Genomic DNA, 144,179 nt, shown 5'->3' on the forward strand with positions numbered 1-144,179 from the left:
CTGTAGCCCCAAAAGCTAAATATGATAACCCCAGTTCACACATGAGCTAACCAAAGCTCAGGGAAAGAAGAGGTTTGCCAATGATCTGTGACCAGTTAGGGTTTAACATAGGATGTGAACACCCTTCCATCTCACCCAGAAATCTGTGCTCATTCTCCAACAACACAATGTGTTTTGAACATAGCGGGCACTGGATAAATACATGCTGAGTTATTAAAACAGATATTAATTCTTCCTTCTAGATAGTTGGGGACCCAAGATGCTGGGCTCATGTGCAAGGCAGCTTTCACACCATATGTGCAGAAGACATTGGCAACAGGCTATTTTTCCTGAACATCAAAGAGAGCCCTGAAACATTTATGGTTAGGAGATTTAGTTTCATGAAAGTATTAAATTTATGTTTTTTTGAATAGCATCACTGGGGGAGGGACCGTGGTTACAACTCTCTCATCTTGAAATAGACACAGAGTAATTTCCTCCTTTGCTGGTTGTCAGCCTGGCTCCCAATCACTTCCCCCAGAGTTGGCAGAATTTCAATGACTCTAAAATTAATCTGTGGGGCAGAGAGTTTGTCCAGTGCCTTGAAATTCTGGGAGCTTTGCTGTGGTCTCAAAGTCCATGCCTGGGATGGGAAGTTCGGAGGTCAAAGGTGAAATCCCAATTCTTGACCCAGTTGGAGAACTTAGGACAATCCCATGGACACATTTCTCCCCTAGTTTTATGAGAAACCCCCACATATTATTCTAAATTTCAATAACTCACATAGAATTGCTAGGGACTTACACAGAAGTTTTAAAATTTATTTATTCAACATTTATTTGAATTCCTAAGGAAGATAGACATATGAGGTCTGATAATTAAGTTCGCGAACTCATCCTAGAAAAAGTGCCACATAACTCATTGCTGAATATTACTACAGTCACCTTCGAAGTACTCCCCTTGGGAAGCTATGCACTGACGCCAGAGCCTAGTCCACCCTTCAAAGCAATTTTGGAACTCTTTTTCTGGAATGGCCATCAGAGCTGTTGTCGTATTACCCTTGATGTCCTGAATGTCATCAAAATGTCTTCCTTTCAATATTTCCTTTTTTTTTTTTTTGGGGGGGGGTAAAGAAAGAAGTCATTGGGAGACAGAACAGGTGAGTAGGGAGGGGGTTCCAATACAGTGATTTGTTTACTGGCTAAAAACTCCCTCACAGACAGTGCCCTGTGAGCTGGTGCATTGTCTGATGCAAGAGCCATGAATTGCTGGCAAAAAGTTCAGGTCATCTAATTTTTTCATGCAGCCTTTTCAGTACTTCCAAATAGTAAACTTGGTTAACTGTCCAGTTGGTACAAATTCATAACGAATAACCCCTCTGATATCAAAAAAGGTTAGTAACATTTTTGCAACAAGTTCGCAAACTTAATTGTCAGACCTCGTATGAAGAGATAAACAATGTGATGTTTCACTACATGCTGAAAAGGACATGTGCAGGCTGCTAAGATTGCACAGAACCCAGGGTGACGAAGCCCCGCGAGGTAGGGAGGGAGAGATCAGGCAAGGCTTTCTGAGATAGTGATGCTTAGGTTTAAAGAAAAAAAAAATGGAGCTGAATAAGTGAGAAATTAGAGTAGGAGACGACAGGCAGAGGGAATAGTGAACTTACTAAGCAACTATGATGGTTAAACTACAAGCAGTTCAGTGCTATAAAGCAGAGTGGAAGACGCAGAATGGCAGAAAACTAGCTAGAGGGGTAATAAGAGCCAGGCCACATAGGAGCCGAGTACCTGGAGTTTATCCCATGTGCAATGAGAAGCCATCAGATGTTCTAACCGAAGGATGACATCACCATGTTTGTGTTTAGAAACCATCCTAAAGGCCCTGAGATCCATGAAACGGTTATTACAAAAGAGTAGGTAGGACATGCGGGCAAGGATGGAGCGGTGGTGGGAAGGGAGAGGGTCAGCAGACAGATTCAGAAATATTCATTGCAAGAGTCATAGGACATAAGGGGTTGAGGGTGGAGCTGATCTCGGATCCGCTTGGGCTCGGGCAGCTAGCTGGATGGTGAAGTCATTGCCTAAGCACAGGTACAGCGCCAGGTCTGGGTGGGAGAGGAGTTACGGAGTCAGTGCAATATAAGCGGTATGTGTGTCCTCCACGTGGAGATGCCCAACAGAAAACGGGCATATGACTCTTCAGAGAAGACCATGTTTTATTTACCTTTGAATCCAATCTAGAGCAATTCCCAGCATGCATAAAGCTCCTGACAAGTATTTGTGAATTGGAAGAATGGAAGCCTGAGTAAAGCTGAGGAGAAGGGTTCGAGGTAGAAATATAAGTTTGATGCGGGGAAGGTTAGCAACTTACCAAGAGTGGTTAAAACTAAGAATGAGTGAAACTCCAGAGAAAAATAGTCTCTAGAGTGAGAAGAGGACCAAGGATGAGATCCTTGGCAGCAGTAACCTGCAAGGAATGGGTGAGATGAACCACTGCAAGAAGATGCAGGCCAAGGGCACAGAGATGCTGGAGGGAGACTAAATCAGCAACGGCACAGAGGCCAGGGAAGTCACTTAGAGAAGCAGGTCCTAAAGATACACCCTGAGGAAGGGCCACAGGAGCTAGCTGGGGGTGTTTGCAAGAGCAATTCTAGTGGAATGGAGGAGACAGAAGCCAGGATACCCCGAGATGTACCATTGGGGTGAGGAGAGGGATACTAGATCGAGTAATAGGGGGACCCCAGTCAAAGAGGGTCATGTTTTAGGACAAGAGAGCCTTACATGTGGCTGAAAGTGTTTATTAAAGAGTTAAAAATATAGACTAGAGACGGGCTCATCTACTCTATAAGACCCCACAGGAGGTGTTCCAGCAGGAGACTGGCAACCAAAGTGGAGAGAATGTGTGATGTGGCGTCAATCTGAGACTATGAGAAGACGTAGGCTAGGCATGGACATGCCTTTGCAAGTGCAGAGATGAGACAGTGTATCATTTACTATAGATAAAAGGTTGGGGAAACACTCTATGTCCCAAAATAGGTAAATGGGTATATAATTATGATATATCTACTGTCGTGCGGGAGACCCTGCTCGCTGCGCCATTTGTCGTGCATGGAGGTCTGCTCGCCGTGCCATTTTTCAGGCGGGGTGGCCTGCGGGGTCTCTGCTCCTGCTCCCCACACAAGAACGCAGGATATGGTGAGGCCAAAAAGGAACACCCACGGAGCCATAGGTAGGGGAGTCATACAACTATGGTCTCACTGGAGGCTGGGCCCACCGGACACGCGACCTGCCGTCCGCCATTCCGCCAACTGACCGACCAACGACTCTCCTCCACTCTCTCGACTCTGTTCCTTTCCTCTCTTCCGCTTTCCTCGGCTCTGCTCGGCTCCTCGGCAGTCCTCGGCAGTCTTCGGCTCTCCTCCGTAGCCGCAGCAGTTATACCGGCGGCCAATCGGCTAACCAGCCACAGCCGACAGCCAATCAGCCACAGCCTAGCCAGCACCTTTCCACGTGAGGCCGAGAGCCTGTAAACTACTTTCTGGGGCTCTGTCCCCACATCTACCCAATGAAATATTTTGCACTCATAAAAAAAATGTTGTAAAACTATGTGACCATATGAAAAAAGCAGTCATAAAATGATGCTAAATGAAAAAAATGGGTGATTACCAATTCAAGAGTTACAATTTTTTTAAGAGAAACTTGAGAAAAAGTTTTAGAATATTAACACCAACTGCCTTGTGTTAAGGTATATGGAGATTCTGTGGGTGATTCTTCTTAGTACTTTGTCTTTGATTTTCTATAAGTTTCTTACATTTATTTTGAAAATCAAAGAAAAAAATAAAGTTAAAGTAGGACTTATTTGATGACAGCCAACTTTTCCATAGGCAATAATTCTCATTTTTCTACCTTAACGTATCCATGAATCAAAGCTCCAGATAGCATTCCCCTCTGCTAGAAATCATCTCCCCATCCTTCAAGTTACACATGATGGGACCATCCCATCTGCCTCATAATTTACTCCTCACCTTTTCTTTCACGGCCCTTTCCCTGAAGAACCTGAAGGCCGCCAGTGGCATGAATACAGGCTTGGAATGTTCAAAGAATGGCTTCCAACCCCCCGGACAGCGCCTGTCCTCACCTTCGGGTAGGTGGCCGAGGTGCCAGCCAGCCCTGCAGTAGCATATGTTGCACTGGACACTCTGCCTAAGGTCTCTCCTACTTCTGAAAATGTAACTGAGACAGGAATCTTAGGGGGAGAAGCCTGGGTTGGAAGGAGACACAGCTGGGTTAGAATCGCCAAGCCTCCTTCTTGTTAGGGCACAATTATGGAAATGGAGTTTTGGTCTCTACATTTGTGAAATGGGGCAATGAAACTTACTTTACTGACTTTCGAGAATTACAAAAGGCATCACATATGTGTACATATACGTCTATATCTTATTATATCTGTATGACAATATCTATGTCTATATATCTATGTTTACATCTATAATGACTTCATAATTTCACAGCTTGGGTTTGCATTTTGATGTGGTCATTTACAAACTCTGTGAGGCCTTGAGCAATTTACTCAACCACCAATGCCTGAGCACAAGAAAGGATAACAACGGCTATGTCTCTGCAGGTGAGGAGATTATTGTAAAGGCCAAATGGATCAGCCTCTAAAAAGCTCCCTGAACTTGTGCGTCACCCTGGGGAAAGATGGGAGGGACCACTGAAGTGGAAATAGGAGTTGAGACAAAAAGTAAGTTCATTGTGGAATGGAAAAGTAAAGGTATATGTCTTGCACTCCTGATTTCCATAGTGATTTGGGTGGGAATGTAGTAGAGATAGCTGACAAGAGTGGAAGTAGATGGCAGGACGAACCTTCCGTTCCATTCCTGATTTACTACGGTCATTTTACAAACCAGTCAGTGGAGGCCCAGAGAGATGGAACAAATTGTGCATAATCACATAGCAAACTGGAATTCAGGTCTTCTAACTCTCAGGCCCACACTGCCTCCCAAAATAGTGTGTTAGGATTGTACCAAAAGCAGTAGGATGGGAGCGCTATGCCCTAGGTTAGAATGAACCAATGCATTGAAGCTGAACCAGATCCCCAAAGGGCGATTGCTTGAGGAAAGCGTCATCGTGGGGAAGGCAGAGCCAACAGACTCTCCATTTCATCTGATTCCTGTTCTGTCTGAGGACTCAGCAGTGCATCCCAATGGCTTGGCCTGAGAGACATTCACCTGTATAGAGTACACTTATATCAGGCCTGGCTCAAGCCGTGATGGCCCCGGCCTATGACTGCCAACTACCTGCTTCAGCTCTGTGGCCAATCCACTACCTGTCAACAAGGCTCATTCTTAAGGCAGGATTGCTTGTGAGAATCTCTGCCAATGAGCCTATCTTGAACCTTTGATCCACATGACATGGAGTCATTTTCTAATGGAAATTATTGGTTTGCTCAGGACTACTTTGGCTGCAAGTGACTGAAATCTACCTTGAACTAGCTTAGGTAAGCATGTGAGTTTCTTATAAGATGCTGGGTTTGGAAAAGGACACTGAATTTCTTATAAGGACAGACACGTATTTGGACTCCAGGACATGTCATAATCAGGAGTTCGAATGTCATCATACACTCTGTCTCCATCTTTTGTTTCTAAGCCATTGTTCCATTCCAAAATTCAGCGTCCTGGATAAGGAACTCAGCGCTGAGCTGACCTACTTGGTTAGAGAGGATGAGGCACAATGGAATGTTGCTGCCTCTGCGTCCTTTTGAGGAGGAGGTGGAAGCAGATAGGCACCAAGTGTTAATTTTACTATTTACTAAATATAGGGCTTGTCATGCAGGGTGTCATGCAGGGACTCAGCTCCCGCTCCCCACACAAGAACGCAGGATATGATGAGGCCAAAAAGGAACACCCACGGAGCCACGGATAGGAGAGTCACACCACTATAGTCTCGCTGGCAGCTGGGTTGGAGACACAGGAAGTAGGAGTCACACGATCTGCAACCTGCCGTCCGCTTCTCTGCCAACCAACCCACCAACCAACCCGCCAACCAACGCCTTGCTAACTGCAGTCCGCCCTTGCTAGCTCAGCCACGGCAGTTATATCAGTGGCTAATGGCTAACTGGTAACAGCTGATAGCCATCTAATAACCGAGCCAGCACCTTTCCACGAGGGGCCGAGAGCCTAGAAACTGCTCCCTGGGACTCTGTCCCCATAAGACTCTATACTAGGTTCTAGGAGAGAAGAGCAGTTGGAGAAGAACCGGATTCCTCCCTCAAGTAGCCTCCCACCCTGGAAAAGAAAATGGTCTAATACAGCCCGATGGTGCCACCATCATGTTGGGTAGCTAGAATGGAATCACACTTTACACAGGGCTTGGATTCCCAAGTCAACAAGCAGGGCAGAAAAGGTCTACGATGAGCCTAAATGCTTGAATCACACCCAACACGGCAAGATGCTCAGGGCATACAGACGAGCAGAACCCAAACGGACTTAGGCAACCAATCGACATCTCCCACCCATCACCGTGGGGGATGTGCTCACTAAGGGACTGGCGGGCAAAACCACCCAGGCTATTCATAGTCTCACTTCTTCTCATGCACTTCTACCACGTTTGCGGAGTAAATCTATAGAAGTTAAACACATATAGGATGTGACTCATTAACTTTCAAAGTCACGCAGCTTTGAGCCTAAGAACCAGAATCCAACGAAGCCCAGGGTTGCCTGACTTTTCAGTCCATGAGCACACCCCTGTGCCAGGTTGTCGCCCGGAGTTACTTCATTCCTCAGGCCCTGAGCCTTTTCAAGACGGAGGTCCCCACCTGCTTCTCCTCGGAATCCCTGGGTCCCAGCCCAGAAGCAGCACAGCTCTCTGCTCAGGTGGGTCTGAGTAGGGCTGGGTTGGGCAGAGCTGGGTTGGGCTGGACTGAGCTGCATTGGGAGGTCACCTGGGCGAGCACAGGGGTACAGCGATTCCAGGGCAGCTAGTGAGATGCCATCCATTTTCCTAGGTTGGATACGCTATCAAGAGCTTATCAGGGAGACATTTACAAATGGGGAGCCTTGCTGTTTTTCACAGATTAACTGTAACATATTGGTTCAGTGACCTGACAACCCATTTCCATGCACTGTTAGTTTACACTTAACTCTCTTTCTGGACAGTAGGCAGATAAAGAGGCCATCGGGGTGACAGGGAGGAGGCCGGCGATGCCCAGAGCTTCCATTAAGCAGTTAAGCATGGACGCTGCAGGCTCTGATACACCCTAGAACGCAGCCAGAACTCACACCTCACTCTTTCCTACGTGGTCATGGAAAACCTTCCCCCAGCCGTGCCCAGGGCCTCTTTCTGACCCACTCTGTGCCGAGGCTCCTGTCCAAACAACAGAGGGACGTTGCTGTTGTTGTTTGCTCAAGTATTCAGGTGACAAGCAAGGGACAGGCCAAAGGGACCCCAGGGCAGGTCCGATTACATTTTCTAATCTGGAGGAGGAAAATCTGACCTCCTGGATGTTAACTAACATGTACTGAGCCCTAACCTGTGTCAGCTGTTCTCACTTCCTTGATCTCAGTTTACCTCAAAACTACTCCAAGAAGTAAGTGGTACTCTTCATTGCTTGTATAAGGAAACTGAGGCTCGGGAAGATTAATGTAACCAAACTGATGCAATTTACAGGTGTAAACCTGAAGTTCTTTCAAATGTTAACGTATGTTCTTGGCACCATGCTGTGTGGCCTCATCCAGGTATCTTCTCTGTACCTGTGTTGGCAGCTCCTTTGGATGTCTGTCCAGAAGCCACACTCCCCTTTCCAGAACTTCACTGGCTCCCATACCCTGTGCCTATGGCTTTATGCTCAGTGAAGACTAAGACGCTCTCCTTCCCAGGGGTTGAAACTTGAAGAGTCTAAACCAATGGTTCTCAACCCTAGACATGCCTCAGAGCTCCTTGGCGTGTATACACACATACGAGCATGCACAAGGTGCCAGCGAGCCCAATTAAATCAATGTCTAAGGGTAGAACCTAGATATGTATGTAAAGACTCCCCAATTCATTCTCAGCCAGAGTTGAGAATCACGGGCCCTAACCAGTTCCCTTACCACTGGTCTGGGATGAGCACTTCATAAAATTCTGGCTAATAAAAGGGCTGAGAAGTCTCCTGGGAAGTGGAGCTCTGGGGAAATTTTTCTTCTTTCTTTAAAGGAAGCATGAGGATGGAATAGGCCCTCTTTCCTCTTCCTGACCTTTGGATTTCGTGATGTAAAAATGTGATGGCTGGAGTTACTGCAGCCATCTTGGGATGATGAGGGAGACAGCCTAACAGCTGATAGGCTGAAGATGGCAAAAGGAAAAAGAAAGAATCTGAGAACTTGGTGGTATCTTTGAGCAACTCAGTTAAACAGACCTGGAATCATCTTCCCCTGAGAATACTGGTTGATCGATATTCTTAACTGTTTAAGACACTATTCTGTTATTTGTAGCCAAGAGGATCTCATCAGATACACCCACAAATGCGCTTCATCTGCCCACTGCCTGATCTGTTTCTAACAGGGGCAGAAGTACGGTCAGGTGGGGCCCCCCAGACAATAAGGCTTACACTCCACTGTGCTGCCCAGAGAACTAATAACTAACGTGAGCGTTGGGCATGCCATTAAATAACCAGTTACCATGGCAGCTATTTCAGCAATAACCATACCATGTATTATGTACTGCTTCATGCCAGGAACGGTGCAAAGTGCTATAAGTCTGGCATCTCATCCCATCCCTAAAATTACCCAGTGAGATAAGCATTATCATCTACGTTTTACACATTGGGAAACTGAGACCCAGACAGGCTAAGGAACTGGACCAAGCGTGCATAGCTAGAGAGTGGCAGAGAATGACGCTAACCCCAATCTGCCAGACACTCTCAAGATGTTTCTTCTTTCCAGGAGACCATGTTGTTTCATTTCCCTGTGACTTACGATCTCTACATGTTCACACATTCACTGAAGTGCTTAACGATGCGAATAGAGGGCATTCATCATTGTAATCCCTAATGGAGATAACAGAAATATTAGCAAAGGCTGAAGTGAAAACAGTTCAAGTGAGGCCTAATTTTTTACAAGGCCAAGGAATAATTTACTTTATCACAGCAAAGAATTTTATTTGACAAATGCATACTTTATCATCTCTGGTCGGCTGAAAATGTAAGTTTACATTTTTCCTAGCCATAAAATTTAAATAACTTTGGCTCCAGAAACTTAAAAAGAAATCCCATTCTAGGTTCAAGCATTGCCCTGGAAATGTAAATGCTAAATATGGACGGGGAGTAAACACCGTTTCCGTCAGGCAGGACAGACTCTGGAGTCAGTAAGAGCAGGGTTGCATCCCGGTTCTGCATTCTGCTGACTGTGTGCTATTGGACCTTTTCGTCCTCCAGGCCTCCGCTTGCTGGTCTGGAAAGCGAGAAGCACAGCTCCTACTGAGGCCTGCGATGAGGATGAGATTAGACAGCCTACTGCATGGCAGATGTGCTTTAAAGCTTGGCTGTTATGAAAAATATTTACAAAGTGCCTAGTACGGTACCTGGTATAAAGTAGCTATTCAGTAAATCCTAGCTCCCTCTTCTGTTCCTTATCGATAACCATCAGGACTGGGCCTCCAACGAGAGCACCAAAACCAAACTAGACTAGGCCCCTCTGTACTGGGTTGTAGGCGTAGTGAGACAGAACTCACCTCTTGCTTCACTCAGCTTTCTGTCAGCTTTTTACAGCATCATCCCTACACCCTGACCCAAACACAGGGCAGCGAGCCAATCTGTTAGTGGGCCACCTGCCAATTTGGAAGACAAATTTGATAAAGTGTCAGAGGATTGGGAAAAGGGACAGAACAGAGGGTGGAAGTGGGGTGAGAGGAAATGGTTAAATTGGCACAAGAGCCAAGGGTTTTTGGGAAGCTGGAAAGAGACAATGTCCCATCCCCAAGTGAGAAACAAATGAGGGGTCTCAAGGGGCCTGGACTGCTAGTGGGAGAAGCAAAAGACAGGGCCTCAGCAGGGGATGACCTACCCATAACAACAAAGCGGGCTCCATTAGTGCTCTATTAGGGCTGGTTAGCCAAAATCCAACTCCAGGGCACACTCAGAAAAGCAGACAATGAAGATCAATAGTTCACATACTTCTTTGGAATTGTTGGTAGTTTTTGAGGTCCTTCCCCCCACCCATGACGAGAGCCTCATCTTAGCCCCGTGAAGTTTTCATGGTTTTCATGTTATCATCTGCATTTTACAGATTTGCAAGCTGAAGCTTCAATGCTGGCAGTCCATTCTTGGTCACACAGGGAGAGGTAGATACAGAGAGATGAGTTTGTCCAGCGGTCCCCAAACAGAATCCAGGACCCTGCATGCAGGGCACAGTCCCAGAATCGGCATTTTTGTAAGTTTCCCAGGTGACTGTGATGATGGACCAGGTTTGGGAACCACTGACAGCACCTAACAAACTCGCTGCAGGTCAAGCAGCAGAGCCCGGCAGAGGTGAGGGAACGTGCCCAAGGTCACGTAGCTTGTTAGGGGCTAAGGCAGAGTCAGTGCCTGGGTTGACAATCTCCAGAGCAGAAGTCTTCCCGACTCACCCCACAGGCTGTTTACGATTCATTCATGACAACCTACAACATAGATAGGTTTCATTCATTCAATAAACTTTTATTGGGTGCCTCTTTGGTGCCAGGCGCCAGAGAGACAGATACAAACAGCAGGGTTCTTGGGCTTACAGAGTTCCTAGTCTGAGGGGAGTGGAACAAGTAGCCTCATGGCTGCAGGGTGGCATGGTGACGCTCTGAGCTTGGCCGAGTGCTTCTAGCCAGGGGTCTCCAGTGAGGCTGTGGTCAGATGAGAAGCAGGAGATTCACTTTCATGTGCAAGCAAAGGGCACAAGAGGGCTTAGTCACTTCTACACAAAAGGGAGGGGTTTTGGGGGTGAGGAAGGAGAGGACTCAGCCTTCAGAGGAAGGGAGAAAATTAAGGAAAACAAAGGCTCCTTATATGGAATGTGGTTACTTTTGTTTTAATAAGCCACTTGTGTGCTGTGACTTTATACAACACAAGTTAGGATAAACGATTTTGAATGAAACGTTTCTAAGGCTATTTACTGGGTGTATAAGAAACAATCTGACATTACCAAAATATGTTAAGACCAAAATAGACACACCAGGAAAACATCCCTGCAGGCGGAAGCCTTTGCTATCGTACAGAGATATCTGCCTTTGCCCACGGTTGTTGATGAAAATCAGTCCAACCAATTCTGTGTAGGGGACTACACGGGTCAGTGACCCTGCTTCTGAGTCAACAGATCTGGATTCAGACCCCTGTCCTGTCATTCCCCGATTGTACAACCTGGGACAGGTTATTAAACTGCCCTGAGCCTCAGTTTCCCCATCTGTCAGAGACAACACAAATACCTACTGTATTAGTCACCGATTGCTATGAAGCAAATTACCCCAAGACTTATGGCTTACACAAAGACTTCTCATCTCTCATAGTTTCCGTGGATCAGGAATCCGGGGCCACTTCACCTGGGTGCTTCTAGCTCAAAGTCTCTGGTAAGGTTGCAATCCCATGGAAAGCTGGGGATTCACTTCCAAGCGGGCGGCACCAAAGGGCTGGCAGGTCGATGCTGACTGTTGGTAAATGTTCTTTAGATGTCTTTGTCCACACTGCTGTTTGAGTGTCCACATGGCACAGTGTGTGGCTTCCCGCAGGAGGAGTTTGAGGGGCCAGCGTGGAAGCAGCAATGCCTCTTAAGACCTCATCTTGGAAATCACACCCCATCTTGTCTGCAGTCTTCTGCAGACAAGCCCCACGGGTTAGCCACGGGTCAGTGGGAGAGAGAACAGCACAGGGTGTGACTACCAGGAGGCAGGGACCACGGGGCCATCCTGAAGGCTGACTACAATACACATCAAGCGTGGAGACACCACAGAGCTCAGCGTCCTGCCCTGCATCCGTAACAAGCCAGAGTGATGATAAAGGCATGTACAACTGCACTCCATGACTCCAGGAAACAGCCCAGGAACACTGAGTGGAGTGACTAGTCACCCAGCCAACTGGTTTTTGAGCCAAGAGAAGCGTGTTTTCTAACTTGCCTCTTCAGGGTCCCTCCTTTCCTAGGTAAAATCCCAGTAGAGATACAGAGGCGAGGTACCACTTGCTACTCTGTTTCCCCGAAAAGAAGACCTAGCCGGACCATCAGCTCTAATGCGTCTTTTGGAGCAAAAATTAATGTAAGACCCAGTCTTATATAAGACCTGGTCTTATAGTATAGTAAAGTAAGACTAGGTCTTACATTTATTTTTGCTCCAAAAGATGCATTAGAGCTGATTGCCCGGCTAGGCGTTATTTCCGGGGAAACACGGTAGAACCAAGTAGTCACCAGAGTTGAAGATGAGCAGATGTCTCAGAAGAAAGGACGGGGAAGCAATTAGAGGATTCTAAATGTCAGGCTGAGGAAGTCATTTTCCTTTGATGGAAAAGTCCAGGAGCCCCCACTGAGGGGTTTGAAACAAGGGTGACTTAATTCAAACCCATGGGTCAAGTTCATTCTCATAGCTGTGTGTGCAGCAGATTGTGGAGGAAGAAAGCAGGCCAAAGGGGCCCGACACACAATGGCTAGGAATCCTTTCTATGGGCAACTGGATTCGGGTTCATTAAGGAGGCCCAGGCACCAGGCTTAGGGAGGAGTGGGGACGGAGCTGGTATCTCAGCAGCACCCATGGGATCTGCCTCCCTGCGCCTGACCCCCAGCCCTGAGTCTACTTCATTCTGGTGTGGGCTGCCTATGAACACTCAGTCTAACTTGGAAGCGGAACGCTTAACAAATCATCTGCCTTTCCCTGTTTCCAGCTCTCCAGTGTGGAAAACTGTGTTGAGGGGCCAGACCAAAAGGAGTGGTATGCGGTTCTGAGTTTGGCCCAAAGGTTCTGCTCTACAGAAAGCTTCCCTTCCCAGGAGGGTGTTGGGAGCGGGAGGATTGTCTCACGCAAGGCTGTCGGTCCAAGCCTCCTGGCCTGTCAAATCTGTTCTGAGCTCCTTCAACCCCATCTGGGTGGAACTGACCTGCTGTCAGAGGCCCGCACACCTTCTCCCTGGATGCGTTCTCTCCTGACACCTAGGACACCATTATGTCCTGCCAACCTGAGGGCAGATACAGCGTCCCCAGGCTTCACGTGTCCCTAGGGCCTATGAACACTCTGATTTTGCTCTTGGAAAAAGTTTGCCAAATAATTTTCTCTGCTAATTTCATCAAATTTACATCCAGATGCTAAGGTTCACGGTCACAAGGGTTGTAATCTGGCTACCACAGGGCGGAATTCAGCTCATCGATAGGGCTGCCATTCACGTCACAGGGATCATGGATTTATCATCCATTTTCTAGGAGAGTGAAGTGCCTGTTCTAACAAAACAGTGTGACAGTTTTCTAAAACAGGGAAGCAAAGTGCCTTGAGAAAGTAACATATTTTTCTAATTGGCACAACGGTTCTATATGGGCTGGCAGTGGCCCTATCCACACATAGGTTTTATTTGGCCAATATAACTTTAAAAACTGGATTGGAATGGCTTCAGACAGGACACATGCTCTCCAGCTTACCACCCACTCATACCGTCTTCTACTCTGAACTGCCTTTTATTCACCTACCTGGCCCTGTGAATCTGCAACCCTGCAACGTGACACAACACTGCAGAAAGCAATCTCTTCCTCCTTTTGGAAACAGATGTTTGTAAGGTTCTTTCTTGGGCTGGACTGGAATCGCCTTTCTATAGCTTCTACCTACCCATCTATTTCTGGGGGTCCTAGAGGTTCTGGTAGAAGTTTAATCTTTTTCTAAAGCATGGTCTGTCACCTATGTGGAGGCCATCATCAGTCTCTCTCTGACGCCTTCTAGAACTTTTCCATGTTAAGCACAGTCTTCCTTCTACTGTTTCATGTGACAATGGATCCCCTCACCATAATCAGAATGTGCTCTGTTACCCCCTTAAAGAGGGCACCCATATGGGGAAAAGTACGGCAGGCGTGGTCTAATCCCTTGCAACTCAAAAGTGCAATCCAAAAGCCAGCGGCGCTTGTATCCCTTGGGAGCTTGTTATAAATGCAGAACTTTAAAACCCACCCGGAACTGAATCAAGATTCTCCAGGTGATTTATATGCACAAACAACTCAGAGAACAGACTCTTTTTGCATGAATGTAGCCTACGATTACATTAGCTTTTGAAGGCAATTCTGTTACACTGTTGACCCTCATTCCTGTCACTTGAAATCCCTGTTTTTTCACACTCCCTGCTAAGCCACATCTTCCTATATTCATTTTATTGAAGCATTTAACAGTCTGATTGCATTTTAATGAGTTATACGTGTACCTAGACTAAGCTCTCGAGGCCAAAATACAGATCGTGTTCATCTCTGCCGTTGGTGCCAAGCAAAGCCCTGGTACAGAAAAGTCTTATGTAAGAAGTAACAACAAAGGAACATGACACTAGCCGAAATGATAAAAAGTAGTTGAGTCGTGCTGTTAAACAATTCGTGGCATGGCTGGATCTGGGGCTCAGTGTCAGGGGCTGCCACTGTCTCCACTTCTCACCTCTGCTCCCCCGGCTCGGCTCTGGATTCGGGCAGGCTCCCCCCGTGCGTCCTCACGAAGACTGCCGGTTTTGTTCAGACCTACGTCTTTCTCTTTCAAGTCCAGAGGGCAAAGAGTCATCTGGAAACTTCAGGGGATAGCTATTTTTTCTTTTCTTTTTGAGAAACCTCAGCCAATGTTCCCTTTAGTTTCATTAGCTTTAATGGAGCTATTCACTCACTTCTGAGCCAATCAGTGAGACTGGGAGGGATTAATATCCTAATGGGTTTAAGCCAATAAGGATCCACTCCTAGGGCTGTGAGTGGTTGAAAATGGAGGAGAACTTCATCAGGAAGTCAGGAAACTGTTGTTAGGAGAAGTGGTGACCTGGATGCTGGGCAGGCCATGGACAAATGTCTACCACAGTGCTCGATGGTCTGCATTTCCATTTCCTTTGAATCTTGCAACTGTTTTTCAGGATGTCCAACATTACAGCAATCACTAGCATGGGTTATGGCCAAAAAACTTTTCTATTTTTAAATGACACACAAATTATTATGCTCCATCACATTGTTTCAGTGATCGACTTTAAAAGGCCCTGGCTTACCTCCTCCTGGAATAATAAAGCAGTCATAGGAGTTCTTCGGGCCACTCCAAAAACCACTCCACAGCGGTTCGCCACACATAATAGAGGGTGCACTGGAAAGGCAACGTCCAATGACCAGTTCTGGCTGAAAACTTTTGTGTTTTTCCAAAGTTCAATAAGCAGCAGAAGTGACCACAATGAGTTTGAAACTTTATAGCATGCGTCTTCAGGAGACAAAGTGCCTAAAACTAGATGGAATGACTTATAATTTTTTAAATTAAAAACTGGAGACATGAGAGGTAACGAAATAAAATAAGCATGAATCCTACGTTTTTGTTTCAAAAATAAAACCCGAGGCATGGGTAAAATTGTTATATGGAATTCAGAACTCTGCTTTGGCCATGTGCCATATTGCACGTTCACTGTGCGTGCTGTCCTCGGGCCAAAGGCTCTCAGTGACGGTCAGGTTCAGCTGGGAGAGACATGAAAGCAACGAGGCCAAAGGCGGGTGGGGGCGGGGGGCAATTTTCTGTCCTCACCGCGGCGATCAGAGGGCAAACTTACCACCGCCAGCAGCCTCTTTAGACACACACGGCTGGGCTAGGTCAGTGGAACAAGGTGGATGGACCAGTATTAGCCATCACCACTGCTCAAAAGAACAACGTAGCACCCAGGCCTCGTCAACTCCCAGGAAGGAGGTCAGTTGTGTGGTCTTCACGCAAGGAAGGCAGCCTGAATGGGTGTCCCGCCTCACCGTCCTCTCAGCAATGGTTCGTGTGGGTCCTGGCTCTCCCACTGACTCCAGGAGGGAGCTGGTGGACTCACTCTCTCTCACCTTGGTGTCCTCATGTGTGAAACAAGGACGATGATACCCCCGTCATAGATTGGTCTCAGAAAAAACACAGCTCATGTGACAAGTGCCTGGAAATGCCCAGGACAGAGCATCTTACGGAGGCCATTCTGTCCCTGCCCGTTCAGCCCTATTCAGTGCTCTCTTTATAAACACACAGTGCACTTGGGTCTGATCGGAGACCTTCTGTAAGTTCTTCCTGCCTCCTCTAGGCCTGTAGCCTTAGGTGCACAATCATATGTGCATGTTGACATACCTTTGAGCTACTGCAATAACTGGACTGAAAAAAGACGAAAAGCCTCACGTTTTCACATACATGTGAAAACAACACAAAATGACCAAAAGAGCACAGCCTCACCTCTTACTGAATGTAAAGCCCTGGGCAAGTTTAGCTTAATAGTAGACTTCAACTAATCACAGCTTTTAAAAGAGCAGCACCAACAACAAACATCTCTCCTACTAGACTGTAAGGTAACCTTGAGGGTTGAGATCTCTTTTATTCCACTTTATAGTCTCCTACAGAATACAGAGAAATAAGATGTCCCTAGCAGACTGACCAGCATATGTTAGGAAGATGTTAGAAGAAGGATAAACTGAACTACCTTGAAGGGCTTATCACCTGGGGAAGGCTTATTAAAAGGATGCTTAATTGCAACAAAACAAAAATATGTAAAAACCAAAGTAGACAAAAATTGGACTCACTGTCTATTGAGCTACCGTGTTTCCCCCAAAATAAGACCTGCCGGACCATCAGCTCTAATGCGTCTTTTGGAGCAAAAATTAATATAAGACCCAGTATTATATTAATTATATAGTATATTATAGTATTATAAAGACCCGGTCTTATATTATAGTAAAATAAGACCGGGTCTTATATTAATTTTTGCTCCAAAAGACATATTAGAGCTGACGGTCTGGCTAGGTCTTATTTTGGGGGAAACACGGTAGCAGTCACAATTTTTAAACTTTCTTAAATTTCAAATCACTCTTGACAAGTGTCACCTTGGCCTGGAGACAGAGCGTTTCCTATGCGGTCTGGCTCTGTGATTCCATGACCTCTGGCAAGTTCTTTTCTCTCTCCAAACTTCAGTTTCCTGAGCCACACAGGATGTGAAAAAACTAGTTTTCTAAAATCCCTTACACCTGCAAAATTAGGTGCCCAAAATTTCTGCACACACTGGGGGCGTCTCCCATGAGGGAGAGGCACCCTGTGCTGGCACCACTCAGGAGGCCTCTTCAATCACCTCATGGCCTGTTCAACAATAAACACAAGGACACGAGTCACGGTGAGTCAATGCAGGGAGGGTAATGGCCACCCGAGGTGCTCACGTGGACCTTGCAACAGTGGAGACGAGGACTGACGTTGTGAGGGGCGTCACTCATTTCTGCTTTGATGTGGCCAATACAAAGCAGCCCTCATGCCAGGCACTGGGCCTGAGCGCAAAAACACAGCACAGCTGTGACCAAGACAGAGCCCTGCCCTCAGGATGCCTGAGGCGCGCTGGCAGGAGGCAGACAGGTGGAGAGGGGAGGGATTCTGGGCGGCACAGACAGGAAGGCCGGGCATCAAGTACCATCACAAAGCAGGAGTGAGCCCAGGGCTCTCTTCTCTGCGCAGAGGTTGGCAGTGCCCAGGGTGACAGGAGAAGGACGGGAGGGAGGACGCAGCCGACACGGAGCCCCTGAAAGGCCAGGTGACGGAGTCTGCTCTTTCATCGGTCCCACAAAATAAGAGAATGCTTTTTAAACGTCACAGGATCACTGATTTCAAAACACGCTGTTTTCCTGTAACTAAAAGGAAGATGGCTGGAAGAAAATTCCCCCAAAACAGTAATTTAAATAAATTTATTTGCAGGAGAAAAACTCTGAACATCAGGTCCAGTCTGACCCACAATGATCCAACAACAGTCACCACCTGTTCTGGGAGGACTCCTACACCGTTTGCAGGAAAGTCCGCGTGGAGCAGCAGCTGGATGTGTATCAAAACTCACAAAGCCATCGAACTTTTACACAATATACAATGACCGTGATGCAGTAATAAAAATACAATATCAAATACTCACTGCTTTGTGAGCTACAGCTACAATACAAACAATTTAGGTCCTTTTTTATAAAATGAAAAAAATATTTCTATTACAGCTTTATTTGAAGCATTTTCAGTTAGATACAGCTTTATATATTTTCGCTCATGATAGGAAGCAGAAGATTGCCTCCTTAAGAATCTGCAGAGAAAACATATGACTCGTTTAAATGCTTGCACCCTGACGTGGACCTTGTCATGTGTGAGTTCGGATAAGCGAAGGAAGCTGGGCCGTGGCAATATGCTGGCTGATGGTCAAGACTAGGATAGTTTTCATATTTGTTTTAAAAAAATTGACATCTGGGAAAAAAGAAGTGAGGACATAAAGAGGACCAACATTATTCTTTTTCAGTGAAGCAGTCTAACTCCAGAGAATGGGCTTTCCATTTTGAATTCAAAGTGTGTGGTCCCGAAGCTGAATTCTTTTCGTCCAAGGAGCTGCCTGCGGCTGTGAGGCAACACGCAGCGATGCAGCGAGCTGGGAGGAAAGCGTTAACCGAGCTACAGAGATGCTCACAGATAAACAGGTTCCTAGCGATCCTCCGGCCCACAGGCCCACACAAGCCCAGGCAGCTGGGACTAGCAAGACCAAAGAAAAGGCGCTCACTGAACCGCACACAGAGAGCTTCTAGGAGGGTTAACAGTTCTTGACACAGGTTGTTCCTGGTTGTAGTTTACAATATCTGCCTTCACCACCCTCTGTCACAAAAGAAAACAGAGTTATTATCAGGACATCAGGACATTTAGAAAGAGCTCCTTAAAGTATATTTTTATGTTCTGAACTTCGTGAACTCCTGATGAGAGACATCATAAATGAAGCAGTAGCTGATATCAGAAGAATCACCCAGAACAAACTAAAGCAGAGCTGGGATTGGGGGGAGGAGCTGTGGTTGGTTTTTCTTTCTAAGTGTGCAATAGCAATTCCTTTATTGAGTCTTCCCTGGCTCAATGACAGAAACTTGAGGTTATCACAAGTCTCATAAAAAACTGACAAATTAATACAAAATATTAAACCCTGGTTATAATTTAAAGAAAAGGAATTAAAGTCAATCATTCACAAATTTTAATTGATAGACATGACCTCATTATTTGAAAGTAAAAAATGTCGTTATTTATTAATATTTCCATAAACCACTATATCCAGCCACAACTGTTTTTAGAATGTTTACAGCAACTGGTGAGTTAGTGAGAAGAGGTGTAAACGTGAAAGGAGTCACATATAAAAAAGAAATGTTTTGAGCAATCCGATATTTAAGACTTTGCCAATTTTTAAAACTTTCCTCCCAAATCCCTAACTTACTTCCAAATAGCTCACTAATGGGTTATGAATAATGACTCTAACAAAATATAGAATAATGAGAAATTTAGAAAATTACCTCATACTCATGTTTTTAAAATAATTTAAACCAAAAGATACTTTAACCCTTCTTTCCCTCTAACCCACATTCAAGGATTATCTTAAATGATACATTTAGCAATATGCCCTAATATTTATCTCGAAGTAATAATTTAAATTAAAACAAATCCTTTACTGTTTTCAACTCTATTACCAAGTCTGCACACACAAGCAGACAAAGAAGGGTAATTCAAGGCAAATTTTAAAAATACTCTTTCAATTACCAGGCTATTTCAGGAAAAAGGGTAAGGAATGAATAATGAAATAACTGCCTCAATTCTCCACTTCACTGCACATGTAATAAATACAACCATAAAGACAAATACGTGTGAAAGTAACTGAAATGTTGTTTTAATTTGTTCCCAAGTCCTTATTTAATTCATAAGTCTCCTGGCAAAGGATCAATTTTTCAAAGTTCTAAAACAGGACGTATGCAATATTAATTCCAATAATATACAATAATCATCTGAACTTCTCTATTCATAAAGAAAAAAGAACAAGATAGCATTCACCAGTTCTCACCACCCTCCTCCCCAAAACTGCAATAATATCCGTTAATACCTGCACTACTGTACTGAACAGATTCTACTCTGAGGCGAGTTAGTATGTTGATAATCTTCTTCCGGGTACTTCATTATTTCTGCCCTGACAACATGCTGTCAATTACATACAACATAAACAACACGAAGAAGAAAGAAAAAAAAAGAAAGAAAACGGAAAGTATGTTCAATGATTGAAAATGGAAGAGAACATCAAAGTAGAAAAAGAAATACACACATAAATTTAAGCATGTCACAAAAGAAACAGCAGAATATATGAACATAAAAGGAAGAAAAATAAACAAAGATCTGAGAAACATTATTTTTTATAATTCTATTTACTTACTGAAATAGACATGTCTACTGAACCTCCCAGGCAAATTGTTGAGTTCCAGTTTTGATATCACTATTACACATAATATACATAATGCCCAATATTTCAGGGGACAACCAAGAATTATGGGGCTTTTCCATGCTAAAGTGGAGTAAAAGTATTAATTCCATTTCCTTCAATAAACATTACTGAGGCTCTACTATGTGCCAGTCATTCTATATTGGAAATGTACAGGTAAATTACACAGGATCTGTCCAGAAGTTGCTGTGGACCTAATGGGAAGAGAAAAACGTACACAGCTACACTTATCTTAAGGGCTTTACTAGTGGACTTATGTTATATAGTAACATAGAAACAGGAGTAATTAATTTTCTTTGAAGCTAGGGAGAGGATGCATATATCAGAGGAAGCCATAGCCATTTACCATTTTCACATTTAATAATATTGATTATTTGTCGAAGACTTCTTTTTGATGCTCACTGCCCCATTTCTCACAACCTTAATGTCCAGGCTTCCAAATTTCATATAAAGATAAGTTCAAAATGCACTTTTCTGTCATGAAAGAAAAATACTGACATATAGTATTGAAGTACAACCGGTGCTGTTTTCAAATATCTAAGTTTTGCTAAATGAAGAATCAGAACTACTGTTTCCCCGAAAATAAGACCTAACCGGAAAATAAACCCTAGCATGATTTTTCAGGGTGACATCCCCTGAACATAAGCCCTACTGTGTCTTTTGGAGCAAAAATTAATATAAGACCCGGTCTTATTTTGGGAGAAACATGGTAGGTTTTTGTTTGCTATAACGCTTAGGATGAAAAGACTACATATGATAAATAAGTGTAACAGAGATAACATAACTTTCCAAGTCTTTTAAATTTGAAACTATCCTCAAAAAAGAAGAAAAAGAAAAGAAAAGAAACTATCCTCACTTTCTTTTTCTTACAATTTCAAATATCTTATTTCAAAAAACTCTTCCTTCATAACAGCATCTATTAAATAGCACATATACAAAAATACATTAATATGGGCTGTTGTTTGTGATAACATTTATAAAGATTGAATAAACAACTGAGAGTAAATGAACAGGATGCTATGGTATATTAGCCTTGGGTGGGCTCCACTCCAGCTCTCTAGCAAGCAGTATTGACTTCTGGACAAGACTCATGATTTACTACGCACTCAAGCTGATGCTATCAACAGAAGCATTACCAGCTGCCACAGGAGGTCTGAGGGGAGGACGTCAGTGAAACGTTGACCACCATTATCTGCTCTCCCCAAACCTAATTGTTTCATGACAAACTGTGGGTTACAATAAGGAGAAGGGATTTTCATAATCAGTAAGTAACTCATTAATCCTCCAATATGTTGGTTTAAACTCTATCTTATAAACACAGCCAGGTTACCGACCTCTGGTCAAGACATTTTAGTCAAAGGACTGACTAACATAAATGACTTGGATAGTCACCATTAATTTTCATCAAATTAATGAAGAACTAAAAAGGCAACATCTTTCCTGGGGACTTTGGCTGTTGGGCATAAGGCTTTGTATAAAGTTTCTGAACTGAAAGCCAGAATCAAGGCTCTGCAGATTCAAAACTTTGCTTCCGTAACTTGAAAAACAGAACTTCCACGCCATAAGCTTCATGGTAGGTGATTTCACAGTAGTTGGCTGTTTACAAGCCGTAAATTGATGTTTTCAGAGAAAATGTTACCTACAAAACACCAACTTTTATTTTTGGAGCCACAAAGTACATTCAGTTATTCTCTGCTTTTAGTCAATGGAGTGAAAATAATAAAGTGGCCCTCAGAGGAAAGAAGCTTTGTGGTTGAAAGCAGCGTAATCCTTATTATGTCAGAGAGTAATTGCTAGTCGATGCTGGAAAGGAGTGGTAGCTGACCAGAGGCTAAGCAAGGAAGCAGCCTCGGAGCTGGGGCAGTAAAGTATAAGGAATACAGAGGCACCCTGGGAAGACACTGAAGATAAATTTGCAATTGCTATTCTGCAGTCGTGCCTTAATCCAGATAGTAACGTATTTATCATTGCAAAAGTCATAGTTGTCATGCTCAAAATATGGAATAAACATACCCTGACGGCTAAAACACTTGTCACTATCATTCATTCAAAGCCGATCACTAGTCTAGGTATTGCATACGGTCAAATAAATACATGATCTCTGTTTTAGAGATGTGTAAGAATCCAGCAAAGAAAACAGGTGTGCAACCTATTAAAGAATATCATGATTGACGTACGTTCAAAATGTAACAAGATTACAGATTACTATTTAAAACATGGATATAGCATCTTTAAAACTATGGTACTTTGCACACAGCAGGAGCTTAAAGAAAGTTACTCTTTCTTCCATATAATGTACCATTATATGCTGTCAATAACATCCGTAACTTTAGGCAAGTTACTCTACTTCTTTGGTCTTCACAATCTCCTAATCTGTGAAAAACAAGGTTTGTCTACATGGCCTTTAAGGTCCCATCGAGTTTTGAAACTATATGGAAAAATAAACTTAAAAAGTAAATAGAAAAAGATACGATATGAAAATCCATTAAGCAATATTCAATATCCCAGGATTAGAATAGTGTGTACGAAGTGGATAAATATGTTCTGCAAGGAAGACAAGTGATGTTTTGGATAAAAAAGGAATCCCAGCACAGTCTTTGTAAACATACTGGTGAAAATGATAAGATGAACATCTAGGTAAGAAGACTCTCAGTTCCTTATGGCTCCTAAGGAAGGTCAGTATTCAGATAAAGCAGAAAAGAAGAGAAGGCCCCTAGGACCAGGGGTTAAATAGGCACTTGTGTTGTCTAGTTATGTGCTAAGTGAGACACAATTAAAATCTTGAGCATGCCCACTCCATGCCCTATACATACTTTCATATAGAGCATGAAAACATTCAGAGGTCACATAAGGAACATATATTTTTAGTAAGTTTAGTACCTCAGACATGAGAGAAATTTTTGTTTTGAAGAAACTAATGCATACTTTGTTCAAACCAAATAGAAATTCATAGTTTGTTAACTGGCAACTGAAAATATCAGGGCTTAAACATGTATTAAGAACGTATTAAGAACTCTTAACACCAAATATATATGGCAAAACCTCCTTGCAATTTACACTGAAAGAGAAAAGATACAAGACTATGCATTTTCTTTTTAAATTACCTACTGCATTATTAAAAAGCTGAATGCTGGACTTCCTAGAGAATAGCAGTTGTAAATTTATTTTTTTCTCCTAAAGGTTTGACTACTTTGTAAACAAAAACATCTGAACCATCTGGGAAACTAGGACATTTTTTAACAACTGTTCCCAACTTTTACACTATCTTAGCGGAGAAGGTTGAGGGAAGGGGAAGAAAAGAGGAGAACAGATCAACAATGAAAATGAAACTATTAACTAAATTGGGAATTGTGAGAAAAGCAACGAGAGTTCACTTAAGTGTTTAAATATTTGCCCTGTTTATTCTGGGGGCTCCTTGAGGACATGGACTTTACCTTACTCATCTCTGTATCCCTTCTAGTGTGGTCTCTGGCACAAAGTAAAACCTCAAAAAAAGTTTGCTGTATTCATAAACTGCGCTCCCTTTCTTTTCTCCCTCTTTCCCTTTTTCTTCCTTACAAAATTTGCAAAATGTGCTGATAACTCATTTTATATGACTCCCAAACAGGAACGATCTAGGTTAGAACTAAAATAACAGACTCTCTTTAAGTAATCAGTGAATGGAACTAAAATTAAAGCCTTATTATAAATATTTATGTAGCATCAATTTCCATGTGACTGGTAAGTCTACCATCTAGCTCCTTCTCTATAAAATAAATCAAAATAAAACAATTTCAAACATTATACCAAATTTCCTCAGGAATCTTTCAAATGGCATAAAACCCACAGAAACAAGGCATAAACTCTCCCTCCCGCTCCCTTCCTCCTGTTCCTTCCCTTACCTCCTCCATATATATGTTTTAATATATATTATATATATATGACATACATATATATACATATATATGATATATACACAGACACACAAATATATAAAATCTGAACTTCGTCTTTTTTTTCCTGGTCCTAGACATCCAAATGGCCAAAAGGTACATGAAAAAGATGCTCCGCATCACAAATCATCAGAGAAATGCACATTAACAACACACCTGTGCAACTTCACACCTGTTAGAATGGTTACCACCAAAAATCCAAGAGATATGTTAATAAAGATGTGGAAAAAAACGGAACCCTTGTGCGCTGTTGGTGGGAATGTAAAATGGTGCAGCCACTATGGAGAACAGTATGGAGGGTCCTCAAAAAACGAAATAGTATAGAACTACCACATGATCTAGCAATTCCACTGCTGGATATTTATCCAAAGAAAATGGAAACACTATTTCGAAAAGAAAAGATATATACATCACCACGTTCATTGCACTGTTATTTACACTAGCCAAGATATGGAAATGACCTAGGTGTCCAACAATAGATGAATGGATAAATAAAATTATACATCTACACACACACACACGCACACGCACACTGGAATATCATTCAGCCATGAGACAGGAGGACATCCTGCCATTTGCAAAAACATGGATGGACCTTGAGCACATTATGCTGAGATAAGTCACACAAGAGAAATACAAATGCTGTATGTTATCACGTATACTTGGAATTTTGAAAAGCCAAACTTGTAAAACTAGAGAATAAAATGGTAGTTACTAGGGGATGGGGGTTAGGGGGCAGGACAGATGCTATTTAGGGGTACAGACTTCCCAGGAGTAGTAAGTGAGGCCTAGAAATCTAATGTGCAGCACAGTGAATATAGACAACAATATTTCATTATAATCATCAAACCTGCTAAGAGGCTAGAACTTCATTATCCCAACTGCTGAAAAGAGAGGATAATTATGTAATGTTACAGAGGTGCTAATTATCGCTACCATAGCAATCATATTACAATACATAAATGTATCAAAATTAACATGTTGTACACCTTAAACTTACATGTTATATGTCAACTACATTTCAATTAAAAGGTGAACACTGTGCTCAATGCAGTTTGCAAGTACATTTTAGAAATACTTTTTAAAGAAATGAACTTTCAAAAATGTTTCCACTGTGAAATCAATAATTTAATTGGAAAAGGGACCAAATTCATAGGGTTCAGGAAAGTGGTTTGGTGCTTCCTACACAAAAGATTCTGATAAACATAGTAGAAAAAGATTCTAGTAGCTTGAATTCATCTTCAAATGAACGGGTTCAAAGTAAATGCCATCAACAAACTAAAGCTTGAATTAAACCTCATTGTATAATAAACAAGACAGGGTGCACCAATAAACAAGTTGGGGTGTACAGGGAGGTTAGAGAGTTATGTACTTAACACATCTGATACCTCTTTAGTTAAAATATGCCTCGACGTTAAGTCTGACTAAGAATGCACTAAGAACATTAATAAGGCTTGCCTAAATTTTTGCCTTTCAAAAGTATGCAACTTACCTATTTATTCTGAGTTGTCACTACCTGAGCACCACCACAGAGCTCAGGCACCAGCACACTTTCTCCTCTGAGGAGGGCAGGCCCATCAGTCAGCGGGGTTCCCCTTTCTCCATTCCTTTAGGTGGGAAATCCCAAAGTGATCTTGGACTTTTCCTTCTCTCTTTTATCCAGTCAGTCCATAAGCCCCACTGATTCTTCTTTGAAATGCCTCTTACATCCATTCTTTCCCTTCCACCCTGATTCTGGTCCTTATCACGTTGAGGGTAGTAACCTACTCTCCTTGCTTCCATCTCTTTCCCATTCGACCACACACAAAAACATCCAATTAGATTAATCCTACCTGAAAACGGTTTTCATTTATTCTTCTGCTTAAAAAAATTTTTCCCACTGTCAATATGCTGGATAAAACTTTTCACCTTGGCATTCATAAATCTCCATAATCTTTTCTCAAATTCCCTCACATTCCAACACAAATGGTCATTTATTTTTAGCCAAACTATTCCTCTTTTTCCAAAATACAACCTAAGCTTTTCAACTTGTTCATGTCAGCTTCTCTTTCAGCCATTTTCTCGCCACCACCACCACCCACCACCCGACTCCTCTCCACCCCCATCCACCGCACTCCAAACTGCTCAGTAAACACACCTTCCTCCAATACAGCAGAGTAGAAACTCCAGGGGCACTGCTGTCAGGCCTGAGTTCAAATCCTGGCTCTACCACTGCCTAAGCACAGGTTAGTGCAGGGGTGTCCAAACTTTCTTCAACGTTTTTCACCAAGGGCCATATGCGGTAAAATACACAAACAGCCGGGCCACTCACTCGAGGTGAAGTACGTATTGCCTCACCTGATTTATCTAAGTAAACTAAATATATTTTTGGAATTTGCTGCAGGCCAATTAACAATGGATTGCGGGCCGCAGTTGGCCCACGGGCCGCACTTTTGACACCCCTGGGTTAGTGGATCAAGTTACTTAACCTTTCCACAGTCTCAGTTTCCTGTCCATAAAATAATGAAATGATACCTGCCCTACAGAGCTAATATGAGGATTAAATGAGATTGTAACCCAGTGCCCGACACAATATTAATTTTATCACTGAAGGCAGGAACGACATCTTATACTCCTTTAAACAATCGTTAGTCCCACCACTATACCACATTATATATGATCAATAAGTCATTTATGATTATTTGATAATCATTCGTGGACTTTCTAATTAACTAGACATCATTTTCCAAACATCACTTAGAAAAGCTAAAGAGCAGAGGATGCACTTGACCTCTAGGGTCTGCCAAGTTCTGTATGATCAAGCAAATCATGGTGATTTCTTTCTTGTAACCCTCTTCTTAGGCCAAAACCAAGTAACTATTTTTATGTGCCTGGGAGTACAAAATATCTTAACACTGCACCTGGCCATAGTAAGTGCTAAAACGAATGTCTTTTGAATAATGAGAAATAAAAGTAGCAGATTTCCAGAGTTCCAAATATTTTAATCAAGTCCTAGAAACAGCCACATCAGCATAATAATTTTCAATAAATATTTGCCCTAATTGTGTGGGGAGCTGGAGCATCAAGCGAATATAATCGGATAAGGTTCCCTTTTTTTTGAATGGTCTAATAGCAGCTTGACATGCAGAATTAGCATTCTCATAGGCAAGCTGTGTTATAAAGGACTGAGTGGCCATTGATGGCCCAAAAATCCGCCCTGCAGCTGTATTGTTTTAAAGCACACACATGCACGCGCGCGCGCGCGCGCGCACACACACACACACACACACACACACACACAGTGACTATGAAAATAACACACTGAACTCTAAAAGAATTAAAAAAATATTTAAGGATGGGAAAAGATAATTATACCTTTTTAGCTGCATGGGGTGAGGGTGGAGTGGAGGGGATTCAGGAAAAATGCTTTGTCTACCGCTTCTAAGCAAATCACTTCTGAAGCTTAACTTGAAACTACAGGCTCTTGCTGAGTTTTCATTCCATCAAACATGTGAACTGGTGTGCTATTATAGTGGTATTTTTAAATGCTTGACTGTTGGTATTCTTGTTTATTTCTTAGTCTCAGAGAATTGTCTAGGACTAGTGAAAAAATCCAGAAATTCTCAATAATTAACACCATTAAATTAACAATAAAAGAACATCAATAATTAATACCATTATAGTGGAGGATGTTTTAGAGAAGACTAGAGTACAGACTTAACAAAAATTGAAAAAATAATGTTTTATGAATGCAAACATGGAAGATACCAAATGGAGTTAATTCTAAGACTAAATTTTGATAAATAGTTGGGATTTTTGTATAAATTATTTTTTAAATATTGTGTAGTAATCCTGGAAGAACTTAAAGAATTACAAAACAATATGATCAGCCCCTTAACTCATTTTTTAACCACTGATAAAATTTATATTATATAATTTTATTTTTCCAACAAAAAGGACAAATTGAAGTTTCAAGGATTTCATAATTTGGCAAAAAGTTAACATCCTCCATCTTCTACAATAAACACTGATTCATATATATAATCTATTTCTAAGGCTTTCAGGGATATGTACATAGAATGCATAAATGTGAAAGGATTCAGTGGTGAAAATTAATGTCTTTTAAGGAATAAATTAGTTTTTAAAATACGAAGTTCAATATAATCACCTGTGACTGTTCTATTTCTGCTTTGTTTAACTTGATTCCAAGGATTTCAGCAGCAACTTTCTGAAAACACAGGAAGACCTAATAACAAAAATAGGTTTAAATGATTTAAAACAGGCATGCTTAAGTTACCTTCAAATAAATTGAACTTTCTAAACAATGATAAACAGCAAGAATTGCAAAAATATGTTACTCCAAAAATAGCTTTATTTCTCAAATCTAGCAAAATTTTAAGTGTAAAATTTTTTTAAATGATTAAACCCATATTTTGAAATTTTGTGTAATTCAGTAAATTGGTCTAAACATACACATTTATCCCTAAAAACTTACATTTTTAGAGATTTAGTGTAAGATGATTAATTACAACTACCATATTTAAAAAAAAAATACTAGGAGAACAAACTCCTATAAGTCCTGCAGAAAACAAAAATACATTAGATACTTTACTACCTGGGTTTTTCACTACCAACTCTATATTGGTCTTTTGATCTGGCTTTAGCCTATCTAAAAAAGCTCTTCCTTTCCAACCCTTTAATAATCTTTGTGGCTCTCATCAATTCAAAAAATTCTCCACATATCTTGAGCAAAACTTAGTAATATTTATTATATTTGATCAGTTTCGAGTAAAGAAGCAATATACATTATCATTAAAAAAAGCTACAGAAACATTTCTATAAACAGCCTTTTCATACATAGTTAGCTTATGCTGAGTCGTCTACGATTCCTAGAGCTCCGATCCAGACATTACCTGCAATATATAACTTGATTTTGTTTCATTAAGCATACTATTATTTTCTTATCCCTACTTATCTCATGATTACTTACTGAATATTTATCTCAATTTTATTAATTTAATTTTGATTTCTAATCAAAGGGACACATACTCCAAAAGGCTTGTGTCATCTGTACCCCAAAAAGCATTATATATTATAGTTCACTGATGTTCAATGTTTAAGGAAAAACAGGAAAAGCTAGTATGGTAGAACGGAAAGAGGGGGACTGTGAAAGGAAATGAGCCAAGAGATGAAGGGGTACAAATCACGTAAGATCTGGTAGGCTACTGGAAGGACTTTGGCTTTTACTCTGAGTGCAATGGAAGCCATGGGAGGGATGTGACTTCTATTCTAACAGATTCAATCTAGCTGTTTTATTGACTATTCACTAGAAGATCAAGAGTACAAAAAGAGAAACCAGTAAAGATACTAATGTAAAAGATAACGGAGGCATGAAATAAACTGGTAGCTGTGGAGATGGTAAGAAATAGTCACCAGAGTCTGGACATATTTTGAAAGTAGAGCTAACAGGACTTGGGGGTGGGGAGAGAGGGAGGGAGGAAAAGAGGAGGGAGGGAGAGAAGTCAAGGGTGACTCCAATATAATCTGGGCCTTCACAACTGGCAGAAGAGCTGCCATTTATTGAAGTGGGAAGACTGTGAGAGATTTGAGGGGGATAATCAAGAGCTCAGTTCTGGACCTGAATTAAACTGGGGCTGCCTATTAGGCATCTAAGCATGGATGGATGGGCAGTTGAATACCTTGCGGCTCAGGGAATAGGTCTGGTCAAAGCCATGAGACTAGATGAAGTCACTAAGTGAGTAAGTTTAGAAAAAGAAATATCCAAGGACTGGCCTCAAGGGTACTCCAATATTTAGAAGTTGGAGAGATAAAAAGGAATCAGCAAAGGGAGAGTACTGAGGGAGAATACTCAGCAAGGCAGGAGGAGAAACAAGAGGTTTAGTATCCTGGAAGCTAAGTGACAAAAGAATTTCAAAACAGAGAGAGAGAACAACTATTTTGCATAGGGAAACGAGATCAGGTAAGATGAGGACTAAGAACTGACCAATGGATTTAGCAAAAAGGTCACTGGTGACCTTGATAACAGCATTTTGGGTGAAATATTAGGGGCAAAAGTCTGACTAGAACTGTTCAAAAGAAATTCAAAGGAGAGAACTAGAGATAACTCTTTCAAAACATTCCACTGGAAAGTGGGGGAAAGAAGGCAATAACTAAAGAAAGATGTAGGATCAAGAGTTTTCTTGTTTTTAAGATAAGCAATAATATTTTGTATGCTGATAGAAAAATCCAGTAGAGATTTTTAAAAATGATGATGCAGGAATGAGAGAGATACTACAGTGTTTCCCCGAAAATAAGACCTAGCCAGACAATCAGCTTTAATGAGTCTTTTGGAGCAAAAATTAATATAAGACCCGGTATTATATTATATATCATTATATTATATTATATTATATTATATTATATTATATTATATTATATTATATTATATTATATTATATTATATTATATTATATTATATTATACTACATTGTATTATATTACACTATATTATACCCAGTCTTATATTATAGTAAAATAAGACCGGGTCTTATATTAATTTTTCTCCAAAAGACGCATTAGAGCTGATGTCCGGCTAGGTCTTGTTTTCAGGGAAACACAGTAAGCAATGTCCGTTATCGCTAGAAGCACAGACAGTCCATCCCACAGTAACCGCAGAGACAGAATATATGGGAATCCATGCAGGGTGGGAAGGAGAGGGGGCGTAAATGTGGTAGCCGGAGTATGTGGAAGTTGCCCCCTGTTTATTTCAAATTTATTATAAAATAGGAAATGAGGTCATCAGCGGAGAGAATGGATGAGGAAGTTTTGTAGATCTGAACAGAGAAGCTTTAACAGCCATTAGTTGAGGGGGGAGAGAATGGCCTAGGGACATGGAGTATAATTACTGAGCAGCATTAAAGACCCACTGCAGGTTAGTGATGGTGAAACCCCCAGCATGCCTCTGTATTTTTCTCTGATCATGTTCAAATATATGGGTGCAGCCATAAAAAAGTGGGGGCTTGATTTAAACCAGAGTTAAGGTTTAGCCAAGTGAGTTCAATAAAATGAAAGAGGGGAAAGAGAATGAAGGGTATATGCATGGCAATGATTTTGATTGGTTATGAGATTTAAGTTAGAAAGAGAGGAAAATGAGGACATGCAAGGAGGTAAGGGACATTGATGAGGTGCTAGTATTTACGTCTTGTAGGTCCTGCTGAGGTTGCAGATTGACTGGGTTAGGGCATCCAAGGGTGTCAGCTGGAAAGACAGATGGTGGTCGGTGAGTAGGATGCCTGATATAAAGATAGGAGGGAGAAGAAGGACTGCAGTGATTCATAATGACAATGCGTGGGAGTGAGTGGCTGAGGTGGGGTGGAGGACAAAGATACTGAAATCACTAAGTACAATGACAAAGGTAATATTAGAGAAAGTACAGTAAGCCAGGAGCTCAAGCAATGAGGGGAAGTAACCTGGATTTGGAGATGACTACAATCTTAAAGTGATCCCACAAGAACAAACCATTTCAAAGTTTTATTTAAAAAGAAAACAAGGAAGATTTTTAATGGTGGTTCAACACAAGTACACAAAAAACGCTAAGTAGTTAAACACAAGCTAAAATACTGAAAGTTAAAATAATTCTAAAATGGCAAAGACCTCTAGTAAGATTAGTGAGGGTAGAAGCCCAAATCCATGGATAGACTTATCAAGGAGTATTGATACTATATTTTTTTAATGACCTGTGTGGGTATGTTCCCATGTTTGTGTTATCCTGGGGGAAAGGGTTCCAAGGAGTCAAATATTTAAATGAGTTACACCCCCCCAAAGATTAAACATCCTTTATATTATTTAATATTTATCTTGAGCATAAAAAACATGAAGGAAATCATAGAGGAATAATATCAAAAAGATTAAACCACAGGAAAAAAAAATCACTTTCTTTGGTTGAAAATGTCTTTAGGGTTTTCTATATATAGCATCATGTCATCTGCAAAGAGTGATAATTTAACTTCTTCATTCCCAATTTGGATGCCTTTTATTTCTTTCTCTTGCCTGATTGCTCTGGCAAGGACTTCCAACACTATGTTGAAAAGCAGAGGTACAGTGGCCAAGACATGGAAACAACCAAAATGTCCTTCGATAGATTAATGGATAAAGAAGTTGTGGTATATATACACAATGGAATACTATTCGGTGGTAAGAAAAGATGATATAGGAACATTTGTGACAACATGGATGGATCTTGAGAGAGTAATGCTCAGCGAAATAAGTCAGACAGAAAAAGCAGAGAACCATGTGATTTCACTGATGTGTGGTATATAAACCGAAAACAACAAAAGAACAAGACAAACAAATGAGAAACAGAAACTCATAGACACAGACAATAGTTTAGTGGTTACCAGAGGGTAAGTGGGGTGGGGGGTGGGGGGGTGGGAGATGAGGGTAAGGGAGATCGAATACATGGTGATGGAAGGAGAACTGACTCTGGGTGATGAACACACAATGGGATTTATAGATGATGTAATACAGAATTGTACACCTGAAATCTATGTGATTTTACTAACAATTGTCACCCCAATAAATTTAATAAAATAAAATTTAAAAAAAAAAGAAAGAAAATGTCAAGAAGATTAACAAACAAAAATCTGGGCAGTGGACAATATTTGCAAAAATTATGACAAATGGCTTTTATTCCTGACATAAAAACAGCCATAAATTTTTAAAGTAATATAATATCACAAATAAATAATAGGCAAAAAATAAATTGGTAATGAAATTTTTAAATTTTCAACCTCAATAGCAATCAGAAAATTTCAAATTTAAATAGCAAAATACTTCTCTTTTTTTTTTTGCCAAATTGACAAAGATTTAAAAATAAATAAATCCTAATGTTAAAAAAAATAATATAGTAGTATGGCACTTATACAATGCTGGTGGTGGTATAAATTAACTTAGCCTTTCTGATGGTAATTTGTCAATATGTTTCAATTCTTTTTCAAGGAATCTATGTAAAGAAAGTAATCACAGTGATCACTTCATAAGTTATACTTATATAAATGTCCAACCTCTGTGCCACGGTGTCCAAACTGCGGCCCGCGGGCCAACTGCGGCACGCAATCCATTTTTTATTGGCCCGCAGCAAATTCCAAAAATATATTTAGTTTACTTAAATAAACCAGGTGAGGCAATATGTACTTCACCTCGAGTGAGTGGCCCGGCTGTTTGTGTATTTTACTGCATATGGCCCTTGGTGAAAAACGTTGAAAAAAGTTTGGACACTCCTGCTCTATGCTATACACCTGAAACTAATATCATATTGAATGTCAATTGTAACTGAAAATTTTTTTTAATTCTTTTTCAAAGGAAATAATCAAAACATGAAAGCTTGTGGACAAAGTTTTACATTACCGTATGTCAAAACTGGGAAACAACCTATATGTCCAACAATACGAACTTGATCGAATGAATTTTTGAATAGTTATTTCATGGATTATTAAATCTAGTGGGTTATTAAATCTATTTAGTAATATTAAAAGACATGACAAATTTTTCTACAGATATATATATATTAAATAACTAAAACACAAAATTATTTCTACATTATGATCTTCATTTTTTTAAATAAATATTTAGTGTGGTTAATCCAGTGAGCCTTGAAGTGTCACTGCTTAGGCGTACAAATCCTATCTCCCCCACGTACTAGCTACACTACATAATCTCCCTAAGACTCATCTATGAAAGACAGATCATCCGAGTCGTATGGCGCCCGCCACAAAGTAAGCACTCAGTAATGCAATCTGCTGGCAGTAGCTCTAATATTCATGAGCATCAGAAAAGACTAGAAGGAATTATATGAGTTTATGAATGGTCAATTCTAGTTGCTGAGATTATAGGTGATTTATACTCTTTTCAAATTCATATTTTAAAATAACCATAAAATTATGTTTAATGAATTATTACATATAAACAGAATAAATGTTATATCTAATCTATTTTATGTCTTCAATTTGTTCCAAAAGTTAAGTAATGACAGTATATTGCCTATGAATATTAGTAAATAAAAGTAAAATCTCACTTACAATATTCAGTATTCATTTTACTTACAGAGTCTCCTGTCTTTGCTGAGACGAAGTGGCTACTAAAACCATTTTCCTGGCAAAACCGTAAGTGTTTTTCAGATTTTACCGTTCGCATATGCTCCAAATCAACTAGAAAGGTGAACAAAAACAGAGAAAAAATTTTAATATTAGAGTTAGTCAATATATTTTAAATATGTTTAAGTGTGACTTATTTTCCAGTATTATATGCCAGCTTAGTCCCTAGCTGTGTAATCTTGGGCAATTTCCGTAACCTCTTTATGCCTCAGTCTCTAAAACTGAGACTAACAAATATACCTATGTTATATAGAGTCTTTGAGACTTAAGCCACATATAACGCACAATGATCAGCCGTGATAAGTATTCAAAAAATGAAGCTATTATTCTTATTATCTGTATACCTTTAGGCACATTGATACTAAAAAAAGCTTTACTTAGTATAATGTGTTTAAACATAGTGATTAATTGAGAGATGCACTTACCCAAGCATATTTGATTGAAACAGCATAATTACTTTAATAATTAGAATAGGTCTGCAAACTTTATAAATACTAATGTTAACACAAATACATAATTCATTTTCTGCTAAAAGATATCAATATTTCATAGTTTACTTACTTTATTTACAGCCATGGTTTAATTTCACAAAGACACAGCTCAGCTGCTTTCCAAACCTACAGTATGCATTTTGAAAGTCATGGGCAAGCACTTATTTCCTTGAATAGTTGTAGGTGCTTTAAAATAGAGCACAGTACTCTTATCCAATACTGGTTTTATCTGGCACAGTCTATTTTCTCAAATGGGATCCTTTATTGAACAGTTTTTCTTTTTATAACACTAGAGACCCTATTAGCGTGTTGACTCAATGCCGTCAAATTATAAGGCAAATATATTCACAGGATTTAAGGACAACTGGGCTCTTTGAGTCAATATAGGGAAAAAAAAGTTAAACTGATTTCCTGAGGAAGGGACCCAACTGACTTGTAAAAACTTGTAAATTTGCAAATCTAGTAAGCCTACATAATGGTGTCAATTGATTATCAACTAAAAAATGTTCTCTTACTATTTAAAATTATATTGAAGGTCTTTAGTTTGTAGGCTCAAGAGATCTTTCTCTAGATTTTTGATTTAGTGGGGGATTCCTGAGTCTCATTTATATTGCTCAGCTTGGATAATATGGAGCTTTTTTCTTTTCTGGCCACAAGTTGCTGTTCCTTAAATACCACTGAGACCTTATTTACAAGAACAGGCAAAAAAATGTCCAGATACCACAGGCATCAATTTGTAGAAGACTAAAATACTACGCTATTAGCACTGACATTTATACATCTAGTTTATCCTAATATTGAAGCTAAAATACTTTCCTAATTCAACAAGAGTAACAACAAATCATGTCACTAGAAAAAATCCCCAATGAAATCACTATCCAATTTTTTTTTAAATGAAGTTTGCCATTTGTTGTGTGTATATTTGTCTTTTCTAATGGAACAGTCTATCATTGTTCAGTTTTTTTTTCCTTTCTCTTTTTTCCTCTTTTCCTCCCTCCTCCCCACAATTTGCTAACTACCACATAAGTGTATCTACAGCACTGGGGGATTTACTATCCAAGCAAAAGTATTTTCCTAATAAAGGTAGCAATGAGAGACTAGTGTATCACTGATCAATCAAAAAAGAAAAGCATCTATTCAACAAACATTTACTGAGTACCTATTATATACTAAGTACTGTGGAAGGTAGTGTGAACCCAAAGATGAAAAAGATACATCTAGGTCCTCAAAAAAGCCACCACCAGTAGTATAAACATAAAAGACCATTACGGATACAAGTTATTTTAAATAACTGAGATTCTGACAAATGAGACAGCAGATATAAAAAAGGCCCTCACAGAATTTCCCTACACAGTTTTCTTCTGTTGTATTAGAATTTAGTGGGCAACGCTGAAGAGGGCTCAGTCACTAGAGTACATCATTCTAAATAATCCAGAAACGTAAATTGTGAAGGTAAAGTTAAAGTGAGACACTAGTAAAATCATTCTTTTCTTTTATTTTTAAGAGCACACTTAAAATTATTATCCAATACCCACCTATCATACATATAACACTCTTACTGCTATAATGATTTAGCTTCCTTAATGTCCTTCAGTGAACCACATCATTTTCCTTAGGTCCTATACTTTATTTTTTTAAATGTAATTAAAATTTCCTGATAACAGTAATACATGCTCATTTCCCAAATATTCAGAAAAACAATCACGAAAATGAAATTTTAAAATACCATTAACTAAAGACAACTACTGTTAACATTTTGGTGTACAGCCTTCCACTATCTAAGCAACTGAAGGACAAAGGCATCAATATTATATACACGCAATTTCTCTGTTCTCAACCATACACATCCTGCTTACCCATGTGCTTAACAATTTCAATGGATAACCACTTTATTATTTTTTTATAGATTTTATTGGGGAATATTGGGGAACAGCATGTTTCTCCAGGGCCCATCAGCTCCAAGTCGTTGTCCTTCAATCTAGTTGTGGAGGACGCAGCTCAGCTCCAAGTCCAGTTGCCATTTTCAATCTTTTGTTGCAGACGGCGCAGCCCACCATCCCATGCGGGGAATTGAACGGCAACCCTGTTGTTGAGAGTTCGCACTCTAACCAACTGAGCCATCCGGCTGCCCCATGGATAACCCCTTTATTGATCATTCTCATTCATTCAACAAATATTTGAATACCAGGCACTGTCATGGATGCTGTAGATACAACAAGCTAATATTTTAATGAAGGAAAAAGGACTAACAAGTAAAATATATAGTATGGCAAATGCTGATCGAGCTTATGGAGAAAAATGAAGGGTACATGAGAGGCAGTACTATTTTAAACAAGCAGGTGAAAAACCTTAAGAAGGCTATGGAGCAAGGTAATCTGGGGAAAAACCTTCCCAGCAGAAGGAACTAACTGCAAGTGCAAAGTCTCTAAAAAAAGATTATTCTTAGCATATTCAAAGAAAAGCCAGGAGGCCAAAGTAGCTAAAATGAGTTGGCAAGAGAGAGAAACAGTTGGAAATGAGGTGTAAAAAGCCAGGGACCAGATCACCCAGAATGTGTAGGCCACTCCAAGAGAGATGGGAAGTTACTGGAGGGTTTTGACACAATGGAATACTACTCTGCCATAAGAAAAGATGACATAGTGCCATTTGCAACAACATGTATGGATGTTGAGATTATCATGCTGTGTGAAATAAGTCAGACAGAAAAAGTTGAGAACCATATGACTTCACTGATATGTGGGATATAAATCTGAAGACAACAAAGGAAAAAGACAAACAAAGAAAAAAAGTCATAGATACGGATAACAGTTTAATGGTTACCAGAGGGTAAGGGGGCAGGGCAGACAGAAGAGGGTAAAAGGGTTCAAATATATGGTGATGGAAGGAAAACTGACTCTGGGTGGTAAACATATAGTGCAATACCACGTTTCCCCGAAAATAAGATCTAGCCGGACAATCAGCTCTAATGCATCCTTTGGAGAGCAACAATTAATATAAGACCGGGTCTTATGTTTGATAAGACCCGGTCTTATATTATGGTAAAATAAGATTGGGTCTTATATTAATTTTTGCTCGAAAAGATGCTTTAGAGCTGATTGTCCGGCGAGGTCTTATTTTCGGGGAAACATGGTATATAGATGATGTATGATAGAACTGTATACTTGATACCTATGTAATGTTGTTGACCATTGTCACCCCAATAAATTTTAACTAAAAAAAAGATATAATTTGACTCACATTTTAAAAGGTTCATTTGCGCTGCTCTATTGAGAATAAACTGAATAGGGTCAAACGTAAAGCAGAGAAGCCATTGAGGGAGCTCTAATCTAGGAGAGAGAGTATGGTCGTTTGAACAAAAGAGGTAGCAATAGATATAGTAAAAAGTGGGACAGATCCTCAATATATGTTAGGACTAAAAAGTGAATAGGATATGGTAATGAATTTCACATGGGTTGTGAAAGATACAGAAAAGTCACTTAAAGATAGTTAATCTGGATGTAAAATGAGACACAGTGTATTTGTAGCTTTTGTTCCAGCCACATTCATTTAGCTCCATGAATGGATAGAGATTTGCATTTAGGTAGACCTGGCTTTTCCCAACCACACCCAATAACTGAAAAGAAGGGCAGGTAAGTTGAAGAGAGTAAATGCAATGTAATGGTTATATTTATGGAGCATGGAATCTAAGTTGATTAAGAAGAGGGTTGAGGAAAATACAAAATTGGTAAATCAACTTATTTTAAGGTCTTGTGTGGGTTTAAAAATTATTGATGGGTTACTAAAGAAAGTGAGCTGAAAAGACAGGAGGTAATACACAGAGATTGAGATGCATAAAACTGATATTATGAATAGGGTACGGAAACTGATATTGGCTAGGTCTTCAGAATAGCTGTTAGTATAGTTGGGGGCGGGGGAAAGGTGACTGGAGTGAAGAATTCAAGGAACTGAGAGACCAAGGTATTAGAAGGATAATATGTATGAATACTGAAGTTGCTAAGAATCATGAAAGCACAGTAATTGAGTGACTGTGACCAAGGAGGCAAAATCTTTAAGAAATTCAAGGCAATGATATAAGTGATATAGGCAATGATATTGGCTGACAACTCCAAGAAATGTTAAGTGGCATGGCAGGGAGGTATAATCATATGGCTTGATAGTCAAATCTAAGGGTCTTTTAAAAAGATAAAGGAGAATGATCTGGAAAGACCAATACAGAACAAGAAGGTCACCTATCCCACCTCCAGCCGTAGTGATAAGGTATATACAGTAGAGAAAAGCAACACTTCAAAGGGCTTCAGAAGAAGGCAGCACTGTCTTTATGGGAAAACCAAGAGACAGAACAAGAAGTTAAAAAACTTTTGTTCGAGGAACATGTTGAGAATATAGGAATTTTGTTGATGTCTTCTTTGTAAGCTCCTGATGGCCCAGTGGAAGGGTCTCAGAAATTAAGAAGGAACAGAAACCAGGGCCTGAAAAGGGGAGGACAGAGCTGTATTGGATAAGAATGCAGGAGGTAAACCAATGATATCAGTGTCCTGGGCTTTCTTGTGTAGCTAACATAAACAGGGATGAAAAACATGAAGATAAAAAAAATTCTAAGACTGCATTAGAAAGAGAAAGAAAATCCAATTTATATTTTTTTAACTGTCAAAACCAACTGTGTAAGAAAAGCACGTGGCTCACTCATACTGTTATCTGTCTTGGACATTAAAATGAAAGAAAAAAAAGTCAAGATGCGAAGGCTATCTGCTGTGTTCTTAACATCACATGTTACATGAAATAGAAGTCTTAATAGAATCCAATTTTGGCTAACAAGAATAATATTGATACAACTTAGCAAATTGTTTGAAGGATTAATATGTACAATTTTTAGTTTAATTTTAATAATAAAAATTACATTATTTCATATTTTATACTTTAGGTATACAACAAGAAAGATATACCAACAAAAGCACATTTCAGGAATCCACGAATATTAAAAATCCAGTAAGTGACATTTTCTCACAAATGTAACTAATCATTATTTTTTATAGAATGTTAAGCCGCCTTAAAGGCCTTTTTAAATGTTTCATATAAACCTGTGAAAACATTGTTTAATCTCACTAGTATACAAAGAAATGCAACTAAAAAAAAAATGAAGTACTGATATTTACATTTCAAATTAGCAAAAATGGAAAAAAAACCTAAAAGCAAAAACAAAATAAAAACCACATAAGAACACCCAGTGTTGATAAGAGTTGGTACTACTGGCTTTTGGAAACGCAATTTGAAAATGTGTGTTGAGCCTTACAAACGTTGATATTCTATAACCAAGTAACACAACTTGGAAGAGTTTATCTTGAGGAAAACATCAGGGATATATAATAAGAATTATAAATTAAGATCTTTACCACAGAGTATTTATAATAACAACAAAAAAGAATACTGGAAGTAATATAAATGTCCCAAAATAGAGATACAGTTAAATTATGATACAACCACATAATACAATACTTTCAGGCCATTAAAAATCATGGACATAAAGACTATTAATATTAAGTGAGGTCTTGGCACTGATTTTTTTGGATTTGACACTAAAAGCAAAGCCAACAAAACAAAAACAAACAAGTGGGATTATATCAAAAAAAAAGCTTCTGCACAGCAAAGGAAAAAAATTAACAAAATGAAAAGGCAACCTATAGAATGGGAAAAAGATATTTGCAAACCACATATCTGGTAAGAGATTAACTTCCAAAGTATACAAAAAATTCTTATAACTCAACAGCAAAAAAACATACAATCTGATTTTAAAATGGGCAGAGGAACTGAACAGACATTCTTCCAAAGAAGACATACAAATGGCCAAAAGGTACCTGAAAAGGTTCTCAACATCACTGATCATCAGGAAAACGCAAATCAAAACCACAATAAGATATCACCTCATACCTGTTAGAATGTCTATTATCAAAAAGACAAGAAATAACAACTGTTAGCGAGGAGGTGTGGAGAAAAGGAACCCTCATACACTCCTGGTGGGAATGTAAACCGGTGCAGCCACTATGGAAAACAGTATGGAGGTTCCTCAAAAAATTAAAAGCAGGACTACCTTATGACCCAGCAATCCCACTGCTGAGTATATATCCAAAGGAAATGAAAACAGGATGGATGAATGGATAAGACTACACACACACACACACACACACACACACACACACACACACACACACGAATACTATCCAGTTATGAAAAAGGACATCCTGCTGTTTGCAACAATATGGATGGAACTTGAGGGCATTCTGCTAAGTGAAATAAATCAGAGAAGACAAATACTATGTGATCTCACCTACATGTGAAATCTGGAAAAGCTGAACTGATAGAAACAAAGACTAAAATGGTGTTACCAGGGAAGGGGGGGGAGAGGAAGCAAACATTGCTCAAGGGGTACAAACTTCCAGCTATAAGACAAATAAGTTCTAGGGATCTAACATACAACATAGAGATCATAGTTAATAATACAGTACTATATACTTGAAAACTTGCTAAGAGAGTAAATCTTAAATGTTCTCACCACAAAAAATACTAATTCTGTGACATGATGCCGATGTTAGCTTACTCTATGGGGTGATCATTTTGCAACACACAGTGTATCAAATCATCACATTGTGTACCTTAAACTTACACAATGTTATATGTCAATTATATCTCAATAAAGCTGAAAAAAGACCATTAGGTGAAATACACAATAGTACAGGATGTTAAAAAGTAAAGTATAAAATTATGCATACTGTAAAATCCCTGTTTTGTAAACATATGTGTGCATAAATTACAGGAAAAATATACTAGAATTTTTTAAATAAATTTCAAAAATTAAAATTGGGAAAAGTAAAATTTTTAAATGAGAGCTTTTATCTTGAACTATCCTTTCAAAGATGTTTGTATAGCAAGCAGCCTACATAGAGCTGGTGTGTCCCTCAGAACCAAACTGTAAGTTTCTTTATTGTCTGGTATAATAAAGATAATATCTCCCTCCAGAGCAAGGTCAGCAGCTAACTTGCAGCCCATTATAAGAGATTTAGGTTCCCTAAGTTCAGGGTTCCTCAGCTGTGATACAAATCACCACATGCACATCATCTATGTAGGTCCTCTTACACTGCCTTGGCGAAACTTGGGGGACAAGGAGAACCAATGCAAACACCCTGCTTGCTATGAGTAATAACGTCCTTTACCTCTGACCCAGGAGGATCATACCTTCTGCCAGCACCCACAGTGGCAGCCGGCTAACTTGTTATTTTCAAGCAAGGTCACTGTTCTTAAAATAGACACATAATGATGAGCGTAAGATGGGCAGACTGGCTGGCTACACTATATTTCCCAGACTGGCTTGCAGTTAGGTGTGCCCATGAGACAAACTTCTGACCAATGCAATGAAGAAAGGACTAATGTTCATGGCTACTAGGCTTGGCCCATGAAAGCTTTCCATGTATAGTAGTCCTTACTCTTTCCTTCTTCATGGTGACCTGTTAAGTCATCTGTTGAAAATGGCAGTTCCAGAAAATGGAGAAAGTTTGGGTCCCTAAAAGGCAGATGAGCCACTACTTATAAGCAATATCTGGTTTTGGTCTTTACGTAAACAAGAAAGAAATTTCTATTGTGCTAAGATATTGATGCTTTTGGGACTGTTTAGCATCTAGCATTACCTTAACTAGTAGGAAAACTATTTAAAATACAGATCTACATTCACTCTTGTTAACAATGAACCTCTTCCTGTGTATATACCGGGTCTTGAGTTATTAACTAATGGTAACTTGAAGCTGCAATTAGCAAGATAATAAAAATCTAAGCATTATACTTGTCTCTGATTTGGGTTATATTATACTCAATCAAATAGTCACAAAAATTACAATTAAATTTAATTATAAATTGAGAAGACTCTTTGCATTTTTACTTACTAGGAAAAAATTTTTTTTAATGTACCATTGTAGAAAAGTCTTTTCTTCTGCCATTAAAAGGCTCAAAGAACACATGGAAAACAGTATGAAAACAAAAATGCATTTTCCCTTGTCAATACGTTTTGTTAGAAAATACAAGGAAAGATGCCTCAACAATTATCAAGTTATGACCAATCTTGTTTCATCCGTATCCCCACTCATAATTTTAAAGCAAATCGAACACATTACATATGATGTCATTCATCAATAATTTGGTATCATGTATTTTTTAAATATTTTATTTTATTAAGGCTCACAGCTTTCATTTAGAAGCAACAAATCAGAATTTTGAATCTAAAGCTGTCACTTTCATCCTTCATTTGGCTCTACTGATTCCAGTGGAGCACAAACTCCCTAAATTTATGTGATGATTCAAAATATATCCACTTGGATAACTTCTAGGATAAAGTGGCCTGTATATTAGGATACAGAGACGGCTTTTGATAACTTCAGGAAGTACATGGTGTCTAATAAACAATAAACAATTCCAATAAAAATCACATTATGTCAAATATAATCATAAAGAAAGTGTCATCACAGCAAAATTTTTTCATACCCCAACAGGTGATCTTTGTTTCTACTTTACTGATCTGGAGTGATGGATTATATACAAGAACCAGTCTCATATAAGAAATAACTCTTCTGAACTTTTCAATTGTTTGCATTAAGGCAAAGGTAGAAGAAACTATGGTTCTTCAATTATTCACTGATTCAGTTGGAGAGGAATTAGGACATAATAGTAAAGAGCCAAAGTGCCCGGGTTTGATTCCCTGTTCTGTTACTATTTGTGGGACCTTAAGCAAATTACGTAATTCTCTTGCCCCGGTTTCCTCATCTATAATATGGGGCAATAATAGCACCTACCTCTAAATGTTATTATAATCGATAAAATATTAATAAGTAAAAACATATAAATCACAGAGCAATGACTAGCACATACTCAATTCTTAGCTAGTGTTATTGTGGGTTGTTTATCCATTCATTCACTCATGAACTATTTATCTAGCACCTTCTAAGTGTTGGGAAGGCTAAGAGAAACACATGTAGAAAGACACTATACAATGAAATTCTGAGACCAAGAGACAAAGAGTGTTCTACATAGGACAAGGTACAACAGGAATGTAGAGAGAGGAAATTTCTAAAACTACTTAGGGAGGCAGGAAGGATCTCACAGACAAGGTGAGGATAACTCCAAATGGATAAGGACAAATTAGCAGACCACCTTAGAGGTAGAGGGGATGCACATTCCTTACTAAAGGAATATCTGCAAAAGCATCTGAAAGAAACACTTCCAAGAGCGGGTGAAATCAGCCGAGCTGGGACATGAGCGTCTTGCATGGGATGCTAAGGAGCTCATATACGTGCAGGGAACACATACCCAGCTACACTTCCACTCATCTTACCTCACACATTCTCCTAAGCAAAAATATAAGCACAGAAAGGAAATCCCACGGGGGACATATATTAGAAAACTTTCAACTTTCCCCTGTTGGATTTAAAGCACTTCCATTCAGTACACAGTGACAACTCTTTGTTTCTAAATTCTGAGACTATTCAAAAGAAAATTACAAGTGATAAAAAAAAAAATCACTCCTAGAGATTTCATGAATATGACATTGTTTTCTGTTCAGCCATCTTATAGACATAAATAGTTACCATTATCTATATCACAACTTTAAAAATAGAAGATGGCAAGTTTTATACTTATATACATGCAGCTAATTATTTATTGTTCCTCCCAAAAGTCATTACAATCCTACACATTCATCAATTTAAAGAGTATTCAAATGAACTGTGCACAGTAGGCCTCTTTATCCATGGGGGATATGTTCCAAGACCCCCTGTGGCTACGCGAAACAGCAGAGAATACAGAACCCTAAATATACTATGTTTTTTCCTCTATATACACACCTGTAATAAAGTTTAATTTATAAATTAGTTACAGTAAGAGATTAACAATAAATAAAATAAAACCATTTTTATAACAATTGTAACAATATACTATTTAAAAAGTTACATGAATGTGTGCTGCGCTCTCTCTCAAACTATCTTATTGTACTGTACTCACCTTTTCACTTCAAAGAAGCACGTAATGGCTTCTCTTGGCGTATCCGAATTGCCAGCATCATCACTCTTGTACTTTGGGGCCATTATTAAGAAAAATAAAGGTTACTTGAAAACAAGTACTGTGATACCACAACAGTTGATGTGGTAACTCAGACAGCTATTAAGTGACTAAGGGGCAGGGAGCATATACAGCGTGGAGACGCTGTACAAAGGGATGGTTCATGTCCAGGGCAGGACGGCGCGAGATTTCATCATGCTCCTCAGAACAGTGCGTAATTTAAAATTTATGAACTGTTTAATTCTGGAATTTTCCATTGAATATTTTCAGACCATGGTTAACCAGGATAACAGACTGCGGAAAGCAAAACTGCAGATAAGTGGGGACTACTGTAGTTGTAAAAAATCACAGGTTACAAAAAAAGGTAGTTCATCACTTCTTTAAATGAGGTAAAAAAAAAAAAAACCTTAAAATTCATTTCTTAAATAAATATAAGCAACTCTTATGTGTCAAATACTGCACTAAACACAAGTAATAAATTACAGAAAATAGACACTATCCTTATTCTCACATTAACGAGGAAGAAAGAATGACAGACAAGTAAATGCATAAATAAACAAGGCAATGTAACAATTATCATAATCTGAAAATGGGAAGGAGAAGGTGAGCAGATAGTAAGAGAGTGACAGGAATCAGGATAACATTATGACAATTTTATAGGGTAGCTATGAAAGACCTAGGAATTTTAATGAAAACAATAAAGTCATACAAACTTTAAATGGGGAATTTATAAAAACGGGAATTATACACCTGGTTACTACTTATTAATATTTTAAAAGTATTCATTAATAACAATAAATCATAAAACTGAGCCCATCAGCAGTATAAAAGAAGATACCCTTTGCCTTAGCACTTGATTCTATATAAAGTTCTTAACAAAGTACTTGCAGCTGTACATACAAATTGTGAAATTCCATATTTTAAAATGATCCATCATGATTAACCCAAACATGACAAGTAAAATAGCCTTAATAATTTATTAAATTTGATTTACATGTGCTTAAAATTATGTATATATTTTGATTTCTAAAACACACACACTCATGCTATGCTAATAAGGCAAGTCTATGACAACTTCTCTTTTTAAGTTCTATTTGTATTTGTGTACTGACATGCAGGCATCCTTATCCGGGATCTCCACTGCATCTATCATAGAGTGAACAGCATAGTCTTCAAAGATATAGTACCAACTATAATAAATAGCTTAAAAACTAGAATGTGTAATAATCAAGGCTACTGATCAGACTAACGTAAAACTTCACATAAAATTTTAAAATTCTGAAAAACATTTTATCTATATTATTTTTTATATTGACCTAAGACTTTACAATATTCCTATCTTCCTAAATATTCATTTTACAACATGCAATAAGAATGTATTTTATAATGAGTATGACTTTTTTCATTTATACCAGAATGTATTCATATTTTTTTAAAAGGGCAAGTATTATATGATACTAATTAACTATATTACTGTCTATTCCCTGTCAATAGAAAAAAGAATTAAAGTATAAACTATTTTTGCTCAGTCCATATGTGATGTCAGAACGGAATATGCTCAGTGAAATGACTGTAAAATATGTCACTGTCTAACTTAAAGTAAAAGCAAAATACAAATATAGCACTTGTACATATTTTCACAGTAATTTTTAGGTTATCAAGGAAACATCTAGAGTGTTGATCTGGTTATACTCAATTCAAACAAACTACTTGTCACATTAACTACCTCCAGGAAGTTACTCCAAACACAAAATAAACTGTTTATGCCCCTACTCAGATAGATAACATGACAGATTGTTATTAGTTGAAGACAGATGAAATACATTAATTTGATTGTGAGCATGTGTTTAATTTTACCCTGCCATGTACACTCTAATGCTGTCTTTCTATGATGACATAGTAAATCATACTGTATTAGAAGAATTGCTAATGTAAGAAAATTAAAAATTACCAGACTTGACCTTGTGTAGATTCTTAAACCAATCTTACAATATGTAACTGGCTGAAAATCACTGGGTTCCACAGATAAAGAAAAAAGGTGTCATCAAAGAAACTACTTTAATTTTAGTGCAAATTTTAAAACATCTATGCAGTTTAACATTTTTCCTGCATACTGGTTTTTACATTTCTCTGTGAAACGTCTCTTCCTTCCTTTTCCCATTTTCTACTGTTTTAAGTGTTTATCTTATCAATGTGTAGTGCTTTTTATGATAAGGATATTTGCCCTATTTGTTCTCAACATTCCCCTCAGATTAGAATTTTCGTTTTAGATTATTTCATGATGCTTAGAGACACAGAAATTAAGATTTATGAAATCAAATGCACTGCGTTACTAAGCTCATTGTTTAAGCTTTACTTATTTGGTTCTTTTGTCACATGTAGCTAAAAACAAAAACAGATAAACAAAAAAGCATGTAATGCAAAAGCCATTCACAAAGTATTTGCTGAATAAAGAAAAATATTTTTAGGCTCTTAAAAAAAAATTAAAAAATATCAATTGTGTCTAAAATAATACATATTCCTTCATTATATAGGAAAACAATACAGTACTAACTATTAATGAACCAGAGTCTCACACCACAATAAGAATATCACAAACAAATGTTGAACATAAGACACAAAACACAAAGAAACACATAAATTTTAAAATGACAAAGTAATTAGTGAAACATACACAGATGATGAAACTAAAAGGAACAGCAAGGAAAAGATGAAGACAAAAGATAAGTTACCTCTGAAAGTAGAGAGAGAACCAATAAAGGCAGCTGGTAGCCTCGGGGGCATTTGGCAGTGTTCTATTTTCTCATTCGGGAACAGCTATTCTTTATACATATATTTTATTTTACATAATCTCTGTATTTATAGCTCAGTATATTTAAAAAGTCCTATTAAAATTATAATAATTTGACGGTCTTCTCTTCAAACCTAATGGTTTTTTTTTCATATGATCATAAATAAGTCACTGTTGCAAAAATATTCATGGTTTTCATAATTTTTCCCAAGGATCTCTACTAGTCCTTTAATTACCAAATCATACTCTTTTGACCACCTATATACGTCATGCACCCTGTAGATTTTCTCTTCAATTATTTATCATCTGACTCTGCCAGATCCTCATTTGCTAACGAGGACTGCTTTCAGCAATTTTCCAACACATACACAGATTCTCCTTAATGCTACAAGATTTGCCTCATCACTTTGCGTTGTATTTCTATTGTATGGTCACATATATATCCAAAACTGACCTACAAGGATTCTGAAACAATAATGATAGATATTGTTAACTCTGCAGAGTCACCAGACCACCACCAACAGTAGCTGCATCAAGAGGACAGGGAGAGAGTATTATAACATGGAATAATTCATATTATTTCCTCAACTTGTTCAGTATCACTAATTAGATTATGTAAATTCCCTCTGGTCATGGATAATGGATAACTACTTCTCTAACTTCAGGCTGAAATGAAATAATTAGTTTAAATGAAGACTACAGAGTAAATCTTTCTACATTTATGGCTGTCTACAACTTTTATTGCTTTCTATAACATTTGTGCATAAATCATGAAGGTTAGCATTTCCCACGTGTCAAAAGCACAAAGGAACTGGAAAATTAAAAAACTGCCTTTCCTTACTTTAATTCATGTTTTGGGTTCTCTCAATAGAAATTCTTACTAGAGAATTTCATACTGGCATAGTACCACATAGGTTTGTTCACAGCGTTCTGCATGATAAATATAACAAGGTCAAAGTTCACTTTCAGACACCAACTTGCATGAAAAAAGAAAGTGTATTTGTCTTGCCTAGACATAAGCATGTCTGGGTTTTTGCCAAAAAACAGGAGCCATAGTAAGAATCACCTAATTAGCAATTATATTATAGTTGTTTAATTCTTCTTTATATTTCCCTCTATTTTCCAGCTGCCTACAATGACCATATATTAGCTCTATTGCGAGAGGGGGAATGACAGAACATGATCTAAAATAACAAAAAGTGAACAGTAAGGTGAAAACTGTGCGATAGCAATAGAATTCAAAGTGATAGGAACAGCTAACATTTACATAGCACCACACTGTTTTATAGGTAATTCATATATACTAAATCATTTAATCCTTATAACCACTATATGTGACTGATGAAAAAACTGAGGACTAGAGAAGATAAAAGACTTATATAAGGACAAACCTCTAGTAAAGAGTGGAGTCAGAACTCCACCCCCAAGCAATCTAGCTCCAGAGTGCATTTTTAACTTGCACACAGCTTTCTCTTCATACTTGTAGTCTTCTGGGATCGTCTTAACACGACATTGTTTCTCATCCATGTCAAAGCAAGTAGAATAGTTCATTCACTTTCACTGACATATAACATACCTTTGAGTGAACATACCACAATTTATACATCTTTTCTCCAACTGATGGACACTCAAATTATTTCCAACTGTTAGCCATTACCAACAACGAAGCTCCATGGCTATTCTTAGTACACAGCACCTGATACATGTGTGGCAGTCTGTGTAAGATAGTAGAGTAAAGCTGCTGAATCATAGTTTATGAATGTTCAACTTTACAGAATAATGACGCCAAATTATTTTTCAAGTATTTGTCCCAATTTATGATCCGTCCAGTGGTGACTATCAATTCCTGTAGATTCACATTATATCTCTCCCTCATTATTCTCAGGCTTCTTAATTTGCACTTAAATTCCTATTTAAGTTTTATGTCCATTTTTCGAGTGCATTGTCTTTTTCTTACAGATTTGTAAAAGCATACCAATCTTTTGTCAGTTATTTGTGTTACACATACCTTCTCTCAGCTTGTGGCTTTATTTTTTAATTCTTTAATGTGTCACTTGATAGAAACAAACATGTTTATCTTACGTGGCTGATATACTCAGTGTTTACATTTAGCAATCGCCTCTTGTTTAAGAAATCCTTCCACACACACAAGGCAGGGAAGATATTCTTTTATATTTTTCTTCTAAAAAGTGTGTCATTAACATTGTGTTCTTTAATCCATTTGAAACTGATTTTTGTGTATGGGGATAATAACAGGTATCCAATTTCTTTTTCACCATGAAAATAAACTGCCCCATGATTATTTATTAAACATTCTCTCCTTTCTCAAAGATCTGCAATACCACTTCTATTATAACATCAAAGTTCCATTTATGTGAGGGTTTGTTTCCAGCATCTCTATTCTGTTTTCTTGAGTGAATTCCACATTTTCTTTATTACAAAAAATTTATCAAAAGTCTTGATCACTGGCATGTCAAATGCTTCTCACCTTGTCATTCAGGAGCATATTGACTATTCTTGGCCCTTTACCCTTCCATACACATTTTAGATTCAGTTTGCTTAAACACCACACATACAAAAACCACTGGTTTTTTATTGAAATTATGCTGACTCAGTAAGTCAATTTGAGAAGAACTGACATGTTTATGATATTAAGTCTTTGTATCCTTGAGCATGGTATATTTATCTTTTATTTGGGTTTTCTATTTATGCCTCATATGAAAATTGTATAATTCTCTCAATACAGGGATTTTCAATGTAGCTAATCATATCATTTGAAAATGTGGTACTTTTATGTCTATCTTTTTCATCTGTATGTCTTATATATCTTTTTCTTACTGTTTTACAATAGCTAGGACCTCAAGAATGACGTTGAATATGAGTGGTGAGAGTGGACATCCTTGCCTTGTACCTGATCTTAGTAGTAGTCACTCTCTCACTATTAAATATATTAACTACAGGTCTCTCATAGATGCCATTTGTCAGGTACAAAAAGTTCTTTCTCATTCCTAGTTTGCTGAGAATTTTGTTTTGTCTTTTTGTGGGTGTTTTTTTTTTTACCATGAATGGATGTTGAAGTATATCAAATGCTTTTCTGCATCTATTGAGATCATTATATGGCTTTTCTTCTTTAGCCTATATATCAATAGTAAATTCTATTAATTGATTTTGAATATCAACCAGCCTTGCATTTCTAGCATAAACTCCACTTAGTCATGATGCTGTATCCTTTTTATATACCATTAAATTCAATTTGTAAGGATATTTTTTGTGACTACCTTCATGAAGGATACTGGCTTAAAGTTTTCTTACAGTGTCTTTATCTGGTTTTAGTATCAGATCAATGCTGCTGTTATAAAATGAGGTGGGAAGTATCGCGTCCTCTTCAGTTTTCTGGAAGGGTTTATATACAACTGGTACTATTTCTTCCATACATGCTTGCTAGAATTCGCCAGTAAAACCATCTAGGTCTGTAGTTTTCTTTGTGGAAACATTTTAAATTATGGATACAATTTTTTCATAAATATAGCGATATTCGAGTTATCTATTTCTTTTTGAGTTAACGCTGGTAGTATATGTCGTCAAAGGAATTTTTTCATTTAATCTACCTTGTCAAAACATGACTCACACAATTTTTCATTATATTCCCTTATTCTCCTTGTAATACCTACAGGATTTGTAGTAAATCCTGTAGGATTTTTCCTTTAGTTTTAATTTGTCCTTCATTGTCTATTTTTTTAAGGTAGAAGCTTAGGTCACTGATTTTGAGAATTTTTTTTCAAATACAGGCATTAACTAATGGTAAACATTTCTCTCTAAACACTACTTTAGCTGCATCCCATGCATTCTGATATGCACTCTTTTCATTTTTTTTCAATTCAAAATATTTAATTTTTTGTGACTTCCTTTGACCCATAGGTTATTTAGCTGTTGTTTACTTTTCAAATATTTGGGAATATTACAAGTATCTTTTTATTGATTTCTAGTTTAATTCCATTGTTGTCAGAGAATATATTTGATTCTTTTAAATTTGTTAGGGTTATTTTTATAGGTCAGAATATGGTCTTCTTCCCTGTGCACTTGAAAGCAAGCTGTATTCTGCTGTTGTCACTTGGAATGTTCTATAAGTGTCAATGAGGTGCAGCTGGTTGGTGCTGTTCATGTGTTCTATATCCTTACTGAGTTTTTGTCTACATGTACGTGTCCTCACAGTATTGAGAGGAGTGCTGAAGTCTCACCTTCAATGGTACATTTGCCTATTTCTCTTTTCTATTCTATCAGTTTTTACTTGAAGTATTTTGAAGTTCTGTTGGTGAATTTACATACATTTAGAATTGTGACACCTTCTTTTGTGAATTTACCCTTTATCATTATTTGCAGACTATACCTTTTCTTTACTAGTATTTGTAGAATATATTTTTTTCCATCCTTTTTACTTTTAACCTGTCTGTATATTCACATTTAAAGTGATATAGACAACACAGAGTTGGGTTTTGCTTTTCTATCAATTCTATCTCTGTATTTTAATTGGTATATTTAGACCAGGTGTTGGCAAACTTTTTCTGTAAAAGGCCAGATAGTAAATATTTTAGGCTTTCTGGGTCATATGTTCTTCATGGCAACTACTCAACTCTGCCACTGCAGTGAAAAAGCAGCCACAGACAAGATGTAAACAGATGTGTGTGGATCTGGTTCCAATAAAACTATTTACAGACACTAAAATTTGATTTTCATATAATTTTCAGGTATCATGAATTATTATCCTTCTTTTGATTTTCTTCCCACCATTTAAAAACGTAAAAACCAGGGTGGCCAGATGGCTCAGGTTAGAGCTCAAGCTCCCAACAAGGTTGCTGGTTCAATTCCCACATGGGATAGTGGGCTGTGCCCCCTGCAACTAAAGATTGAAAACGGCGACTGGACTTGGAGCTGAGCTGTGCCCTCCACAACTAGATTGAAGGACAATGACTTGGAGCTGATGGGCCCTGGAAAAACACACTGTTCCCCCATATCCCCCAATAAAAACTAAAAAAAAACAAAAACGTAAAAACCATTCTTAGCAGGCCATACAAAAAGAGCCCATGAGCCATAGTTTGCTGACCCTTCCTCTGTACTACTGCTCAAATCACTCTTCTGCTTAAAAACCTTTAGCAGCTTTTCTATAGGTCTCAGTGGAGAAAAGCTGACTCCTTAAAGCATTGTCTCTGTTTCTCAACACTTGCTGCCTTGCACCCTATGCTCCAGCTGTGACAAAACACTGTAAATTCCCCTCATAGTTCAGACTGTTTCCTAGCTTCTATGGCTTTATTCATTCTCTTACTTCTTCCTGAACTGCTCTTTCTTGCCCTTCTCTGTAAGGCACATGTCTCCATATCCCTTAAGGTTCTGTTTAAGTACTTACTTTTGCTATGAAGGTCCCCTCTGCATCAGTCCACTACACCATCATACTGTCTCCCGTACCATTGTGCTTTGTACATCAAAGGCACAAAGGAATGAATACATGAATAAATGAATGAATACTTTACAATATAAGAGAAAACTGAATGTAAGAACAAAGTCAAATTAACACATCATCATGTTTTTATGGTCATCAAAATATATTTTAACCAAACTGATTTTAGAAAAATAAAAAAATTCTCATAAAAACAACACATTTGCTTAATTATAAAATACCCCCTTAAATTTTAATATTAAACTGTAATGTAACAAACTCACAAGATGGTGATAGCCTATATGTCAATAAGCCAAGAATAGTAAGACAACTGTCAAAAAAATGCTTTCTTAAAAAAAAAAAAAAATGCATCTACTTATAAAGAAAAGGCACAAGTACAGATAATTCCTAACAGAAAACTTCTTTTGAGAAAGGAAAACTTCATTCCTGAACCTAAGACTAAAAGTAAAATTTAATCAACTTTCACCAATTCTTATTAAAATATAGAATAGTGATCAATAATCTGTAATGTTTAAAACAGAAGAGATCCTAAAGAAAGAGGGAACTTAATTGAAAACCTAGAAAACATTCATCTCTACTGACAAAGAATTCAATTCGTATCTCAATATATTAGCCTATCAAATTATAACTCTATGGATACAAAGGGCAGTGTTTGGGGGGAAAGTTGGGATAAAGATGGAAACCTAATCGTACCACCATCTTTGGTGTTCAGTTTTAAACCAAAATATACTTTAAGAAAAAGAAGAAGAAGAAGAATATCAGCAAGCAGGCAACTGATTCAGGAATTAAGCTCCCTTGGATATTACTAAAAATAAGGACTGAATGCCATATAAACTATGTCAACAAATGCTGTTTTCCTGAAATCCTTCGCAGTAATTTAATGCAAATCTTTCTATTTCAGAAACTCCAACATCAGCAAATTCAATCTCTAGTTCATGAAAAGCACTCAGGATCCTACATTAAAGTGCTGTCTGTAGACAACTGAGTAGGAGGAATTCTCAGAGAAAGCCAATTTTGGTCCACATACATTTTTTCAATATCTTGATGAATTTGGCATTACAGGAGGATGACTAGAAACTTAACCTCTGACAAAGGTTGATAGGTCCTGGCAGTGCTTTGGGTTTTGTTTTTTAATTTAACACATGTATACAGAATTCTATGGCAAGGAAAATCCGACAGCACAGGAGTCACACTTTGGAGCTGCATTAACTCTAAACAATACACGAGTGATTATCCTCATAGGAGTATCACTTGGAGGCACTACTCTCCCTTTCCATTTCCTCTCAACACCTGCTTATATTACATCAGTGAAACAGAAAAGAAAAATAAATTAAAATTTAGGTTAAAGGCAAGATTTGATTTAAAATGTCACACTGATAACTTTAACTTGAGTTTCATGACTATCTATCTCATTACTTTCTAATTTGTTACCTCTGGAGATTTAAACATGAGATAATGTTCAAACTGAAGAGGGCAAAATTTGCCTGATTGCTTAGTTTCAACCCAGAGAACCTCTAACACTTGAAAAAATTCCTGTGAGACTTTCATAAAGATTCAGTGCAAAAGCCTTACTAGGGAAGAGAAGGCAGAGCAGAACTCATCTTCTTAGCCTCAGGTTACCACCTAGTCTCATCGAATCTGATGGGATCTGTGCACAGATGAGGATGAAACCCCTGAGGAGGGGAACATGAAGTGAGACCCTGATATAATAAGAAACCATGAGGAAGAAATTAAATCCTTTCATAAGACCCCAAACAATGCCTCATCCACATCCGTAACTTTCACTTTTATTCCATCATCTTCACATAGTACTGACCCTTTACCATGATCCCCATTTAATATCCCATCTTCCCCTGCCTGTTCATAAACTGGCTACTGTCCTTTTTTATCTTGTAAATCAAACTTTCCTCATAATTTTATGACTATATCTTGAAATTTCTCAGGTCTTTAAGGGTAGGGACCATGTCATATTCTTTTTGTATTCCCAGTACTTAGCACGATTCATAGATGAAACAGGCCCTTAATAGATGTTTGATAAACAAACATATTACCTTGTTTGCACTGATGAAATTATACTCATGTTACTCAATAATGTTAGTCAACATATTTGGCTGACCTTTAAAATATTTTAGTATTAGTTGTAGTCAAGGTAACTTTTACTCTCAAGGTTATGACTACTGAGAATATTTTCACTGTATGGGAATACAACACGTAGTTTACAGATTTGGATTTTCAAGTCTACTCTTCTAAAAATTTTTCAATTTGTGTGCTTTTTAATCTTCATAAAATCATCCTTCTCCTTCTTGCTTTCCATGATATCAAGTTATGTGTGGTGTAAGAAACTGGCTCAGCCTCACGATCCCAATGATCAGAACTGCCCATAGATCTGATACTCTGAAATGACCTGATCTATTATTGAGTTTTTCTAATTATTTCTAATTTTTAAAAACTTCTTCATAAAAACAGCCAACCCAAAACATTGGTAAGTATAATCTTTACTTAATCTGATATGTAAATTTGATGATATAAAATACTTAAAGACTTAAAAGCCTTCATAAAATACTACTGCTTCTAGCTATTACAGAATAACTAGGACAAGATTTTCCTCCCACCATAAACAACTAGAAAACTGGACAAAATATATAAAGTAGACAATGAACATCAGGCAGGATGATCCCTGAGAAAAGAAAACCAAATAAAATGAGTGGTATTATCACTCTGACTTTCTACCTGGAGGTACTTTCTAGACCAAAGAAAAGAGAGGAAGAACACAAGCAGAGCATAATCAGCTTGTTGACTTGATAGGTCAATTGAGAATATTCATAATCCAACTGGAATAGAGGAAAAAACCAAATGACTGAATCAACAGATACAGGAAACGCATTTGACAAAATCCAACACTCTTTCGTGATAAAAATATGACATGAATATCTGCTTTCATCAATTCTGTTCAATGGAAGTTGTGGCTGAGGCAATTAGACAAGAAAATGAATTAAAAGGCATCCGTATTGGAAAGGACGAGTAAAATTATCTCTACCTCCAGATGACATGATCTTATGTTGAAAATCTTAAATTATCCAACAAAAAACTATCAGAGCTAATAAACTAGTTCAGCAAAGTTGCAGGATATACAAAAATCATTTGCATTTCTATACACTAGCAATGAACAATCCAAAAATGAAGTTAAGAAAACATTTCCGTTAGTCCCTTATTGGAGGTGTTGTTTACAAATATCTTCTCCCATCCAGGTGATTGCCTCTTAGTTTTGCTGATGGTTTCTTTTCCTGTGCAGAAGTTTATTAGTTTGATATAGTCTCATTCATTTATTTCTGCTCTTACTTACCTTGCCTTAGAGGTCAAATTCATAAACCCAAGGTCCATACGTTTTGTACCTATGCTTTCTTCTATGCAACTTGTTTCAGGTCTTATATTTGGGTCTTTGATCCATTTTGAGTTAATTTTGGTACATGGTGACAAATAGCAGTCTAGCTTCATTCTTTTGCATGTGGCTTTCCAATTGTCCCAGCACCATTTATTGAAGAGGCTTTCTTCCTCCATTGTATGTTTTTGGCTCCTTTGTCAAAAATTATCTGCCCACATATATGTGGTTTTATTTCTGGGATCCCAATTGGTCTATGTGTCTGTTTTTCCGCCAATACCATACTGTTTTATTTGTCTGTCTGTTTGTTTTTTGTGGGGTTTTTTAAAGATTTTATTGGGGAAGGGCTTTATTGAGGAACAGTGTGTACTTCCAGGACTTTTTGCCAAGTCAAGTTGTTGTCCTTTCAATCTTAGTTGTGGAGGGTGCAGTTCAGCTTCAAGTTCTTGTCCTTTGAGTCTTAGTTATGGACTTAGCTCAGCTCCAGGTCCAGTTGCTGTTGCTAGCTGCAGGGGGCACAGTCTACCATCCCTTACAAAAGAAAGGACGCGCTCCAACCAACTGAGCCATCCGGCTAAGCCATCGGGGAGCTCAGCTCAAGGTGCCCGTGTTCAATCTTAGTTGCAAGGGGCGCTGCCCACCATCCCATACGGGACTCGAGGAGTTGAACCGGCAACCTTGTGGTTGAGAGCCCACTGGCCCGTGTGGGAATCGAACCGGCAGCCTTCGGAGTTAGGAGCATGGAGCTCCAACCGCCTGAGCCACCGGGCCGGCCCAATACCATACTGTTTTGATTATTGTCGCTTTGTAGTATAGAAGTCAGGGAGTGTGATACCTCCAGCACTGTTCTCGTTCTTCAGCATTGCTTGGCTATTCGGGGTCTTTCGTGATTCCAATACAAATCTGATGATTTTTTGTTCTATTTCCTTAAAAATGCCATTTGGGACTTTGATGGGGATTGCATTAAATCTGTATATTGCTTTGAGAACATGGAATATCTTTCCATTTCTTTGTGTCTTCTTCAGTTTATTTTAATAATGTCTTATAGTTTTCAATGTATAGGCCCTTCACATCCTTTGCTTATTCCTAGGCATTTTATTCTTTTTGTTGCAATTACAAAAGGAACTATTTTTGTTTCATTTCTTTTTCTGAAATTTCATTGTTAGTATATAGAAATGCAATGAATTTTTGTACATTGATTTTGTATCTGGCAACTTTACTGTATTTATCATTTTTAATAGTTTCTTTTTTTCTTTTTTTTTTTTGGTGGAGTCTTTAGAGTTTTTCTATATAAAGAATCACTTCTTTAGGAATGAAGAATGACTTCTTCATTCCTAATTTGGATGCCTTTTCTCCCGTGCCAGGTTGCTTTGGTCAGGGCTTCCAATACTATGTTGAATAACAATGTTGAAAGGGGACATCATTGTCATGTTCCTGATCTTAGAAAAGAAGCTTCAGTTTTTCACCATTAAGTATGATATTAGCTGAGGGTTTGCCATATATGGGCTTTATTATGTGAGGTACTTTCCTTCTATACCCATTTCATTGAATGTTTTAATCATAAATAGATGTTGTATCTTGTCAAATGTTTTTTCTGCATCTATTAATATATGATTTTTTAATCCTTTATTTTGTTTATGTGGTGTATCATATTGATTGATTTGCATATGTTGAACCATCCTCGTACCCCTGAAATGAACGCCACTTGATCGTGATGTATAATCTAATATATAAAAAACTCATACAATTCAACAATAAAAAAAATTAACCAATTAGAAAATGGGCAGAGGACCTGAACAGAAACTTCTCCCAAGAAGACGTACATACAGCCAACATATATATGAAAAAATGCTCAACTTCACTAGCTATTAGGGAAACGCAAATCAAAACCATAATGAGATGCCACCTCACGCCTGTTAGAATGGCTATTGTCAATAAGACAATAACAAATGTTAGAGAGGTTGTAGAGAAAAAGGAACCATTATACACTGCTGGTGGGAATCTAAATTGGTACAGCCACTATGGAAAACAGTATGGAGGTTCCTCAAAAATTTAAGAATTAGAATTACCATATTATCCAGCAATCCATCTTCTGGGAATATAACCATAAAAATCTGATAACATTTACCCATAAAGATATATGTACCCTTATGTTCATTGCAGCATTATTCAAGACGTGGAAACAACCAAAGTCTCCTGCAATAGATGACTGAATAAAGAAGATGTGGTACATATATACAATGGAATATTACTCAGCCATAAAAAAGATGAAATACTGCCATTTGCGACAACATGGATAGATCTTGAGATTATGCTAAGTGAAATAAGAAAGAAAAGTAGAGCACCATATGACTTCATTCATACATGGCATATAAAACTGAAAACAACAAATGAACAAGACAAACAAAAATTCATATACACAGACAACAGTTTAGTGGTTACCTGAGGGTAAGGGGGTAGGGAGGTTTGTAAAAGAGGGTAAAGCAGGTCAAATATGTAGTGACAGAAGGAGAATTGACTTTGGGTGGTGAACACACATACAATAATATATATATGATGTATTATAGAATTGTATACTTGAAACCTATGTAATTTTACTAACCAATGTCACCCCAATAAATTTAATAAAAATTTCAAAAAGTAAATATTTCCATTTATAATATTATAACAGTATCAAAAAGGATAAAATGCTTAGGAATAAATTTAACAAAAGAAATGCAAATTTTATTCTCTGAAAGGTACAAACATTGATGAAAGAAATTAAAGTAAAACTAATTAAATGGAAAGGCTCCCCATGTTTAGGGATTAGAAAATATAATATTGTTAAGATGGCAGAACTCACCAAATTGATCTACAGATTCAACACAATACTTATCAAATTCCCAGCTGACTTCGTTCTAGAAATGACAAACTGATCCTAAAATGCATAAGGAAATGCAAGGGATACAGTATACTCAAAACAATCTGGAAAAAGAACTAAGCAGGAATCATAGCTCCTGATTTCAAAGCTTACTACAAAGCTGCTGTAATAAGAAAGTATGGTACTGGTATAAGAGTAGACATACAGATCAATGAAATATAAGTAAGAGTGCGGAAATAAACACATACATCTAAAGTCAACTGATTTTTGACAAGAGTGCCGAGACCATTCAATGGAAAAAGAACAGTCTTTCCAAAAAAAGTGTGTGTGTGTTTGGGGGTGGGAGGGGACAGGATATCCACATGGAAAAGAGTGAATTTAGACTTTTATGCCATTTAAAAAATTTACTCAAAATGAATTGAAGACCTAAACATAAGAGCTAAAACCATAAAATTCTTAAAGCATAGGTATAAATCTTTATGACCCTGGATAAGGCAACAATTTCTTAGATATAAACACCTAAAGCATGAGCAACCAAAGAAAAAAACAGACAATTAGATTTCATCAAAGTTAAAAACTTTTATGTATCAAATGACATTACTAACAAGAAAAATGAAAAGGCAACTACAGAATCAAAGAAAACATTTACAAATCATCTATCTGCTAAGAGTATAATATCCTATAAAGAACACTTATAACTCAACAATGAAAAGACAACCCAATTTAAAAATGGGCAAATGATTTGAATATACATTTCTCCAAAGAAAATAATCAAATAGACATTAAGTACTGAAAAGATACTCAACATCATTAATTGTTAGGCAAATGCAAATCAAAACCACAATGAGACATCACTTCACATACAGTAGGATGGATATAATTTTTAAAAGGTAAAACAAGTGCTGGTGATGACGTAGACAACTTGCAGCCCTCATACATTGTTGGTAGAAATGTGAAATGGTGCAGCTGCTCTGGAAAACAGCTTGGCAGTTCCTCAAAAAGCCAGTTACCTTACAACCCAGCAATTCCATTCCTAGTTATCTTCCCAACGGAAATAAAAATCCACATCTACACAAAAAATGGTACACAAATGTTTGTAACATTATTCATAATAGCCCCAAACTGGAAACACAAATGTCCATCAGCTGATGAATAAACAAAATGTGACAAGGTACATCCATACAATGGAATATTATTCAGCCACAAAAGTAAACGAAGTACTGATACAGGTTATAACATGGATGAATCTTGAAAATATCATTGTAAGTGAAAGAAGCCAGACACAAAAGGCCATATATTTCATGATTCCATTTATATGAAATGTCCAGAAGAAGCAAACCCACAGAGACAGAAAGTAGATTAGTACTTGCCAGAGAATAGGGAGGAGGAGTGGAGGGGAAGAACAGAAAAGGGCAGTGACTGCTAATGGGTGTAGGGTTTCTTTGGGGGGTAATGAAAATATTGTAAAATTAGATGATGGTTATGGTTGCACAACCCAGTGAATATACTAAAAAGTGTATACTTTAAAATGGTGACTTTTATGGTATGTGAATTATATCTCAATAAAAAAAAAAGATCCCATAGCTATAACATCAAAAAAATTTTAAAGTAAAATATGGTCAATAGTCTCTTGTGATAGAAAATGTTTTAGTTCCTATTTTACCAATTGAATACATGGACAACAAAACTTTAGATCATGCATACAAAACTCCAAAGTCCTCTCTTAATACTTAATTTTTTCTCCAATACAATACACAATGAATAAAGCCCTCAAACACAATTATATATGTACAATTCCAAAAGTACTAACTGTATAACTGTATTTCCACTCATTTCTCTTTCTTGAGAAAGCATATCAAAATACAAGTAACATATATAAATATACATCACATAATATCTACTTTATTATTATTAAATTATTTGTAATACAGAGCACAACTAATCACATCAAGTGTGATATGACTGCCTTGTTGCACCTGAAGGTTTTCTCTGTGACATTCTACTTGGGAAAAAAAAGGTGTATCAATCAACATCAAAATCTCTGATGATATGTCTGTCATCCGTTTGTCCTTTTTAGAAAAATGTCTCTTCATGTCCTCTGCCCATTTTTTAATTGGGTTGCTTGTTTTTTTAGAGTTGAGTTGAGTGAATTTTTTATAAATTTGTGATATTAACCCCTTATCGGATATATCACTGGCAAATATCTTTTCCCATTCAGTAGGATTCCTTTTTGTTTCATTGATGGTTTCCTTTGCTGTGAAAAAACTTTTTAGTTTGATGTAATCCCACATGTTTATTTTTTCTCTTACTTCCCTTGCCCGAGGGGATATATCAGTAAAAATCTTACTCTGGGTAATGTCTGTGAAGTTTCTTCCTATATTTTCTTCTAGGAATTTTATGGTTTCAGGTATTACATTTAAGTCTAAGCCATTTTGAATTTATTTTTGTATATGGTGTAAGGAGGTGGTCCAGCTTCACTTTTTTGCATGTGTTTGTGAAAAAATGCTCACCCTCACTAACCATCAGAGAAATGCAAACAAAAACCACAATGAGATACCACCTCACCCCAGTCAAAATGGCTGTCATCAATAAATCAGCAAACAACAAGTGCTTGCGAGGATGTGGAGAAAAGGGAAACCTTGTGCACTGTTGGTAGGATTGCAGATTGGTGCAGCCACTATGGAAAACAGTATGGAGGTATCTCAAAAATCTGAAAATGGAACTACCTTATGATCTAGCAATTCCACTCCTAGGAATCTATCCAGAGAAACCCAAAACTCTAATTCAAAAAAGTGTATGCACCCCTATGTTTACTGCAGCACTATACACAATAGCCAAGACATGGAAACAATCGAAATGCCCATCAGTAGACAACTGGATTAAGAAACTGTAGTACATTTATATAATGCAGTATTATGCAGCCGTAAACAAAGAAATCTTACCATTTGCAAAAACATGGATGGACCTAGAGAACATTATGCTAAATGAAATAAGTCAGACAGAGAAAGACAAATACCACATGATCTCACTTATATGTGGAATCTAAAGAAAAGAATAAAGGAATGAACTAATCAGAAACAGTTTCAGAGACATAGAGGAAAAACTGAGGGTTGCTAGATGGGAGGGGAGGTGGGGATAAGGGGGAAAGTGAGGGGATTAGAAAGCACAGTCAGTAACCACAAGATTGCCACAGGATCACGAAAGTTAATTTGGGGGATGTAATCAATAATGTAAAGATTTTGTAGGATATGCGATGGACACTTGTCTCGTTAGGGAGACCACCCCAGGGATGATGTAGATGCCTGATCACTGCACTGTATACCTGAAGCTGAATAGGGGAAGGAGGGTTGACACAGTGTGAGGGATATAAATGATAAATGTCTAACTATTACATTGTTTTGTGTACCAGAAACTAACAAAAAAAAAATCTCTGATGATATAGAGACTGATGGATTATAACAATACTAAGTAGAGCTCCTCATTAAAAACAGTTACTTTTAATATGTTCTGAATGGATTTGCGGATAGTTCATTTGTAACTCATCATCTTAAAAAGATTAAAAGTAGACAGCACCATATGCATATTTATTAAGTTTCTAAGAAAAAGCAATAAAAAAATTAGTTCAAAAAGAAGAAAAATAACCAAGCTTTTGGCATTAAACCTTCCATACTCAGGGAAAAAAAGAGTTCTCTTGAATGCTAGATATGCTTCTACAACTCCTATGTTAATTCTGTGAATCAACTCCTTTTCACCCCTCATTTGGCTTCTAATTTCAGAAGTACTGGAACAGAAAAAAAACAGGAAGGGTACCATTTACTTTTAGAATCATTCTTCTTCAATTTGCATAGTATGCACATTTGAGTCTCCTAATACCAAAAAGGAACGTTATTCAAAAATCTAATTAATCACACACAATAATCCACATTTTTCTATACTAAATATTTAAAGGTAGTCTATAAATTTAATTCCCACTGATTTTCATAATGTTTTCAAGAGAGCTCTAATTTTGGTTTCCTCATTAGTAAATAAAATATTAAAATTAGAGTCCTAGATTCTTCTCATTTCAACTTCTATGATTGAGATTTACTTCTAACATATGAAATCATAATGGCTCTGTTATGGGCTGAATTGCATCACCCCTGTCCCCCCAAAAAAAAGTATGTTGGAATTCTAACCCCCCTGTCCCCCCCAAAAAAAACTATGTTGAAATTCTAACCCCCCAGTCCCTCAATATGTGACTGTATTTGCAGATAGGGCCTTTAAAGAAGCAACTAAGGTAAAATCAAGATCTTAATCCAATATGATTGGTGTCTTTTTAAGAGGAGATTAGGACACAGACATGCACAAAGAAAAGACCATGTGAAGACACAGAGAGAAGACAGCTATCTACCACTACAAATCAACTCTGCAGAATCCTTGATCTCAAACTGTTAGCCTCCAGAACCATGAGGAAATAAATCTTTCTTGTTTAAACCACCCAGTCTGAAGTACTCTGTCATGGCAGTCCTGGCAAACTAATACAGGCTACAATATCGTGCAGGTATTTAGATCCTCTCAGCACGGATACAAACACCAAAATATACAAGCGGAACTCACATTTCAAGAAACTCTAAGATGAGTTCATATGAGATAAAGAAAAATGTGCAAAAGGGCTCTGGACCTCCTGTCCAATAAGCTGAATTATTTTGGGTGCAGTGGGACTTTAGGACTGGTCAATTCCACACTCGTAAAGCAAAAGTTAACTTCCTACTAGCTTTCTATGTTATGGTATATGTATATACACTATTGTATGTTTTTTTAATAGCAAAAGAGACATTAAATTCCATATCCCTGAATTGGCTTGAGACTTACTTATAATAAACAGCTGGGTTCAAATGTTGGCTCCATCTCCTACTAGCTATTTCACAATAGACAAGTCACTCTCTGAGACTCGGTTTCCTCAGTCTTGCCAAGGGAGATAACAGCATGATGCCTGGCACATAGGAGATGCTTTATAAAAGGGGCCACCATTTAATCATCATATTTAAAACAACTCAGCATTGGCCCAAAAGGAACAGCAAGCTATCTACTTAGGCACTACTGGGGGGGGGGGGGGGGGCGGGGGGGAAGTAGCATCAATGTGCCCAAGTGCTATTGTCTAATTTTTACTATAATTTAAATAAAACCCAAATAAAATCAAAATTAACACAATAGTTTATATTGCTTTAAAAAATAGTAAATACCTGGCATAGACTCTATTTAATGAATCAAATACTTAAGGATTCAAGATTTTTGTCAACTTCTCTCTAAATACACTTTGTCTTAACATGTTATATTTTGCCTGAAATTCATTTCTTCCATTTATGTATCCAAACCTTACTAATTTTCAAAGACTAAGTTTGAGTTCCACATTCCACTTAATCCTTCCCTACCTGACAATTTTTCCCTCCCATGGATACAATAGTACTAAATTATATGTTGTCTTACTTTTGTACTTTTTGTCTGTTATGTTAATCTTACTTCCACAACAAGAAAAGTTTCCTGAAGGCTGGATTCATGATACATGTACCGAGGAAGGAGCCATGTGCTCACAGAAAGAACTTACTACTGTATGGATTGACTATGTTAAATAGTTGTATTAAGTTTGCTATTGCCTTTCTATGCTGCTTAACTTTAAGGTACTTCAAATTAGGGAGAACTCACAACATGCTTTTAATTTAACACATATATAGAATCACACACTGATTTGAAAGCATCCTAAAGAATCACCTAATTTAGTCTAATTAATCACCTAATTAATTCTTTAAAACTACTTGTTAGATAAAATACAGACTACAATAACATTTATTTTTATTTTTACCATTGTCAGCAATATCCCTTTTATAGTATATAGTTGTTAATCTCTCCCATTCCCTGAATGATAATGAGAATATATTTTCATAGTAGCAATTGGTGACATTTCAATAAATCAATGTGCCACAGTGATACCTAAATAAAAGCTTATTTCACTATAATGATGCTTCCAGGCTTCCTTCAAGTCAGGTGGTTACTTGCAGTTAATGATCTGTGACATACCACACAAGTAGTCCTAAAAAGACTTACTATCCACTGCATATGCAACAATATTTGCTTTATGGATGGCTAAATGAATGAAGACATTCAATGTAACTGTAAAAGTAAAATCAAAAGAAAACTTACAAGTAACATGTTTTCTTTAAGTAAAAGGGCTGTGACCATTTTCCATTAATACTTAACCTTTTGCTGGTGCAGTGCAACCACATATAACGACTGAATCCATAAAGCCCAAGAGCTGTTCTGGGTTAATGCTAATTAACTGCCCCCAAGCAAAAGAGCAGTAACTTTCCAGAAATGTGAGATCATCAGCCTCTATTGTTGACATCAAAGTCACATCACAAAGCTTAACGAACAATAAAAAAAGACAAACACGCTTTACACACAAGCTGAGAGTATGTCTTTTAATCAAATTTATATATACATATACAACACAAACATGCCAAGAAAAGAATTATTATTATTATGCTACACACAAAATTTACTAATCTCAAACAATCCTCTATCTTTCATAGCTGCCAGACTTTGTAAGCATTCACGTTTACCATTTATAATTTTATTTCATTTACTAGACTCGGCTTTTGTCCACCATATGTCCACTGTGGATTAACTATTCCCTTAGGTACAATTAAGGACCTTTCCATTTGTTGTAAGAAGAGCTAAGTATGAAGGACACAGCCAGAAATAACATTTATACCTCAACCAAAAACAGAAGCACATTCAAACTCAAACGATGGTTTATGCAGCATCTTTTTTTTTTGTTAGACACATGTCTGCATAGCAAAATAAACTTGAGATAAAAATGCATGGCAACTGTACACCAGCTTTCACCATTCAGACTGGACATCAAAATCATATCACCCCCATCAACTGAATTTAAAAATTTTTCAGAAAAATATACTTCTAAACTATAACTTAAGGTTGGCTTCCAAACATTAATTTTAACCAAAATTTTATTTAATATTTATGTATTTCAAAGACATTTCAAAATTTTTAATTTTTTTTTTATTTTTAAATCCTTAAAATATATAGAGACTTAGCAATACCTCTTCCCATTACCCGTAACTAGAAGACAGGATTTGAAGAGAGAATGGGAAACACAGTAACTAACACATACAACACCTATAACATACAAGGCATGGTAAGAGTAGTTTATACATATTTAATTCTTACAACAACCTCCCTATAAGGTAGATGCTATTATTATTCTAATTTTATAGATGAGTTAAAAGAGTTTAAGTACTGGTACCTTACCACGGTCACACAATAAGTGAGCCCATATCTGAACCTAACTTAGAAGTCTTACTTAGAAGTCTGTTACTGCTGTCTCTCTACATTAAAGATATTAAAGTGCACGAACATACTATAAAATATCCATAAGGAAAAATTCAATATCTCATCTTTTTAAAAATTAAAATTTTATGAAAATTAAGAGATTAATTTGGGCTAAGAGTTTAGTTTTCAAAAGAACTACGGGCACAATGTAAAAGGCTTTTATGTGATCTTACATGGTACTGACTCACAAGCACTAAGTCAGGCTATTATTAAACTCCTCTTCCAGGTAAAAAAAGAAACCTGGGCTCAGAGTTTTACAAAAGCTAAGGGGAATAAAAACCAGCATTGTTTGCACTTTATCATTTGAAAAGGTCTATAGTTCCATCTTTTCCTGAGGGAAAGAACTGATAATTGTTTAGTCACATATGATAACAAATATTTATTGAGCACCTTCTGTGTGCCAGAGAGGTAGACAGTGGAGAGAGAGCTGTGGATAAGGCAGACAGTCCCCACCGTCGTGGAGCTTTAATTACAGAATATTTGCATAATTCCAAAAGGAAAAACAATTTTTGCTCTAAAAATGGTGACTTTTTCAGAAGAATCACAAAGTTTAAAAAACAGAAAATAGGGCCGGTGCTCCTAATGCCAAGGTCGCCGGTTGGATTCCCACATGGGCCAGTGAGCTGTGCCCTCTACAACAATGATTGTGAACAACAGCTCTCCCTGGAGCTGGGCTGCCAAGTGCTGCTGCCGGGATACCATGTGCCGCTGTGAGTGGGCGGCAGCCAGCGTGATGGGCTGCCATGGGCTGCTGTGTGCTACCATGTGCTTGCTGCCATGAGCCCCACGGTGGCCAGCATGGTGGCCGGCAGCCATCCGTGAGCTGCTGAGAGCGGACCACCAACGAACGGCAACCAACAGCCTCAGCCGGGAGGAGCGCAAGGCTCATAACACCAGCACGGGCCAGGGAGCTGTGTCCTACACAACTAGACTGAGAAACAACGGTTTGAATGGGGGGGCGGGGGAGAAGGGGAAAAGAAAAACGGAAAATAGCTAATAACTATGAAAATCAAATGAGACACTATCTAGTATTCTGTCCTAGTCCTCTTCTATTTGCTCACTTCCCTCAACCCTCTCTAAAGAGTTTGGGAATTGGGAAAGTTCTCACAGACCACTCATATTCTACCTTTTCAATTAATCAGAATCAATGCAGAGTAAGGAATGAAGAGTAAGGAATGGAGATGACTATTCAAAACTATATCGAAAATAAAACAAGTTCAAAGAATTTAAAGACATGCATTTTATAACACCAGGTGTTTGCGCGCGCGCACACACACACACACACACACACACACACACATCTGTCTGCCTGCCTTTTCCCATGAACATAAAACATGTTGTAAAACCACCCATCCCTACAAACACCACCAGAAGAGTTCTGACCCACATTCCCTCCGGCTGCTTCCCCATTGGCTGACTCTCTTGCCCAGTCATATTACATAGAGATGTTGCCTCCTTTTGCTGTCTATAATTCACTTTCTTCCCTTCTCTCTCACTCTCCTCATCTTTGACCCCCATCACTCCATGAACCAGCTTGCCAAGGTCACCACCAATTCTTTGTCCTCCATTGTTGGACAAAGGAGGACAAAGAATTGTAATAACCATTCTCAGTCCTCCTCTGTTGATCACTCCCTTCTCCTTGAAACATCTTTACATTTGGCTTCCAGGACATAATCACTCTAATGATTTTTCTCCTACATCCACTGACCACATTTTAATTCCACTGCTGATCTCTCTTCACGTCCCCAAACTTTAAAATATGTAACCCAAGGATTAATCTTTGGAACTGTGATCTTTTTACACTCGCTGCTATGTAAAGTTCATCCACTCTCAAGGATGTGTCATCAGTATACTGTGGACTCCCATACTTTTATCTCTAGACCTCATCTTGCCCCTGAACTCTAGACTCAAATATCCAACTGCCTACTAAACATCTCTATATAGATGCTTAATGAGTACTTCAAGTTTAACATCTCCAAAATCAAACTTTTGATCCTCACCCAAAGTCTGTTCTTGCATTCTTCCTCATGTCAGTAAATTGAACTTCAGCATTCAAGACGTTTAGGCAAAACATCTTGGCATTATCTTGCCTCTTCAATCCTCTAGTACCACCATTCTGTAAGAAAATCCATCACCACTATTTTCAAAATATATCCAGAAGCCAACCACTTCTCACTGTTTCCACTGCTATCACCCTGCTCCATGCCTCTTACCTACTTGCCTTGCATCCACTCTTACCACCATAGTATATTCTCAAAACAAGAACTATTGTGATGCTTCCAAGTTAAATCACTTCACTCTGATCGAGTCCCACTGTGGCTTTCCATCTCACAGAGGAAAAGTCAAAGCCCTTACAATGGTCTACAAAGTTGTTCCTGACCTGTCCTCTTCCTAGATCCTTCATCTTTATATCTAACTTCATCTCCTACAGTCTTCTTTCACTCACTATTCCTTACACAGTTACAGACACACACACACACACACACACACACACACACACACACACAGTTCCAGGAGGGAAGAAAAAAAATACTACCTTGAGGCCTTTGCACCTTCTTTTCCCCTCTACTTGGATAACTCTTCTACCACATATCTATGGGGGTCAGTCTCCCTGTCAGTCTCCCTCTCCCCCTCTCCCCCTCCTCTCTCTCTCTCTCTCTCTTCCCCCCCCCGCTCCTTTATGTCTTTGTTCAAGTGTCATCTTCTCAGACCTTCCCTAACTACCATATTTAAAATCTTAACACTCTCCTCTAAGGCTTCCTTTTTCTCTCTTCCCTACTTTACCTATCTATATAACACTTATCGTCATTTAACAAATTATATATTTTACTTATTTATTGTCTGTCTTCCTCTACTGAAACACAGCAAGATGAGAACAGGGATTTTTGTCTGTCCGTTCATTTCTGTCCCTCACATCTAGACTGGGATGTACTCAAGGACTGTTTGTTGAATGAATGAATGAAAGAATGAATGAAAATATACAATAGCAAATCAAGAAAATACCTGCTGAATCAATTTGTTTATACTGCAAAAACTAGACATTCATCATGTGAAATTTTAGAAACTATCACGGAAAATAAAAAGTAATTACAATCTAAGCACAAAAACAATTTTAAGTTAAAAAGAAGTGCTACTTTTAGAGCCCCCCCCCAAATCATTCCAAAGTTAGCGGTATTTCCAGGGTGTGCCTGGCAAATAGTAATTCAATAAATCTTAGCTAGGTTTACTATTGTTGCTGCTATTACGTATACGCACCTATCCATGTATATTGAAAATGGATTTTAAATAATATAACAACTGAATGATAAAATGAGCCTAAGAAATCATCTCTGCAAATATAAGACAGGGTTTAAACTACACATAAAGTTAAAATTAAACTCTCTTTAAATTGTATTGCAATAAATATCTCTGATTAAGCAGACTTATACCTACATAGTCTGAGTCATCGTATTTTAGGAATAGAAGGTACTTTTGACTACCCAGTACAAGCCCCTCATTTTATACGTGAGGATGATCCTAAGTGATTAAGTAAATTGCCCAAGGTCACAATGACAGATAAAATGACAGCACCAGGACAAAAGCTGAAGTTTTCTGATCCCTTAATCTATATTGGATTTGTTCCACAATCACTGAAAATATAACTATTAAAGGGGCTTAGATTACATTAATGAAAATTTCAAACCTATAGCTGTTCTTGTAATATTTTATTTAATATTAATTTAATATTTAAAAATTAATTTTCTTCTACAATTTAAAATCAGATTCATCATAAAAGAAACAAAAGTAGATTACGCTTTCTTTAATATTTAATAAACTTTCTCTAGCATGACAATGAGAGGATGGACAGAAATCATATAAAGAGATTATAATGACCAAAACACACAATTCCCCCCCAAAAAAAACCAAAAAACAAAACCACAAAAACCTTAATATTTCTCAGGCTAAGCAAAGTGCAATACTGTTCAAATGGTTTGAAGTAAACTATCTAAAAAAAAGTAACTATGAAATTACATAATAACATCACTGTGGCAACTGTCAATAGAAAAATCAGTTTTGATTAGTATTAAGGAAAAGCAGTCATTTGACATTTTCTTCCCCAATAATTATCAGTCACAACACCAGTCTGAATGCAAGCTTAAGCATTTAATTTGAGGAAAGTACTCAACCAGTGAAACTTAGAATACTATTAAACTGTTCTGAAAGTATAGTAGGAGTGTGAAGGATCATATAAGAGAACAGCTTTAAGTGTATATATTAAAATACTCCTTCATTTAGTATAGAGAATACTGATGCTATCAGTATCGCAATGAGATGCTATCAGCATCTTCCAGTAAGTAAATAATCATAGCGCTATTTGACAAATTTACATGTAAAGAGAGGAAAAAGCAATAATATGAAGCAATCGAAACAAGTATTAGGTCCATCTGAAAAAGACACTTGGAGCTGATACTTTGGATTACCATTCCCAGAACAAAAAGGACTAAAGTATTAAATGGGCACCGGGGCAGAATGTTTCAATTTAAATATATAAACAAAACGAATTTTTCAAATTCTCAAAAGTTTTTGTTTATGCCTTATAAATTATAAACTCTCTTATGGAAACTGATAATAATGACTCACTCGCTCACTTTGTTATAATATTGTAGATGATAAATTTTATAGAAGTTAATATGAATCCTTCAAAATAGGAATCCAAGTAAATATTACCTACTTGAGTTTCACATTTCTACTCTCCAAATAAAGTAACAATTTTTGAGGTCTCAACAGTCACCATATAGCAATTTACATTTCATGTAAATTCCCATGAAGTTTTTCAAGCTGGACGTATAACCATCTCTTATATTACTCTATTATGGAAAATAAAGAATCGTCTTTTAAAAGCCTTGTGATAATTTTATTGAGAGCATCAGTAAAATTTTCAACTTGAAATTTACTTGTTTTACTAATACATTTCCACTGAGTTCAGAGAACACAACTTACAAGGTACATTAAAATGTAACCTTTGAACCTGGCAGTGTAAAACATCACTTCCTGGGCCGAGATAGTACTCCAAGAAGAATCCATCACTGTTAAGAAGAATATACACTCAACATGGTTAATTAGTGTTGATGCACTCTTCTCTATGCCCTCATCTGTCATGAAGATTGTTTAAAAATCTGAGTTATTAGTCTTTATTTGGGAAAGGATCTGGTTAATATCGTTAAGAGTAGGAATCATTCATCCATTCACTCTATCCTGGAGCATGATAATTCCTACCCCCAATACAAGTTACGGATAACCACCACCCCTCCACTAACTAAGAACCTATAAATCAGGAAGAGGGCAGCTCCTATGCAACCTCTGTTAATTTCTGTTTACAATCTATCCAACTGAGAATGTTAGCTAGTCAGGGGAGAAACTGGCTGATGGATCAGATAGTAGGAAAACATAACAGCTTAAAGATAGAAAATAACAAAATGACAAATTAAAATGCCACGTGATTATAAAACACAGATTGAATTTTAAATTACTCTTTAAAAAATTAATATTCCTGAATGTTCAAATTGAACTTTCCCTGAAACACTGGGGAAAAAATTAAAACTGTACTTCAGTGCAGATTATGATTTTTGAAATTAAACACAAAAAAATTTTTTTTAAATGTGTAAGCAAAATGTCAAAAGTATAGGGTTCTACCATTATATAGGTTAGGGGGGAAAAGCAAAATTCTTAATTTTTTCATATTTACTTACCCTAAAATCATGACATCAAATCTATGTTTTATCTCAAACATGATCCAATAAAATATAACTTCAATATATTTCCTAAAAAACTCTCTCTGATGTTATCCACCAGGATGGAATTCAGTATGCCAATTGGGCCTGAAGGCCATCTAACAGATTCCTTGTATCTACATATATATTTTTCCTCATTAAGAAAACCATTTTCCCTGAATAACATATCCCGGACTGTAAACACTTCTAATTTCAACAGTCTTCATGAAAAGGCTTGTATTCATTCATTCAAGCACTGTTCTAAGTGATGAGGTCCATAGCTTTCACAGAGCTTAGATTTTAGTGGGGGAGACAGACAAGAAACAGTATCAGATGGCACTGAGACTATGCAGGTAACAGAATGTCCTGGCAGAGAGGAACTAGTTGGCTTCTTTAGACGGAGTGGTTGAGGAAAGCAACTCTGAGGAGATCACATTTAAGATGACATCCAAATGACAAAATTGAACCACCCAAGAAAAGACCAGCAGGAAAAGCCTTTCAAGCAGAGCAAACCCTAAGGTACAAATTAACGTGGAATGTTTTAGGAACGGAAAAGAGACAACTGGGCGTCATGCATATAGTGGGCCAGGGTGCACACAGAAGATGACGTGTGAGATCACACAGTACTTGGTAGACTTGGGAAAGGAGTTTGGGTTTCATTCTAAGTAGGATGAGAAGGCACTAGAGGGTCTTAAGCAGGACAGTCATACATTGTGAGTTCCCATCCGGGAACTGGATTGCAGAAGAGCAAAGCTAGGAGCAGGAACAACAGTAATGAGGCCACTGCAACAGTTCACATGGGAGGTGATGGTGGTGTGTTAGGCCATGGCCAGGTCCACCTGTATGTACTAATCTCAGAAGTGGACATAAATTGAAAATTGAAAATCCCGAGGCTCTACCTAAGTCCCAATAATTTACCTGCAAGACCAAGAAACAAAGTAGCAGGGCTGCTGGATGTGGCTCCCTGAATTGCAGAAGTTACCATAGATGATAATATAAGTGTTTCCTCGCACTCACATGGCTGAAACTGTAGTCTGTCAGACATCTTATTCTACATGGGGCTGTAGACATCATCAAACTTCAACAGAACTTCCCATAAAATACACGGAATAAGTAAATGACTTAAGCTCTTTCTCATTTTGAAACTTACCTAGCAGGATTTATTTTTGCCTCACTAGGGAAAAGAAAGGCCTTCTATGAAGATTGGGACATAACGGTATTTATTAATCTCAACAACCAAACACAGCAAAAAAAAAAAAAAAAAAAGCGGTGAAATTTTTAGAGAACTTGAGTAGAGAAAAGATAAAAATTAAGACCTAGGTTAGCAGGTCCAATCATCACTCCTTAAGCAGTTTCTCTGGCTCTACCTTTGTACAAATTAATGATGGCCACTGAATACACAGGGCTGGCACTCAAGAATACTGAACGAATTGCCCAACCCAACACATGGTGTGAGAACCATCAATCTGGAACAAAATAAGGAATAAGATGGTGACAACGGAATTCACTAGAAACCATTTCCTCCAGGCCACTTTTGTAAAACATCTATTTCAGCTCTACTAATTCATAACTTGAGATTATTCTAATTGAAGCAATAGTCAGTGCTTTTAAAAAGCTACTATGATTAATAATAGTTATTGAGCACTTATATTGTATAAGACCACATGCTAAGCGCTTTTCATGTAATATCTCATTTAATCTTTAAACCAACTTTATCAGACAGGAACTATTACCCTTACTTCCAGATGAGGAAATTGAAGCTTAAAGTAGCTTGTCTGACGTCACAATGCTGTTAAGTGAAAAAATTGGCCTTATAAGCAAAGTCTGTCTAAAGTCAAAGTTCTAAGATCTTAACCACACAACTCAATGCTTCATTTAAAGTTTAATTAGTATACAGAACACTAACTAGTCTCTTAAGACCTTTCCAAATATATAAAAAAATAAATTAATACATTTGTTTTAAGTATCATATACTGAAATAATTGATTTACTAATCACCAATTTTGTCTATGTCATTAAAGCAAGTCCCTTCCTCTGCTAGCTACTTCATTAACCTACTGTAGTTACTCCTGTTATTTAAAAAAAAAAAAACCTCAATACTTTTACAAAAGTAAACCCATCATTCACCCTTACCTACGACTATCCTCGATCCTTGGCCCAAATTTCTAACAGTTTACCATACTTTAATAAAAAGCAAACGATTTTATAACTTACTAATTATAAGCTCTTACTATAGAATAAATTCACACAAACACACACACACACACACACACACACACACACACTTTGTATAGAAATTTTCTCTCTAGCCTTGTGCTAAACTTTGGCTAAAAGCTGACTAATGCTACTGTGGGGACAGAGCCCCAGAAAGTAGTTTACAGGCTCTCGGCCTCACGTGGAAAGGTACTGGCTCGGGTGGTGGATGGCCGTCGGCTGTGGATGATTGGCCTTCGGCTGTGGCCAGTTGGCCGATTGGCCGCTGGTATAACTGCTGCGGCTAAGGAGGAGAGCCGAGGATTGCTGAGGAGAGCCAAGGACTGCCGAGGACTGCCGAGGATTGCCGAGGATTGCCGAGGATTGCCGGAGAGCCGAGGAGAGCAGAAGAGAGTAGAGGAACAGAGCGGAGGAGAGCAGAGGAGAGAGGAACAGAGTCGAGGAGAGTGGAGGAGAGTCCTCGGTCGGTCGGTTGGCGGAAAGACTGATGGCAGGTTGCGCGTCCAGTGTGGGCCTAGCCTCCAGTGAGACCGTAGTGGTATGACTCCCCTACCTATGGCTCCGTGGGTGTTCCTTTTTGGCCTCACCATATCCTGCGTTCTTGTGTGGGGAGTGGGAGCAGAGACCCCGCAGGCCGCCCCACCCGACAAATGGCTCAGCGAGCAGGGTCTCCCGCCTGACAAATGGCGCAGCGAGCAGGGTCTCCCGCACAACAGCTACAACTATATTCACAGCCTCCACATATTTCTTTTTAACATATGCTTTCTATTCAAGTGGCAAAGAATAGGACACAATGATGGATTTTTAAAAGCACATTTAGGCAAAAGATGAGCTTGTTGAGATAATGAGCATAGTGATCCAATTTCTGACGTCTACCCATCATGTTTCTTTTGTTTTGTCTTTAACCAGCATGTAAAGTCTGTGCTTTTTCATATAATTATATCCCCAGAAAAGAAAATATATACATACAACTATACTAATATACCATCAACGTGGAAACACAAATCGTAAGATCCTTCTTTACATGATCATATGCAATCGGGCCAGTGACAGATCATGCAGTAAAGAGTCAGGAAAATGTTCATGTATAACTTCTTCATTTTACATATATAACATTCTGTGTGACTGCATACTCTATTATATGATCTCACTCTGAGAGTATTGTAAATACAAGAAAGGTGTCAGAGCTAAGCCAAAAATGAAAAAACTCTTTTGACTCTTATGCTATTAAATCTCAAACATAATAACACTGCAATAATTTTTTGCATAAATTCATGTAACTTACATAAATGTTTTTTTTAACCTAGGAATGGCACAAGCAGCACAGTCCAACAGCCCGTCTCATCTGCTGCCCTGTCTTTGACAGTGACAATGCTGGATGCCTCACAGGACAGCATAAACACATAATGTATATAATTATGTGCCTCTACGCTATTACTCCAGATGGTCGTTAGATTATATCCTGAAAGAAATGAAAACAAATCCCAACCCCCATGCCTTCCCTACTCTGTAATTTCCCAAAAGGTGATGGGAAACCTCAAATTAAGCACAAATTTAACCATAAAATAAGCCAATGCTTTGGTAACAGAACAACCAAGAAATGATCTCCTAAAATTAAAAGTTCCACTTAGAAATAGAGCCTAAGCTCATCAAAACTTATGATTTGTAAAGGGGGATTTCAGTGAATTGAAAAGCATCTGATTCACTCAATTAGAATTATTTACAAACTAGATGAACAAAATTTCACTGACACTTAAAAAAACTATTATCTTCTACCCAAGCCATCCATTTTGTGACATGAAATAATATTTCCTAAAAGCTTTATAAAATCTGTATTTGTAACTCTTTAGAGAAGTGATACGCATACATGTTTTGTAATGATTTTAAAGTATGGCTTGGATTTATTCAATGTTCATCTAAGTGTGCAAAACCACATAATGAAGAAATCTTGGTTTAGTCCTTCAGGAAGTACTATTTCCTAAACAATTACAGACCAAAAAAAAAAATGCACTATACTTTTAAAGACCTTTGGAGGAGACAATTCTCTTGATAGTATACTTGGGTATTGATTTAACAATGCTTGTAGTCAGGAAACAGTTTCTGACCTAAATCCTCCACGGTATAATTTGAATTCATTTTCTCTTTTTCTGTCTGCAAATAGTTGTAAAACATTAAGTCATATCATAATATTTTCTATATCTGAAAACCCTTATTAAGGACTCCTTTTCCAAGTAACTGCATTGCAGGATTATGTACCAAGTAACAGTTTTGTATAGCATTCGGTCTTATGATTTTTATATGCTGTAAATCACAGCCCAAAAGACAAGATGTCAAAAATTACCCATCCATCATGTTTATCAAGCACTACTCTCCCCTATTATAATATAATCTTTCTCCAAAAAAAAAAAAATTATCTATATTTCAGAACAAACCTCAAAAATTCAGAAAAGGAACTTGATGAGAGATGAGAGCAAGAACAGCACACACAGAATTCCACGCAGACACTGCTTCCCTCACTAGAACAGGGGATCATTTAATGAAATGTATCTCCCCGAGTCTCTGGGGCATGGCTGAAGCTGCAGTGCAGTCCCACATGCTCTGCAGCTGCATTGCTTTTCTTACTAGTGCATGCTCCTCCTTACACTCAGGAAGCCAAACACACTGTCAGGACAGAACTCACCTTACTAGTAATCGGCCAAAGCAGGAGAGCAATTATGAAGATCAAGCATTAAAACTGTTATTGAAAAGACTGTGCACATCTTTGGGAATTTTCTTCTCAAGCAACTTGCTCATTCCAGGAAACTTGTATCTACTTACGTTTCCAAATATCAATGTGTTTTAGGAATAAAAACAATAGGATACACAAACAAACTTTACCGTACATAAATAAGCATTAATAACTTACTTTTATTGCCCACCAAGGCAACCAGCGGCTGAGTTTCTGATTCCTCGCTCACTTTCTTCACCACAGTGTACCAGTCTTCTAAATTCTCAAAGCTTTGATAATTCGTAATGTCATATACCAAGAGGATGCCCTGTCACAAGAGTTACAGGATATTTGTGAGGCACTACTTCAAAAAATGTATCATTACTGAATACTCTTAAGCAATAATGCTTCAGATATGCCTAGGACTGTTACACATGCAAATGTGGACTGCTTTACACACAAACTGACTTCGTTAGTTACTGGCAGGCAAATAATACCAAATGTTTTCATTCAAGATAAATCCAGCAATTCAGATGCAATGCAAGCTAAATAATAATTTCATCTAATTATAAGTGGTTTTCCCAATAAGATATCTGGGATATGCTTGGTAAGTTACAGTAAATGTAAGAAAATTATATCACAGAGATGGAAAAAGCTGCAAAGTCTATAATCCTGCCTTTTACTTTCACGAGGTCAAACATTTAAACCTCTCAATAACCATCTGCTGCTGCTCTTTTTAAATATTTTCAAAAATGGAGATTCCATGACATCCCTTGATAGTCAATTTCAGTGTTTAACACAATTTTCTTTAAATGAAATAAGTCGATTTCCTCTTTTGGTCCTCTGTGCATTTGGAGAACAACGTGAGAGTATCCTCCTTATAATAACCCTTTACGTACTTGAAGAGAGTTTAAGAAACTCCTTTACCGTCTCCTTTCCAGAATAAACAAACTCAATTCCTTAAACTTGCCTCAAAGGACCTATTTTCTATCCCTTTAATCATAGTTGTTGGTTCTTCCCAGGACACTCTACATACAGTTTTTTGACATCCTATTTAAAATAAGCAATGTAAAACTAGACATGATACTGTAATAAGAGCACGAACAAAGCCAAATATAATAGAAGGATTGCTTCCTGCCTCTTATATATCATATTCCTTTTAATATATCCCATTATTTTGTGTGGGAAGGAGAAGTATGTACACACACAAAAATAACAGTGCCACATTGTTGACTCTCATCCAGTTTGTGGTCAAACACTTAATACAAAGCTCTGCATACAATGTAAGTCTGGACCCTGATAGCATTTATATCTCCTTCTTCTTAGGTTATAATCATAAATGTTGACTACTTTTTTGCACCTACAATGTACCAGACAGATATCTAGATTGTTTCATTAATCCTCACAGCAATCATGCAAAGTTGGTGTTACTATCCTCATTTTACTAATAAACAGAGGTTAAAATAACCAAGGTCACACAGTGAGTTAAGTAACTGAGCCACGATTTGAACCAAGGACTGAGTGAATTTAAATTTCACTCATTCATTCAACAAACATTTGTCTGCCAACTACATGCCAAGCACTATGCTGGGTGCTAGGGATATCAATTCCAAACCTCAAGGAACTCACAGTTGGCTCTGCAGCAAAGCCAAGCACATAAACAGACAAGTACATAACACAGAAGTCATGGCCAGTGATATACTGGTAAATATTAATCAACTGGCTCAGGGCATGGCAGGGGTGGGGGTGGGGAGTGTGTTACTCGGGGAGTTTGCCAATTTCTATGGTGTAAATACTGCTCTGTGGCCATTTTCAAGCTATTGAAGTCAATTCACTGAACACAAAGTTGGCTAGGACCCCACTATATAGCATCTCCACCACACAGATACACTAAATGTAAACAATCTCAAGAGCATAGATAACAGAACTCTATCGAAAAATAATTACTTAAGTGATAAATTTTGAGCATATTTTTGTTTTTAATACAATTTATGAGTCTATATATAATTTTTAATCATAAATGTATTCAAGAACTGGCTCCAAAAAAAAGAAAAAAAACTCCTGAAAACTTACCCACTGATCTGCAAGCAGGCTCTAGCATACTACTGCTAACACCTGCCAGCACCATCCTCTTTTGTTAAACTACACTGGCCCCCAAGTCACTTAGTTTCTCTGGGTCTCAGGTTGCCTGTCTCTAAAATTAGATCATTGAGTTAAACAGTCTCTAAGATCCCTTCCAGTTTCAATATCCTATAATTTTTATGCAAAAATCACTTGTCCGATTCATTTTGGGAACTCAGACATCTATTTCTGTCTGTCTTCCCAAATGCATTGAAATAATGCCCAACACAGAATTATTTGAAATGATGAGCAAAATCCCACTTTTCTTATTAAGAATGATGTCCCAGGACTGAACTCTGAAGGAAGCTAATCTTCAAGCTATTGACTCCACCTCCAGGTGATAGGAAAGATACAACCTCCAGGTGACATGACATGCGTGATACAACATACTTTGTTGAAAGAGCTCTGCCCTGGAAGTCAGATGGCTGTAGGGTTGCAGCCCTGGCTCTACCATCTACTGATCTTGGGCAATGCTGCTGTCCTCCGCCTTTATAGCACTGGCCATGCCTAAGTGATTAAGTAATGAAAATAGACTTACTTAAAAACTAACACACTACACAATCGTTGGGAATTTTCTTTTATTATTCTGAGTGAATAAAAATCACACTTTCAAGGCAATTTTAAGGTAGTTTTTACACTCCTAAAATGAGCCTTGACCTATCATGTCTCTTAACCTTAAGATTTTTGGAACCCTTCTAATTAATACATGAAAATCTTCATTTCAGTATGAGTCAATAGCTGAATGTGATAGAAAATACGCAAATAAAACATGGCCACCATCTCTTAATAATCAGTACTAGACAGAGCTATGGAATAAAAATAAATACCATTGATCTAGACCAGGGTTCTATGGCCCACAGGTCAAATCCAACACACAGCCCATGTTTTAAATAAGCTTTTATTGAAACATAGTCACACTATTAGTCTAAGTACTATCAATAACTGCTCTTGCACCACACCTGCAGAGTTGAGTAACTGCAGCAGAGACAGTATGGCCTGCAAATCCTAAGATATTGTCCATCTGGCTCTTTAAGGGAAAGTTTGCCAATTCCTGACCTACACCAATGTGTCCTGATATATATTTTCTGTCAGCGATACCTATAAATCTTCCAGGACTCCTAAGAAAGATAGAAGGATAACACCTTTTTACTAATCTAGCTATCCACCAACCCAAACATCTGTCTGTCTGTTCATATGCCCCATTCTCAGTACCAGTTAATTATAAAAACTATCTTTGCTCCTAACATGACAATCGTATACTAGTTTTGGCCTTCACTGCTACAGTGAAAGTTTGAGAAGGGAAAATAAGAAAACCAAAAACACTAACATACAAAAGAAATTCTAGACTACATGGGTACTAGACTTATCAGGGTGATGATTTCGTAAGGTATATAAATGTCTCATCACTATGCTGTACACCTGAAACTAATGTAATATTGTATATAGACTATACTTGAAAATAAAATTTAAAAAACAAGAAAGATCTAGGGCTTTTGGTTTCAAATCCAACATGTAAAGAGCTTGGAGGTTGTCATGGCTGTCCTGACAATAAGAAAAAAGCTGAACAAACAAAATCAATGACTTTTCTTGGACATGACAGAGAGCTGAGTTTCCCAGGCAAATCGCCACCCTGAAATCTGGAGAGACAGGTGAATTCAGAAAGTCAGAGCCAAAACCTGCTTACCTAGTGTAACAGCTGTTTGAGCCAGTAAATGATAAGAACATGTAAATGATAATTTTGATGAACTGCTGGAGGCTGAGTGCGGCCTGGCTTGAGAAGGAGAAATTCCCGGGCGACAGTCTTAGGGGTAGTGGGCTTTACCTCTAGGAGCCCCACGGGAGCATCACGGCGAAGAGTCAAGAAAGGTACCCTCATGGCTCTGGCATGTGAAGGAAGACAGTAACCACTGTAAACTATGCCCAGAGCATTATCTATAAAAAAGGCAAACTGTCCAGGAGAAGAAGCTTAATCAGACTCTTATATGACACGGAGGAAGGGCAGATCCCAACTGCAGCCCCCCCAGCTATCCTGTCTCACTTAAGTGGGAAGAGCTAAGAAACACCTGTGAAGGTTACAGCCCAGGGACACAGGCCACTGAAAGGCCTTGACCTAATCATAAGAGTACAGAATGCTTCCCCTCCCCTATACTTTACCACAACACTAACAGGGCCCAGTATAATAGTAGTGGGTGACAGCTGAAAGAGCTGTAAGACACAAACTTCAAAAATAAATAAGTAAATACATAAATGTAATTTGAAAAAAAAAGACACAAACTTCAACTAAGGAAGAATTCTTTGAGATGCCCCAAAAAAGGAGAGGGAAAAAAAACAAGGAGATAGAGGAATTTGTTATCTCTGGCACCTACAGTTTTATCAAACATTAAACACAGACCAACTCCTGGCCAAGGTAACACTAAAGACCTATTTACCTGAGTTCTTATTACTTCATACATCATGTCTAGTTTTCAACAAAAAAATAAGAACACTAAAAGGCAGTTTGAAAAGAAAAGGCAAGTATTAGAATTAAACTCAGATATGACACAGATTTTGGAATTATCATACCAAGGATTTAAAATAACTATGACTGCTATATTAAAGGTTCTAATGGAAAAGTTAGACGACATGCAAGAATAAGTGTGTAATGCAAGCAAAGAGATGGCAACTCTAAAGAATAACAAAAAGGACACTGCAAAATGCTAGATATCAAAAACACTGTAACAGAAATGAAGAATGCCACTGATGGGCTCATCAGTAGATTGGACACAACCTAGGAAAGAATCAGTGAGCCTGAAGATAAGGTCACAGAAACTTCTAAAACTACAATGCAAAGAGAAAAAAGAAAGAAGAAAACAGAATATCAAAAAACTGAGACAATTCTGAATGGTGCATCCTACATGTAAGTGGAATATCACAAAGAAGAGAGAATGAAGCTTAAGAAGTATTTGAACTAACAATGGCCAAGAAATTGCCAAAATTAATTAAAGACACCAAACCACAGATGCACGAACCTCAGAAAACACCAAGCAAAATAAGCGCCAAAAAAAATCTACATATATATATATATATATACACACACACACACATACATACATATATACATACATACATACATATATGTGTGTATATATATATGGTTACAAGAAGCGGAGTACAGCATTAGGAATAGAGACAGTGGAAATGTAATGGCTGTGTGCGATGTCAGAGGGATAGTGGATAGGGGAGGGGGATTGTCACTGTGTGAGGGATATAAATGATAAATGTCTAACTATTACATTGTTTTGTGCAACTGAAACTAATAAAAAAATGTTAAAAACAAAAACATAAAAAAAGGGGTGAAGAAAAAAAATCTACATGTAGACACATCATATATTCACACTGCATAAAACAAAACACAAAGAGGAGAAAATCTTGATAGAAGGTGGGTGGGGGAATACTTTAGAGAGAAACACGGATAAGAATTACAGAGAATTTCTCATCAGAAACCACGTAAGAAAAGAATGGAGTGAAATGTTTAAAGTGTTGAAAGAAAGAAAAAAAAAATCCAGAATTCTATTCGTAAAATTATCCTTCATAAGTGAGGGAGAAATAAAGACTTTCTCAGGGAAAAAGAAAACACTGAAGAAATTCATAGCCAGCAGACCTACCCTGGAAGAAATGTTAAAGAGGGAGCGGAAAATGACATTATGGGTCAGAAATTCAGTTCTACTGAATTTCTAAAGAAAGAAAAAGTATCAGAGAAGGAACAAGTTTATTGTTTAAATTAATAATAGTGATAAAGTATTCAGTGATTTTTAACATATGGACAAGCAAAATGATGACAGCAATGCCATAAGAAATGGGAGGGACGAATAAAGAATATTCTTTCATGAAGTATCTGAACTACATGTGAAGCAATATAGTGCTATATGAACGTGACTTAAATTAGTTAAAACTGTATATTACAAATTCTCGAGAAATTGCTAAAAAAAAAAAAAAAAAGTTTTAAGTATAATTGATCAGCTAAGAGAGGCAATAAAGTCCTCAAATAAAACCAGAAAAGATCGAAAAAGAAAAAGAACAAGCACAAGGAATAGAAACAGAACATGATAGATGTTAACCCAACTATATCAATAATCACTTTAAATGTGAATGGTCTAATATACCAATTAAAAGACAGAGATTGTCAGAGCACATGAAAACTAAAACTCAACTATATGTTGCCTATAGGAAACTCACTTTAAATATAAAGACACAGATTAAAAGTAAGGGGATACAGAAATGCTATGCTAACACTAATAAAAAGAAAGCTAGATTAATTTCAGACAAAGAAGACTTCAAAATAAAGAAAACTTAAAGTATAAAGATTGGCATAATAATAAAGGGGTCAATTCTCCAAAAAGACATAACAATATTTTGTGTACATATAACTAAGAACAGAGTATCAAAAAATGTGAGGCAACAACTGACAGAAGTATAAAGAATTCCAAATCCACAGATCCACTAATATAATTGGAGACTTCAACACCCCGTTTTCATTAATTGATACATCAAGCAGAAAATCAGTAAACTGACCTGAACAGCACTAACAATCAGATGCATCTAATTGACAATTATAGACTAGCCCGTCCAACAACATTAGATTTTACACTCTTCCCATGCTCACATGAGACATTCAGAATCCAAGATAGACTACAATCTGGGTCATAAAACATACCTTAACAGGTTTTTAAGAATAGAAACTATACAAAGCATGTTAGTAGATTGCAATGAAAATAAACAAATCAATAATACATACCTAGAAAAACTCAAAATATCTGAAGATTCAACAACATACTTCAAAATAACACATGGCTCAAAAAAGAAATCTCATACGAATTTTTTAAATATTTTAAATAAAAATACAACCTATCAAAAATTTTGGGACACAGCAAAATCAGTGCTTAGAGAGAAGTGTATAACATTGAATGTACGTATTGGAAAAGAAGTATCAATAACCTAAACTTCTACTTTAGGAAACTGAGGAGGAAGAGGAATTTAAGCCTAATGTGAAAAGAAGGAAAAAATAAATAAAAATTAGAGTAGAGATCAATGAAATTGCAAAGAGGAAAACAATAAATAAAATTAACAAAACCAAAAGCTGGTAACTCTCTAGCCAGGTTAACCAAAAGACGGGAAGGGGAAGAAGAGACAGAAGAGACAAATAATAAGAGCTCATCACCACTGATCCCACAGACTTTAAAAGGATGATAAAGAAATAATATAAACAACTCTATAGCTAAAATTTGACAACTTAAATGAAATAGACCAATTATTTGCAAGACACAAACTACTAAAACTCACATAAGCAGCCACTGCCTCCCAGGGCCTGTACTCACCAGCTTCAGCACAGCAAAGCCAGTCACTAAAGTACTCCCCTCCTACAAAGCCCTGTCTCTCACATCAATCAATCCAGACCTCTTCTGATTCCTTCCAGACATCTATCAGAATCTTCTCAGCCACTAGAAAATACAACTCTCTCAGAAATCCAACACATCTTGGCAACAACTGAAGTCTGAGAAAAATCTACTGAAGACTGCTGGAAATAATTTTCTTGGTAATCTTGTGGATATACAAACCCATCAGCATGTCTCATGTCCCTGGTACCCTCTTTTATCACCCATCAATCTGCCATTCTTCCTTTTCCTGTATCTTCATCCTGGTACTGCCCTGCGCTTCCTCTTCCCAATTACCTTCTAACTGCTCCTCTTCTTCCTAAATCTCTTTGCCGTGAGTTTTGGAAATCAGATTTCAATTTAATAAATCCTTTTATATCTTCAAATTCCTCAACAATAATTTCCATTTTCTATACATTAACGACTTTCTTCCCCTGCAATCCCAGAAGATACTAACACCCCTTCCAACACCCTCCTGTTTGTAAACCTCAAGACTTTTAGTAAATATTACATAAAGTTACTTTATATAATACTGTGCTTTTATCTAGTTTACTTATCACCATATCTAATAAACATAATAAGCCAGTAAATCAAATGGAAACCACTTTCAAAGGAATAACTGGTAACAATCTTGAAGAAACAAACACTGTTAGCAATACTCAACAGTCTTAAAAGAGATCTCACAGATTTACTTCTAAAATTTAATAAGCACAGTATACACACAATTTAACTTTCCCAAAAATGAAAGGTTCCCTATTCCCAAAAACACAGGTAATTTTTCTTCCTGATTTGTATGACAAATAATCTACTTGAGTTTTTAATTATATATAGAAATAAATTAAATCAAATACAATAGTCATAACAACATATACTTTGCTCTATAAGTACAATCTGTAAGAAGAAACAGTAATGCAAGAGAGGTCTGTAAATATGTTATAAGTTAGCAACTATCCAACTAAAAAATTCATAGTAAAAGATAGCAGAGGGTCTCAGGAGCCCAGCTTTGACATGTGCTCTCTCCCCACTTGTCATGCAGATACCCAGTCCTTATGCTGGTGAGTCACAGGCTGGTTAATCTGTGTGGGGCACTGGCACATAACAGTAGTTATGTTCCACCTCACAAATGACTATACTTCATTGAGTTTATGCTCAGTAGCGCAGTGTTTGCAAACCACTTAGATTCCAGGATGGAAAGAGCTACAAAAATGAAACATCCAGTCCTTCTCTGAGGTTTGTTATTAGCCTCTGTTAGCCACAGGTTACAGGGCACTAAACACTATGTACTGTGTGTTTGCTCGTAACCACTAGGAAAAATAGCCTATAACATCTTTCTGAAGACTCCTAGAAAATGTTAAGGGAATTCAAAATCTGGGAATTTAACTGCGATATACTACAATTCTTAGAACTAGCTCCTGTCGAAATATCTCACGAATTCTTTCTTGTGTGTCAACTCAATTTTGTTTCAACCAACATTATTCAACAGACTATTGCTAAAGTTTAGGGGGAAAAAAGTGAAGAGGGTAAAATAATCAGTTTTATTTGAACCTAAGTTAATTCCCAGACTACAAATAATCTTCTTCCTGAAGTTCAGAAAAGCTTAAAAAAGGATACATTCACTAGCTTAACAGCCCAGATGTGTATAAGATAATTCTTTCTATACACAATACATAAGCTAGAGAAATAATCCGTTAAACTGATGTCCTCAAAACAGCTTAGCAAACATTATTTGTGAAAGAGTTCTATCCTGTACCACATGCATCAAAATCCAAAGTAAATATGAGATGGGCAATATACAGCATCTATAACAACTCTAGAAACAGCATAGCTCACTCTGAAAAAAAATTATGATTATGTAATAAAAAGTTATTAAATACATTAAAATGCTATTAGAATGTTTTTGCAAGCACTATTTTTGAAAAGTAACATTTCTCCCGATTTATGGTAGTAGCAAACTGTAGTCAGAGCTTCTCTGGCCTGGATAAAAAATTTACATATATTTTAACAAAAGAAACTACTGGTAAATGTACTTTACATATTTTGCATAGTATTTAATTTAGAATCTCTGCAAAGCAAAGAAAATTAATTTAATTATCATTAATTTATGACAATTCATTTTATTATCTCAGAATTCCTAGTTTCCTGGGGCAATTTCATGAAAATATTCATGAAACTTCTCAGAGGTACTGTACTATCTTCTTGTTTAATAAAACAGGGTATATAACATTCACAGAAATTGTAGAGTATAAATAATATAAATCACCATCAAAGAGAAAAAAGTCAACATGTACCTTCAAAATAGAAATCTAATGTGACAAGTTCTAAGAATATGAGGCATGAAGTACATTTAAAAAGAACAGAAACATCTGACTACACTCAAGTACTCTAAGAAAGATGGAAATTTACAAATTTGCCTATTAATGCCTACTGATTTTAAGCCGATATGTAACAGCATAAAACATACACTGTAAAAAAATTATTTGAAGGGATGGTCACACAACATTGTGAATGTACTAAATGCCACTGATTACATACTTTAAAATGGTTAATTTTATAGTATGTGAATTTCACATCAATGTTAATTATATATAATACCATAATTTTATAGTAAACTTTAAATCAATTTAAATATATCAAATAAATTTTTTAAATGATCTGAAGTATGATAAAATTAAAAGAATCCAATGCATGAGTTTTATAGTCCCCTAAATTTTAAGTGAATTTATTAATTGAATTTTATATTATTATAATATTAACCTGGAGGTAAATAAAATCTCCCTGTTCTCCACTAACTCTAGCTATATCTATAAACCATAAAAAGATACTCTATTTGATACTCAGAATCAAATATCATTAGAAGCTTGACTGATCTAACTTCCATTTTTTTTATAAATCCAACATGTGTTTTTGAAGTTTGATTTTAACAGAGCAAAGAGAAAAGAGATCGAGAGATCATTATTTTCAAATCCTATTTTATCAACTAGATGAGTGAAACAAGGACTGTTGATTCCTACAAATCTCTGTCCAGCAATTTGTCTTTAGTTTAACATCCACTTTAAACATAATCCGTTGAAACAAAAAATTTAACAATAATAAAGCCAGAAAAAAATGTGAGACATACCTTTTAAGAGAAAAATAAACGTGCATAAAATATCAAGTCATATGGTCACTAGTGAAAATGTTAAATGGGCAGAAAGAATTCAGGAGACAGCAATGTAGAAGAAAAAGGCAAAGAAGAAACAGTTCTAAGAGCTCAATCTATATGTCAATAATATAAAAACAAAACTCTCGGGTCTTTATATATGACTCAGAACCATAAGAGTCTCATTTATTTTAGAAAATAATCCAGAATCTATTTTCCATCCAAAATTAAGGCAATGGTATTTAACAAGCATCCAACTTTTTCGTAAAGAAGCGTGCTTAACATTCTCTGTCTTCGTCTTCTAGATTCATTTCTTACGAGCAACAGAGTTCCACACAACCAAGTTATGATTCTCCCACTTAAAACATCAAACTCCCCCCAATGCCTCATGATGATGTGAAAGGCTCACACTAATTAAAAGAGGAAGAAAAAGCAAAAATTAGTAACATATCCATAATTAACTTTTTAAAGTATGTTACTACCATACATATTTCCTATTTGTTTAATTTAAAAACTTATAAATTATGTGTATATAAACTCATGTTGCCAAATAATTTGTATTAAATATTCAAGGTTTTCTTATTCTACCTATATTTTCTTCTGAAAAGCCATCCTATCACATTATAATATTGTATGTGCATCATACATATACTTAGTCATACTAAGTTTTCCGATACAATATATGATATATCTATTAAATCAGGAAAACTATAAAGATTTAATAGACTAATTCATCGCACAAAAATATATAGACATATAAATATGCTTTTTTTCCTTACAACTTGAAATGGAATAAATTTTCCCTTTCTATGTTTTTCATTCAGCTTATACATTCTGAAAGTAGTCACTATCACTAGGTCAGCTAATAACATCAGATATCATTTATCGATACGTTTATTCAACTGCTTACGGTAACATTGAATAATGTAGGTAGCATATTAAAGCTGTTAGAGTCACACCGGTTCCTTAACCCAAATCATTCCAAACGTATTTTGAGGAGGATGAAACAAAAGGATTAGCACAAATATAAATTTACTCCCTCTACATATCAGATGAAAATCCTGTTAGAAAGAGTGTGCATGTGTACCCTCTTGTGTGTGTTTGTATTTTCAGTATTGGCATAATCAGAGAATTCATGTCGTACCTGTGCTCCATAGATATATTTATCCAACATCTTGCCTCCTATCGTCTGCCCTCCTATATCCCAAACTTGAAGAGTAACATTCAGGTTTCCTACAATGTAAGAAAAGAATATGAAAAAAAAGAATACAAAAATGTAAAGTAACAATCTAACAATTGAATACAGTTTCACAGAACATCAAGTCACAATGATAAACTCTGAACCTAATTTGCCTTTCATTCTGCAGGCTCATCTAGCTAGATATCTGAAACTATGAAATAGTGTTGTCAAAAGAAATCATAGTGGGGAATTTAGGTTTATATTTTTATCCCATTTCCATGGACCCACATTTATAATCACCTTCAAAACAAAGAAAATGAAGAAAGCTATAATTCATAAACTTCTTAAACTTTAAAAAACTCTTCCTTAAACAGAAAATAGAAAAATAAAGCACTTGCACACAGGGTAAGAAATATACTTTAAAAACAAAAATTGAATTGTATATACTAACCTACTCTATTACACATAATGTATTTTGCTGTAAGTTCTATCTCTAAAGGTTCTAAAGCCCACAGAATAATAATAGACTACAAAAATGGACCCATAGTTTCAACTTAAATTAATTTTTTAAATTTGAATGTCAGCTATTACATGTAATAGTAAACATAATTTAAAAATTACATGTAATAGTAAACAATTTTAAAATTACATGTTTTCAAGTTTAACCTATAAAATATAAACACATTTGATAGCCCTCTTCAGAAATGAGGTAGGATACATACACCATACATCATTAAATATTATGATGCATTTATACCTATTCAAAACATTTCCATTGAAACAAATTACAATGTGTTTCAAAGACTTCATAAAAGTGTAACAAATCTTTGCAAGCATTATAAAAGCATTCTAAAATACAAATCAATCTTTCAATTTTTTTGTCAATTTTGCAAACTATTCGGTTGATACAAAAATTTATGAGATAAGCTACTCTCTATAATCAGTGCAGTTAATGACTTAAAAAAAGATCATGTCCAATATATTTTTTAGTTTGACAGTTCAAATTATTCTTCCTCATAAAATTATGCAATTTTCTCCAATAGTAGACAGTCTCAATTAGTACCTTCAAAATGAGTTCCCCCCACTAAAAATGTATCTCTTTGAATGATTTACAAATCAGGAATATTCGAAATAAAAACTTAGACACTAAAAAAAAGGTCTCATTTCAAAAACCAAAAGAAAAGGATTACAAACATATGAATTTTTATAACAATGTGAAACACTAAAATCAGAGAATATTAGTCACACCATTTAACTTTGCAACTGAAAAGCATGTACGACACTGGACTAACCAGCCAAGTTTTACCCTAACTCTAGTTTTGTTGGGTTTGCATTACAATTTTTCCATTATTTGGATGTAGGTCTGTTCCATCTGCCAACATGCAGAAGATTTACATGAGGAACTTCCATTAGCATTAATGAGAGCTACTGAAGTTCATCACCCGTCTTCATACCTACATACACACACTTCCAACGCTCAGAGCAATGACAGAAACATTCTTAAAGCTCCATGAATACGAAAACCACGATGTCAGTCCGAGACTTGTCCCACAGCTTAGCTTGATTAAACCTAACTTCTTAAAAATCTAAATTTTTCAAGATTCAAAGCTGAAATCATTCTCCTGTAATGCTGTCTCAAATTAAGCAGGTGAGATAGGGCTAGCCGTCACTAAAATTCTGTCAAATACTTTCAGAAGCTCCCTAGATACACAGGCAGAACTCTATTCAGTTTACCTGCAAAACCCTTTACAATCATTTGTTTACTTCCAAAAAAAGTGTTTAACAATACTAACTTTTTAAAATAAAATTTTAGGCAACACTTAATAAAAGGCACCTAATCCCATTTTCTTCAAGGCAAATAAACCCTATCACTAACTTCATATCAAGAAATATGAAGCTTTTTCCTTTAAGTTCTGATATGCAGATCTTATCTGAATTAGGTTGTGAACACCTCATCTATTAACTTACGGACATGATATTCATTAATGTTTTCAAATTCTAACCACAATCATTTTAAGACTCTAAATCATTTATTCAACTGTCTCCCTTCTAAGAAGTTTACATTTATGTATCGAGGGTATTTTTTAAATGTATACCTCTCCAAATAAACACTGTTGTTGTTGGCTTGTTTTCTCATATTCTAGTACCTCATAAATAAAAACAGCTATGCATTATTGACAACCCATTAATATACAATGCTAGCCAAACAAAAATTTACTATCATTATACTCTCAACAAATAACATTAACTTTACAGTCATTTCATATATTTAGAAATCTATTTTTAATTTTCACATTTGAATTTGAGGCTTATTAACACATAAAAATAAAAAAAACTAAATCACATAAAGATGAAGTTCAAATCAATATTCATTTTAGATTTGCAGGTATAAATATGAAGTCCAGTATATTTTCAAAATGACATACTTATAAAGCAATATAAGAGTATCTAAATAATCAATATTGCAAAATTTTTAAAAATCAAGAATCCATCGAATATAAATTTCTAACTAATAAAGAACATTAAGGAAATTGTTAGCAATCTAATCCCAAATGCAAAACGCTACAAAATTCCTGCTCCTCTGTAAGAAACGACATATAACTAGGGAAAAAAATAAATGAGGTGACAAAATACAGGTAAGTTGCTTTTGGTATGAATCAAAGCCACAAAGAGGATTCAACAGTGACCTTGTAAAAGTACACTTGGTGCCTCGGTTAACCTTACTTAAAGTGCTGCATAGTCAAGATGGAACTAAAAACACAAGTCTGCCCACTTCTTGTACTGAAGACTTAGAAATCCTTTTCACAGTAGAACGCTGTTTACTGGACTGTACCCACAAGCTTCCTGAAAGTATTTTGACTAAGGCTCTTAAGAAGCTCTATCAGCAGAATCTCTGACTAACAGATACACTATTTTAAGCAGTAAAATCTGCACAGTGGTTGCATCCAGACTATACAGCATACCGGATCATGAAATACACGAAAATGGATGAGAATTTGCAAAGTAATGACCTTGAAAACTTGCATGAAGAGGATGTGACTAGATGGACAGGAGGTATTATTATTCGGCTAACAATCTGAACAACATAAGATTTACTAGAATACTAACAATTATCAGACTCGACTACAACGCTGCTTTACTATAAATTCAATAATGCTACTTGCAATGCTTTAGCAAATGATACAAATACTAATCAACCTACATTTAACATTTACAATGAATTAAACTTAAGGTTAAAGTATATAAAGGATATACTATGAACCTGGTAATTTATTCACCTTATTTCTTAATGTACCTATCAATTATATAAAATCAAGATACATTAAAACAATTTTTTCCTACTGAAATTTCTATCATAATTTTGAGTCCATTAAGTAGGATAAAACCAATTGCCTTTTCAAAAAACGAAATTTTTTTCTGGAACTCTGCCCATCAAAATAAAAAATTAATCAGGAAAGCTAAAATATACATTCATTGAATATACATTTCCTAATGTTGTTTTTAACCTAAATACTTTCCAACTCTAAAATATTTACTGTAAACTTGAATTTCAAAAATACCAAATATTTTTTAGAAAGTAATCAAAATTTAAAAATTGGTAGTATTGTGCAACAGACCAGAAATCATCATATATCAAATATATAAAATGTCCAAAACGAGTCTTAAAATGTTTTTAATGTTTGAGTAGGCGCTTGCTCCTTTATGTAAGCCTTTAAACTGAAAAAAAAAAAAGTCAAAAATTAAACAATATGAATTATGCAGAAAGTTGGTGCTTTTGCTAATTAGCATCAAAAGAAACTAGTCAATAACTAAATATATACTGAGGTTTTCTGTGTACAACTGGCATCTCAGAAAAAACTTGTAAAAACCAAGTTTTCAGCATGTGTATTATGTGACTTGTGCATGTATTCTGCGAGTGGCTGCTGTAAATATTATGAATGTAGCATTAATCTACCCATAAGAGAGTAATAAAAATGAGATTTTCAGTTTTGAATACATTAAAATACAAATTAAACTAAATACACACGTTTCTTATTTAAACCTCTTGCTGAACAATAACTCAGTAACGGAAAATTAGAATTCTTTTCCCATGTTATATCTTCTAATTTATTTTTCACTGGTAGCCAAAAACAGACCATCACAAAATATGAGTATATTACTAGTGAGATAGGCAGAATACCTTCAATAACCAAGAGTTTTCATTAGCTGCTCTATAACTTTCATGGAGAGTTGTCTGAGAGATGGGGTATTTGAGAGATTAAAATATTTCAATAATATTGGAGTTTATTAAACCCCTTTCCACTATATCACTCACATTCTAGTATATGAATTTGACACTACACTTGCAACCGTTTTTATTCAAATGGGTTTCCTCAGAGAGGAGAGGGATGGACTAGTTTATAAGGTCAATCAAGATAAACTGCTTTTAATAAAATACTTTAAACATATAATTTAACCATCACAAGTGAATGGACAGAGCATTTCAAAGCCCCAATTGTTCAGAAACTAACTTAAAACAGAAACCACTCTTTTTTTGTTATTATTTCCCTGTATTTCCCACAAAATGTGCTGCAACTGGCATCTAAATAGTTTCTTTGCATGGTGAACTGAAACATCTTGAATGCTCAAACTGTATTTTTATGAGTGCCTAGGGACCCTAAATTTTAGTGGTCTATTAAATGCCAGCAATTTCATGCTGCCTTGCATAAAACAGCATTCACATATTAGAGCACAGAAGTTCCATAGCTACATTATACTTCTGGTCCAACTTTCTCTCAAACAAAAAACTGAAGCAGAGGCTAATCAAAATAATATTTAAAAAAAATAATCCTTTCCAGTCTTTTCCATTTAGTTTATACAATATCTGTTGATAATTGTATAGCGTTTGCTTTTTCTTAAAACGTTTCAGAATTTTATAAGCAACTATTGTTTATACTTGAAAAATTCGTAGTGGTCAAAAACTAGAGAATGGAGGAATATAGGAATGTGTGTGTGTGTGTGTGTGTGTGTGTGTGTGTGTGTGTGTTCTATATTCTTTCTCACTCCCATGGACAATATGTCTTAATGTTAGATGTTGATGAAAGTTAACCTCCCTAAGATAAATTCACTGATTACATATATTTTCATGTAGAAGGAGCCCCAAAACTTATTTTACACATTTCTGCCTATGCCTCTTATTGTAAGATATGCACAATTTTCTATGTCAAGACTTTTGGTCTCTTACCTGGCAATGTTATCCTTCTCAAAAAGAAATCCAGTCCTATAGTTTGTTTGTACTGTTTCCCAAAAGTTTCTTGAGCAAAACACGTAGCTAAGGAAGTCTAAAAAAATTGATGCACATAATATAAAAATTAATGTCTTTTTTTATAAATGTAAACATAAACTCACTACTAAATCTTATTCATACTCCCATTAATCCAACAAACAACTGTTAAGCAGCTCTAATCAGTTACAAGGGGAGGAGCCACTTAATACTCTACCAGGTAAATTTCACTTGCCAACAGCTATCAGGGGGGACAACAGACTAATCAGTATAGATCTCTTTAAATCCCGATTGTCAAGCTCCTTGTCCTTTCTGAAAATTAAAATTTGAGATTTACCAACAGAGAAAACTAAAAAATTATGATTAAAGATCTGAGTTTTATATATTCATATATGTATCAGTTCAATACAAATTTCAGCGAATTCTAGGTTTCATTTCTGAGTACTTTGTGTCTTCAGCCAATGACAAGAGGTATTGATTAAGGAGGAGAAAGCCTATTTATACAACTTCTTTTCTTTCCTCTCTGCCCCATAAGAAGAGTATCTTTTAAGGGTCTAATTTTTTTTCAATATTAAAGCTGTTAGATGAAAATGAGTCTACAGAATGACTGATAATATGTATCTTTTAAATTAAAAAGTTGATATTTTTAATATTAATACTAAGCAAGCAAAAATAAATATTTTCCATGCAAAAACCATAAAGCTTAAAAGTCACAAGAATTTTATAACCAGAACAGATAATCTAAATTTTTTAAAAAACAAAGTTGTATTCAAAATTCTGGGGCTTTCATTAAGAGTATCATTTTTTATGAAAGCCAAAGAATAATTAATCATTCTGGTAACAACTTGTGGAAATAACTCACAAGTTTCTTAAACATTTTAAATGTACTATTTATTTATTTGTAAACTTCCCCCAAAAGAAGACAAAGGCAGCTTCATGAAGCTTTTATTCCTTTTAAGACAGACTCCCAAAGTTACGGAAAAATAACACGTTTTTATTTTAAGTTAAAATTAGATGTCAACTCCTAAAATACTTAAAATTAAGATAAAATTTCCTAGGTCACTTATTATAATTAATTATGATGTAAGTACAGCAGTGCAAAAGAAAACTTGGCCAAATTTCAATTGCTTTACACAGAAAGACTTGAAATTCCTTTTGACACAAGAACTATATTTTTCACACAAATGGCAATTTGCACACCCCAACTCCAATCTTTTAATAGTTAAATACTGAGCATCTGTAACAAATTTCTAAGAAACTTGGTCAAATATTTATTGAGCACTACAAGAAAGATGTTCTGTTAGACAACGAGAAATAAAGTCACTACACCAAAATGAAAATTTATTTGGCTTTCTTGAAGCATACAACAATACTAAAAAAACTGAGAAATCAGAATTTTAAAAGGTAAGCACTCCTTTTTAAAACCCTTTTCTCATTTAGCCTTATTTATGCCATTGAGCTTGTTTAACTTAGAGCACAAAATCATCTGTGAAGATGCACAGAGTTCTAGAGAAAAATAAGTATCATCACTTAAACTATTATAGATATTTCAAAATGTTTAATATATGGATGACTGTAAGTCAGAGAGAAACTCAGGGCATATGTAACATCAGCATAATGTCATTTAAGGTAATCTCCCACTTTCTTTGGAGATTATCAAAGTTCAATGTTTTTATATTAATGAATAGTTAGAAAAATTCTAAGGTTCTTTTCCTGGAAATAGAGCTTCTAGATTTTGAAAGCCATAGGCTCACAATTTTGAGGCAAACATAAAGCTAGGTTTTCGAATAAAATGGAGCATAATCTGTCAAAAGTATTGGTCACTGGGAACACAAAATATTTAAAAAAATATGTCATCTCCAAACACCTTACTGTAAAAATTAAACAGAGGATCAACCCAATCACTGGGAGGCACGTCCTCTCCAATTATCGAGTCTTGGTGCCATTTTTCATTTCCAATAATTTCTTACAAGTCAATGTATAAATACCCTTCTTAAACAATTATGAACAACCATCTACCATATCTGAAACACGTTGATCTCATTCTTTAAATTTTTTTGTTCGGTGAACTTTTGCTAACAATTTTTAACCATACTATGTTCACAAACACTGAAAAGACATCGTAAAGAACATTTTGCTTTAAAAAAAATCTTTTAAAATATATAATAAAATCAAAAGTATACATCAAAACAGGAAAGTAGAAACGTGTCACTAGAGGGAGGAGCTAAATTTCTCTTGGAGAAACTATTAGTGGTCATCTCAATAATCTGTTGCTTCTGTCAGTATATATAAAAATGCCCTAAGTCAGAACTAGCAGGGAAAATTAATGCTATAAAAAAATGGCCAGGAGTTAAATCAGGATACAAATAAAAATGAAAGAGAGGCTGAATTCATGAAAGAAAAGGACAGTACATAGAATGGGAATGTTGGCAGCAGCCAATAATTTGAGAGCTGAATAGAGTATAGAGGGGAAAAAAAGTTTGATATATGAATAATGAAAAGAGGTTAGGTTTCTAATGCATGTATCTGAAAATTTCTGGCAGAAATATTTAAAATTAGATGAGTCAAGATGATGAAAACTAAGTCAAAACATCATAAAGAATGTCACTGTTATCCTTTGAAGCAGAAATGAGAGTCCTTAAACAATAGAGAAGGGAAGAAATTATGCTTTGTCCTAGAGAGAATTTTAGACAGAGATGAAAAAAACATAATTATTCACATTAAATTGGCAACAAGAGGAAAACATGTATGACAGGCTAAATGAAAAACCTAGATACAAAATTATGAACAAATTTCAACTGAGTAAAACACACGTATGATAACATAAATACTGGGAGAAAAATAAACAAAAGTTTAAAGCATTACGATAGAATGTAAGATAACGGGCAATTTTTGTTTCTCTTTACAAGTGTATTAGTATCATAGATTGTCATAACTTTAAACAGGAAATAAATTCAGTTATGAGTTGATTATAAAAACAATTTAGGAAATGAAAAATTACAAAGCATTCGAAAGAAAATATGAATGATGAGAAAACTAGAAATAGAATGTAACTTAAAATTTTTATTGAATAAGGGTGCTAGAAACTATGCTGATTTAAAACCATTCATTCAAAAGTTGTTTTAAGTGTACAAAAATTCATATAATACTTTATAAAGAAAAGTGATCCCATATTCTTCTCTTCTGCAAAATGTTTAAAAGTAATCAGAACATATTGTTCTTCCTCAGCAATAAAAATCAGTAACAAAATATAGGGGAAGGCAAGAAAGAAATTACTAGCATTCTCCAAATTTTGCATATGAATGACACCTTTCCCAAGGACCCAATGAACTCAAATCTCAGAGCCAAAGACAGGCGCAGCTGTGCAGTGCCAAATGCCAGGGAAGATGCAAAGAGCAATCGTTACCGCAGAACCAAGGTCCAAAACTACATCTGTAACACGGAAACGTGAGGCCAAAAATGAGAAACTGGTAGTAATAACCTGAAGACTCTGGCTGGGAAAAGAGAGACGGAGAAGAAAGGGGACAAACTTTAGCAATATTCCCAGAAACAGTGTTGGCGCCTTTGACAGAAGCGACAGGTGTGAAGGCACCGGGGCAGAGGCCCTTCACTTTAATTCGGGGGTGGGTCAGACCCCTTGGAGACCCTACGAACCCTCTCCAAAGAGCAAGTACTGGGCAAGGCTTAGCCCTCAACCTTGGGTTAAAACCCCTGCCTAAGAGCTATGGGGACTGGCTGTCGGAGAGTCTCTCGCGTGCACTTTCATTCATTTAACCAAAGGTCACGGGAGGCTAGACAGACTCCAAGGCGAGGATCCCCTCTGACGCGCTAGCAGCTCGACTCTCACCATCCAGCCCATAACAGAATCGCAATAGGTATCTGTTGAATGAATGCTTGTGCTGACAGGTGCTGTGCTGGGAACAGAGAGGGACAGGTATGATGCTATAAAAGAGCAACAACTTACGTTTATTGAGTGCACACCACGTTCTGAAAGCTTTAGGTGGATTTTCACACTGAGTGTGTATTTGCACACTTCACCTTTGAGGCCACCCCCATCAATACCCCCTTACAGAGCAGCACAAACGGGCGAGCTTTTTGCCCTCCGATGACCCGACCCGTAAGTGATGGCGCCCCAGTTCTCACCCCGGGAATCTGATTAGCTCTTGGGAGCGCCCAGTGAAGTGGAGGCATCAGAAACGGTCGGCGGGCGGGGGAGGGGAAGCAAAGTGTGACCCGGACTAAAGTAAAAACACATAAGACACCTTGGCAGATCCTTGCCAGTCCTCAGAGGCGAGAAGCTGGAAACCTTTCCAAGGAGGCGATGCTGCCCGAGTCTTGAAGGAGTACGAGTTCGCTATCTAGTCAGGGAGGTGGGAAGTGACTTTTTTTTTTTTTTTTTTTTTTTTTAATTTAAGGGGAGCTGGACAGTTCTCATCAGCCTTCACCAAGAGCCTGCTGCGTGTCCAGCCCCAGGCCACGAGCAAGCGGGCCCGGGCCCGGAGGCCCCGAAGCTCAGGGTAATGAGGCGACGCCGGGCGGCGGGGAGGAGGCTGGGGGCGCCGGGGCCGCGCCGGGGTTCCTGCAGGCTTGGGACGACGAGCTCGCTCGAGGACTGACCTTCCCGGAGGTGCCGTCCCCCAGCACGACGATTTTCAGTTGCCGGTCCTGGCTCTCCTCCTCTGAGTCCGACATGGTGTCCCGAGAACCAGGTCCGCCTCCCCCCACCCCCTGAGGTAGAGGGAGGAAGGGAAGGAGGGGTCTCCGGGGCGCGGGGAGAGGAGGAAGGACGGCCGTCCGAGCAGAACCCCCCGCCCTGGTGCCTCAGCGACTGCTGGCGAAATCCAGAACGAAATCACTCGCTGGGCGCCATCTTTGCCCACCTTCCCTCCCCCAGCGCGAGGCCCCGCCCCCGCGCGCTACGTCGGACGCGCACCCCCACTTCTGCACCAACCCGCGCCGACTGAGAGCCTCCCTGGCGAGCCGGCCCATTAACGAGCCTGGGATGGGGGAGACCTTCGAGCCTCGCGGGCGAGACGCGAGACTTATCCTCGCAAGGGCAGTAGGCGAGAAGAAAAAAAGGAAGTGCATCAAACTAGGTAGAAAAATGGAAGCCGAGTAGCTCTCAGACGATCTGTCAAATTCATTTCTTTCCATCTCCCCCTAAGAAGATCCCTGAAGCTAATGGTTTAGCCGGAGGGGGGCGTGACGCCAGGGCTGCGCGCTGTGGTTACCATGGAAGCCAGGCGTAGGAAAAGAGGCGGTGGGGCGGGGCCTGTCTGGGCGCCCGAGTAGCCGGTTGCTTGGGGTGGCGCCGAGGGGCGGGGCCCTGGAGCTGGAAAGGCAGAATCCGACGGTTCATTCATCAAGCACGTACACTAGAGCAGCAATTCTCAATGTGCGGTCTGGGGAACCCTGGGTGGGGCAATAAAGTCAAAACTATTTTCATAATACACCTTTTTTTGCCTGTTTCATGTTCATTCTCTCACAAGTATACAGAAGTTTCCAAAGGATGCGTGATGTATATGACATCACTCTGGCAGCTAAGGGAGCATGTGCTTGTAACTGTTTCAAACATTTCTTAGTATTAATATCAATGCAGTAATGGTAGCTATAATTTACATAAACAAAAGCTCTTTGGGGTTCACAATACTTCTTAAGAGTGTAAAAGGGCCCTGAGACCAAAAAGTTTGAGAACTGCTATCCAGTAGTGTAGGTAAAAGACACGGCTGAGAACTTTAATATGGTGAGATAAAATCCACAATAATAATGCCGATCTACAATGTTTGTCTCATTGTTAATTACTTGACATGGATTATCATGTATACTCATGAGAACCCTATAAAATAGGTAGATGTGGCCCATTTTACAGATGAGGAAGCTTAAGTGGGAATTCCAATTGGAAAGTGCCTGGCCTGGAGACAGCCCTGGAGTTCTAATCACAAACCTGCACTTGCCAAATGTGTGACCTTGACCCAGTTTCCTGACCTATAAAATAGAAGTATTCATAGGGTGAAGAATTAAATGCAGTAATCAATGTAAAGTAACATAGCTCAATGCCTGTCATATAGTGAACATTCAATATTAACAGTGTACCAAGTGGGTATTACACTTATCGAGGGGATCACTTCGTAAATATGTAAATGTCTAACCACTATGCTGTACACCTGAAACTAATATAAAACAAGATTTAATGTCAACTGTAACGGAAAGATAAAAAATAAAATATAGACTATCTCACTAATGACTTTTATATTGATTACATGGTCACACGATACTATTATTTTAGACTATTGGGTTAAAAAAAGTATATTGTTAAAATTGAAAAAAATAAAATAAAAACACCTTGCTTTTTGTTCACCCTCCTTTTTCCCAGTGTTCTCTTGCTGCCCTCTGGCTCCCCAGAGCGTCTCATCACTGATGCTCTTCCTTGACCCACCCTCTCTCCACAGGAGTCCAGGATGCAGACCTACCTCTCTATCTTGTTTCCCTTTCAAAACATACCTGTTTGGTGCCGCATTCTACGAGGGCACTACATGTAGTCAGCAAGCTCCACTCAGTAAAGTAGTAAGTGACATCAAACACACATTTAAGTTGAGTAAATTCGACTGTGTACCCTCAAGAACAAAAATAAATATTTTTTCATATAACCTGGACACTAAACACAAGCCAACTATTTCACCTGGTAGTCACCTTAAAACAATGATCTAGTCCAATGCAGAGGAAAAAATGTTACTTAATTACATACACACAAATCATACATAGTAGATTTTATGGGCAATTTGATGGTGATTTTTGACAACATTAAATATTACTCATTGACCTTAGAATCTGACCCTGTCCCTGAAACACTCCTCTAACTCAAGCTCAATCAATTGATACTGCAGATCTATCTAATGGTTAATAATCTACTCATGTGTTTCCTATGCAGAGATATTTACATTGTAAAAGAAGACATTTGAAGGAACAATGCTTTTTCCAGAAGGAATAACACTGTTGCAGGTGCTATATTTATTGGAGAGGAGCCTTTTAGGCAGCCTCCTACTTGTACAGCAGGCCTTGAATTCTGCCTTCTTGAGATTCAAAAAGTAAAGTAAAATAATCCGTGTTGACTATCACCCTCATCATCTATCTGTTCCATGTTGGAACACCATGCTTTCTAGCCATGTTACCTTAGACAAATTTCTTATGTAGAGCCTCAGTCTCTTCATCTGTAGATAGGGCTGGTCCACAATAGTAGCTACCCAGTTAGTATTAGTTTCCAGTCTCTCCCTACGCCCCACCAACAACAACTTCCTTCATCACTGGGTGTGTTAATGAGAATTAGAAGAAAAAGGCACATGAAAGGGCTTTGCAAAGTTCTTTGAAAATGTTAGTTTCCGGAATCTCTGTCTAATAGGGCCAGATTGAACCCTTTTTTGTCCATGAGGGGAGTTAATGTGGCAGAAACTTGCTCTTCCACTCTTCCTTATTGGAGATGGTTATATGACCCAGCTCTGACCAATGAGTCATACGAGATGTCCTTTGGGAGACATCTGGGAAAAACTTTCCTCTCTGATAAAAAAAAAAAAAGGTGGGGGGAGAAAACAAGGAGAAATGCAGAAGGAAAGATCTCCCTTCCCTTTCTTTGTTGTCATTACTTGTGTGAAGACATACTGTTTGGAACTGCTCAGTCTTCTGCAGCCCACTTTCCAGGCTTCTTGTTATGGAGAATAATACTATGGTACTTAACTGATGTATTCCATTACTTACAGACAAAAACATTCCACTGGCACAACTACTTTGGCCAAAAACTAGATTTTGCTAAGATCATAGGACTGATTTTCATGTGTGATTTCATATGAAAGGGAATCTAGAGGAAAACTTTGCACTTTCCAACCGCCAATTTCCTAAACAACTGTCCTGATAAAGAGACATCATTTTTTTGAATATGGGTTGCTACATGAAACAAAAAGCCAACTGCATTATTTTAGTGACCATATTTTACACACCTATGGCAAGATTCCAGGTTGAAAATTAGATTTGAAGACTTGGAGCCATATTTATAATTTAGAAAGAAATAAATATTCCTCTTGTGTGGAGGACCGTGCTGGCTAGCTAGCATTGAACACTCCCAGCATGATGCTTTACCATGCTAAAGGGAAGTAGAGCTGATCCACAGAAAAGAAAGATGTCTCTGTGGCGCCTCTGTAAAATGCCCACGACAGGGCTATAAACTAGGGGAATCTTCTCCAGTGATCTTAAAACAAATAAATTAACAAATGCTTAGAGAAGATTCTAGAAACTTCAAGAAATTAGGGTTCTTTAGATAGGAAGAAGTAAAAGTAGTTACACAGGATAAACCTGACTGCTCTCTGTAAAACCACCTTCCCACTTAATTTTAAAATATCTTTTCTGGCCTCCCTAACAGATTATAATCCAAACTTTGTTGGAATAGATTCAGATTATAGTTTATTCCCTCATGAAGCAACTTAGACTATGGCCTGATTACTAGAACATTCTTTCTGAGATGAGCTGAAGTCTCCCACTATAAATTCCAACTAATGGTATTGGGTGTGTCTTCTGGAGTAAAACGCAACTTCCCCATACTAAAAGAAGGTCTTCAAATTAATTCATTACATTAATGATTTATTTGGCAAATATTAAGTGAATGCCTACTGTGTGCCAAGCGTTCTGGTTTACAACTCTTCTAAGCAATGAGAATCACACACACAAGTGAGCTTGCAATCTGGTAGAGAAGTGTAGTAGACTAAACAATGACCACCCCGAAGATATTAGGTCCCAACCCCTGGAATCTGTAAATGTTACCTTATTTGGAAAAGTATCTTTCAGAGGTGACTAAAAGAAGGATCTTGAGATGGAAAGATTATCTTGCACTTATCAGGGCAGGCCCTAAAGGCAACCACATGCATAGTTACAAGAGAGAGACAGAGGGAGATTTGACCCAGACAGAAAAAGAGAAGGCAACGTGACCACAGGGGCAGACACTGGAGTGAGGCAGCCACAAGCCAAGGAATTCTGGCAGCTACTAGAAGTTGGAAGAGAAACAGAACAAATTTGCCCCTTGGAGCCTCCAGAGAGCATAGCCCAGTCAACATCTGGACTTCAGTCCAATGAACACTGATTTAGGACTTCTGCCCTCCAGAACTGTGAGAGAATAAATTTATTTACTTTTAAGCCATAAAGTTTATGGTAATATGACAATGGCCACAGGAAACTCATACAAGAAGAAACAGAAATTTCATAAATCAATATGAAAATTTCAGATTCAGATAAAAAAGATAGTAAAACAGATGATGGATGGGATAAAGAGTAAAAATAACCAAGCATTTTTATTCAAACACTAAGTAAATGGACAGATATCCCATTTCCATGCATAGAGGCACAATATTGTAAAATATAGCAATTATATGAAGTGATCTAGGAATGAATGCAATTCTAATAAAATTTTTCATAGAATTTGAAATAATGCATATGCAAGGCAAGACTCCAAGAACAGTGAAGATATTCTAGAAAAAGAAGGGCAAAGAACTTCTTTACCAGATATCAAGACTTATAATAATTAAGTTATAATAATTAAGATATAGTGCATTATTGTTATAATAATAAAGATATAGTGCATTATTGGTTTAGGAATAGAAAAATGGACCATTATAACAAAATGGAGAGACGTGAAATGGGCTCACACATACATGGAACTTTGATATATGTATAATGTATATATGATAGTATATATGATCGTAGATGAAAGGGGGAAAGGATGATAGTTGGAAATATGGGAAAAGAAATGAAATTGGGACCCTACATTTCATCACACACACACACACACACACACAATCCAAAAGAACTAAGAATCAAAATGTGAAAAACATAATTTAAATGATTTGTGCTGACTTATCTTTCTTATCTTGGGATACAGACGATTTCTTGAACAAGAAGACACAAAAAGTTAGTCATAAAGGATAATATAAAGAAAATTGCATTAAAATTAAAAACTACTCCATCAAAAGATACCATAAAGAAAAAAAAAGAAGAGATTAGGGGTAACATTTGTTGTTTAAGCCACTCAATCTAGAATATTTTATTATGGCAGCCCAGCTAACTAAAACAGATTTTGTACTATTATAATTCAATCCATAATGATATCTAAAAGAAAAATAAGTCGGACCTGCCTATTATTTTAAGTATTAAAGAGATTCGAACTTCCAGATATTTTTTAAGTACTATTAAACTATCATAATTAAACCTATGTGAAACAGTCACTGGAAAAGATAGGTAGATTTCTTCAACAGAAAAGTTTAGAAAGGCCTCAATATATGAAGAACTTAAGTGGGTAGTGAAGGTGGTATTTCTAATCAGTGGGGAAAATGTGGAGTTGCTCATTAGGTATTAATTTTTTTTTTTTTTTAAGGAGGACACAGCTCACAGTGGCCCATGCCTGGATCGAACCGGCAACCTTGGTGTTATTAGCACCATACGCTAACCAACTGAGCTAACCTGCCACCCTCTTTTGGGGGGGGGAGGGTATTAATTTTTAAAACTGAATGTCTCATTCCTTGCTCACATGAAATTAAAGCATATGTTTAGATGAAGCCATAACACACTAGAAAAATGGGTAAATATTTATAAGCCAGAGTGGATATAGCTCATCTAAGCATGGCATGAATCTCAGTCAAAAAAAATTAAATACTGATGATTTCTGTACATAAAATTGTAAACATTCATGTGGTAAAAAGCACCACTAGGATCATACAACCTTCCACCAAAGATAGATTAGATGGTTAGGATCAATATTCTCACTGAGAAAAACTAGAAAAGCTAGACATAATATTGTTTAATCTGTTGGAAGTTATCAGAGGATTACCAAGTTATAATATGAGGAATTATGGGACTAAGTGGAAGGAATCGCAAAGACAGGGAGCCAGCATTCAGGACCATTCAGGTATCTGTTGACTCAAGATTCAAGAGTAGAGCTGAGAGAGAGAGAGGATAAGTAGTAATTTTAACAGTCTCATAGAGCTGGGAGGAGAAGGGGCAAACGTTGGAGTTCAGAGCACATCACAGAGAGGGAGCTTTTATAAACCATCCCCATTCATCAAATTAAGACCCTGGAAAGCTACATCTTAGGAGTAAGGGTGTGTGGACCAGAGCTAGATGACCTCCACAGAAACTGAAGTCAATTTTTGTGTTATCTCTACCTCTCACTGAACTAAGACGATCTGAGGCTGCTAATGCCCCTAAGGGAACTACCAGAAGCAAAGTTATATTCTCCCTAGAGGATTATCTCTATCATTTTCTCTACCATTATCTCTACCATTTTCCATAACAAATGTCTGGCACTCAATCAAAAACTTGGTATATGAGGAGCAAGATTTTGTGACTGAAAAATCAAGAGAAATTATGAACAATAGAAGTACACCACAGAGATCCAGACAATGGAGATACAAAACATGGACTTTAAATAGCTGATATGTGTAAGGGTTTACATGCCAAGATTGAGAATTTTGTCAGGGAAGTTGAAGATATGTAAAAGAACCAAATGGAAATTAACAATAAAAAATATAATAACTAAAATTAGCCCAATGAGTACATTTAATAGCAGGTTAGACACAGTTGAAGAGAGAAACAATAAGTCAGAAGATAAATCAGAAGACAATATCTAGGCTGACGGACACAAAGACAATGGTATAGAAAATACACAAAAGACCATAGAAGACATGTGGTATATGATCAAAATGTATAACTGGCGTTCCAAGAGATATACTGTTTTTCTTGATTCATCACAAAGATGGCATGCCAGAGCAGTGAGAAAAGGACTCACTTTTAATAAATGGTCCAGGGTTACTTGGATATTCATATAGAAAAAAATGCCTCTTGACTCCTACCTTACACCATATTCAAAAATCAATTCCAGGCATTTTGTAAAGCTAAGTCTAAAAGAAAGAAAGCTTTTTAAACGACAAGAGAAGAAAATATTTTCATAATCTTCGGATAGGTAAAGATTTCTTAAAGACACAAAAGAAACCAACCTTTAAGGGGAAAGTTGATTAAATTCGTTACATTAAAATTTTTAAATTCTGCTCATCAACAGATATCTTTAAGAAAATAAAACCCCACAGGGGAAGAAGATATTTTCAATACATGTAACTCACATATATCTAGACTTGTGTCTAGGATTGGAAAGTATACCTATTTCAATAACAGACACAAATAACCCAACAGAATATTAAACATGAAGCTTGAATAGACATTTCACAAAATAGCCAATAACATAAAAAAGTTCTTAGCTTCATCAGTAATCAGCCAACTGCTAAGGAAAACCACAATAAACTACCATTACACCCCCACCAGAAAGGCTGAAATTTTTCAAAGACTGGCATTGGCAAGTGTTGGACATGTGTAGCCATTAAACTTTCCATGCACCGCTGGTAGAAGTATAAATGTCTGTAATCACCCAGTGACCTGTTTGGCAGTGTCTACTGAAGCTGGACGTGTACCGTATAGTCCAACAATTTTATAGATACATCCAAAGACATGCACAAGAATGTTCATAGCAGCATTATTCATAATACTGCCAATCTGAGACCAATCCAGATGTCCATCAACATTTGAACTGCAATATATTCATGCAGTGGGATATTAGACAGCAATGAAAATGAATTGATTGCTACATGTTACAATATGGAAGACTCTCATCAATGGGATGTGGAATGAAAGAAGCTAGACACAAATGAGTACATCCTCCATGATTCCATTTATAGAACGTTAAAAAAAAGTACTTCTGGTATTAGAAGTCAAAGTAATGGTACCTCTAGGGAGGAGGAAGAGGGTATTGATGAAGAGTCGAGCACAGGGAAGCTTTCAGAGTACTGGTATTGTTCTATATCTTACTTGGGTGGTGATCACATGGGTATGTTCACTTTCTTATAATTCACTAAGTATAGTCTTAAGATTATGTTACTCTTATGTTATTCTTAAATTAAAATTATCAATATATATACATACATGGTTGATAGTAAATATATAGCAAAATGAAATCTAGAAAAATATAAACCAAGTTATTAATAGCCATTAGTAGTAGAGACTCTAGAAAACTATCACATTCTGTGTTATATATTTCTGTGTTGTATAAAATGTTTACAGTGAGTATGAATGTGTATTATAATCGGAAAAAAAATTTTTAAATACATCACCAGCAAGAAAAGCCTAAATAGTTACCTACAGTCCTAATGGGCAGATGAGAACTTTGTCGCTAGATAAGTAGATTCCGCTAATATAGAAACCCTGCTAGTTTCATAATGATCTACGAGTCTTTGACTGAAAAGAATAAAAAATCTTGTTTGTAACAGAACCCCAGGCTGGTGTGTGAGCTGCAATTTCCCAGCTGCCACAGTTCTGCCTCATTGCCTGGGGATGTGCTTCATTGATTCCTAAAGCATAGCTCCAGACAAAACCAAAAATTTGTAAAGCAGGAGAGTTCTCAAATCACCTCTACAGCTGTGAAAACCAGACCTATCACAACTTACCAGTGAGTCTGGCATGGTTAAATAAGGTAATATGTGTGGAAATGTTTTGAAAAAATGTAAGTTATGGTATAAATGCAAAATATTTTTTGAAACTTGATTATGGGAGCTTTGGGGATGTGAATTTCCCTGACCATCAAGAAGCAGCATAGAGAACTGTGATTTTAAGGAAACTCTGCATTTCCAGATTCCATGGCCCAACAGTGGTGCAAATGTTCTCTAAGACGTGCTTTTATTTTGATCCCTTCTGAAGCCTTGCTTTATACAACTCTCCTCCAGAGCATAACTGTTTTACCTGTGATGGCCCTTAGCTGTGTCATCTGGGTTTCCAGTTTATCTATGTTGGTAAAATTAGGTTTAAGACATTTAGATAAGTGAGGTGCTATTATTAAAGTATTAACTTTGGGACAGCACTTCCCAGAAGCGAGTTCTTTGGGACATTAGTCCCATGAATTGCTGTCAAATAAAGTTTGGAAACAGCTATAGCTACTGCACTTTCAGAAAGTGACAATGCACTTGAGCATTTCACACTCTGAGAAATACCCCAGTAAACAATCTCTTTGGATTTTTTTAACCCCAAATTTCCCAAACTTATTTGACCAAAATAATATTTACTGATACCATATAGAGCAAATGTTGCCTAAAACATTATTTCAGAAACCTTGCTTTAAAACTAAAACATTTCAGGAGCAAAAGGATTGTTAAAAGTTGTGAAGTAGCTGATTTGCAATACTTAAGTCCTCATTATGGAAACATTCATATTCAATCATATTCAAAAGGTCTCAATTTCTCCTTGTGTGTATGGAGAGTTCAATCTCATAATACACAAGCATTTTGATTCAGAATGTATTTAAAGTTTTCTCAGTGCCTTTGTCATTATTACCAAAATAAATTAGTTACTGTAAGAACATGAAGAGCTGCTGCTCAAGCACAGTGGTTAGAGCAATGGCCTAGATTCCAATAGATGCGATCTTCCTTTTAGTCATGTTTATGACCTGAAACGAGTAATTTAAATTCTGTGTTTCAGTTTCCTCATCTACAAAACAGAGATTATACTAATGTATGTACTTCATAGAATTGTTATGAATCTTATCAGTAATATAGATACAATGCTTAGTACAACACCAAATCTATGTTGTCTATTTTCAATGTGTCTCATTTTGATATCAAGTCAGCACATTAAAATATACACGTTCCAAAGAATTTTGTCTATAAAGCAATCACCATGGCAAGTTATACAGTTAAGCCAGTAGTACTAATATTTTTCTTTGTTTTTTGGGGGGTTTTTTTGTTTGTTTGTTTGTTTTGGAATGCGAGTGAAGGGAGAGACACTAAGCTTTCTGACTAAACGTGGATAAAATAAAGTTTGGTGTAATACGTGAGAACAATTTTCCTAAAAAAATAACTGAATTCAATAAAACGTTTGATATAGGCCCTGTATGTGCAAAGCCCTGAATTAATACTACATCCTGTGTGATAGTTAATTTTTAAAAACTGAGCTTTCCTTGAGAAGAAGAAATTGTACCTCAAGACTGCAATATAGAAATTGTACCTAAGTTTACGGCCTGCTGGTCTACCCTACAAATTTCACTTGCCAGTCTCCCATAATCACATGAGCCGATTCAATAAAATTAATCCCTCTCTGTCTCTCTCTTTCACTCTACACACACACATACACACACACACACACACACACACTCACAAGCTAGTGGTTCCATTTCTCTGGAGAATCCTGAGTGATATATGCTGTGAAGGATACAAAGATGAATTATGATGTCACTGGATTAGTACTTATACTACCTTTGCAAATAAAAGAATTTATCAATTCTTTTTTTGAGTGACCCAGATATTTTGTGAGGACATACATTATCTAATTTCATCCTTGTAATGACCCAACAAATTAAAAAGTAGTAGATTTTAAATTACTATAAATTCCAATTTATAAATTGCTTTACAGAACATAAGACTCTATAAAGGGGGTAAAAACATATTTTTTAAAGAAGGAGGAAGTAATGAAATGTGGAAATAAAATTAAATAAATAGAAAAAAAAGAAAGTACTCTGAAAATCTCGTGTCATTTACTCAGGAAGCATTTTGAGTTATCGTGGGCTGAGCTGAACCAGCTTTTTCCAAAGAAAGCTTAATTTATTTTTTTTTAGAAAGTTTAATTTTAAGATAGTGAAATAAAGCACATCTTTCCCTGATTGCTCAACCTTCCACTACACCATACCATGTACCTGAAAATTATTTAAGGATATATATACTGGGAAAGGTATGGAACATTTCCATACATACATTATGACAAGAGTCATTATGTCATGGGTTTAATATCAGCTCTACTTGTTGCTTGGAGGCCTTTGGTAAGCCTCTTAGCCTTGGTTCTGTTATCTATAAAATGGAAATAAGAGTAAGCACCTCACAACAGTACCAAATTAAATACTATTATTTTAAAGAATTCTGTAAACTATACAAGGATGTGCAAATACTTGTTAATTTGAGTTTCCTAGATATTATATTTTCTTTTGTCCTAAGTTTACTTATTACAGCAGAGATAGACGTAACAAGAAGCTAAATTTCTGCTACTAGCATTTTTGCAAATGATACTCTATAAAGTCCTCCCAACAAAAGACTTTAAAAAATGAACACTCTGGGCTTTCCTGTTTAATGGAACTTTTACAGATGAAAATTACAATCATCGAAATTAAAATCGCAGTGAATGGATTAAATAGTAGATTTGAGAAAGCTCAGTAACTGCCAGATAGGTATAATGAAATTACCCAGAATGTAACAAATATACCAGATTATTTTTTTTAATGAGAGTGATTAAGAAACATGGAGAATAAGATTTGAAGGTACAGCATGTAACTAGAGTTGGAGAACGAGAGGTGAGAGAAGATGCATAAGAAGTGATATTCGACGAAGTAAAGCTGGAGGATTTTCCAAAACTAATGAAAACGTTAAAAAACACATAAATGAAACACAATATCCTAAATAAATTCATAGAAAATAACTCCTAGACTCATTGTGATAACATTTCATAACCTGCCAAAGATCAAAAAAAATGTCTTTCGTGTTATGTACTGTATATGCTAATCACAGACTCAAATTAATTTATTTTCTTGTAATTAGGAAAGTGCAAAATAATAACATGTCATAATGATACACTTAATTGTTATTTTTTAAAGCATTTGGCGTTTTCTTGTATTTTGTTTTTTTCTCTCTCTCTGTATCAGGCCAATTCATTACTTGCTGGAACTCCTACCACAAAGCGTTTTGCCAACTATTTATGTTCTTTCCTTACTTAGGTAAAGTAAATCCCATACTTTCTCAGTGGGGTTAAGGTCAAGACTCGGAGGGAGCCACTCCTTCTTAATTAGTTCCCCAGACTCCTCTCTTTTTTTCCCTCTTTAAATGGCCACAACAGTCTAGGAAAATGTTTGTAGTCATAATCCTCCTGATAAATGAATCCTTGATCAAGCAGCTGGCTTCCAGAAGGGACTCCTTGCTGAGCTGCAATTATGTTGAAGCTGAACTCCAGTAGGGCAGGTCAGAGCTGAAGTACTGGAGAGGAGAACACCCGTCTCTGAGCTCCTCAGATGTGCCAAGTTACGAGACGCCTGCTTCTCCTCTCCAAAGCCCTCACCCCTTAATATCAACTTTCTTGTTCGTCAATGAAAAAACATACTTCCTGATGTGAATGCATGTGAGGGTCTCTAGTGGTGACCCAAGGAGGGGAAGATCCATGCTCTCAGAGCGTAATGGCAATGTAATAGCCATGCTAGAAATCTTGAAAATAATTTTTGATTTAGATAATGCTCTTAAGTTCTGAGTTACTAAATAGTCATCTATTAATAGTTAGTGGTACCATCTTTTTTGTTTCAGATTTTGCAAGTTAAACTATTCTAAAGAGATCTATTTATAAATGCAAAGTTGTATCTTAGACTAAGAAAAATAATACGTAGGAAATTAGAAAAGACTACATCTTAAATACTATAAACAATGGCATTTTAACACAGACATACACACACACATACACATACACGCACACAGAATTTTTCACCTGGGCACATGCTGAATGTGTAGATTTCAGTGACTTTTCCACTATTCTTTTAGATTTATTTCCCTCTGTGATTCTTCCAGGATAACAAAACCCTTGTCTTTATGTCCCATGTGAAAGAGCAGTCCTTCGTCATTTGGAACTGTCGACACTGTTCCAACACCTATGAAGCTGATTTGTGTTTTTGCCAAGAGACAATGTTAATGTCGCTGTGATGAACACCTCTAATAAGAAACATACTTTTCCATGAGACGACTATGACTCCACCTATACCTGAAGTTCAGGAAAAAAGATTTCTATGTACAGGGAAAGTATTGTACAAGACAGGAGATAAAATAAAGCATATTTTCAGGGTAACCAAAATGACTTAGCACCATTAGACCCACTCCAAGGCAATTTTAAAGAATACAATTGAGGCAGGAAAAATGATCCCACATGTATTGACATGCAAGACGAGCAAAGAAAGTGATAAATATGTGGATAAACAAAGGAACATTGAATATATAAGATGACGATGATGACAATAACAATAATAATAATGACATCCTGTGGTGTTTAAAAGGGTAAAATTAAAATAGATGACAATGAAAACATATACGTCAGGGAAAGGAAAGTATAAATGGAGTAAAGTAGCTTAAAATCATAATGAAGTAGTGCTTTTCCCAGGACTGTAAAGTGGATGACACTACAAAATTAAATAATGTAGTAGACTAAATTTAAAGATTAAAGAATAAAAATTATGACCATCTCAATCGATGGACGAAAAGATTATAATTCAACATTTATAAATGTAGAAATCTTGAAAATAATTCAAGATTCAACATTTTTTCCTGATTTAAAAGAAATCCTTTCAGCAAATTAAAAATAGAAGGGAGCTCCCCTAATCTGATAAAGGAATTTACAAAAAGCCTACAGCAAATATTATGCATCGTGTTAAAATGATGGAAGTTTCTCGTTTGTGGTTGGGAAGAGGATTCATCAACAATGCACTGGCAATCCTAGCTAGCACCATAACTTAAGAAAATGAAGTAATTATAATGATCAGAAATGAAACAAAACTGTCATTATCTGACATTGATATAATTGCATCAATTGAAAATTCCAAAAGAACCACTGACAAATTAACTTCCGGAGGCTATCTGCATTTTATATCATGTGCCTCCCTCCATCTTCAAAGCCAAGAAACAATAATTGCCTTTACATTGAATCCCTCTTGTACTTTGAACCTCTGTCATTAGGAAGAGCCCAGTCCATTTTAAGGGTTCACGTGACTAAGTCAGGCCTACCCAGGATAATCTCCTATTCTTTTTTTTTTTTTTAAAGTCAACTGTGCCACATAACGTAACCTAGTCATGGTAGTGACCATCCCATCAGCGTCACATAAAGGGTGCATACACCAGGGGGTAGAGATCTGGGGGGTCATCTGTGAATTCTGCCTACCACACCAACTAATTTTACCCAATTGTTTAGAAATGAGCTAAGTATTGACTTGTGTCCTTTTTATTTATCTTTACTTGAGTTCATATTGGAGTAGACCATTTATTAGCCAATGTACATTAGCTTATTTAATTTCTTAACAACACAATGAAGTACTATTATTATCCCCAAGTTATAGATGAAAATATTGAATTATAGATTCATGATGCAATTTTTCTAGGGTTACACAGATATAAAGAATGGAGCAGAGATTCAAACCAAGCCCAGTCTACCCTCAGAGTCCTTAACCACGATGCTAGACTGTCTTCTTTTGCTGCTGTTCATATTTATAATATATCGAGAAAGCATTCCTCTTATACCCTCAAGCTAACCATGCAAACCGGAGTCTGTTTCCATAACAAACACTTATTTTCCTTTCTCTTTTATCTGTTGTCAAAAGTTCTTTCACACATTTGTCTTTGAGTTTTTGTGGATTTCCCTGCACATCTTTCTACTGGCTGTTTCATTAGAATAATTACAGCTTTTGAACAAATCCTTCCAAACTGCAGTGACAGAGTGTGTTCACTTTTAACAGCAAATTTTATCTTATTTAAACTTTTATGCAAAATCTCAAAATCTTTAATGCTTAGTTTAATTTTTAGTGCCCCACTAAATTCATTTTATAACCCATTGCGTTGTGACCCACTATTCCAATTACTGCTAGTGCATCACAAATCACTACAAACTGGTGGCATAAAACAACAACCATTTTATTATGTTCAGGGATTCTGTAGGTCAGGAAGTTAGGCAGAGCACAGCAGGGGTGGCTTGTCTCTGTTTTGCAATGTCTGGGCTACAGCTGGAGAGACTCAAATGACGAAATGACACAAGTGCCCTGGGTCTGGAGTAATCGTCACTCAGTGTCTGAATCCTGTGCTAGGATGACTTGAAGACTTGGCTCAGCTGTGGCTGTCCACAGGAGCACCTATAGGTAGCCTCTCAATATGTCTTGGGCTTCTCACAGTATGGCGGCTGTGTTCCCTGAGGGAGCATCCTGAGAAGATGTGACCAGACCTAGGCAGAGCTGCAGAGCTTCTTCTGAAGGGGCCTCAGAAGTCACGTGGTATCACTTCTGCTGCATTCTATTGGCTACAGCAAATCACTAAGGCTGCACTGGATTCCAGGGTAGGGGAACCATACTCCATCTATTAGAGGAAAAGGGGCAAGAACATACTGCAAAAGAGAACCTGGGATGGGAGACTGTGTTGCTGCCCTTTTGGGAAGATAGGATCTATCACATCCACAGCTTGAAAATCGTTTGTTGACTAAATAATGAAACATGTATTTATACGCAAGCTGATTTGGGTTGAATTGAACCCCCTAAAAAAGTATGTTAAAGTTCTAACCCCCAGCACCTGTGAACGTGATCTTATTTGTAAATGGGATCTTTGCAGATGTAATCGAGTTAAGATGAGGTCATTGGGGTGGGACTTCAATCAAATAACTAGTGTTCTTCTAAGGAGACAGACAGAGATAGAAATGCCGTGTGAAGACACAGAGACACACTGAAAGAAGTCTCATGTGAACATGGAGGTAGAGATTGGAGTGATGCTGTCATAGGCCACAGAACGCCGACAGCCACCAGAAGCTGGACGAGGCAAGAAGGGATTCTCTCCTAGATCCTTAGAAGGTGTGTGGCCCTGAAGAAACTTTGATTTTGGACTTCTCATCTCCAGAACCATGAGACAATAAATGTCTGGTGCTTTAAGCCACTCAGTTTGTGGTACTTTGTTATGGAAGCCCTGGGGAACTAATACACAATCCCTCCATTTTTTTACACAAATACTATATACACCATCCTATAATTTACTTTATTCATTTGTGAGGTCTGATCGAACAATACAGTGAATGTTTAAATTTTAAAAAATTTATTACAGTAAAAGACACTGCCATTAATCCCTCTCAAAATATTCCCCCCACTTCGAACACACTTACCCCATCATTCTTGCCACTTTCTGAAGTAGTTCTGGAAGTCCTCTTTCGTGAGTGTCTTTAGTTGTGCTGTCATAGCTGCCTCAATGTCCTCAATCATTTTGACTTTGGGGAAGAGCCAGAAGTTGCAGGGTGCCAGATCTGGTAAATAAGCTGGATGAGGACACAATGTAATGTTTTTATTTGACAGAAATTGCCGTACCAAAAGTGATATGTGACACAGACGTTGTCATGATGGAGGATGATTTATGGCACACTTGAAAACACACATTCTCTCAATTGTAGCTCACACCCAACGGCCTGCACCGAACAAGTTGAAACTTGTCACACACTGATACTAAAGTTCGCTGTACCATTTCCCATATTGAAGATCCTTGCCTTTCTGTTGGATGGCTCTCAGCAGCAGCATTCACCATATTTTGTGATCACAATGAAAGGCTCCATGTTGCACATCACTTCTGGTATGGCAATTTCTGTCAAATAAAAACATTACGATGTGTCCTCATTCACCTTATTCACTGGATGTGGCACCAGGCAACTTTCTGGCTCTTCCCCAAAGTCAAAATGACCATGAAAGGCAAGTGTTTTGAATCGACTCAGGACATTGAGGCAGCCATGACAGCACAACTAAAGACACTCATGAAAGAGGACTTCCAAAAATGCTTCAAAAGTGGCAAGAACAATGGGATAAGTGTGTTCGAAGCGAGGGGGAATATTTTGAGAGGGATTAATGGCAATGTGTCTTTTACTGTAATATTTTTTTTAAATTTAAACATTCACCATATTTGTTGATCACACCTCATATATGTGCTTATATTTCATCATATTTAAATGTAAAACTTGCTTTTCTTCTTAGTAATATTTTCTTCATCTGAAGACATAAATATTGCTATCAACTGACTTCCTAAACACTTTTACCTGATAAACACTGGAATAATTTCTTTCTATGTCCAGTTCTTTTCTTCTGTTGGTCTCTATGGGATTTTGTTAAATGGTTTTTCCTTAGCATTTTTCTTCTTCCCACCCTAATTATGATTAGTCAAATTTGTATGGCTGCAAGCAATAAAATCAATCTACTTTCCTGTCCCACTCTAGAGAAATCTTCATTATTCACCCCATTTTATAGCACTTCAACTTAGCCAATTCCACATGTTCTCTAAAGGGTGATTGCTTGCCACCCAACTTCTGGTACCATTATCCTTAGTTAGAACTCTTGATTAAGGTAGTAGAATGTAACTTGAACTAGACTTAGTGATTTGTTCCTGGGACACAAGAGTGTCCTATAGAATCAAATAACAAGAATGAAACTAAACCTCACAGGGACTTTAAGTAAGACCCAGAAATCCATGAGGAAACCAGAGAGTACTCTGTGTCTCACGTTTATTTTTCTCTGTGCACTTTACTTATTCCACTTGCTCTTTTTAGCCTGGTATTCTCTGCTCCCTTGTCCCATCCTGGAAGACAGCCATGCCTCAGGTTCCAGGCTTACATGACTATAATTCCAATGCATGCAGACTAATTCTGTCTCTGAATTCCAATTCCAAATTCCTAACTGAGAGAATCTGACTGGCTCAGTTGGGCTCAGAGGTCCATTCCAGGTCTAACCAAATAGGGCCGGGTGGGGCAGGGTCACAGGCAGATCCTGAGTGGGGGAGGACTCTTATCTGAGAAAGGATGAGGGGAAGAAAGCTTAAATTGTGCAGCCCGTTGGGAACAACTTGATAAATCTCTTTAGACTTTCTTGTCCTTCAAAAGTTACGTTTCAGCCTCCCTTCTACCTGGGTCTCTCCTTTTTGTCTCTTTCTTCTAGGCAGCACCCAGCTACCTTGCCTTCTTTTTCCTTCTTCCTGATTTCCCTTAGAACTTTAGATTCCTCTTCCTCTATCCTCTGTGCTGTTGGGGCCAGACTCTGTCTGCAAGCTGGGGTTGAGTGTGGGAGGTCAAGGAAGCTGGGAAATGGGAGAGCATCACAGTTTTCACTGTGTTATCTCTAAAAGATAGACCTATGCCTAAAAGGAATTCCAGTGAATGAAACTTCTCCATCCTAATACATCTATTTATTTATTTACCCTTCATGTTTATCCTCTGTCTGTCCCAAAACTATTGGAAGCAGCTCCCCTCACCTCCTCATCTCCCTCTTCATTCTTCTGCCCTTTCTGTACCTTTGCTTCTAGTAGTGATTCGGTGCGATGCTTCGCCTTAAATGCTTAGACTTAGTCCTAAAGTCTACAGGAAGGATTGATCCCGCTGAAACTCCCCAGTTCTGAACATCATTTCTTGCCCTGCCTCTGAACCTCCAACTTCACATTTGGGGAAGATAATGGGAAACCATAGGGTGTCTTGGGTTGGGTTCCCTCGGAACAGACTCTAGGCCTGAGAATTGCGTGCAGAAGGTTTGTTGATAAGCACTCCGGCAAGACACTACTATAAGGAAGTCTGGCTGGGGCAGAGGAAGAAGCCAGCCCTGAGAGCAGTTGCAACTAAAGCCTCAGCCCACCCTACAGCATGCTCTGGAGTTGGGGTGGCTCTTCAGAACTGTCCCAAATTGAAACAAGGAGCTAGGTCTTTGTGTTCTTCAATCAGCCAATTGTTAAGCATGAGACACTCTCTAATAGGGGGCATAACCTTGGCCAAAGCAGTTTCCTGCAGCCAAGGGCAGTTCTCAGTGAAGGATGTAGTTGTTACCTGTCAAGAAGCTAATGCCCCAGCCTCTGAGGATGAGAGTATTTATTATGAAGGGAGGTTCTGTGCAGAGTGTCAGAGTAGCCCTTGGTGGGGTAGGGAGTGACAATTAAGTTTGTGAACTTGTTGCAACAATGTCGTTAACCTTTTTTGGTATCAGAGGGAATATTCATTATGAATTTGTACCAACTGCACAAACAGTTAACCTAGTTTATACTATTTGAAAAGGCTACGTGAAAAAGTTAGACGACCTGAACTTTTTGCCAACAATTCATGGCTCTTGCATCACAACAATGCACCAGCTCACACGGCACTGTCTGTGAGGGAGGTTTTAGCCAGTGAACAAATAACTGTATTGGAACACCCTCCCTACTCACCTCATCTGGCGCCCAATGACTTCTTTCTTTACCCAAATACAAAGGAAATATTGAAAGGAAGCCATTTTGATGACACTCAGGACATCAAGGGTAATACGTTAAGAGCTCTGATGGCCATTCCAGAGAAAGAGTTCAAAAATGAGCAATGAGGTATGTAGCACTTTTTCTAGGATGAGTTCGCAAACTTACTTGTTCAACATATATGGTATCGCAGAAAGGTCAGTAAACTAAATATTAGGAGATTTAGGCTTTGGTCCTGGCTTTGCCAAAACTGTGTGTCCAGGGGCCAGCCCGGTGGCTCAGGCAGTAGGAGCTCCGTTCTCCTAATGCCGAAGGCTGCCAGTTGGATTCCTACATGGGCCAGAGGGCTCTCAACCACAAGGTTGCCGATTCGACTCCCACAAGGGATGGTGGGCTGCACCCCCTGCAACTAACAACAGCAACTGGACCTGGAGCTGAGCTGCACCCTCCACAACTAACATTGAAAGGACAACAACTTGACTTGGAAAAAGTCCTGGAAGTACACACTGTTCCCCAATAAAGTCCTGTTCCCCTTCCCCAATAATAAAAAAAAAACTTAAAAAAAAAAAAAAAAGAAGAAGAAGGAAGAAACAGGGCTGGCCCGGTGCCTCAGGCAGTTGGAGCTCCGTGCTCCTAACTCCAAAGGCTGCCGGTCCGATTCCCACATGGGCCAGGGGGCTTTCAACCACAAGGTTGTCGGTTCAACTCCTTGAGTCCCGCAAGGGATGGTGGCCTCCTCCCCCTGAAACTAAGATTGAACACAGCATCATGAGCTGAGCTGCCGTTGAGCTCCCAGATGGCTCAGTTGGCTGGAGCACGGGCTCTCAACCACAAGGTTGCCAGTTCGATTCCTGGAGTCCTACACGGGATGGTGGGCAGCGCCCCCTGCAACTAAGATTGAACAAGGCACCTTGAGCTGACCTCCTGGATGGCTCAGCCGGATGACTCAGTTGGTTGGAGTGTGAGCAACGGCAACTGGACCTGGAGCTGAGCTGTGCCCTCCACAACTAAGACTGAAAGGACAACAACTTGACTTGGGGAAAAAAAAACAAAAAACAAAAAAAAAACTGTGTGTCCTTAGACAAATCACTTTGTCTCTATGGACCATGGGTGCCTCAATTATAAAACAAGAGGATTGCAGCAGAGTCCACAGGTATATACTCTAGAACAGTAATCCCATATGCATAAGAAGAGGAACAAGGGACATGGTTATAATAATGAAACATTCAACACTTGGGAGGTGCTTAATAGTATTGATTTATAAGCCCCGATTTAAAAGAATTAAGTATATCGACATATACTAATTTGGAAAGCTCCTTAAGTAATACTATAAAGTGAAAAAAAGCAGGTTGCATAAGAGATATGGAATGATGGCCTTAGGTTTGAAATAAATCACACAAAACAAAATTATGTATGAAAATGTGTTTGCGTCTGGAACGACCAACACCAAAGCAGTATCAGTAATTAGCACAAGGAAGGTCCTAGGATTGGGGGGCGGGGGGGAGGAGCGAACAGGACACCAGAGGAAGGAGAGTGAATTCTTTTACATCATATAACATGTATTTTTAATAGTCACATATTACTTTTGGAATTTGAAATAAAAAGAAAAACGTATGAAGCAGATTAAAATAAGGTGACTAAATGTGAGCTCTGAAATTTCATGATTTTCAAGCCACTCCTCTATTTTCATTCTCCCTCCCTCCCTTGGACAGCTATTTTCCAAAATATCTGCAATCCTAACAAGATGGGGAGTTGATTTTGGCAGCAGATCCAGTCAGAAGTGATAGAGGAAGGTGAGAAACCAGAAATAGAAATAATCTCAAAAGTGACAGCCTCTCAAACATAAATATATTAGCTAAGGAAACCCTAAAACCGTTCGACTGGTGTGTCCTCTAAACATAACTCTAGTTTTGATTCAGTAGATGTAGCAACAGCAAGAGGTATTAAAATTGAAACACCTTCAAATACATGTTAGCTGATCCACATGGGTCTTTGAGAAAAAGTTTTGACTTTTAATATAGAAAGGAAAGTTAGCCCTCCAAAATGTGATTACTGTCTTGGTAATCATAATCTTTAAATATGTATAAATTATTATTATAAGGCATTCTTCATTAAAAAAATAAGCTGTTAAAACACTGAAGTTAAAATAATTGCTGTATATCATCCTTTAAACTACCCTAAAAATAAATTTTTTTTAAGATTCTATGCACACACCAAATAATATTTATAATAATATTCTAATACTTGTGCATACACAGTGTTGAAATTCACCCTTAACTACTTTGACAATGTACAAAACATTGTAATACTCCCCAGAAATTCAGCCAAAGAAGGGATGATTTTCTGCCAGAATGGGAATGGTAAGGGCGTAACATTTCTTCTCCTTAAAGCGAAGAAAAGGGTCAGACCCAATTAAAACTGCAAAGGAAACTTCGAAAGGACGAATGCCATTAGCCCAAACTGGAATGTGGCCAAAACACAGGGTAATACTCCAACTCTTAGAAAAAGTGCCAGGGGGATATTTAACAACTGCAGGTGGCCAAATGCTTTCTCCTGTCTCATCAGAAAAGTCATTTATAGCAACAATATTCACCAAGGCAAAGTAATATTACTTGACAAACTGCATATTCAATTACTATGTTTAAACTCTGACATTTGTCAGGTATCAATTGAAACTGCTTCTCTATAGGACAATAAATAGAGAAATGAAACGCTTCTGTTATTAGGCAAGGTTAAAGCACAGGAAACAATTATTATTTAAATCTTGCACTGGGTTTTCCTTAAATGAAAAATCAATTATCATTTTGTCCAATAAACTGAGCCTTGATATATGCACACTCTTAATTTTCCTTGTATGTTTTAGAAATATTTAGGAAATCTTAACCAAGATTTTATTCCCCACAATATTTTCTCACTATATGCTTATTTTATATGACTTCGATCAGTTTTATATTTTCCATAATCTCCTTGAGAATAAGCTTCATTAGTTTAAAAAAATATATCAATTCATATTGTGAAGTATTATGATACACTTTATTTCTTTCTTAATTTATTTTAAATTTAAGTTTTATTTCTTTACTTTTTAAAAGTTGTTTGAATTTCCAGTTTTATTGATAAATAATTGACATATGACACTATGTAAGTTAAAGGCATATAGCACGAATGTTTAATTTACATATATTGTGAAATGATTACCACAACAAGTTCAGCTAATATCCATCTTCTCATATAGATACAATAAAAAGAAAGAAAAAAAAGGAAAAAAATTTATCCTTGTGATGAGAATTCATATGATCTACTCTTTCACCACTTTCCTATATATCATACAGCAGTGTTAGCTATCATTGTCATGCTGTACATAACATCCCTAGTGCTTACGAGTATTTAGCTTATAAGTAGAAGTTTATACCTTTTGAACACAGTCCTCTAATTGCTCTTTACCTCACCTCGGCCCCTGGTAGCTACAAGTCTGATCTCTTTTTCTATGAGTTTGTTTGCTGTTTGTTTGTTTGTTTGTTTAAGATTCCACATATAAGTGAGGTCATACAGTATTTGTTTTTCTCTGTCTGACTTATTTCACTTGGCATAATGCCTTCAAGGTCCATCCATGTTGTCACAAATGGTTGGATTTCCACAGTTTTCATGGCTGAATACTATTCCATTGTGTGGAGTGGAGACAAATTAGAAGGTGTTCAAAGGTATAAACTTCCAGTTATAAGATATATATATATATGTGTATATATATATATATATACACACACATATATATGTGTATATATATATATATATATATCACAAATTCTTTATCCATTAATTCAACAGACACTTAGGTTGTTTCCAATATTTGTATTTTTATCTCTTTAACTTCTTTATTTCCTTTTAAATCTCTCTCTCTCTCTCTCTCTCTCTCTCTCCCTTTTTCCCCTAGGGTTGTAAGAGAAACATTTTGTGAACTGTGATACAAAGGTGATGGAAAATGCAGGCCTGTTAAGTGACATAACACATCCATTCTTGAATCCTGCAAAGGATATTATGCAAGCAAATGCACGCAGTGAAACCTGAAAAAAGGTTCCAGTTTTAAAACGCTGAATGCTTGAGAGCTCTGCTTTTACCTGCTGTGATTTAAAAGGCTAGAGGCCTCATTTTGAGCCACTAAAATTCAAAGTGACAGAAACCTACAAATTTTTATTGCTGTGCATTTAATAAAATTTACATTTACAAGCTGTCAGTTTGAAATGTGGAATAACTGGTACTTTCGCATTCAGACGAGCAGATTTTGGTTGTATTGGGGGTTCATTACTACCTACTTACACGTTCCTTAAATACTCAGAATAATCCTTCAATCCATGACTTTTGATATCTCTTAATTCAGCACTACACAAAAACGCCATTGAGTTTGCAGTAAGGTCAACAAAAGGAATTTATTGTGCTCCCATAAAGCAAGGCGTAATTAAGAGCCCCCTTTCTGCTTGTTTTAATGTGCTAATACGAGAACATTAGAACCAAGGAACAGCCAATTGCTAGGTGTCTGCAGCAGCTGCCTAGGTTTTTGGTAATTTACTTACTCAATTATGTCGACTCTCTTAAATCCACAACACTGGTGGGTGGTAAGGTAGAGGGATAATAAAAAAACATAGAGTAGGAAACGCCTTTAATGCATGTTTTATGTGCATCTTGGGTAACATTTTCTTGTTTGTTTGCTTTTGAGAACAAGAATTAAAGATTGTAACTTTAGGAAACTCAGCACAGGAATAACCATGCATGGGTTTAAAACACCTCTAAAAATTATGAGATGTCTAATAATCCTATGATTATGTGGTCTGTTCTGAAAAAGAATATTAAACCAAATGTTTGACTCAGTATTACAAAAACAGATTATCTAATGGCTTCCAAGGGGGAAATATGAGAAGGACCGTTCATAAAGTTCCTTAATAGTAATAAATTATACACACTTCCTTATTCTCCACGTAAACGGAAAGACAAAGAGAAACTCTGAGACAGAGGATGTATTCTCAGAACTAAAGAAGGGCCACACTTTAATAAAATCTCTTCAAATTGTTTGCTATCAACATGAACCTGACATTCTTTTCAAATGAGCACCAGAAAAATGCTCATTTCATTTGTAAAATATCTAATTTTTCTTCATATTCAAAGAAACTTTGAATGCCAACCGCAAAGTCTTAAATTTTAAGATGCATTTGTTTTGTATGCAAGTCAAAATACAAACTGGGGGGAAAGGCCCAAAGTGAAAAATGCATCCTTATTTACCTTGCCATTATTCAAATAGGAAAAATTAAACTATTAAACAAAACGCAAATTATTGACTTAACCCTGAAAATTTAAATTACCTCATTTCAAACTTCATTTAAATTATCTCTATAATTGTGGCATTCATATAAAAGGGCACGCAGTAAAACATTAATACAAGTTGAGACTTGGAGAAGAAAGAGGTTAAGTAATTTTCTTCAAATGTCAAAATTAATGTATGATTTATCATCCATTTTCTTTTCAATTTCAGTCCCACAAGTGTCTTTGATAAATCAAATAATGTCCATTTTGCAGCTCAAAATTTGCTCAAAATAATTTACAAACATCAACCTACTAGTTTTGATTACAAATTCAATATCCTTAAACTTTCCATCTTGGAACTTTCTATCATCTCTTAGACTAAGTGACATAATTAAAAATAATAGAGAACAAAAAAAACCCTACTTGGTATAATTACCTTTTAGTCATTGTGTTTGCAATCATTTTTAACTTTTGTCCCAAAGAGAAATTTTTTTCATTTTGGTCTCAAGGGAATTGAAGGTATAAAATATTATATTATACCCAATTAAGTTCTATGCAATGTTATGTTCAGTAATACATGTCCCTTTCTAAGTTTTCAAAAGCAATTTATGCCTCACTTTTCTTTTTAGTTGCCAGAAGTGAATTAAATAGTTTGGAAGGGATCCTATGAAATTTTCTTTTTGAAATGAAAAGTGAAACCTGCAAATGGCTGAAAGTCTGCAAAATGACAGAAGAACGGTAAAAGTCACCTTTTCTCCTTTTTATTTTCCTAATAATGAAGTCACTGAGCTGGAGGGAACCTACTGAGCTTTCACTGCAAAGATTCTGAACTAGCCTCTCTATCTGAATTCTATACATCCATGACATTCAACTTGAGCTGTTTGACTCCGTGTTAGTAAGTCTATTCTGCAAGAGTATACCTTGCTCAGAAAACGTGGACAAAAAATAATATCTTTAACAGAGTAAAATAATTTCATCTCTCACAAAAACTGGCAATGTAATAATTTTATGGTAAACATAGTAGTGACATATCTAAGATAACACATGCCAATGACTCATCTACTAAAGTTTAGAATTTAAAAAGAGGATATTTTGCCCTCCTTCATCTGCTCAGAACAAGCTCCAGCTAAACATGGACACTTCCATGCTCACCCTTTCCCCAACACTTAGCTGGGATGTCTGTTTAAATGTTACACTTATTGGTGTAATATACGCATTGAATACATCAGGACTACATTAATTGACTGCTTGCCTTCCAGATAACCAAACTCTAAGTAACTAAAATAACACCGATATTAATATAATTGTATTTACTAAGCTTTCGCTACACCCTCCTGCCTGACATTAAGTATTGGAATTACAAGTCAGCCAGGCCTGAACAGCAATCTTCAAGAAAATTGCTTTAAATTGGCCTTCATTAGTGCTCACAGCGCTGAAAAACAACTCCAAGTGCATGCCTTATGGAAGGTAAGCCAGTAGCAATAGCTGTCTATTAAAAAGGCAGCCCATTAACCTGCTCCACATTCTGTAAGTACTATTAAATCAAGAATCTTCAATCATGGAATAATCCTGTGATTTCAAACTATTGGGTCTATTAGGACCAAATTTAAAATTCTACCTTTCAATGGCATGTACATTATTAATTCCAGTTTACTTTTTTTCAACTTTAGAGAATTGGAGATTGTAACTGAACATTTTAATTTCCTTTAAACAACGCTGTTCCTGGGTATATATTAAAAAAAAAAAAAAATCAGTACCACACCGTAACAAAGAATATAGGAACTAAAACTTTCATTGGAAACTCAAACTTATTTAGATGCCAACACCTAGAAAAAAATATATTTCAAAGTGAAGAAAAAAATCCTTCTGTTTCATAGCTTTGCTTTGAAGAGCATGCTTTCTTGACATATGCATAGTAAAAGGGAGTTTAATTTCCTTGGTCAACTATCCTTTCTGAAAATCCTGCATTGGCAGACTTGGAAATGGAAGGAATTTTTCCGGGGGATTAATTCCCAGCTCTTCTTAACACTCAAAATGCTGAATACCCTCAGTACACAGGCCAGGGAATTTGCCCCTTGGAGTTATACTTTTTAGCAAACAAATGTTAAAGAAAAATATTTTCAACTGGAAAAGGCCACATGAAATCTATCAGACGTATGGAATTATCTGATATGAAATTGACGTAATATTAACTCACCCAATTGAGCTCCCTTCAGTTTACAGTTTGAACTGGTACCAGCATTTCATCCTTTATATTGGCATTTCCATTTCTGAACCTCACCACTGGTTTTGTTCCAAAATACAACATTTCAAAACAGAACAGTAAAGTAAAACATTTTAGGCCTACCAAGTAAGACCACCTTCTTGAAAGCCAGGTAATTTTTCTCAAAGTCTAAGTTCATAGCCAATTCTTCCATTTCAATCTGAACTATGTAATTTAGTAAACATTTTTTTTTTTAAATACAAGGTTCTGTGAATTCACGTCTGTTCAGTGAAACAAGGCTATTCATGTCAACAGAGGGTGCAGCGTAGAGTAGTGGATCTTACAGTCAATTGATTCTAGTCCCACTCCACTATTCACTATCTATATGACTGCAAGGAAGTTACTTATACTCTCGAAGGCTCCATCTTAGTGGAGATAACATCAAAGATTTTCATAAGGAGCAAGTGAAATCATGTTGGTACGAGATCCACCATGGCACCTCAATAAGGGTAGCTGATATTTCCATGTTTCATTTGACCATTTTTAAAAATTAAATGAAATAGTTGTAGACCAAAATGATCAGTCACATCTTTTAAAATATTTAGTTTAGATTTCAATTGATCCATCATAGACTGCCTATACCCACCACATAAAATGTGAAAACCTGGGTCATTCATAAAACAACCCCCACCCCACCCCACCCCCCAAAAAAAGAAAAGCCAGGTGTTTTCCTCCAAAATATCTGGATATCTGTTCCTGCAAGGGACCTAACATGACAAATGGCATTTTCCTTTTTCTTCAAAGTCCTTTCTTTAAAAATAATTGTGGTATTCTCCTTCTTATGCCATTTGGTTTACATGCAAATCCCATAAGGAGAATGTATTTTAAACATTTATTTCTAGATTTATCTTGAAGCTGACTTTAACTTTTCTTTTCATAGTCCACTGTCAAGTGGAATGCTCAAGCCTTGTTATTTATTCTAATTCCAGATTCAAACAAGCTACTTTTTTGCTAGATTAATCTAAAAAAAAAAAAAAAAAAACTAAGAAAAAAATATATATGGAAGGTAGGGGTAGTTACAAGGTTTTTTTCCACTTCTCTTGAATACAAAGCAGTTTTTTTTCAATATAGATAATATAAATTAATTATCTTACATTGCAACACCCATCAAGACCCAGGATTATTTATTTCTATGCCAATCTACCTATTCTTTACTGAGACACCCATTTCTAGGGATCTAATTATCCTATTAAAATTATTTTCAATTTTATGATTAAGAATAAAAGAGTACAGAAATTCAACATAAAAGGCTCATTGTGTGGGTGAGAGTGATTTCAAACTCATTTGCACTAAGGAAGAGAATTGGGTACTCTGTTAAGGAAGCAGGGCAGCTTTAATTTAGGTTTCATATTTGTAAGACAAAGTTGGGAAGACAGCCCAGGCAACCCAACAGCAAACTAAAATACCTCCAATGTAATGCTGGCCTTGCCATGTGGTCTCTGAAAAGACGACTGGTTGAAAAAAAGCAAGAGGAGTCAAGAGCGTCCTTCTATCCTGGGGCCAGGCCCACTGTGGGATGCAGTTAATGTTAGGCATATATGACAACCCAGATTTGGCCAGTTTACACTTAACTGTGCCATTTTCTGCTTGCCTCCCTCCATCTATGGAGGTGGGGGGACTCTAGAAGTCAATGGGAGTTCAGGGCATGTGAGCATTTGTATAGCAAGCCCATACAGCCCAACTAGGCCCATAAAAGCCAGGAAATGAACAAGTTCAAGTTCTCATAGTGTGTTAATGTGCCCACAAATGTACCTACTTTATACATTTAACAGCTCATGTAGTAATGAAAAATGCCATGTAGAACATATAGCTGCATGTGCAGGGTGGGGTAATTAATATGCCTATATGTGCTGCTTAATTGTTTCATTCCCTGTATTTTTGGTTAATGTAAAACTCTGCAAACTTTTATATAAATAGTTTATATTTTATATGGAATTCCACGTTTAAAAAAAAAAAGCAAGTAGGAATGACGAATAAGGGAAAATTCCAACGGTATTCTTATTGAATTTCATTAGCTCGGCTCGATATCCCACCTTTTCTTTTCCTATAAACTGCCAATATATTGACACAAAACTTTCAGTCCTAACACAGTCACTCAGCAAAGCCCATAGCTGGCTTAGTACAAGAAAAGGGAGAGTTCCAAATCTGTCGGAATTAACATTTTACGTTTTCAGTCATTTCTCAGCCAAGCCATCTTTGTAAAACAGCCAGATATCAAGTTTGACATTTGGAAGTCCAAACATGCTTGAATTGTCAGTTTGAAAACTGGGAAAGTCTGGGATAAAGAGCTGAATTTTAAAGTTTTCACTATTACTAGTGAGGTCTGGGTTTGGGTTGTTTTTCTAGGAGAACCCAAAGGCCACTGAAGATGTTTTTCCATCAATTTTTCATACGCATTTAAGCTAATGCGAAAAAAAAAAGGTGGAAAGATGGGAGGACATGGTTTTCTTTGGGGGAAGGAAATGAGAAGTCACCGCAAATAATTCACCTAGATAGGTAAAGGCGAGCAAACACTGTTTGCTTGTGGATCCCTGACAACTTCATTGCCTTCTACCGGGCGGAGGGACCAAGCCTCTCGCTCCCTCGCTCCCTTTCAGATCAGCAGGAAAAGGGCTTTGAGATGTGACCTGGGGAGGAGCCCGTTCCAGGTGTGGGTTCAGCTCGGCTCTTGCCAGCGGCCTCCGCAGGTGGCTCTCCTTGGCAACGAGGCGGGGCGCGAACTCGCCTGCTTGGGAAGCCTGAGTTGACCCCACCGAGGCTGGCAGGAAGCGACGCCCCAGTTCTCCGCAGGAGAATGCGGCCTCCGCGAGTCGGCTGCAACGCCGCCCAGTTTGCTCCTATGCTTCGGGGCAAACCTCTCCAAGACCCGAGTTCGGAAAACTAATTCGACCCCCCACACTCTCCAGCTGCGAGACCGCCTCCCACCCACCCACACTCCCACCCCTAAGCTGGCAGAGGCCTCGTCGCCGGATTGGGTGTCTGCAAAAACGCTCGCCAAAGCGCTGGGAGCCCAGCAAAGCCGCGGCGCGTGGCCGCTCTCTCCCCTGCGGGGACTTGGGGGCTCCAGGGCTGCTTGGGGCCCCGCACGGCGTGCAGCTGGAGACTCGACGGCGCGAAAGCTACTCGGAGGCCAAAAGGACCGGGGAACCGGGGCCCGAGGGGGCGCCCTGACGCTGCAGACTTCATCCGGGGACAGCCTCCCTGGAGGAAGTGGCTTACAGGCAGCCCTCCGGTCCCAGGCCTGACTCTCCACTGCCAAACTGTCTCCTCTGTAAGGGCAGGTCGTTGGCCGTCCCCGGATCCCCAGTGCCCCTCGCACAGTGGCTCCCAGGACAGACTGATCTAGACTCCACCACCCTCGCCTACCCGCCCCGCAGCTCTCAGCTTCTCCCTGTGAGGTCCCTGCACCACGTGCACCAGGACCACCTGAGGGGGAGAACGCGGATCCTGGGCCTCACCCTCACCCAGTGAAACCAAGCATACGCCCCACTGAATGTTAACGCGAGCTGAAGTGGGAGACTTGCTGGGCCCTGACACCAACCAAAGCTTTTTCGTTTTGGAAGCGCCTTCGCCGCTCTTTAGCGTCACAACGAGGGAGACATGATCAGCTTATCTTACAGCAGAGGAAGCTGAAGCACAAAGAGGGCTGGGGGCGCCCAAAGCCCCGTGCCGAAGCCGCCCTGCGTGGCTGCGGCTCTCCCCCCACACGCGAAGCGTCTCGCAGGGTGCAGCACTGCTAAGATTTGGGAGATTCACCGCTCCAAGCCCCGCATACTTGAACCCACTCCCTCTCCACCTGCGCGCGCGCGCTCGCGAGCGCGTACACATACACACACCTTGGTTGCTGGCGTTCCCGGGGCGGGGAGGGAGGGTGCAAAGTAGAGAGCAAAGGCGGGTTACAGCCAGTTTCACCTTCGGCCTCTTCTGCCCAGAGGAAAATACGAGGGGAAGTAGAAGGGGAGCACTGACTGGCTGGTGCTTGAGCGTCCGGGCCAGTTGACCTCCGCAAGAACCTGGGCTGTACCCCGCAACCCCATTTCACCCAAACCATGCCTGTGGCCCCTTCCTTATTCTATCCCATCCGTGGGGGCCTCCACCCACAGGCCGGTGCCGCTCCACTCATGGCCAGCCTACGCCCCTCTTCCACTCACGCCACCTGCACCGGGTCCTCCAGCCACCACCCGGGACCGGATTCCCAGCCTAGTCCTTTCTGTCCACCGTGCTGGGGGGATGCCGACGCATCGGATACCTGCTGTCGCGGGGTACCACACCCCTGGCTCGCGCACCTCCGCCTCCCGCACCCTAGATGGGCCCCTTGTTGAGGGTGGGGAGAGGGGGACGGAGTCAGTGGTGAGTGATGGGGTGGCCTTGCGACTGGAGCGCTCCGGAAATAAAACTAAGTCAGCGTCCTCTGTGCGCCACAGAGCCCTAATTCATTGATCCTCATGCTCTGCTTGGGACCAAAGGACCCGGGTGTTGAAAGCGCGGTGTATCAGGCTAGTGGCCGTATGCCACCGCGATAACCATCCCCGAGTCCACCTGGGTCTCAGGGGAGAAGACACAAGCCTCGGTCCCCTTCCCGGCTGGGATTGGCGCAGCAATTATGTCCACTCTACATTGGTAACACCAGGATAACAGCACCTTCCTCTTTCTACAAATATTGAGCGAAACCTACCGGATGTCAGGCACCGTTCTGGGCCCCGGGGACACAGCAGAAAGCTGCACAGAGGCGGTGTGGTTAGGGACATGAGCTGTCAAGGTTCAAATCCAGGTTACATCGTTTGATAAACTGTAGCGTCTCAGAGAAACTCAGTTTTTGTACCCCAGTCCTCTTAACTGTGAAATGGGGATAATAACGATACGCCCCTTGTAAAACGGATGTGACAAATAATCCAACGGGCATAGCTTGTCACAGTAGCTGTCCTTCATGGAAAGCTCGTCAGAGCGTGAGCTGTCACTCTCATTACCCTGCCTCAGAGTGCAGCGCGATGTCCACCAGTCTTGCCAACAACTTTTCCAAACGGATCAGAGGGAAGGGATGCAGACGTGGAGAACACAGGGAGGACCCCGCGGGCTGGGCGCTAGGGTGCAGGCCAACCCTCGGCGCCCTGCCAACAGGACCGGAAAGCCGAAAGCACAGAGATCCCTCTGGCTCTCCCAGGCCTCGGGTCCGGGCTACTCACTGAGCCCATCCGGCAGTTCGCCACGCCCACGGTGCGGACCAGGTGCAGCAGAACCAACCGCGTGCGCAGACGCAGAGCGGCCGGGTGCGGCGCGGCACGGGTCTCCGCAGCCTTCCCGCACGCAGGCGCTGGGCACTGTGGAGCCAGGCAGCGAGCGCCCAGACCCCAGCCGCACCTCTTGAGAAGTGAACCCCCAGCATAGCCTCATATCTGAGGGAAATTCCCGTAGAAAAGGTCTCTCAGCCTCAGGATCTTTCTGTCCTCTGTCTTTCAGTCAAATGGGCAGAAGTTGCACCACGGGCCTTTCAAAGGCTCTTCTGGGAAGGCTTACAAATACCCTGTGGGCCTTCTTGTGAATATGTTCCAGAAGGTCCTGCTTAGGCCCTTTTATTTCAGGCATTTATGATCTGACTTAGTAATAGGGACTCCCATTTTTCCAGTACTGTGTGCTAGGCACATTGCCAAGCGTTTTATACGCTCTAATTCTAAATCTACAAAATAGGTGCTGTGGACCTTTTAGTGCCCCGCTGGTCCACGGTGAGTGGTTCACAAGCTGTCAGTAATCAGGATTTCTGATGAGTACTGTCTTCCCGAGAGGAGCCCCAGATGAATTCTGTTCTTCCACTGGCATTTTATGAAAGACTAAGTAGCAAGTGCCCCACTCAATCCAGACTGTCTGCCCCACCCACAGACCTGTGGAATTACAGTAGGGACAACAGCATGGCATGTGGCCCTGTATGCGTGGGTTGCACAGGCAGCAGAGGGCAGCGAAATCACCATGGCCTGCAGTCTCTCTCTTCCAGTGGACCACAAGGACACATCCAACTCAAGAGACTGTTTCTTCTGCCGGGACAGCTTTCAGACAAACTTCCAGCTGCCCCCCCCCCATCCCAGAGCCCTTCCTGTGAGGAAATCCTGGAGTCCCTGCTGCTAAGTGGAAATTGTTATCCTCCTTGGAGAGGTGGCAGCTGGCTCAGACCCAAGTGTGAGTGATCATGTCGGTCTTGAACTCAGTCAGATCCTTCCCAAAAGCCCTTGACCCTGAGCAATCACCCAGTTACCAGACCATGTACCAATTATATCATCTCTCTCTGGGCTGGCAGTGTCTGTACGGGCAGTTCATACTCTAAGAGGAAATAAGAGCTAAGAATATCGAACACTTACTGAGTGTTAGGCACTGAAATAAATGCTTTACATCTATCTTTTTAAAATCATTTACACAGGAAGAAACCGAGGCACAAACAGATTAAGTATCTATTGGTTTAAGGTCACCTGGCTTGCAAGTAGCAGAGCTGAAACTGACAACCAGGCGCCTGACTGGAGAGGCCACCCTCCAAACTGCCGTTCTGGGCAACACTTAAAAGCATCTCTTTGCAGAGCTCCGTCAGTCTGTGGTAGCCTCTATATTTTAAATCCAGGCAAAGACTGAGATTCCTTCCCATGTGAGCCATGGTGTCTGTGAAAATAGCTACCATGTATTGATTGCGTATATGCCAGGCTCCAGTAATTGAGCACTTATTATATGCTAGGTACTCTTTTAAGCCATTTACAATTTTTAACGTATTTAACGCCCAGCAAAACTCTGTGAGGTAGGTTCTATTGCCAACCCCAGTTTTCAGATGAGCGAACTGAGGCTTAATGCCACCCAACCAGTAAAAGGCAGAACTGGGTTTGACTCCCAGGCAGTCTGGCTATACATGATTCTATACTGGATGTCAACTAGAAGACCCTTTGCTCAGGGGCCTCTGTGCCAATATCTGCCACCTCTTTTCCTCCCAATTTATTTATAGGGGTGTCCTGTTTGATGGAGTTTCTCTGCTGACCTAAACCTTCAAGAAAAAAGGAGGGCTACTACTCCCAAGCGTGGCTCCAGTCTCCAAATTGGTAAAAAAAATCACCAGTCAACATAACTCTTGTAGATTTGAGACTTGCGATTGTGCCCGGATCCTAAGTGACAGGAAGACCAAAAGGACTCTTCAAAGCCTCTGTTCACGCCCTTATAGGTATGGATGGGTCAACTACAGCCCATAGCTCTTTGCAAACTCTGCTGGTTCCAAAGGCCTTTCACAAATATCTTCCATCTGCGCCTTCCATTGAGGAAGGTGGTAGAGGGAATCCGTTATTCTTTGACTTAATAAGCTACCAAAACATAGAATCGTGGCTGACGTGACCCAGTTAGGCTTAGGAGCCAGCCAAGGGCATGGGCCAAACATAATTGTCTTCAGCTGCCCTCCCTGGAAGCCTCCAACTTACTTGTGTCTGAAAAGTGGATTCCCAAATTTTTTTTTAATCAACAAAGCCGACTTGGGGGGTAGGGCGGGGTAAGTAGGAACAGAGAAGCCAGCTGCTTTAGCACGTACACTAGTTGGTGTACCCTGGCCGTGTCCCCAGAGACGGGAAACAACAACAGAGGCCGCGGCAGGGACTGAGTTGGTCCCCAGCAGACCTTGGGTGTGTAGAAAGGCTCCCGAGGTGGTGAGATCGGCCCAGGACGGTGGGGCAGAGGCCACATGGGAGGCGCCGTGCAAAGCCCGGCAGACACGCAAGTGTCAGGGGATGGGCGTTGTGGGGCGGAGACCCGCGCCTGGCTTTCAGATCTTGGTGTGTGGTTTCTCTTCCAGGTCTCAGTGTCCCCAGTGGGTGCCTGATCTCATTCACTCTACTAGGTCATCACTCCTGCTGCTCAAGAAGGAGCGCACGTAGACCCGAGCTGCGTCTGCAAACGCGGGTGCGCGGTCTCAGAGCGCACTTCGCAGCCAGCGCCTGGGGCTGGTCCACGACCACCTCCAAGCGCTTATGTCACCCTACGCTCAGGGCTCCACATAACGTCTAGGGACTCACCCGCATCCTCTAGGGAAGATTGTAGCTTTCTTGCCTGATTGGGGTGCGTTCTTTAGCACCCGCAGCGCCACTACGGGAGTGGCACAGGGGATTCAAGGGATTGCCTATGATGTAGTCCAAGCGAAGGTCCCTGCTTTCCAGTGCGTGGACCGGAGGCCTCTGCCATTCGCAACTATTTTCAGAGGGGGGCATTTTCACCACCACCCCAGTCTTACAGAGTCTGAAGTTCTGTGAGCGATTCCTAAGGCAGGGTTAGTGAATTCTGAGCAGCCACTGTTCCCGCCCGTGGACCTTCGTGCTTCCCAGAACAAAATGCGTCGGGCAATATTAGGACCCTCACAACTATGATGCCGGATTGTCGCTGTGACCCCCCCCCCAGGGGTTATATCTCTTCACTTCTCTATCCCCAGAGCCTTGCCCAGACCCGTGTCTGAAGTGAGTGTGGTGGGGTGTGTGCAGAGGAAGTGACTCTTGAAACAAGCTGGAAAATGTTAGCCAATAGTCAGGTTGGCTGGGTCCCCCCACCAAAAGTGGGCAAGATCTGGGACATGGACACAGGAGTGTTGGTTTTCTCTTTCTGCCTACTAGCCTCACATCTTCACACCTAGAGTGAGGATAATAACCCACACCCAGCTGGCGTGAATGCTGAGCCCGAGAGGTCAAGGTGAATTGCATCACTTTAGAAAGCTGTTATATTCACCGGTTGTGGGCCAGACTCCCGTCTGTACCAGCACTGGGATTTGGGGCCAATGACTTGTCCTAGAAAGCTTTGCTTTGTTGATGGTTTTGAAGTTTGCAGATAAAGGAACAAGCCCGGTCTGCCTTTCCTGGGATGAGGAACACAACAGCCTCACTGCTGGGAACTCCAGGAATAGTTCTAAGAAAAACTTCCCCTCCAATTACCAGCTGTGAATCTCAGACAAGCTGCACTCCCCTCTGCCCTCTGTGGCCCCATCTGTAAAATGGGTCCCTGAAAATGCATCAGTCTCTGAGGCCCATTGCAAGCTCTGATTTTCATCTGAGGAGCCAGCCACGTCAGGTCCATCCCCAGGGCCCCTCCCGGGTGAGAGCACCAAACGGCAAGATCACTTTGCCACTGCCTGCCTGCCGGCAGGGAGGATCGCAGGGCCCAGAGTTCCCGCTGCCACATATGGTCTGTGGATTTAGGTGTCAAAAACCGGAGAATTAGAAATGGTAATTTTCCGTCATTATGGCTGAAACGCGATCTGTCACAACAACTGGAACATGTCTCCGTGCTAGCGAAAATAATGTTCGTGATTAGGGATCATTACGCACGTCAAGCCGAGTCCATTAAGTTGTAGGGAGAAATTAGCCTTGACGGGCGGAATCAAACTACAAATATACAGGCCTCGCCTTCAGGAGGCCTAGCAGTGGCCCCAGGGAGGAGGTGGGCCAGAGCTCAGTGTTTTCTTAATAGCAAACTGCCCAGAGAATCAATACCCCCTTCCTCACCCTCCCTGGGGTTCCTCTTCCTTTCCCCACCGCCAGACCCCACCCTAGGAGTGGGAGTGAGGCAAGGAGGTGTCCCTGGCAGAAGCTGGAAGCTTTGAAGTCCTACAGGCCCAGGGCAATTTCCCTGCTCACCACTTGCAAGCTGTGTGACCCTGCCCTAGTCACTTGACCCTCCTGAACTTTGCTCCCTCATCTGTAAAGGCGAGATAATCCTATCCACTTCATGGGTTTCTCCTGAGAATTAAACGTGATCAAATATGGTCAGCACAGAGCACTAGAGGCTCTTGGAGCCTGTGAGACCCCTTTTCCCTTCTTGGAGCCCTTTCCCATCTCTACACTGAGGACCCAGGTGATGAGGTCTGCAGTACGTATTTGGGGGTGGGGGGAGAGGAGGAAAGTGGGGTTGAGTGACCATAGCTGAGACACTCTTGCCAATCGCGCCCTGAGAAAGGAAGCCAGAATCTCTGAAAATTGGGAAGAGGTGACTTCAGAGCAATGTGTGTGCCTTAGCTGGAGCCTTGTAGTCCTGCCCAATCACTCTAGGTAGGAAAGGGCCAGAAGCCCTCCAGCCTGCCTCCCAGGGCTTGCCCCAGCCACCAGCCCACAAGACCCACGACGCCACCAGAAACTACACCGTCAGTCACCAAGGACAGGTAAATAGTAAATTGAGTCGGATTAAGAAACCTTCCTTTACTGGCTGTTGCCTCAGTGCCCCCTAAAGAGGAAAAGGCAATTTTCTATCCCTTGATGCCTCCCCGGGAGGGCATCTGGGGGAAATTCTTCCCCTTCTGCAGATAGGAAAGAAGGGGAAAGACAGAGGGTGAGTCTGGGAAGGCTGGTTCCTGCTCAGCCTTCTCCCCTTATCACCTCCTGAGAGCTTGCTGGGTGCCAGGCACCAACTCCAAAGGGCTCTGTCTCCATCATCTTTTCTCTCCCAGCAAACCTACATCTCCATTCGTCTGCTGGGGAAACTGAGGGCAAGAGGTTGGGGAACTCACCCAAGAACCACGAAGCTAGGAAGAAGCAGAATTGGGAGCCAAGTCTGGCCGTCTCCAAAGCCTCAACATCTTGCTGCCATTTGGACCTGCACAGACAAGGCCAACCAGCCTCCAGTATCTGATTCCTTTCTTCCTTCTCTGCTGGCATGCAAATTCCGCCTCTCAGAGAGGCTGTGAAAATGCAGTGAGCTTAGGAACGTAAACCATTTAGCTCGGTGCCTGACAGCTTACTCTCTCCGGCCTCATTTTTCTCCCATGTAAATGGGATCTCATCGCGGCGGCTCTGCGGTAGGGAACCCAACGGAAATGTGGCCAGCGTTGAGTAGTTTGGAGCCAGACAGTCTAGTTCGAACCCCAGCTCCTCCAGCAATAGCCAGCAGCATAAGGTCGATCCCCAAAGTGGGGTAATAATAATTGAGCTGCCGGGAGGAATGAATGAAATAATTCAGGTGGAGCACTTAAGGAAACAGATTAAACGCTAAATTTGGCGTTGGTTGTTAGGGTGGTGGTTGGCTCGCTCAGACTGAGAGGGTTGCTTGGAGAGAAAACAAGAAGTTGCCCCCTCCCACTCCTTCCGAAAGCTTCTCGATGTTTCTAGCAGCACCCAGCGCTAGTGATCGGGAACGAGGGTGCCTGCATCCTGGGGTTGCGCCTCTTAAATGCTCCTGCAGGCCTCCCTGAGATGGAGAGGTCATTTAAAAGGGAGGCTGGGCAGGAGCAGCCGCCACTCAGAAACGTTGGCCTGGTCTTCGCCCCCACGCACACGCGGAGAGTAGAGAAGACTCGGAAAGGGACTGAAACGAAGGGACACAACGACAAGAAGGCAGCCGGGAAATAAAGACCCTCTGATGGAGTCAAAGAGGCAGCAACATGGTCCTAGCGATCAGCATGCACTGAAAGCCTCTTACAGGCATATGACGTCCCAGTGACCTTCCATGACTGCCCCCACAAATAATACCCCCGCACTTGGCCGTGCTAGCCCGCAGCCTGCTTTATTTTCCCTTTGGCACGTTCATCCCTGTCTCCCACTAGACGATAAACTCCAGCAAGGCAGGGTGTTTCTCCTCTTATCCCTGGCACAGAGTAGGAGCCTAATCAAGATTGTTGAATAGTTGAACAAATAAATGAATGAACCAGGAAAGAAAAAAGGAAAGCGAGAAGGTCAGAAGGCGTTCTACAACAAAGATTTTGCTCTTAAAAAAAAACAAAACTTCTAGGTTTACCGTTCTTCTCCCAGCTCTCTTGAGGTCTTCCCCTGGTGAACACCTGTGAAAGAAAGGTCTTCTTGTGTACAGTGTGTCATTGGGGCTGTCTTCCCAAGTGTGTCCTAGGGTTTCATTCTCCTCAAAACTGACCAGAAGGCAGGACACCAGCCTCCCACAAACAGGAGGACCAATGTGCTGCAGAATGCCTCACCTCAGACAGCATTGTGTGGAGAACAATTATTGTAAACCTAATAAATGATAGGCATTTTAGGAAAGAATTATTTAAAATAAACCTTAAAAGTCTACATATTGAATTTACTTTAAAGCACCAACTGCTGTTGCAAAGGATGCACAGAACCTGTTGCCTGGGAGGTTTCCAGTGGGGGTTGACTGTTTTCACTGTTTCGATTGTTGTTACCATCGCTCAACACTTCCTGTCCATCCGGTACCATCCCCATAGAGAATTTATTTTAAATGGTTAAGCGCTTTTGTTTAACTTTGCAAAACGTATTATTAGTCAGCCTAGGAGCACTGCATAGTACCTACTGCTCAGAATTCGAGGTCCTTGGACTGTCCTATTTTTGCTGGGGGTGGGGGAGGATTATATTTTCGGCAGAGCAGCTCCAGCTAGGTCTTCAAGCAGAAGGGCCTGGAACCAAATCCGCGCTCTCTTCCCATGGGGTTTTTCTGAAGGACGCTCTTACTGTCTGCCTGAAGAATCAAAAAGATGCTGGCCTGGACAGCTGGGTTCAGCTCTCCCAGCTGAGCATTCCTGAAGGAACCACCAGCGTCCACCGCTCCTGTGGCCTCTCCTGGAGCCAGAACTACCTGCTGTGAGATTCAACCAAAGTGGCCTGAGGAATCCATTCTTGAAACATAAAATGCTGCATAGTATTTCTGTTCTCCAAAAACATTTGAGTGCTTACCCTGTGCCAGGCCCTGCGCCGGGAATCCAGAGAGTTAGGGAGGCATAGAAAGCAGCGAACTCACTAGCAGCACTGCCTTTGCCTGCAATTCCAGCCCTGCACTGGGGCATGAGCCTAGGCTCACCCCAAGTCTCTGGGGCAGGTTGCTCTGCCCAGGGCAGCTGAGGCCCGACCTGCTAAAGGCAGTCCCGCCACCGACCACCTGCCAATACCTCTCCAAGGGTGTACCCACTCCCCTCACTCCCGTCTCTGCACTCGGCCTGCCAGCTGGCCTTCTCGGGTCTGTCCAGTTTTGCAACTGGACCATTCTCCACCCCTCCACCCCCAACCCCCACCCCCACACACGAATAAACCCAAAACAAAGTGTTTTTTCAGCTCTCAGCTAGTCGGGTATTCTATGCATTTTAATACAATGAAGGATGAGATTATGAGATTTCTGGAGTTTGCCTGCAGCTAAACCGGCTGCCCAGGCACCAGAAAGAATCCTAAACGTGAGGCAGGAAAATTGGACCCTAAACACGCCCAGCTCTCCCGCTCAGGGTTTCCCCCAGGACCCGCGCACAGTTGACTAACCAGGAGAATGAGAACTTGGCGAGGTTGGGGAGAGCTCCGCTGGCTCTTCTGTCCTCTGCTAGCTTTACACCTGCCTATGGCCACGCACTCAGGGCCCCACGTGGAGCTAGAAGGAGGGTGCGGAGGGGATAGATGGCACAAAGCTGAAGGACCGTGGTCCGTATTCATGAGTCCTTCCAGCAGAATTGAAGGTCAAAATGCAACACGCTCTGCGCTAGGCACTGGGGCCACTGCGGGGGGTCTTCCCAGAGGACCCCAGGCCAGCCAGTGCCAGAACAGGACGTGTATCAGTGCACCAAGAGATAAGGCCCAGGACTGTGGGACAGACCCAGGAGGGAGTTTTCATTGAAACTCAGGGGAGACGCTTGACTCAGAGAAGGCCTGAGACCTGTAAGTCTTGAAGAAAGACACTGAGGGCTTAGCCAGGCGAGGTCTTCCCTTTAGCCAGCTTTTTCTCTCACCTCCCGGTGTCCTCGCCCACGTCTCCTCTCTTTCTCACCACCTCGTATGTGTGTGTCTCTAGCTCACTTTTCCACGATCCAGAGGGGCCAAGAATGCACCGCTCAACTTCCCCCGAAAAGAGAAGGAGGGACAGTGTCCTGGGTCTCCTTGGGGAGGAGGGATTCCCGGAAGTCACCTGGGCGGCCCAAACCCAGATGCGGGCCCACGCTGGGGGAATACGCGCCACACCTGTGCAGGGAGAAATGTTCATTCCATTGACGTCCTTTGCAAAGACACACGCAAACGTGGTAAAGCAGAACAAGCCCTCAGACCTGCGAGTCCTTCGAAACTGTGGGGACAATTCGGGGCCATATCTATGGTCACCCTGAGTCTTCGGCGACCTCTGACCCCACGCAGCCCTGTATCCTCCGATGGCCGTGCGGACTAGGGGGTCCTGAGTAGGTACTGTGGGTGCCACCCGGCCGTCCCTTCCCCTGCCCCATACCGAGGGCGGCAGTATCTGCACGCGCGTGTGTGCTTGTCAGTGCGTAAAAATCCCTGCCTCCCAGCTCTGTGGCCACGCCACCGAGGGAGGCCTTGGCGCGCACAAGGGGAGCTATTCAAAAATGTTAATAAGCTTATTAAAATAAGCAGCTTTACTAGCTCTTGTTTTACAGCTTGCTGCCCACCCTTGCTTTCTGGTGGGCCACGGGAGAAAGCACTTGTAGCATTAGGGTTTTGTTTTTTGTTTTTTTCTTAACACGTTTTCCATCCAAGGACAGGGGACTTTCCGGAGCTCCGCGCGGCCCCAGAGGCGGATTAGCTTCAGGTCTCCTCCTTCCCAAATGCGGTGGGTGGGGAGAAGTCGCCAAGGAAAAGCTGGACTTTCCAAAACAGCTGACCACCCAGAGGAGACAGGAGAACCCAGAGATAATGACCTTGGGGAGGCCTGCGGGGTGACAACTTATGGGACCCAAACCCTTTTAAAAGTAAAAACACCCCCTCACCAAGTAAAACCTGCTCAGGAAGGGCATGACTCATTATTTAAAGTAGAAAGGCTTTGTCCTTTATCTCCACTCCAAGCCAGAGGTGGTGTGAATTCCAGACATTATCCAGGAGCCTTAAGGAGCTGTCTCATAACTTTTTAAAAATAAAGACGCAGAGAAGTTAATTGCCTAAGATTCATCAAATCAGTGGCAGAGCTTCCTGCAACCTGGGGACTCCAGGCCCGAGGCAGAATCACTCCATGGATCTCTAAGGCCATTGAACTCGACCACTTACCACCCTCAGGTGTGCAGGCTGGAGAGAGACGCTCTCACCTCGTGCATCCCTTGTTTCCAGGGCCGGGACTTCCCTAAGCTCTGGGGCGCAGGCCCAAGCCTTAGGGAGCGCTCGGCCTGGAGGCCTGAGGGTGGCGACCGGAAGGCCGGGGCCGGGGACAAGGAGGACCCGCGGAGAAGCCCCCAGGCCTACACAGCCCGTGTGCTGAATGCTCACGCCAGAAGCTAAAGTTGCAAGTGCAGGAACAGTGGAGTGATGCAGGCTCTCGCTGGAGACCTTGCGTCGGGTGGTGGAACACGCGCTCTGGATTCCGCAGGTGCACTAAATACACACATGGCTCTGGAGCCGCACCTGGAACTGTGGGCGGGGGCACCGAGGAAGAAAACCTGGGTGTTTGTGGGAGGGAGAGTGGGTGAGAGCGTGGGCCTTAGGCCCGGGGAGCATGTCATTCCCGAACACTCAGGAAAGCATGGAAGAAATGTTTGAGCCTTGGAGCGAGCTTACCTCGCCAGAGGCTGCAGGGAAGGTGACGCCTCCACTCCCGGAGTAACGAGTATTCCCTTTGAACTTTGAACAATGAGAACACAGAAGTGCTCTTCGCTTGCGCTTACGGGTTCAGAAGCGACGCTCCTACCTTTTCCTGTCCGCCTTAGAGCAAAAAGCTGCAACAGTAATAGCAGCGCCCTGGGCGCGGTGCGAGGTTGCAAGGCCATTTGCCCACTTCTCACATTCTGGAATTGCCCTCCTCCAACTCCCCCCAAAATGGACTTTTGACGTGTCCTTCATAAGAGGCAGAACCTCATATACACCCAACAGGTGTGAAAGTTCATCATTCAACATAACCCCCACCCCGGACCACCCCGGCTTGCAAGGCCCTGGGAATCAATCTTCTTTTATAAACGCTTTAATGATTTGAACAACCCAATTTCTGTCGAATAAATTCTATGCGTGACTACAGAAAAAAGTTAATTTATTACATGATGTAACCATTTACAATACAACACACTTCTTTTTTGCAACCGTGCTTTGGCATGTCTTCATTTTTAAAAACATATTTATCAGGCGAATCAATCGAAAACTGGCCGAGGCCCAGGGTCTGTACACCTGAGGACCTGCCACTAAGTACACCATAGGGCACCTGCAAACCTCTGCCGGAGGCAGGAGTGCGAGGAAGATGGTTTCAGATCAGAGGACTCTGCACTGCTCAGAAGCTCATCACCATCATCATGGCAACAACACTAGTAAGCCCGTTAGGGTTGTACAGTGCTTGCTGGTTTTCAGAGCACAGCCACACATTTGTGATCCAGCTGCTAATTCTGGAAGAGGCCAGTTCTGAAGGGCAATCCGCCCTGTCCCCTCAAATTCTAGGCTGCTGTGCTTTGAACGACCTTGACTCGGCCTCTTCTAGGCCTTGGACTTGCAGCCAGCCACATCACCTCTTTGAACTTGTTTCCCCATCTCTAAAGTGGAGGTCTAGTGCCCTGGGCTAAGGTGGCCTTAGCGCACTGGTGCCGGCCCGGATTCAGGAAGCCCCAAACGAATAGTTACCGTTGTTATTGTTGTTGATGTTACTGCGGTGGTCGTTATGTATTCTTTGGCTGTTCCTCCCGGCCTCCCTCGGGTTAGGACCTCTGCTCCTGCTTCCTTCTTGGTTCTGGGAGCGGCCTTCACCAGCGGCGATGGTGTCCGCAGGAACCACGCGCCACCAGCGGATGCAACCACCGGCCCCTACCCGCCCTCAGCGCTTTCCGACCGCTCTGTCAAACATTTGCTGCGTCCCGCAGTCCCCACGCGGCTCCGTGTGTTTCCCAATTAAGCTTGTTAGCAGGGTGAGGTTGGTGGCCTTAAAGATTGAAGACCGGCGGCGCCTCCGCGGCGGCTTGGGCCCTAACGCGGTTCGGCCTCGCTTCCCATCTCGTCGTAGCGGCCCAGAAGCTCCTCCTCCAGTTTTCGGATTTCGCAAAATGTCTAATTCTCTCCGCAGCTCAGACTTTGTTGGCGGCAACTTTCCCCCAGGCAGAAGCTGTTGTGGAAAGCTTCAGGTGAACTCCAAGGGCTTGTGGGAGGTCGGATTCTACCTTTTCCTGGTGAACACCGACGGAATGCAGGTGGAGTGCTGGGCTGGCAGGAACCGAACTTCGGGGCCAGTTGGAGAGTTAAGAGTCATAGGATCCCCGCCCCGCGGGACATCTGCAGGCTGTGGATGAGGTTCTGCCTTGGTGGGATGCTTGGTGGACACTGTCACGCCAGTTCCCCGCTCCCCAAAACGCCACCTCCACCTCCACGCGACCCGGCTACCACTAAACTGCCTGTCAGAAGCTGGGGATGTCGCATTTAAGCCCTCTTAGGCCTTCCCGAATGAAGTGATTCGCTGTTAGCCTCTCCCCCTATGCTAGCGCAGCCCGAAAGTCATTTTTTTTTTTTTTTTGCAGAAATGGAACCCATCCCCAAAATCCCTCTGTTGGCCCAGCTCTTCCGAGATAGTCTCGGGGGTTCGAGAGCCCCTCAAATCTAGTTGTTGAGAATGAGGCGCACCTTGGGATCTCCAAGGCCAGTGTGTGTGTGTGGGGGAGGTTGAGTTACACCCCCCCACACACACACACACACCAGCGACATTTGACCGCCGATGGATCCCAAATTTGTTGCCCAGAGCAAGATTCGTGAACTGAGCCTGGACCCTTGGGACTGATTTCAGTGCGGGTCACAGCGTGTTATGCTCCCTTTTCCAGTCATTACTCCCGCCTTAGTGTACCCATCTCCGCGTGTGAGTCGGACCCAACCATCCCTAAGGCCCGCTCTGACATTTCACTAAGGGCCGAAAGAGGCTGAGAAAGATGAAACGTTCAGAAGCCTACTGGGCTCAGGTTGCAGCTGCTCCATGCGACCAGACCCCGAAGTCTGAGAGGGCTCAGCGTAGCC

At 38.9% G+C, this 144,179-nt stretch overlaps 1 protein-coding gene across 2 annotated transcripts; it reads right to left on the bottom strand.

Annotated features, from left to right (window-relative positions):
- Positions 1–17,827: 17,827 nt before the first annotated feature.
- On the bottom strand, positions 17,828–99,630 carry RAB28 (RAB28, member RAS oncogene family). Of its 2 annotated transcripts, XM_074321421.1 has the most exons (8): positions 99,340–99,630; positions 94,684–94,780; positions 89,424–89,512; positions 77,807–77,936; positions 34,437–34,540; positions 28,504–28,581; positions 20,035–20,129; positions 17,828–18,776 (listed from the first exon to the last, which is right to left on the bottom strand). In XM_074321421.1, the coding sequence occupies exons 1-7, from the start codon at positions 99,412–99,414 to the stop codon at positions 20,040–20,042; spliced, it is 663 nt and encodes a 220-aa protein (XP_074177522.1). In that variant the 5' UTR covers positions 99,415–99,630; the 3' UTR covers positions 17,828–18,776; positions 20,035–20,039. The 2 variants fall into 2 exon arrangements, with proteins under 2 accessions (XP_074177522.1, XP_019596423.1); XM_019740864.2 differs by lacking the exon at positions 20,035–20,129 and having other exon boundaries at positions 99,340–99,628.
- Between the last annotated feature and the right edge of the window lie 44,549 nt (positions 99,631–144,179).

Source organism: Rhinolophus sinicus, linkage group LG02, assembly GCF_036562045.2.
Source record: "Rhinolophus sinicus isolate RSC01 linkage group LG02, ASM3656204v1, whole genome shotgun sequence".
In the NCBI taxonomy this organism is placed as follows: Eukaryota; Metazoa; Chordata; class Mammalia; order Chiroptera; family Rhinolophidae; genus Rhinolophus; species Rhinolophus sinicus.

Bases quoted from the DNA above. Each gene is read 5' to 3' on its own strand.
- RAB28 (XM_019740864.2), bottom strand. From the start codon at position 99,414: ATGTCGGACTCAGAGGAGGAGAGCCAGGACCGGCAACTGAAAATCGTC. The intron at 34,541-77,806 runs GTAAGTTATTAA...TCACCTTTCTAG, and splicing joins TGCCTTGGTGGGCAATAAAA to TTGATTTGGAGCATATGCGA. The intron at 28,582-34,436 runs GTAAGTAAAATG...TTTTGTTATTAG, and splicing joins CAGCAAAGACAGGAGACTCT to GTCTTCCTGTGTTTTCAGAA.